At 33.3% G+C, this 126648-nt stretch overlaps 1 pseudogene across 2 annotated transcripts; it reads right to left on the bottom strand.

Annotated features, from left to right (window-relative positions):
- Positions 1–5355: 5355 nt before the first annotated feature.
- Positions 5356–73189, bottom strand: LOC143235495 (5-hydroxytryptamine receptor pseudogene; annotated as a pseudogene). 2 transcript variants are annotated; one of them, XR_013019224.1, is made up of 2 exons: positions 73070–73174; positions 5356–7598 (listed from the first exon to the last, which is right to left on the bottom strand). The product of XR_013019224.1 is annotated as a 5-hydroxytryptamine receptor pseudogene, transcript variant X1 (transcript). The 2 variants fall into 2 exon arrangements; XR_013019226.1 differs by lacking the exon at positions 5356–7598 and adding an exon at positions 67384–67743 and having other exon boundaries at positions 73070–73189.
- Positions 73190–126648: the final 53459 nt, after the last annotated feature.

The following is a 126648-nucleotide window of genomic DNA, read 5'->3' as shown; positions in this document are numbered from 1 at the left end:
ATTACATTAAATTGGTCTGGTAGACATATATATCTTCAATGCACGAAAAATGTGTTTCAAGTTATTTACTGAAATTTGGGTAGAAGGGGACGTTTCACGTTGTGCTTAATTTAAAAGAGGCAAACATAAATTTGTTTCAGATGCTCCACAAGTCAGGGAGGCCTAACGTTGTAAGCTATATTTTTCATCTTTTAACTCAGACGTTTTGTTTGCCAGAGGGAGTAGTAATGACACGTGACATATCGAAGCTTCCTCAATGTCGAGGTCTAATATGACGTCTCAAATGTTTGGGAGGTTTGAGTAAACATTTGTAAGAGTGTTAATCAGTGAGTGAAATAATTAATCTATGTGTTAATTAGTCAGCTGATGAGTAAATGATTTAGTTACTAGCACATGCTTGTTGAAACAATGTCCTGAAAATAGTGAATAAATAAAAAATTGGCAGTCAACCAAGCGTCAGAGAATATATGCAACATGATTTTTTACTGGGTCATTCACAGCGTTCGTTTTTAATCAAAGAAGACTAACTAAACTGAACTGTTGGTAAAGACGTTTGGAGTTCCATGAAAGGAAGACATCCAGCAGAAGGAAGAGCTAGGGTTTGCTATGAAGCCGTTAATTTTTTAAATCGCTGCATGCCTCCATCACACGTCATTTTACCGAGTGCAAGAAAAGACCTCTACCAAAGTGAGCACTTTTTGACAGTTGCCATACCTATAAGAAGTGTCAGAAGGGCGATATTCAGTTCAATTCAAATAAATATGTTTTACATGGTACAATAAAATCATCCACGTATACAATACTGACATGAAAAAAAATAAACCAAACAATAACAAATATACATACCCTAACACATAAAACCTCTTATGCGTTTTGTTTTTTGTTCATATCCCCTTCTTTAACATACTTCTTTCAAACAATTAACGGAAAAATTCTATATTTTTTAAAACGGCTGTTTTAAAAGTGGGTTTTCTGGTCATCAAGGAAACATTTGTGTTCTTAATATGTTTTATTTTTCCAAACTATCATGTTTGACGACTAATATGAAATTCTAGGAATTCCAAAAATTAACTATTTTTTCTATAATATACTTTCGAAAAGAAATATTTTGATAAATATATATTTATTCTATGATCACACATTTAGCAGATACAGAGTATGACAGTCAGACAGACCTTTGTTTATTATTAATGTAATCCGTATAGCTTGAACGTTGCAATGAGAGAAATAAATCGTTTTTGTTACCTTTAATCATTAGAGTATGCATTATTTTTACCGAACGATTAAAAAGGAGCTGCCCAACAAGTGAAACCGTTACAACAAAAAGTTAAATATTTTGAATATGGGTAGAATAAGTATGCACGAGTCTAAGTGGAATTACAAATCTTAAGATTTAACAGCATTTCACTTTAAGAGTTTTTCTGGTGCTAGAGAATTAAAGTACGATTTTTTTTTTCTAGAATAAGTTGAAGTTTACTGAATGAGTTGAGTAACCACTTAAAGTTGAAAATGTGCTCACGGTCAGCAAGGACTTGATGAAGACCTAGCCATCTCCCATGCGGGGCTATACAATACAATATTACCCATGATGGTGATGGAGTCTTTAGCTATTATTACGTTTTCAGTAGAATAGTACTTACTTTAACTACGTAGGCAATGGAATTATTTTATCAATAATATCTCAATACAACATTATTATAATTATTATTATTCCATAAACTTTATTTTCTAATTTTAAATATATATTTATACTTTCCAACATTTGACCTCCCCCCATCTCCAGTGGCACATAGAAATGTCTGCGGACTTACAACGGTGGAAAATGGATTTTGATTCTGTGCTGGGCATAGCACGGATAGCCCATTGTGAGTAGCTTTTTGTTCAACGTTAAAAAAGCAAACAGCCTCATGATTTCGAAAATTCCTTATTATCAATATAATAAAGAGGAAATTAATAACAAATACAAAAGTTTATTTATCTTGTGAGGGTTTTGCAGTTTGGTTTTAGCGTGTTCATTCACAGTGATTGTAAATTTGTCAAGCACTCATACTTGTTTATAATTTACTTCCATTGCAACTTTTTGATCCCGAAATAGGAATATACAGTGGAGCGTATAGTTTAACGCACCTTGAAATTTCACGCGCGAACTAAGACCTCGTTCTGAGGCCTCAACAATGGTATTTTGTATTTAACGCACATACATGGATGAAATAGTTGAATACTAACTCTAATAATGCTTAGTGTCCTCGAAAGGATTGAGAATTAAAGTAGAAGAATGTAGTCGTTTATATTGTTTTCGATTTTAATTTTAGTTTATAATATTTGGACTGTAGAAGCAAATACTTTCAGATAACGTATTTTAATTTATATAGTTATTAATAAACGTTTTCCTAGAGGTAGTTTCAAAATCATTTGATTTTTCTGTAGCAACTGCTGTGATAACGTAAACTAATAATTTGCAATTAATGTAAGCAGCTGCAGAATGAGCTAAATGTGACATACCACTAGCATAAAAACTCTGTTTTTAGCATTATATAGGCCTTCAGACTTGCCGCTGAGCCACTAGAGGGAGCAAGTATTACCATAATACTGGGTAATAATCCACCTTATCTAAATCAACAAGCCTGTGTACAGTTAGTTATGACTTTCAGTTATTCTGCTATACAGCAAATTTCACTGAATAATTCAGAGTTTTAGTTAAACTTATTGTGCCAGTATATGGTAACACAAGGAGTTTTCAATAAAATAACTTTTCTAACTTAAAATTGGTTAGAAAATAGTTCTTTGAAAGAGTAGAAGATGCAAAAGTCGAAAATAATTTCATTCTTTTTCCATCACTTTATATTTTTTAAATCGCTGAGTAGAACAATTTATTCTATAAATTATTTAATTAAAATTTCAATTTCCACTTGTAAAGTAAATTGACATGAATTTTTAGTTTTCATTTTTTGTGCTAAATTAAATAAACTTATATTTACATTAATTTTCCACATGTGTTGCTTTCAGATAATTTAACTTTCTAATCCAAGTCGATATGTATCTTATATTAGTACGGTCGCGTATTTCTTTTATGCAATGTTCGTAGCTTGTCAAATGTAGTGCTTGTTTGTATACCACTAGAAAAGCTTGTTTGTTTGTTTGTTGAATTTCGCGCAAAGTTACACGAGGGCTATCTGCGCTAGCCGTCCCTAAGTTAGTAATGTAAGACTAGAGGGAAAGCAGCTAGTCATCATTACCCCATGCCATCTCTCGGGTTACTCTTTTACCAAAACTAGTGGGTCACTTTATAACGTCCCTACTGCTAAAGTGTAAGCATGTTTGGCGCGATGGAGATTTGAACCAAAGACCCTCAGATTACGAGTCGAGCGCCTTAATCACCTGGTCATGACGAGCCCTAGAAAAGAGTCTTAGAATGAGTGATCCATGTTCTTGGGTAAAACAGTTAACAAAACAATCTGTAAGCGATGATCTGGAGCTTGCAAGACATGTAAATATTGACTAAACTAAAAGACTTCGAATTATAACCTGTCTGTCTTTACAAATATATTACTTAATCAGCGTATACTTAAATTCAAAACTGTCGGGTGCTAAATGGCTCCTAGTAGCTCAGCGGCAAACCTGAAAGCGTTTAAAATGATTTGAGATGAAAATAACAAATATAGCTCAACTTTGGAAAAGCAAGCTTTTGGTTTTTAACATTTGTAATAATATTTTCTGTTCAATATGTTTTAGCCCTGTAATAAATAAACAACCGGCCCAGGTGGTTAAAACGCTCGTCTCGTAATCTGAAGGTTGTGGGTTCGAATTCCTGTTACATCAAACATGCATTCCCTTTCATCCGTGAGGGCGTTATAATGTGACCCTCGATCTCGCAATTCGTTGGTAAAAGATTAGACCAAGTGGTGGGTGGGTGGTGATGACTAGCTGCCTTTCAGCTAGGCTTACACTGCTAAATTAAGGACGGATAGCGCAGATAGCCCTCGTGTAGCTTTTCGCGAAGTTCAAAAACGAACAAAATAAACAACCACAGAGACACCTAGTTTCGTTTACTAGAACGAAGCTTACTCTTTAATTTTTCTCACATGTTGGTTTAAGAGTTGCACAGAAAATTTATATATTTATCATTACTTTTATTTTTTTTGAAATGTAATTGAAATAGAATGTTTTACTCCCTCTGATGAATCTGGAGACATTTTGTTTCTTATAATATGTGAATTTAATGATTCATTGAGAAACACAAATACTTTTGCAGAAGTTTTATTCTCAAAATGTGTTAAAGCTAGAACTGTTAATGATCTCTGGTGGGTAAAAGACCCTAAAGATTTTAATGCTTTCTTATTATTTTGTGTGAATTTTATGTTTCTTCGAAATAGCAGTTATATTTTTTTATTCTATATTTTAAAGAGATAGTTATCCTAATAGGTTTTGTCCCCTAGTAGCTCAGCGGTATGTCTACGGACTCACAACGCAAAAAACCGGGTTTCGATACCGGTGGTGGGCAGAGCACAGATAGCCCATTGTGCAGCTTTATGCTTAATTCAAAACAACAACAACCTAATAGGTTTTACGCTCCAACTAGAATATTATCGAGCAATCATTGAGAGCGGTCATTTTGATTCGAATTATATGTTTATGAGAAATTTACAAAGTTTGCTACAGGCTAGCCTTAGACAATTGCTGATTTCAAATCTTGGAATTGCTAATTCCCTAATTTTATTAGTGTGTATGTGTTATGATTTATATTTTTATAAGGCCGGTAACTTAAGTTTCTTATTTATTGATAAGCTTCAGAGCTTATAACATTACAGTTAGGAGCTACACCTCCGTAGTTGTCACAGCACAGATAGCCACCTGCTTATATTTGTGCGAAGAAAGAAAAATCAACAACAACTAAACACTATTTGCTAATTTAAGGCTCCCAGTAGGACAACAGTAGATATACGACGCTACAAACCGGGTTTCTGTACCCTTGGTGGGTAGAGTACAGATAGTCCATTATGTAGAATTGTGTTTAAGTACCATCCAACAAACAAACAAATTCAAGTTAAAAGATTGAATTAAATTTATAATTTATTCGCAGGTTAAGTATTCACGATGGAAGTTTTAAATAACGAGTAACTTATATGTCTTGTTGACGTTTCTCTGTTTAATACGTATATTATACAACACTGTCTTTAACATTCTATATATATGCCTGTGAAGCACACTTTCAAAATGGATGTTGAAGATATGAACATTTTCATTTAACGTAGCGATAAAATGAAGCATGACTAATAAAGCTAGGCACCTTTCGCTAGTTTATTAACATGGTTTGTATAATATATATAAATGTTTACACATATACAATTACATATACAAAGATACATTTGCTATTACATAAGATAGAAAATGGAATATCTAATCAACGTAAAAATAACCATTGAAAGACGAACAAAAGCTAGGTGAATAAATTTGTTCTGCAGAAGATTTTCATGTGAGTCTCAATTGTGTAAGTAAACTCTTTTCTGTCTTACAAGATTAATGAAAAACAAAAATGTCTGACAAAATTAGCTTTATTTTGAACCTATTGACGTATTCATGTTACGTATTCAATTTCAAGCTTTTTCATCGTAACAGAATGCTTAATAAAATCACTTTAGTAACCGTAGTAAAAATCCATTTTATGGACAAAATGAATGTATTTAGTGTCGTACAGTAATGATGATTTATTTTGTTATGTAACACTTTGGGTCAATAAAATTACATTACTCATGATAGTTTAATGTGTGGTGACGGTTGTTAATACATTAATCGAAATAAAAAGTATTTCGTATTCAGGATATTAAAAGGCACTACATATAGATACCGATGAACAGTAAGCGTGTTAAAAATTCTAAAACTTTGAAGTAACAAATATATATAAAGCAATAAACATTAATTGCCAATGTTCAACAAGATGAAGTGTTCAAACGATGTCTTTAATTATTCTTTTTAAAGATACACGTATACTCTAAATCTAATGATAAACAATGACTAGATTTTGAAAGTTTTAACTTTCATACCTTCCATTTGTAGTCGTCGCTTACAATTTCAAACTAGCGTCAACGATTATCTTTTATTTAATGGATATTAAGTTTGTCTTTCATTATGTTCTTCTTTTGTTATTTTTTATTAAGCAATAGGTGCCAAGTTACAGAGTGAGCTTGCACTGCTGTGTACCTTTCACTTCTCTTTGATAAAAGTCTAGAAATTATCTATTCGAATTTCTTCATAGACCACTAATCGAAGCTACGTTATTATAAAGAGACCATCTACTGCACGAGTCGAAACACAACGTAGAAAGTATAATCATTTTTTAGAATGAAGCATCATACGTTTGAAGGCACATCGAAAATCAGGACTAAATATAGTGTAAATAATAGGGTTTAACATGGAATTTGAATACCCAAGCCACACAAATAGACTGAACAAATAAGAGGGAAGGTTACAGCTGCTACATATTGGCATTACTAAAACTACTACAAAGAACGGTAGCCAACACATGACAAAAACCCCAGTAATGATTGCTAGAGTTTTGGCTGCTTTTCTTTCTCTATTAGTTTCTGCCACCGAGTCTTTGGAGCATTTTATCTTTTTTCTTTTAGGACGAATATGGTATTTAATGGAACCGTTATAGTTTGCCATATATCCATTTCTAGACGAGAGCATCGTCTCAAAATGTGAGTTGCTTGACGAATGTGTCACAAATGTTGTCATTTCCGTCATTGAAGAAACTGGAGGAGGTACATGAAGTTTTCGGAAAGAGCAGTAGCCATGCGTTCCACTTCTTCGTCGAATTCTTTTACGAGCTTCTTGGTATATTCTCCAATAGAGGCAGAGCACTAACACTAACGGAATATAAAAAGACGCAAACGTAGCAAAAACTTGATAGCCTATATCTTGACTAACGAGGCAGATTTTGTGTATCAGGATACGTTCTTTGTATTCTGGATCCTTCCAACCTATAACAGGCCCAAACGACACTATACCAGATATCATCCACACAAGTAGTATCATAATTCCAATATGACGAACACTTCTTTGGTGAATGTAATCCACGTTCGTCACAGCCCAATATCTGTCTACAGCAATGGCCAATAGATGAAGAATGGAAGCCGTGCAACAGAGAACGTCGCACGAGGTCCACACGTCACACAGTATGAGGCCAAAAACCCATTCTTGCCTAACTTCATAAACTGCTCCAAGTGGCATGACTAGACAGGCTACTGTTAAATCAGTAAGCGCTAGGGATAGCACGAGATAGTTACCAACGGTGTGAAGATTCTTTTCCAACAAAATGGCTGCGATTACCAGAACGTTGCCAAGAACAGTAGCCAAAATCAAAACCGATAGAGTCATAGAAACGAAGATGATCCACAGAATTTCCGAGTTAACAAAAGTAGCGGAATTTGGAAATAAAGTGATGTTAATGGAGTAGTTAACAGGATACAAACAGCACTCACCATCTATTGTCCAATTTACAGAAGTATTGACAATGTTGATATAATCTGTTTCTTGTAACCTGGTACTTCCCACAAAACTTGCCCATTCTGTGGAGTTGACCATGCTACTTGTTAAACCTAGAAGAGATAAAAATGCAAAAATAAATAAAATAAAGCTAGGGTCTCTGATGTCATTTTTATATGAATGAAACTTAGTTATATCTCTGAGAACTTGTCTCGTCCCAGTGTCAACGTTTATAACTGAAATGTTGTACAAGAAGTATTCCGGATATCAGTTTTAGTAATATATGAAAATCTTAGTATTTCAATATAAGAAAACCACCAATAATTAAGGGTACATTAGTAAAAACAGTAAACGTCTTGCTTAAATTGATATTGTGAGTGTTTATGAACAATGATTTTGAAAATGAAAGATTACTTCAATACATCATCTACAGTGCAAGGTGTTGCATCAGTAAACAACAATATTTCATTTGTAAAGTTTTTATTTTATTTTATAATGTATCATCTTTTGATACAAAAATTATTTTGTTCCCCCGCTTGAAAAAATTTTACCAAAGCAAAGTTTCACTCATAGAGTTGTTACCTTTTAAGAACTTCATAATACTTCCGAGATAAAACATTTTCTACTTAGTCCACGATTTTAAAGACCAAACATTTTTGTCGATGGAAATCGAGGTCAATTAACAAAACGGATGTATATATATATATGTATATATATAGTGTATTTATATCAATTGCTAGTGATGTTTGCACTACATGGTGAGGGTGCTATTAACGGCATCAAACTATATTTTTAACTATACATCTTTTGTTCAGTTGTTACATACATATTACAATTTTTTAAGCTGTTTGACACTTGTAATACTGAAACAGTAACACTGGAATATAAATTAAGTTTTGAAAGGGAGCTTCACAGAAAATCAAAAAGAAATCAGCTCAAATATATTATATTAGATCCTTGTAAAGCTAATTTGATTTTCGAATAAAAAGGAACCTTTCGAGACTGTAGTAAATACTTATTTTTAATTAGTTCATTAGTCCGATTGCTTGCAATTATTTTAAATATATTGAGAGACTTGCGTTAAGTAATACTGAAATAGATTAAGCATATCACAATAATATATTGCCCTTTCAGTGGCACACCGGCATGTCTGCAGACGCACAACGTTAGAAACCGTGTTTGGATACCTGTGATGGGCAGAACACAGATATTCCATTGTATAGCTCTGTGATTAATTTCGAACAAACCAACAATAATATATTACTTACATCAAAGTAATATATCATTTAAAAAAATATATATACGATACTTGCATGAAACGTATATATATTTTAAAAACGACATATTTTTCCTTTACAAAAATATGATTACCCATATCTTTCTTGATGACGAGAAACCCACTTGAAATAAAATGTATCTCGAAATGGCTGGTATGGGCATTAACACTTTTATTGATAAGAAGAGAACAACGTTTCGACCTTCCTTACTCATCTTTAGGTTAACCATACCAGCCGTTTTGAGATACATATCTATATCTTTGATCTTGCTGTTGCTTACAGGAACTACTGGACTATAAAGATTTGATGTAATGAGGTTGTTGTATGACAAAAGAGTGTTGCTGTGGCTAAGCCTTTTTACCTACACTGAAGAATCATACACGTATTTACATTCATTTGTTTTACCGGAAACTGGAGCCTTTGAAGCCTGGGAAACAAAGCATATTAAGTATTTTTGAATTTAACGGTGACCACAACTAATCAAATATAACGTAAACAAACAGAATGATAGTATTTTCTGTGATAAAGCAGCCACTGTCAAAACATACCAAAAAATAAGAGAAGCTATGAACGCTGGAAATTCAGAGTAGATTAAAGACAAGTAAATCATAGCCTTTACTGATTCTACTCAGCGAATTAAGGCCGGTACTTCTTTAATCGATGAATGATAATTTGTAGTTGTGTATACGATTACTCAAACAGCAACAACAAAACTACTCGAAGAAACTGCATGTTTGTGAAATTCGTCTCCCTTTTGTTCTCAGAAAGTGAGACTCTAATCTGACACCGCAAAAACCTTTTGAAGTTGTCTCTGTTATATTATTTAACGTTACAACAACGGTTGAAAGTTATCTACATTGTATTACGTAACGTCACAACAACAGTTAAAAGTTGTTTTCATTATATTAAATATCTTATATCACAACAATAATTATTTGTTGTTTTTGTTATATTAATTATTTAATATCACAACGATGATTGGTAGTTATCTCTGTTATACTGATTATATAATATCACAAAGATAATTAGCAGTTCTATTCTTTATATTGATATGTGAGTGTAAGCAATTTTTCTTTGTGAAAGGAACTAATTTAATGAAGGAGATTTCAATTGTAAACTGATTCATTGACTAAAATCTTCCAGGGTTCGATTCTTCTAAACAATCCTATCACCAAGTATATTTATTGAATGTATATCTAATACGTAATTAGAACTTTTAGAACATACTTTTAGAACTGCTCTACACTTTAACTACTTTGTAATTTTAAATTACCAAATTTCCTTATTAGTATGCTAGTAAGACAGTTTTTGTTTATTTTTAACTTTTTTTTTTATTTTTACCTTGCTATCAATTCTGTTAATGTGTGTAGGGTGAATATTGTTATAGGCAGAATAATATACAGATTCCTTTTAAGCTCCTTCAGAGACATGGTATGAGCATTAAAAACAAACTATTCAATGTTCTCCAGCATTCTTTTAGTACAAACCGTGTAATATTTATTTCACACAAAGCAGTTGGTCATGTAAACTAGAAAACTATTGAACGGAACTTATAGTTACATTTATTGTAATGTATAGAGATAGCGAAAACTGAGCAAACATCACTATTCTGTATATAAAATGAATTTTTAGCTCCAATATAATACAAGAATAGTCACCCTTCTTTTAAAGTATGCAATAACAAAATATCGTATCTCATGTTTTAAACTATTATAGAAAAGTATCAATATTTGTTATATGATGTATACACTTTCCTAATTTCTATTTAAAATAAGTCAATAGAAAAATTGTTTATTTGATTATTAGAACTTGTATATATAGCAAGGTAAACTGAATTAACCTAATATATTTATCTACGAAGTTGATAAAAAAAAATGTTTTCTTGCATCAAGGCTGAACAATAGAGTTTAAAAGTCTATAAAACTATTGAAATTCAAACTTTAAAATAAACCAGGGTCTGTAATTTTATTTTGGTTACACTCAGGTGTAATACACGTATACAGTTAAACATTCACGACTTTCTTGTTTTGAAGGAAATTTACAAAGGTTAAATTGAAAAATATATATTGTTTCTGCAGATAGATTGACTGGGAGATCACTATGATTTGAGACGATTTTATTTTTACCCTATTAATTTTGATTACGTTCGAGCATCTGATGATGTGTTTTGAATAGTTTAATCAGATTTAGGATATCTTTTGAGGGAATGCTGTTTAATTCATATTCATATTGTTTTTGAATTTCAACAATGAAAATAACAAAGTATAATTAAGATGTTTTTGTATTTTAGGCCCTAGAAATCTAAAATTTTGTTGTCAGTTATTGTAATGGTTCAGGATATTTAATGTACATTTCAGATTATTATCTTTCCTTCCACATTCAGTAGGTAACAGGACGTCATTATATGTTCAAGTGTTCTGTTCTTATACAGGTCCGAGACGTAGTTCTTTCATTCACTTAGTTATGTCTTCAGATAATCTATTAATCTATTCATAAGTTCTTCCTTATTGGACATCGTCTAGCATCAACACCCTTTTCTATTCTCTTGATCTTCTCCATAGGACCATTCCCTCGAACACCTACCAAACCAGGCCTTTTTCTCTCAATATGTGTCCAATTTCTGTTTTCTTTCTATTCGTGACCGACGGAACAAACCTACGGTTTACTTCCACCTGAAGTAGAATTTATTTGCTTATTCCCTTTTAAGTTCAACTTATTTTCACAATATTTCACCAAATTCCAATTTTAAAAATTACATGCTTATGTTACCACGCTCTAGATGCACCTCTTAATTTTCCTGTTCTTCTATGCCCTTTCAAAGAGTTTAGTGAGTAGCTTCTTTCTCTATCTAAAAGTTTCTTTAGCCGCCCCATCTCTGGTTCTGATTTCTTTAGAACATCGATCATCTGATGTGTCAAGTAACGAAACTCTTTCAACTCTTGCAGCTATTTTTTGTATCATTGACAATGATGTTTAGCTTTCTTTTTTCTTTCCTTGACTCCCTCATCATTTTAACATTTTTCATGTTCATTTTAATAATAAATTAATTTGCTGCTTCGTTTACTTGTGTAATTGCAAGTTGTAGTCCATTTTGTGTCAACCAATAAGATCGCTTTATTTATGCCCCAATCATTACTCCTTCAGTCACATTTCCCAGTGTTTCTTTTATCACTGCCTCTACGAAGACATATGATCACCTATACTTTTCAATGTACCGCTGTACCACTGGGGGGTACGTCTGCGGACTTACAACGCTAGAAATGGGGTTTCGATACTCGTGGTGAGCGAAACACGATGTAGCTTTGTACTTAATTACAAACAAAAAATCATTCTGTGTACATTTACAAAGTATTCAAATTTACTTTATCAAATATTTTCTCCAGATCAATAAGATTAATCTCTTAGCTAAATACCAAGCACTTTCCACAGAAAGTTCTGTCGTTTCTCATGTTTCGCGTCTTTTATGAAACCAAAACAAATACTGTACAGTGTAGGCCTCTGCTTTCTGGTCAATCCTTGACTAAATAGCTTTTCGCATGCTTTTCGTCGTGTGTGGTAATTGGACTTGAAATTAAAAATAATGAGATTTACTGTCGTTTATTGTTGGTACTTGTGTTATTTGATTATTAGCTGGCTACAAAAATTCCTGCTGTGATGCCTGCATATATTCGATAATAGAATTTATTAGTAGATACATTGATGTGTATTCGCGAAAAACCCTGATTTTAAAACTTATCTTTTACGTTTCTCACAGTGCCATCTGTTTGTTCATGAAGCAAACAACTGAAAGTATGTTTCGCATCGAAAATCATTTTATTTATTTAAAAAATCTCTTCACTAAAATTGTATGAAAAGCGTTGGAATGTTAAACACTCCCACATTTTCGTGTTTCTTTTAAAACACTTATTGACATATTTATATTATTCTCTATTGAAACAGAAGGCTGTTACTGTGGAAGCATTGGTTAAAAATTATCGTGTCTTTCAGTATCTAAATTTTTAATAAAGTGCTCTTTATACCGTGAATTATCAATAGAATTTTATCAAATCAAGCTGCTTACGTATATGAGAACTAAAACATAATTCAGTAAGCAATGCAAGTAATATAATAAATTTACTGGTCCATTTGAGACTGTGCAATGTCATACAAAAATTTGAGACGGTTAGAAGTTAGTGAATGATCAACTGGATACCACGTTGATACCAACATTTTCTGATGTCATTCTATTACTATCTCACCAGTTGGCCTACTTCAGATATTTAAGTTTCTTCTAAATCAAAAATATAAAATTACAAAGCACAAGTGGAAAACTGTTCACATAATCAAAAATTAATAAATGAACACAAATAAAACAGAAATATTTTATATATATTAAACGTTCTAACCAATACTATCAATGTAATTGATAGTAGATAAAAATTATATGTAACTTTGCTTGCTAGATACACAAAAAATAACCAGTCGTTTCATGCACTATCACTATAAATTTTTAACAGTTTAAGGAACTTTTTTACATTATAACAATAATTATCAGGCTAGACGTACGCTAAAACAAGTGGTTTAGGTTTTTGTTTCGAATTTCTGAGTAAAGCTACGCATAGCTGTCTCTCTAACTCTGAATTCATTAATGATGCCAGAAAAAAATGCATAGGTTCAAGATATCATTTTAACACAAATATTCAATATTTTATGAATCAAGCACTTTCGAAAGGTATACGTTTCTTCTACAGGGACAAGCTGGTAGACTAGATGGAAGACAAGAAATTAAAAACACCCACCCCAAACACTTGGACTACACCTGTGTGATCCAAAAATGGAGTTTTACTGTCACCCTTATAACGCGTTTATGATTTAAGCGTTGATCACATTTTTTGAATCATTGATCAGTGAATCATGAATCCTCGATTCACAGTCCAAGTATGTTAACAACTTTTTTAGTTTTTAACTTTTAGACCAATTTTCAGTTGGTCTAAGACAAAACTTCTCCATGATGTTTAGATAAATATTATAAAAGAACTCCAATGTACGGCTATGATTCAGCTTGACTTATTGCTCTTGCATATTTTATGGATAAAAATTAAAAATTACTTTTATTATGGTTAAGGTAATTTTGTTATTTCTTAGCTTTATAGGTGTTTGAGTAAGTAAACTAAGACAGCGAAATCAAGTCTTTGTCAGATTGTTTTTGTTTTCCTTAAGATTTTTATCATTCAATGAATTGGTATCTGACGCTTATTTCCTCTCTAGTTTTTCAAGAATATTATCTATATTGTAATGTAAGACTTTAATAACATTTTCTATGTACAAGTTTTTAGGTACTTAACATCTCTTTGAGTTGGGTGTAACTTAGTTGGCTAGATTGTGCAATTCAGGTTCATGTGATATTACTCCCCCAACCCAACCCCCCCAAAAAAAGAAAGAAAAATCGCACTTTGAAAGTATTAACATGTTCTTTACTGTCAACTCATACTCTAAAATAATTTAAATTTATTGATGTCACCTCCGTCACCAAGTAGCTGGCTAGTCAGTTTTGTGATTAGGATGTGATCTGCTTTTGTGTCATATTTTTCAGCATTAGTGTCAGGCTTTACGTGAAATTGGAGAATCTTCACTCAGTATTTTTACGATGATTATCGATAAGATCAATATTTCAGGATAGGTGATATATCCAGCTGCTTAAGGCACCAAATACCCAGTATGAGTAAGGACACAGTCTCACTTTCTGTTTAGAGTGCCAACTAAGCACTTATTGAATATAATGCCGTTTGTGAATGAAAATATTAAGCTTACGAAATTCTGATGTACTGAATTGTAGCTTTAGGTAACTGATCATTGTGGAGAAACACCTGTAAAAACCTGATTTGCAATATTGTTTGCTAAGCCTTCTCTCGATCAATATTTGTTTGTTTTTAAAATCGTGAAAAGCTACACAAAGGTTATCTGCGGTAGCCGACCTAGTTTTGCAGTGTAAGACTAGAGGAAAGGCAGCTAGCTAGTCATCCCCACCCACCGCCAACTCTTTGGCTACTCTCTTACCAACGAAGACAATAATCAGAATGAGTCTTTATAAAAATATCAGAGTTACCGTTATTATTATAATTGAATGTAATTTTTTCCATATTATGCTGTGTCACAGAAACACTGTTTTGTATTAAACCAACAGCCATTTTTCTAATATTTAACAGTTAATTTGTTTTATTTATGCATATATATATATATACTATATATATATATACTTATACATATATGAGATTTCGGTTTGCATTGCTTTCAGGCTAGAATTGTTGCAATTATATTTTAAGTATTATGTATGCTTCAGAGTTTTAAAACGATAGCTTGCGGTGGTCGTTTACGATTTTACTTCTCTATTATATGTGTACTTTGAGCATATATACGGACCGATTCCTTATACTGAAAAAAGCACCTTGAGTTGTCAACTTTTTGAATGTTTTCTTGCATTTCTAAACACAGTGAACTAGTGATTTATGGGCTCCAAACGTATAAGAGTTAGATTCGTTCGCTAGATCTGAACAGAAGTCCGACAGACTCTTGGGACACTATTGCATTATTCTCCACAAAGAATCGAGTACCGTTGAAAATGTGTTCGAATAAATCTGAGACGCCAGAAATTCGATACAGACTGGTATAGTTTTTTGTTTTAAAGAAAACGGCTGCGACAGTGAAAAATGTTTGAAAGTATCTCGATGACTGAGATTCATATACTGTAAAGATCGGTGATATATTTTGTTTTCATCATACACCTCGCTCTTGAAGTTAGAAAGAGATGATTTATTATCTAAACGATCAGATTGAAAATATTATGTTCTTACCTAAGCATTTTTCTTCATGAATACGATTAACTTTGTTTAAAACGTACAGGATTTGCTGAGCAGTAATAACTAACAATAAAAGGCGACATTAATGTTACTGTTTTATTTTCAATAAATACGAATGAAATAGTGTGATCCTAATGGTTTCCATTTTAACGTTATATGTCGACTATATGTTATTGGACTGAATGTTTTCAGTTGAATTGTAGTCTTGGACACATATTTTTCAGACATGTTAGGATTCATGCTCTTAAATAAGACTGGCATATTACGATGCATAAATATCATAGGTCAGAAGTTTCGAGGCTAACGTATGAAACTATTTGACTAAATAATTCTCTATAACTGTGATTTTCTATACGTTCCTATGACATGTTTATATTGATAAGTCGTTTGTATGAGTGTTTTATCTGTTTACAAAGCTACTGTTAAATACGACAGAAGCATAAAACCAGACACTTTGTAATATAGAGGTTATGGACAGCGTAATAAATAGCTCGTGTCGTATATCATGTGACATATAGAGATTCTGGAAAGAGGAACTTTCTAAAGTGGCTTTATGTACCAGAACAGAGTGCCAAACACTTATGTCGTTTAGCTAAACATAAAAATCCATTATATTTACATTAAAAGCAAGAAATGGTGCATACTAGTTAACAGTTAAGAATGTTGTAATGTTTGTATGAAATATACTTCACACTTAAATAATACATGGGATTCAAAAAGTTTTAAAAGGATTTAAACATGTTGAAAACATATACGATAGTGTGCTTGTTGGGTGATTTTTCATCCAGTGCTTGGATAAAATTATCGTGATCACTTATTGAGCTTAATAGTAAATGATCATTCCACAAATTTACTTATTAACACTCAACTGCTGAAAAATAAGCCATCATCTGAATATTTAGGTTATTAATCAGCTATTTGGTAAACATTTACTGAAGATATGTTTCTAGGATAAAGAATACTGACCAGATAAGTGGCGTTTTAAAACTATTTTACCAAAATCTTGGTTTTGGTTTATTTTAAAATTCGCGCAAAGCTATACGAGGGCTATCTGCGCTAGCCGTCCATAATTTAACAGTGTAAGACTAGAGAGAAGGTAGCTAGTCACCACCACCAACAAGCCAACTCTTGGGCTACTCTTTTATCAACGAATAGTGAAGTTGACCGTCACACGGCCGTCATTGCGAATAACTACAAATATTCGCTTTGACATGGTCGATATAAGCGTTTGCAGAATACTGGCTGGAATGTTATTCAAAGTGGTGAAGATGGCTTCACGAAGATCATGCACTGTTTGGAATTGACGTACATTTCTAAAGACTTCCCTTGCCATCCACCCCCAAACATTTTCAATGGGGTTCAGTTCGGGCAAACACGCTGGATGGTCCAAAAGAATCACGTTATTCATTTGTCATTTGTCCTACGGGTATTGTGGATTGCAGCGTTGTTCTGCTGAAAAATCCAGTCATTTCCACACAAGCGAGGACTTTCAGCCGATAAGGATGCTCCCTCTAACATGCTAATGTAGCCAGCTGTTGTTTGACGCACATGTATAACCTGAAGCTCCATTGTTCCATGGAAGAAGAAAGCACCCCAGATCCTGATGGAACCTTTTCCAGTGTGTCTTGTAGAAAATGTCTCCGATGGGATATCCTTATCGTGCCAGCAACGTTGGAAGTCATCTGGACCATCCAGGTTAAATTTTTTCTCATCAGAGAACAAAACCTTCGTCCACCTTTCTACGTCCCATGTTTGGTGCTTCTCAGCAAAGTTTAACCGAGCTGTTTCGTGGTGTGAAAGGAGGCGTGGCCTTTGAAAACGTTTACGGTTTTTAAAGCCTTTCTCTCGTAGATACCGTCTTATTGTTCTTGAACTGCATTCTGCGTCTGTAAGGGCCTTAATCTGGTTCGACGATCGGCTGGTGTCTTGCCAGACAACCAGTTGAAATTTTCTTGGGCCGAACACTTGAAATTTTCGTTCCGTATCCCTTAGGTTCTTTTAAGAAATTTGTAACAACAGTTTTACTACGCCCGATCTCACCAGCAATGGCACGTTGAGAGAGACCTTGCTTCTGCAGCTCGACAATTCTACCAGGTTGAAACTCTGTCAACTTTTTGGCCTTTGTCATGTTTTTACCCAATGTAATACACGAGATGTCAGTGTTAGATACTGAGAATGCTAATGCTTGTACACAAATGACTGAATTTCGTTACGTGTTTACCAATTAACGCTTCGTTTCAGTATGGTATTAAACTTTTGACCAGGTAATATTTAGGCTAATTTCATAGTGTTCACATTTTGCCTATTAAATACTAAAAACATTTTTTTATTTTTATTTTCCCTTATCTTATTTTTATCTTTTGAAACTCTACTTAAATAAGTGGTTCAGTCTAACAACGCAAAATGCATATTTTTTTTTTATGTTCATTGGCCTTAAGATTTTGGCCAGAAGTATATTTGATGGATTACGAATAGCTTGGCATTTTTTCGTCAAGTAATTTTGTTTTTCAATAAATTACCGATGTCAATGCATGGCTCAGTGACCACAGAAATGCCATAACGAATCTCTGTAGAATACCTGATTGCTGTAGTGCAGTGCGATGATTATATTCCAGGAAGAAGAGAGTTTGTTAGTACAAGAAACAGTTTGAGATTCAAATAAATTAGCTTGCATATCTTCAGTGTCGACACCACAATAATATAGCTTAATAATAACAACCTCTCGGGCTTCACGTCCATCGTTGGCATGAAAAAAAGACTGAGATGGTTCTTGGATTGTGTCATCTTTTGAAGCTCTACTCAAATAAGTGGTTCAGTCTAACAACGCAAATTGCATATTTTTTTTTTTATGTTCATTGGCCTTAAGATTTTGGCCAGCAGTGTATATGTTTAAACACACACATATATATACATATCGTTGTATTTTAAGAAATGAAATAAAATAATTTGAAAGGATAAGCTTTCCAAAAGAAGCTATGTCTAATTATGATTTTCAGTTCCCTTGGAAGTTCATGGATTATTTCTTATACCATTTTCAGATAAACATAAGGCAGAGCTGTCACTTTTATAAACAATTTAAATGCAAACACAGCTAACCATTTCATTTGTGAGTTATAGGTCTACTCTTGATGTTTTTGTCCTCCTAATCAGTTTGGTATTAAAACAGTAAAAAAAAGAGAATATTTTAAGATATATATATATAAATATAGAGGTGTATTGAACTAACGGTGTCGTGACTTCCAAGTCACTTAGCTAAGTGGAAGCACAGGAAGAAAATGTTTCAAAACAGATAAAAATAAACCTGTAAATACTGAATATAAAAATAATGTATTTTTAAAGAAAATATAAACAGCGTGTTTAACAGGCAAACTGGATTTTATATACTGAGTTTTGTTTGTTTCTTGTTGAGCATAAGGCTGTAAAATAGGCTGTCTATGATGTGCCCACTGTTGTATCCAAACGCCGATTTTTATCGTTTATCGTTATAAGCCATCAAACGTACCTCTAATCTACCTGAGGGGAAGGGAAGTAAAGTACATAAAGCCTATGATAGGCTGTATCTGCTTCGGCCCGGAATGGCCAGGTGGTTAGGCTGCTAGACCCATAATCTGAGGGTCACGGGTTCTAATCCACCCCACACCAAACATGTTCGCTCTTTCAACCATGGGGGTGTTATAATGTGACGGCCAATCCCACTATTCGTTGGTAAAAGAGTAGCCCAAGATTTGGCGGTGGGTGGTGATGACTAGCTGCTTTCCCTCTAGTCTTACACTGCCAAATTAGGGACGGCTAGCGCAGATAGCGCTTATTTATCTCTGCGCAAATATTCAAAACAAACAAACAAACAAAGTGAATCCACTTCAAAATAATCTGTTACCAGTTCTTGTACAGGCTAATCTAAAAAAAAACCTTTTACCAATCCTTATAATTGTTAATCATAAGAACACGGTTAAATTCGAAAAACCACAATAAACATTCGGAAAATTGAAAATTACTGCTTTATTTCTGAAATAAAGTATTTTATGAACTCTGCAAATCTCTACAGAGTTACAATAAATAAATAAGTCTCTGAACTAATTTGAAGAAAACTTTTTGTTTAACAGTTTAGAATAATACAGGAGCAAGAGAAGTTAACATTGGAAATGGAAATTTATTTTTTTATTAACCTTTGTTTGTTTGTAGCTAAGCGAAAAGCAAAACATTGGGTTATCTGTATTTTGCCCACCAAGGATATCGAAACCTAGTTCCTAACGTTGTAAGTCCGCAGACATACCGTTGTGGCTTTTATTGACCAGTTGCGATTGTAGAGTTTTATTGTTCGTTTTTTTTTTTAGGATATAAAAACTTGAAGTAGTACTTGATGTTAACTGAATCTGTATTATCTTTCACCTGAAAGTTAATTACACTTTATAAGAAGGACGTTTGGGGACATGCTGACCTCAGCACTTCTTCCTCCATCATTGATAGTCCTTACGACTGAAAGGGAGAGCATGTTTCGTGTGAAGGGTATTCAAACCCGCGACCTCAGATTGCGAGTAAAGCTCCTTTACCACCTGGCCGTGCCAGGCCTCAATTCAACTGATTATTCAGAATGTATTTAAAGTTAAATGAATAAAAACATGACCCTTAAGCTCATTCTCTTCCTTAACCCAACAACAGACTTTTCGTAAATATGCAACTGTTTGTTCTATAAATAATAATATTATTTCAAGCTGACTTAATTTGAACATCATTTAGAGTCTCCGTTTTAAAATCGTTCATCTTACAATATTATTGAAACACAATTTAGTCTCTCAAGAAACAAAATACGGTAAGTTAATTTTATTTTGCAAAATTTCTTAAAGACAGTTATTGATAATACCTTTAAATGGCTTCTCACATCGCTCTCAGCATAAAAACTCATATTATTTTATATTTAAAATCTTATGTAGTGTCACAAAGAATATTTAAAGCTTTGTTAAGGTCTAGTATAGATAGATGCACGATAAAGATTTAGGTGGATGTCTTCTGCTCAACTGGTAGAAATTATTGTGTGGAAAGCAGATGGTGAGCAGGTTAAATAGAGCACAAAGTGGATTTACGAGACACAATGTGCCGTACGAGATTACAGTATATAGACTTGAGCACAAACTTAATTTATTGTGCAAGGTGTAACAGAATTTTTAAACAGTAGTTAGAGATAAATAACGGATTAAAATGAAAATTAAAAGTATCTAAGAGGAATCGAACGGAAGCAGTTGTAGGTAATTCGTTTTCTCATTTTTAGTGTTATATAAGTATAAAAAGTTAGCAAATCGGATTCTCGTTTAGAAAACACAAAAATGAACAAACACAACTGATATTTTTGTCCAGGTACTGAGGAGTAGCAGCTAAAATAATTTGTTAAAGACAATATATAGAAAAATATAGGTTGGTTCTTATGAAGGATACTCACTAAATTACGTTAAAACAATAGAATAAACTTAACTACTTTAGTTTAATAAATAAAAAAATAATCCATTATTAATTACATCTAAATTTGATTTTACTTAATATTGCTGTATTTGTAAAATGGATGATCTCATATTGTTCAGAAGGAATGACCCATTGGGGAAATAGGTTTTTTATTGTATTTTTTTTACAATTATTAATTAGCCTATTTTGAGTTTCAGTAGACTCCAAGGTAATCAAAATCGATGGACCAAAGTTCGTGATTACTGCTTCAGCGACTATCGAAAAAATTGCAATTCAAGTCGATAATGGAACCTTTGTTTTGCTGATTTATTAGGCCCATGTGCTTAACATATTCTTGTTGTAATCATGAACAAGATGGATTAATGTATAGGTTTCTGCTGAACTGGGTCTTAAAAAGATCAAATCGTGTATTCACAAGTACTAATAATACAAAAAACGGTAGAAGAAAACGTTCTCAGTCATATTACAATGAGACTATTGTGAATATCATCGATGAAGCTGTACATAATGAAGATGATGCTATGACTTTTATTGATAACGACACTTTAGCTTTAATTGATGACAGTGATGACAAAGAAAGAGAGAGCGTCGTGAGAGAATATAAAAATGTATACGGCATCAGAGCTGTTTTGGATTACATGCTTTGTAAGTGAAAGACTTATCAAGTTAAAAATTATGTGAATCTTTTAATTCTATCGTTAAAACAAGTTGGATAATTACTCTTAACTTATCTATCATCTTACAAAATGATGCAGATCAGTCATTGTTTAACACTGGAAATCAAATTATAAAAGATAATAGAGAAACCAACGAAATCATATCCACTAACAAGTTGAAGTACAATAAAACTTATTGCTGCAATCTTTTGCTTCATTGCAAAACGACAAAGGTTTACGTTTGTGTAAAATCGATATCAAAGCTTAGTATACTAACTGATCTCTTATTTTGGTTCAGTATCATGTAAGTGCATCCCAAATAACAAGTACCTTCGTCTAGTTTCATTTCTACAACTGAATTCCAAGATCGAATTCTGGTGATTCTAATCTCAATACAAAATGTTACCCAGTTTACCTGGTATGATTGGGTGTTAAAAATAATTTGAACGCTGGCATTTTGTAAATGAAATAGTTTGAAACTATCATACATTTTAGTTTAAATAACTTTAGTTTTTTTACCCAGATCTTATATAAGTAAACAATGTTTCATTATTATTATTCTTTATTATTCTCGTATTAAGCAGAGAATAAATTGCAAGGCCTCAGACATTTTACTCTTGACAGATTTCGCACCGCTACGATTACGGTATCGGTGAATATAACAAACAGACTAATGTTTTTTAGAATCTATTGAGTCCAAACCAACTAGCAGGAAAGTAGTGTAAGTCAGAGAATGAGGAATTGTGTTTATTCGTTCCATGAAATGATGAGTTAAAAAAAAGTGTAAAATAAATAAGTCAGGACACAACACCCTTTACAAATATACTTATATAGTTGCAAAAACGAAGTGTCTTTAATAAAGAAGGTAAACGGAAATATAAAATACAATGTTGAAAATGTACTTAATAGGCATTAACTATATTGAAACTAATTTAAACATACGAACAACGCGTGGAGTTAAAATACAAAGAAAGATCTTTTGAACTGAAATGTAAAGTAAAAGCAAATTAGTTCTTGCATAAAATAAAATATATTGCGTCATTGTGTTACACAGCACATTAGTTATAGTTGACCGACTCTGGATATAGAAGAAATCGGAGTTGTGTAAAAGTAAACTTCTGCAGGTGCAGCGTAATAACGTATTCTCGGAAGAGCGTTCTCGTGGAAACTCACGTGTTAAGCAACCTGCGTTTATACATATCCCAACTAACTTACCCGGACACACAACCCAACTTCTGTCAGAATATCTATCACTGAAACATATGCAATTCCCATATGCATTACATTTGGAATAATTAATAATTAAAGCAAATACACGTACCGAGTTTTCCAAATTACTGCTGACAACAAGAATACTAATTAGTATGAAAATTTAGTTGGCTTTAACAGAAATAAAGTTAAATCAGTTCGATTAATTAAACTATCATGTTAGATTTTAATCTAATGGATGTAATCTCTTATGGCAACCACTTTCTACTAATAAATCCTTTATATGTTTAACATAACCTTAGTTCATATGTAGGCGTAAGTCCTGGAGACATGATGACTGTGGAAAAATAATTAACATAAAGGTACAATTTTTTGTTTACATGAGAGAAGCGAAACAAATATAGGTCTATTAAAGTGGCCGTTTCAAACGTCGACAAAAATATAGATTTAATTATTATTAGCTTTATCTTGTTTTAGACAATATCAGTCAGCTTTCTGGGCCCTCTATGGCTAGGTGGTTAGGGCGCTCGACTCGTAATTTGAGGGTCGTGAGTTTGAATCCCCGTCACACCAAACATGCTCGCCCTTTCAGCCTTGATAGCATTGTAATGTTATGGTCAATGTCACTATTCGCTGCAAAAGAGCAGCCAAACCGTTGGTGATGGGTGGTAATGACTAGCTGCTTTCCATCTAGTCTTACACTGCTAAATTAGGGACGACTAACGCAGATAACTCTCGTGTAGCTTGGCGCGAAAAGCAGTATATGCAACCTTTATCACAAATGTTACACTGTTGTATTGGTCTCAGCAAATATTGTTGAAAGCATATTTGCTTTAAGAATTTTTTGAATACATTCGTAGACGACATGATTTAACTGGAGAATAAAAAACATAATATTAACGTTTAGGATAATCATAGTATCAACAAAGATCTGCAAGCCAACACGCTCGAAGGTAATATAGATGTTTTAACAAAGAAACCCAATTTTTCACATTCAAAGAAGGAGCAAATAAATTAGTATATAGTCTTTCATAAGCATCACAGGTGGCGTTGGTGTTCGTAACCCTTTAGACGTAATAGATCTTTTATATATTTGTTTGATTTATTATGCACAAAATTACACACTGGACTATCTGTGCTCTGCCCATCATGGATATCGAAACCTATTCTAAGCACTATGAGCTCTTATATTCATCCCAGAGTCACTAGGAGTCATTTATACATTTAACATCTACATTAAAGAGAACAAATGCATCAGAGTAGTAGTTATTTCGGTAGAAATTTTGACAGAGTGGATTTAAGAACTTTAACGAACTGCAACAGCGTGTTGAAAGTAAAAGAGAAGACGTTTCGACTTCTACATTCAGGCCTTCTTCAAGTCACTGCAGGAACTAATTTCATGTCTTACAAAGGTCGCCCATGTGATAAAACTCAGGCTGGGAGTTAAGCAGGTAACATCATAGTAAAGTTTGTTGAGAGTGGTTGTACACAGGTCGCTGTTCTGTAAACCTTGGTGTCTCTGTGCTCAAAGTTTTTGTTGAAGTCAGAGTGACATAATTTGATGTTGGTAGCTTCTTTGACAAACTTTCTTTTCAGAATTTTAGATAGAGCTCATCAATTGCTTACCTTTATAAGACCACATCATTGGGTGAATTTCTCATTTACAAATTCCTGGTCTTAAAGCAAATTGAAGAAGGTCTTTATGTTGAAGTCGAAACTTTGTCACCTGTTCTTTCAACAGACAGTTGTAGTTCATTTAACTGAACTCTCATTTGATGATGCAAAAAATTATGTTTATATAGCTATAGTGCAGCTGCTTATGGTATTTAAAATTTTCTTTTGATGAAACACTTGCTGGATTTTAATCTCACAAATTAGAATCAAACAATCTACATACGTGTCTGCTATAGAGGAGTAGTCATTTTAGTTTAATGTCTGCTACTGTATATAAGAAATAACAATTATTTTACATTTTGTAATAACTGTAAAAAGTCTTAACGGCAGAGTTACATTTTTACCGTGTGTTCATAAATTCATACATAAAATTTGAATTTGTTTAAAACCGTAAGATAGATATAAAATAAGACTACGTGAAGTTGTAGAATATCATACACATGTTGTTTCATGAACGACAAAGTAAGTTATGTTCTTTATTTAATCAGAAATGAAAAGTTTTACATTGCTGATGTACTTGTTCAATAATTAATGAGTTATGAGACATAAAATTTCTAAAGAGGGTTATTATTATTTTCGTATAATTAAATATAAAAGATTTCAACTTGTTTCTATCGTTATTTCTAGTAAATACATTCATATATATTGCAATAGCTTGTTCAGAACGCGATGATTTAATTCAAAGAAAGACTTTCTCCTTTCTTAAACCGTAATATATAATCTGAAGTTTCAAACATATCTTTTGGACAGACGACGTTTGCCTCCTATTTTGAACATTAAAGGTCTTAAGTTCAGACAACAAAAATCTAAGAATAATAACAATAATTAACAAGATCAATTTTTCCCATGAAAGCAAATAATAAATAACAAAAAACAAAGTTAAATCCCAGCAGTCATTTGATTTTGTAGTTGTGTGTACATATAATGTATATTTGTAACACTAAACTAATGCTAGAGATAATTTGTCGAAATCCCAATCGTTCGCTCAGTTTCTGAATTATCGTGTTCATAACATAACAACACTGACCACTCATTAATGCTGAAGGTATACAACTGTTTGTTTTAAATTTCGCAGAAAGCTATACAAAGGCTATCTTCGATAGCCGTCCCTAATTTAGCAGTTATATAATGTAGCTAATTAATGCCACTCACCGTCAACTCTTGGGTGACTCTTTTATCAACGAATAGTGGTATTGAATGTAACATTATAATGCTATCACGGCTGAACTAGTGAGCATGTTTTTTGTGGTGATGGTTCAAACCTACGAGTTCCCCGCTGGTACACCGGTAAGTCTACGGATTTACAATGTCAAAATCAAGGGGTTCGATTTCCCGACTCAGAAGATAGCTCGATGTGGCTTTGGTATAAGAAAACACACATATACACTCAAACCTGCGAACCGCAGACTGCAAGATGAAGGCTTTAACAACCAGACAATGCCAAGCCTGGTATACTAACAGTTCATCCGTTACCTTGATGTTATCTAAACCAATCATTGCTTGACAGCTGAACCGAATGCACTCTTTTTAATTTTTGGAGTTATTTGGACTAAGTTTACAGAAACGTTTAAAAGACCTAGGGATCACTGACAGGGAGGACTAAAAGTAGAAAGTTTGAAGACCTTTGAAGTTCCTTAATATTGTAGTTGTACAACCAAATTTTTTTATTATTAATAAAAATAAATATTCAAAAAAATTCTTCAATAGTCTGGCTTTCAGAAGCATGTTTCTTTGACACTATAGTTAGAAAATGATGCTAAAGGATAGGATAAGCTTTGACTGAGTCACAGAATTTATATCGATTCTCAATCTTAAGTAGAACAAACTGTCGCTGTTTTGCATATTTAACAAAAGAACACGCACAATGCTATATTGTTTTTTAGATTAATATACTTCTAAAACTTTGGTATTGCAACCTTTATTTTCCATTATTTTTATATATCTCTTAACCTAATTTATATTCATCAACTGGTAATTAAGTATCCTGTTATTCTGATAAACGTTCAAAGCTAGAACTAAGTTAATACTCTTTAGAGAAAAAGATTTTATTAGGATTTATATTGACATTTGAGAATTTCTGCCGCGGGAAACAAGAGCAAAGGACATATATTCTCAGGCGCAGTAAATATCTATCTTGTGTTATAACTGTCAGTTTTCGCTGTAGCGGTAATAAGTTCAGCTAATACAAGAACCTTGAATGTGAGAAAGATAATACGAGACAGAGAAAATATTGAAATATATATTTCAATCTTTGGTTACTATTGAACTAGAAAAAGTAATTTGTTTTTAAATTTAAAGGCTAAAATGCTGCATCTTAAAACTATACATTTATTGATTTTCTAATGTGATTTTATCGTGGATAAAAGAGTTTTCACCGAGTTCAGTAAACAGTGAGATCAAACACGTTAGGAATAAAGTCAGATGAATCACTTCAACCTCAGATTTTAGAAAATCACTTATTAATTTTACGTTAAAGAAGAGACACACGAAAACCTTCACTAAAAGGGATGGAAAGTGTTTTCTAAAGTTTATCACAAATTTTTCATTTAAGGTGAAACACTTTTTATGTAATTTTCATATATGATCAACGAACGCATGCTCCAAATGAATGTATTATTTAATGATATTTGAAGTTACAGCGGGAGACGATAAAACAATACTAGCCAATCTAAGCTAACCTGGCTAGAATAATGGAATATGTGCAGAGAAGTTTATACTTTTACGTATATAGAACACTTAATTTAAAATATATAGAATACTCAATTTAATCAAAACAATATATTTACCCTTGAGGAGTTGGATGTCAGAATTTCATACTCAATAACACAGAAGTGATGAATAGGTGCTTTATAAATTTAGTTGACATCCGAATAGCATTCCGCCATTCAAAGGCTGGCAAACATGACCCGAAGCTGGTTATCTGTTGTAGCGCAACGAAAAGTAAACTTATATGCAAAAACGGCTCGTTTTTGCATATAAATTTCTCAACAAGTGGGTTTTTCGTCATCACTGAAAAGTAAACTTTTTATGTAGAACAGGTCTTTTTAAACAAGTGACAGGGACGGAAGATTGTAATGTTTGTTGTTGTGCTATTTGATAGTTCTTTAAATGTTATTTGATCCCTTGAGAAATGGTGAAGATATTTATTTTATTTGAAGACATTTTTGTTATTCGAAGATATTTGTTTTATTTGCTAGCGCCTTTCGTAATATTTTCTTCGTAGGTTTTCAACGCTGTATTTCGAAATATGATTAATAACATAAACCTGAGATTGTGACATAGACAGTCTCTTCTTGAAGAAGAAGATAAGTTTTGTACTTCATAATTTAATGATTTTCACAAATGAAATAATATTTGAAGGCGACACCTATAAGACTGGGCTGTACATTACATTTTTTAATTAAGACTTTACACTTTGCCACCCGCTAATACAGCGGTATGTCTCCGGATTTACAACGCTAAAATCAGGGGTTCGATTCCCCTCGGTGGGCTGAGCAGATAGCCCGATGTGGCTTTGCTATATGAAAAACACACATACACACTTTGCACCTCAACCGTCAACGAGGTTATAATCCCTGCGTTATTCATATAGTGTTAAGTGTTATGGAAGAAATAAATAAAGATCAACCCATATACGTGATAATATCATTTATATAAAACTAAAGAACAGTAGTTTTAAGTTTAGCAGTCTTCTCACCCCACTCAAACAAATTTTACCAAGAATTATAAATGTTTATTCCACAGAGAGGAGTTGATTTTAGACTAGCAAAAATTAAGTATATTTTTAATACACATGTGCATGTTTATTGGTGTATATAGTACATATGTTATTATTTTAATAGTAAATATAATTATATGTGTGAGTGGTATGATTTTTGGTTTAATGTTAACGTCCCCGTGGCTTAGTGGTAAGTCTAAGGATTTGTAACATTAAAAATCGGGTTTTGATATTTACTGTAGCCAGAGTATTGATAGATCTTTATGTAATTTTGTGATTCTACGCAAGTAAGCAAGCAAATAATTAATAAATTTGGTAAAATTTGTTCTGCTCCCTGTTTAGAAGTGATAATATGTACGAGACTTTGAAAGCTGGTAGTGACTAGTTCATGACTAATATTGTTTAAATGGATTTATGAGAAATATGTGGGAAATATTTATAAATATGTTACCTATTTGGCTGATTTTTAGCAGTCAAGTGCTTTGTCAACTGCTGGTAAATGATAAAGCGCTTGCGTGATGGATTTAATATTATTTTAATATTTATGTGTGTTTCAGTTTAATATATATGTATGTAACTTATATTGGCAAATGTGTATTAAATGTGTATGTTCCGTAAATTTGTAGAAGATTCTCGAGTGTAAGAATCAACAATATATGTTGTACGAAAGCATTAGTGTGTCTTTGAATATTGTTGTCAAGTGATCTTTCGAGAATGTTGCCTTAAAGTTTAAAAATCAACGCGCCAAAAAACAGTTTTAAAAATATTGTTGGTCTGCTGCAGTCAGTATACCATAAGCTTGGCAAGCAATAATGGTGACAAACGCTTATTAATCGGAAACTACAGATATTTGACCAGAAACGTTTACAGATTTCGAACATTACGAGCTTCAGTTAATTAACTTCGGACGTTACTATTTCTACGAGAACATATCATAACTTCAGAGGGAAAACTTCACGTGTGAAGTATAGAGCTAGCTGGCATTCCCGTCAAATGAAGTGTATCTGTGTAACAACATAAAAGTAATTTACACCTCGTGAACTGTCGACAAAGTATTCAGTTCCAGACCGAAAAGAAGACTCAGTATTCTTTGTAAGTATGTAAAATTTTTGTATACAAACCATCGTTTGTAATAATTATTATTATAAGTTGTTTGTTTCTTCTGAATTTCGCGCAAAGCTACACAAGGGAATTTGCGCTAGACGTCCCTAATTTAGCAGTGTGAGACAAGAGGGAAGGCAGCTAGTCATCACCATCCACCGCTAATTCTTGGACTACTCCTTTATCAACAAATAGTTGAATTGACCATCACTTATAATGCCCCCAGGGCTGAAAGGGCGAGCATGTTTGGTGCGACGGGGATATGAACATGCGACCCTCATATTAGGAGTCGAACGCCTTAACCCACCTGGCCATGCTATTATAAGTTGTATTGTTGTTTGTATATTTAAAATACATTTGTGTTAAGAAAGAAAATTATGTGTATCAATCTTGTTGGTAAATATCATAAATCTGATACATACTGACATTCAATTAATTTCTAAACTCAATTTAATATTTACGGTAATTTGAAATCGTAAGACGTAACGTTCATAACATAATAGGCCTGGCATGGCCTAGCGCGTTAAGGCGTGCGCTTCGTAATCTGAGGGTCGCGGGTTCGCGCCCGAGTCGCGCCAAACATGCTCGCCCTCTCAGCCGTAGGGGCATTATAATGTGACGGTCAATCCCACTTTTCGTTGGTAAAAGAGTAGCTCAAGAGTTGGCGGTGGGTGGTGATAACTAGCTGCCTTCCCTCTAGTCTTACACTGCTAAATTAGGGACGGCTAGCACAGATAGCCCTCGAGTAGCTTTGTGCGAAATTCCAAAACAAACAAAACAATTCATAACATATTAAATCAGAGACTCTTCTGAGATAAATTATAATGCATAGCATAATAAATTGTGGGCTGCTCTGGAATCTGAGTCAGAGAAAATATTCGTTTAAATTGAAAGGTAAATCTTAATTCAATTTATATTTTTCATTGCTAACAAAATTTAATCATGTTTGATTAGCAATACTTTTTAAATCATCTTCCCTTGAACAACTAGAAAAAATATGACAAAACTGAATTGCTCAAAATTATCAGAATTTTAGAATTAAGAATGCTTTTCAGTGAAACAGTTGTATGTCTACAGACTTATAACGCTAGAAACCGGGTTTCGGTACCCGTGATAAGCAGAGCACGGGTAGTCCTTTGTGTAGCTTTGCGCTTAATAAAAAACAACAACTAGAATTATAAATTAAGAAGTCAATGAGAAAAAAAATGAGCTCAAAAGCGTATTATCGAAATATCAGTCGATGATAATTTGTTTTCTGAGGAAGCATTATGGGAATACTGTAGCCAACCAGAGTTAAGTGATGAAGATAAGCTAAGAATCAAATTAAAACTCAAACTAATCGAGCTTGAAAAAGCTCTTATTGAAGCTGAAAGAGAAAATAAACGTCTCGAAGCCGAACAAACTCATATTGAAGCTAAAAAGGAAAATAGACTGTAATAAATGAAAATTAGACCTAACTTTGATAACTTTGAACTCAATCAATATATTAAAGTACCACCATTTAATGAAAATGAAGTCGATAAATATTTCCAGAATTTTTAGAAAGTTGCTTAAGCCTGTCGAAAAATGGTCAATATTGTTACAAAGTGTTCTAATTGGTAAAGTAGAAGAAGTTTACGCCACTCTCTCTAGAAGATTGTACACATAATATTAAAGTTAAAGCAGCTATTTTCAGAGCATACGAGTTAGTATCAGAGGCTTATCGCCAAAAGTTTCGAGGTCGTCGCAAGCAAGACAGTGAAACTTATATGGAATTCACCCACGAAAAGGAGGTTTATTTGGTCGATGGTGTAATTCTACACATATTGGCAATAGTTTCGACCAATTTCTAGAAATTTAAACGCTGTACAAGTGATGACCTCAAAATTTATTTTGATGAAAAGAAAGTTGAAACACTGCAGGAAGCAGATGCTCTTTCCAATGGATGGTCTTCCGTTAGCACAGTGGAAGTTTACGGATTTATAACACTAAAATTAGGGATTCTATTCCTCCTCGGTGGACTCAGCAGATAGCCCGATGTGATTTTGCTATAAGAAAAATATGAAAGGAGACCACATCCAGTGCGTTTGTGTCCACATGTGGACATAGTTTCACCAGATCACCCGATGTTATTTATTTGGCCGCTGATGAAGTTAGGGAGGAATTTTTCCCTTCTGTGTTTGTTGGTTCCGTGTCTTTGGCAAATGACACTGTTAATCCCATACCCATACGTATTTCCGTAATAGTGGAGCGTCTCATTCATTGTTATTAGAAGGTGTACTGTCTTTATATTCGAGTGTTGCCTATGGTTTTCAGAGTATAGCAAAAATACAAAAATAAACAAATAATCAGAAGTTTTTATGTTATTGATTCCACGGATAATCGTATTATCTTCAAAATATTATCTCTTACTTTTGTTTTGAAAAACAAAATAATTTTTGACATTTTAACCTCTCATTGTAAGACAGTACTTCCATCCCAGGAATCATTCTAGTACCTCTCAGCTAGATTATTTGTCTAAATTGATATATTTTCTTATATATGGAAACACCAACAGTAAATAGAAATCTCCAAGTAAGGTCTAATTAGTGGTTTATTTAGAGAAAGAATTATTTTTCTTGGTTTGTAAATACAACCTTAAAATCTACTAACTTTACTACTAGCAACCTTGATGATTTGAGTGACGTATGCAACATTATACTAAGATAATTTTCTTCGGTCATTCTACTGAATTGGTTCCCATCTATATTAAACCTGTGATCTAAAATATAATAACCAAGGTACTGCCCCGGTTTTAGCGTAATTATGGATTATTTGTGAAATATTAGTTCAACTTATCACCTAATCTAAGTCATTCTATAATGCCTCAGCATTCTGAACACAGATAGAAATGTCCAGAAGTTTAATGATATCAGCAAACTTATTTACTAATTTACTAATTACGCCACTACTAAGGTCATTAATGCAAATATGAAGATCAATGACTGACTTTTGAAGCATTTCTATGGTAACAAGAATCTACTTTAACTCGACTCTTATAATGACAACTTTTTGTTTTCTACAATCTAACCACCTAATAACCCAATTAACAAGCCTTTTCTCATCCACTACTAATGTAATTTTATTAGTTAATCATATGTGTGGTACCTTACGTATAACGTTTTGAAAAGCTAAGTATATTAAGTCCACACTATTTCCTTTGTTTACATATCAAATAACATCTTAAAAAGAAAGAGAACACGAGTAATGTAAGATTTCCATTGGGCTAATCCACGTTGGCTTTCATTTATGATATTTATTTCTCTAATTTTGTATTTAAAACTAATTTTATTAAAATCTCTAGAACTTTTTCCATTATAGAAGAAAGATTAACTGATCTTTCATTAATGATATTATATCTCTCTAATTTATTTCAAAATGGTTGGTTTTTTAACAAACCCTGTAGAACTACTCATTAAGTAAGACTAACTGACTTATAACTCTTATAAACTCCCTTACAAGTAGGAGTAACAAAGCACATTTTTACTCATCAAGTCTACTGGTCTAACAAATATGAAAGAGAGAGAGACTTACTCGTGTGATCTTTGTCCTAAGTTACAACTCCAGGGAAACCTTATATGACCTTGATGATTTGCACATTTTTTAACTCCCATCAACTGATAAGTATCCACAATATTACCCATATAATTCTCACAGTCAGGACGTACCGTGTTTCTCCGAAAATAAGACAGGGCTTATATTAATTTTCACTCCAAAATATGACACTAGGGCTTATTTTCGGGGGATGTCTTATTTTGATATATTAAAAAAATGAAGTTACAAAGTAAAACTATTAAACTAACCATTTAAAATAAACTATTATTAAACTATTAAACTAACTGATTAATACTTAAACAAACTAAGTAACTAACTATTAAACTAATTAATAAATTAATTTTTTTTATTTCTTTCCTCTTCCTGCCACTCTTAACTAGGGCTTATTTTAAGGGTAGGGCTTATATTAAAACTATCCCCAAAAATCACACTAGGTCTTATTTTATGGGTAGGTCTTATTATCGGAGAAACACGGTATTTACAGTGCTAGAAACCGGCTTTCGATATCCATGTTGGTCTGATCATAGATAGCAAGCTTATTGTGTAATTTCATACTAAATTTCAAACAAACAAATTATCACAGTTTGTATTTGTCTGTCTGTGCCTAGGTCACATCCTGATGTCATAGTAACTTATTACGTAGTTTAAGTAGTTTAATTTTCTTTCAATTAGAAGCGAGTATACTACGATTGATCGAAGGCTAAAAAATATATTTAGACTAAAAGGTACAAAATATTTCACCTCATTTCAATTTGAAACGCATCGTTGCAAGTAAAATTTCAAAACATCTCTCAAAATAATAGTCAGTTTATGTTTGTTCTGAAAATGCACGCTCACTTTGGAATTTAAATGCACATTCACACCGCATTTTATTTTAATAGATGTGAACAAAAGTCGTATCTAAACATATTTTAGTAGACATTTTGCTTAACAACATAATAATTAAAAACTTATCAATGTTTTTAAAGGTTCTGAAGCTAGATCGTAAAATAACATTATAAACATATTTAATGATTGTATTAAACATGGTATAGTTCAGCCCAAACTAAATTAAAACAAATAATGTACTCAAGTTACAGTTTCAATTTATTCCTTTTATCGAATGTAGGTTGTACTTAAAGGCTTAACTAATATTAGTTTTAAGAAAAGTGAACTTAAAGATTTCGGTGTTTGCAATTTATATTATTCTAGAAATCCCGTATTTAACGTAGTGTTGTTGCAAGAAAAACACTGATTCTTTTAAAGATGTTTCAGATAGTTTTTGTTGCTGAATCTCCTAGAAATGGATTTTCAGTAAGAGTTTTGAGGAACATTTTTACGAAAATATTCCAGAAATATTTTACTTCTTTGCCAGAGAACGTTCATCAGCGTGTGCCTGATTCAGAGGAGATGAGAATGTTTTTTTTTTCTTGATGAAATAACATCGGGCGGACTTACGTTTCGTTTGTTTATCAAAATCAGTCTGAAGTTTTAACAAGTCGGCTAATATCTCTCTTTACTTTAAAAAGAAAAAAAACATTTTGGTTGTTGTAGATCGTTGTAGAGTAAAACGTAGCCTTATTCTGAAATAAGCTCGCTTCTTTATTTGGAAGTTCTGCATTAATCCCTTCATCATTGGGATCGGAAACCGTTGTCAAACATGTTTACCCTTTCAGCCATAAGGACGTTAAAATGTAACAGTCATTCCTATCATTCATTCGTTTGTAAAATAACAACCCAAGATTTGATGGTGGTTGCCAGTTCAAAAGTAATAGTTTTGTCGTAAACATGTTTCTTCCACATGTTCGATCTCGTAATCCAAAAAGGCTAAGCATTTCTTCCCTTACTTGAAGATCTGAAGTTATATATAGAACCAAAATATCAACTGTACAGTGACACTAACATCTGTTGAGACATCTAGTGCTAAAAAAAAATATAAACAGTATTTTAGTTGTTCAACCAACTGATTTTCTATGTCTTTCGCTAACTATAGCATTCTGTGGACAATTGTTTTTCGACTTAATTGAAAATTATTACCTTTTAAAGAATATCATCTTTTATTTTTGAATCATAATTCTCCAACAGAGTTTCAATTATCACAATCAATATTTTTTTTACTAGTTCAGCATCAGAAAATGATTTCTTTTTTGAGCTAGAATCCAAGCTACTTTATAGTTAGCTAATGTAACTAGTTGTATTGAAGATAAAAGTCATTTTAGACCTCCCTTTTGTTCATGAAGTTGTGCTTTCAGACGACTAATTTCATTCATACGATTTTTGCTATCAAATGAAAATTTTTAATCAAATTCGTTTTGAAAATTGTTAAAGTGTTGGTTAAGGTTGTATGCTTTATTATTCCTAAAAACTTTGTTACACAAAAAACACACTGGTTTATTATTTGCTTCAATCACTGCAAATTTCAACTCCCAACTTTCATTATATTCTCGTTCCACGTTTATCCAGTCACGTGCCATTCTCTTTTCGGCAGTAATTCCAGAATAAATTAAATTGTCTTTATTTTCTGAGTGTTCACCATTATCTGGATTCTTTCGTTTTCGAATTATCCGCTTATCTATATTATACGATTAAAAACAAAATATATTTAAACACTTGAAAGTTGCACAATAAAAATATGCTTGCAAGCGCATGCAAAACAACGCACACTCGATAAGAAACATATAAACCAGACGGACGTTACAAAATATGCGGAGTCTGTGGCAGTGATGAAGCGCGCGACATCAGCGATGACGTGAGGCAGTGCAGTTGCTGGAAACTGCAAACATTTGCTTGCCTCATGTGGCCAGTGGCCATGGAGTTGCCCACCCCTGAACTAGAGGAAAGACAGCTAGTTAACATAATCTAATACAAACTCTTGGGCAATTTCTTTACCAAAGAAAAGTGGAATTTAGCGTAAAGTTATAACGCCCTCATGGCTGAAAGAGTGATCATGTTTGGTGTGACAGAGATTCGAACCCTCGACCTCAGGTTACGATTCGAGCACCCTTACTGCACATTGGTTACCCATAATTGTTCCTAAGTTTAAAATGACTGATCAGAGAAAAGTTAAGAATATCTAGAGCCAGTTCCTGTCCTACTTTTGTCTGCCTAAATAGTTGTATTTAATCTTCACTTTTACAGCGTACCGATGGATCAAAAATACCAATCGAGTTTTTGCGGTAACAATCTAAGAATGTTAACCACTGGGCTATGTCCGGCCTTTTTTTTTTACCCTACATGTTTGGTGGTTGAGTGCATTAAAGTCGTGAAGTTAAAAAGAAGTATGTTATTGTACTAGTTTTTTGCCTGACGTTAGTTACTCTATTCTGGTTTTTAGTTATCTGAAAACTGGCGGGGGGGGGAAGTATTGAACGTTCACTCTCATAGAACAGCTCCAGGACTAAACGTTTAAGAATACCTGATTTAGTATATGTATATCGTTAATGTGAAGTTCGTTATTTCTGAAGTAATGTGCAACATTTTGTCAAACAAAATGCAGGATATTTCGACTTTGCCCGGCATGGCCAAGTGTGTTAAGGCGTGCGACTCGTAATCTGAGGGTCGCAGGTTCGCATCCCCATCGCGTCAAACATGCTCGCCCTTACAGCCGTGGGGGCGTTATAATGTGATGGTCAATCCCACTATTCATTCGTAAAAGAGTAGCCCAAGAGTTGGCGTTGGATGGTGATAACTAGCTGCTTTCCCTCTAGTCTTACACTGCAAAATTAGGGACGGTGACCGCAGATAGCCCCCAGGTAACTTTGCACAAAAACAAACAAATATTTCGACTTTTTTATTTTAAATAATTAATTCAATCACTGGAAGAAGAACCAAGCGTTTCAGTTGTCGAAACTTGAAGACGTTTCGTTACACATTCTGTCCTCTTTAAAAACATTCTCGATAGCTACGATCTGTAAATACAATTGTCAATGAGAATCTTTTTCACCTGGAAATAATACAGGTTATAAAGCTGTCAAAAAGTTTGTGTCTGTGAGTTCATTTATCTAAGGTGTGAGAATCTATTCATTTGTAGAAGAACATTTACGTAAGTATACAGGAGCATTCGTACGAAAATCTCCTATTTTTATGACGTAAAATATTATGTTTATATAACATAGCTAAGTTACTTAAGATATTAAACGTTTTCTAAATAGTTTACATTCTTCTGATGAAGCAAGACAAGACTGCTTTTTATACCTTTTCAGGACAGGCTCCATATACTTGGCTGATTGCTTAAAAGCGTGCTTTAGTGTGCCGGATACCTTTACGATAATGAAACTCTTTGCTAAACTGTCACTAAGTTCATACTTGGATAAGGAAGCACATCACGCTAATATAATAACAGGTTGGGGGAAAGAATAATTTAGAAGGAAAAGGAAAATTTTTGTTGATGATGGAACATACAATATGTTTTGACAGGAAATTGGTCTGTCTTCTTTTGAAACACTTAGTACATTCCGCCATCAGCAAAACTTTTCCTTATGCTTATAAATCGTTGTTTCTCTATGTATTATCACCAAGTTTATGTTCATGTGAATGTTCCCAATCTGCTCTCCGCTGGTTAAATAATTGCCTGAGAAGAAAGACTGAGTGCTCTAGCTTTAATACCTAATCATTATGACAGTACTGTCAATACTAAAACTATGTGTAAGTTATCAAAAAGTATCTCAGAAGAATAGAGCATGGTAACATGTTATTTAACCAGTGCATACATGTAGTATACGACATCCAATGTTTTAAATAGCTAACATACTATTGTTGTACAAGGTTATCTAAATCAGTAATATAATTTAAAATTAATAACTACTCTGCATGTAAATAGTACATTATTTTGATACACTGTTATATCAGGGAGGTTTCTCGTCATCAAGAAGTACATTACTTTACTCTAACGAAACATACATATTCTTACCATTTTAAGTTTTATTCCCCATGCAGTGTTACCACATAATGATGATTTGTTGACCTTTAATTGAATGTTTATGGATTTTATTCCAACAGCTATGGTTTTGTTTAAGTTATATTTCATGTAAAATTGCTTATGAATTCAATCTCACAGCAACTGTTCTTTCTACAAATTTTCTGAGGCACATGCCCCCAGTCTTCTGTGACATTGGCATGTTATGATTGTGTTTTGCACAATATGTGTTAGCTTTTAATTTCAGACATTTTTTTGTAAAGTCCCGCCATTTGCTTCTACAAAAAAGTTGTGGTTACGTTTTGTTTATTTGAGATTAGAGTGAGAGTAACCACGAAAATAAAATAACGATTTTTTTATCAGTAACAAAACATTTTATAATAATTTTAATTTCTAAGAAGTTTTCTTTATTTCCAGTGTATGTTTTCTCTACTCACATTTTAAAAAATAATCATAGTCCTCTTTTAAATATATGAAGTAGTAGTGAAATAAAACACACACTCTTGACCTAATCTTGACGTGTTATGAAGTATTATAACATTTATCCAAAAAATTTCTGTAGTATTTTTACATGCAAAATTTGTTTAGCAGGCTAAGTAGAATACATGGTGGAACAATTACTTTGTATTCTATCTCATTAAAAATGAAGTTTTTCCTTCAAGTAGGCTTATTCAACGTTTATTTCGCACTTATAAACAGTTCATGAAATTTTGAACTACAATTTTAAGTAAGTGAAAAAATCTAAAAAAATGAAATAAGGTTACTGGAGAAAATAATCACTAAAATTGTATTTTCTCTGCTTTATTGTATAAGTAGAGTGACGATAATTCACGAAACCATTTTTTTTAAATATTGACTAGCCTTATTAATACAAAAGCGAATGGAACACAAGTTCTTTAAGGTCTCCAACGCGAGCTGAGTTTGAAAATCTCGTTAAAGGAGTAGATCTCACAGCATTTAATGTCTTTCAGCGATAGTCATGTGTTCAGATGTATGTTATTTATAAACTTTCTACTACAACCTTTTTCCTAGATTTTCAAGGTGTATAGAACAATTTCATCAGTGTTATGTATACTTTTATTCAAAGCGATGATGAATATACAAGGTCTGTTAAAAAAATACACGGACTGTTTGAATTGCGCGGCTCCAGTTGGTTCCAGAGGAATCCGCTTGGTGTCGTTAGGTTCGCACAGATCAGCTGATTACGACGCCATTTCCCGATTGCAGATATCTTTATTTGTGTATTAGCTACGCGGTTTTAAGTGAAGTGCGATTTTTTCGTTTGGCGGATTTCAGAATGAATGACCTGAAGGAGCAACGATTTGCTGTGAAATTTTGTGTTAAAGTTGGAAAATCTGCGACTGAAACTTTTGCTATGCTTAACACGGATTACGGTGATGTTGCTATGAGGCGTACGGCATGTTTCAAGTGGCATGAACGTTTTAAGGATGGTCGACAGTCCATTGAAGATGATGAGCGTCCTGGACGTCCTTCCACGTCAATTGACGACCCACATGTCGACAAAATCAACACCCTGGTGTGGGCAAATCGACGTCTGATTGTCAGGGGAGCTTGCTGAAGAGTGTGGGATATTAGTTGGATCTTGTTACGAGATTTTGACCGAAAAATTGAAGATGCACCGCGTTGCTGCGAAATTCAGCCCTCAGAACTCGTGAGTTTTTGGCCAAACACTCGATCACTGTTCTTCCCCACCCCTCTACTCACCTGACCTTGCTCCTTGCAATTTTTTCTTGCTCCCCAAACTCAAAAGACCCTTGAAAGGAAGAAGATTTGAGACGAGTCCCGAGATTAAGGCAAATGCGACGAAGGAGCTGGAGGACATTACAAAAGAAGCGTACCAGGACTGTTTCAACAAGTGGAAACACCGTTGGGATAAGTGTGTGCGTTGGGGAGGAGAGTACTTTGAAGGGGTCCCAGACCTGTAACTTCTAAATAAAGTACATTTTTTTTATGACGTCAGTCCGCGTATTTTTTGAACAGCCCTCGTAAGTCTCAGTGTAAGGTAACATTAAATTAATGTGGCTATACATAATTTTTTGAACTCAGAAAATACTTCTTAACAATTTGAAATGCTATAATACCCATCTGAAAATGAAATACGCAGACCATGGAATACTTATTGTTTACTCCCATTTAGGATAGCCACACACGCAATAGCTTCATTTCCAAAAGACATTATAATTATAAATACTATATTTTCATTCAAAGCATAATACGCAGCTAGTTATATCAACGTAGAACTAAAACTATCTTAAGAAGGCAATGTGCCAAATGTAAAGGGAAAATTCTATATCAAACTCTACTTATTATGAGCGGTACACTTACCTTGTTTGTATTTTAATTTACGAATATAAAATATGGTTTCTGAGTATTAATGAAGTATATTTATCAACATTCTAGCGATTATTACTTTAAAAATATAAACACAGATGAGCTGTGACAATACACATTTAACAACTTTGGTGTACATTAAAAAATAAAACACTTTCAGTTGTTCTATTTCTTCATACTACAAAAAGCGATCACGTAATTCTGATAAGTGTAGAGTTAGCGTTCTATCTACCCACCCATAAGTTATTGCCATAAGCAATAAAAGCCAAAACTAAAATCATGTTGCATTGTATAAACATGTTTATCGATTTTCTGGAAAGCAGTTTTCAGTTTTCTCTTATATAATTTTAATCAATAGAAAATTGATTTGCAACAGCTTACCTGCTTCACATGCAGAATAATTACTTTTAATTGGTCCAAAAGGCAAACAATTATGAAGAAGTCAGGAAACAAACCTCGAATTTCAAGTGCTTGTGGTATACTGTCCACAAAAAAAGAAACAGGTATACAAACCTACATTAACAGAACATCCTTTGTTCTATGCATTTTGATATAGATACATTTTTTTTCTGTCAGAGACCAGTTATAAATGATTCACCGAGAAATATTTTCTGTTTGCTTTTAGATATCTAATAAATTACCAAGTTCGAATATGATTGTGATAGTGCCAAGTAACATCAGTCTATTACGTTGCAAAGATGGTTAATGTGACTGACAGAAAGAGACATAAAGCGACCAGAAACCAAGCATTTATGCAAAACGTTAAATATATTTAAAATAGTAAGGTTTTCCGGATATTGATCATTATAGAGTCTAAGAGTTAATTGTTTCCTGTAGTCAGTGAGGTGAGTCAACTGACTTCTGAAGGTTATAATTTTCAAAGCAAATGATCTACCGAATAAGGATATTCTCGAGTGTGGAAGTAATGAAAACTTCAGCTAATTATATTAAATTATACATTAAAACTTGTTATTTCTTCACTGATTTAGATTATGCATATACTTGTATCAGAAATAATTGTAATAAGACAATTTTCAATATAGATTTAAAACTTACGTGTTTAAGAAAGAGTCGAAATTCCTCAAGTTTTAAAGCAAAATAATTTAGTTATAAAGCAACTGTGTATAATTTAAGACTGTAATACATTTTTCCTTATTAAGCAGTAGGTCCTACAAAACTGTTGCTTCGAGCTAGGGTTAGCTTTTATCATCCTAAATAAGTCCATTACGAAGACCTTTATTCAAAAGATTCACAAAGTGTAGATGCCTCATGGTTTATTCTTTAACATTTTAATACTCTTTTATAATGAAAGAAGTTTTTCTTTCTAGATTTGGCTTTGACGCTATATGGCAATCGTGCTTTGTTCGTCGTGCTATGTTGTACGTAAAATTATGAAACTATATGCTCACTGAATTATATATACTAAAAGCTGAGGTACCCATCCTTTGTCTGCGTTGTGAACTCAAAACGAAATGCGGAGTTGGATGGTATCATACTATTTATCATAAAGAGCAAAAAATCCTAATGTTTACACAATTTATTTATAATGTAACATATTATTATAGTATTCATTACTGCCTCACCAAAAAGTTTATAAAATACTTTTAAACTCAATAGCTATATAGTTAGAATATGGTATATTATATATATATTATAATATGCCTCTCGATTCCATGAAGGAACATAAGGCCGCAATTGCTTGCGGATTCATTAACAGGCTGGTTTTTGAAGTGAGTAGATTGTTAGCCTACTGCACAACCCCCAATCAGGAGGAGAAACCTGAGCCGTCCCTAATTTTGCAGTGTAAGACTAGAGGGAAGGCATCTAGTCATCACCACCCACCGCCAACTCTTGGGTTACTCTTGTACTAACGAACAGTAGGATTGGCCGTCACATTATAACGCCCCCACGGCTGAAAGGGAGAGCATGTTTAGCGCGACTGGGATGCGAACCCGCGACCCTCGGATTACGAGTCGCACGCCTATCGCGCTCGGCCATGCCGGGCACAGAATACGGTATACACTGTGCGAATTTAGGGTGATTTTATAAAAAGAAGTTACGGCCAAAGTGGTGTTAGTAAAGGTTCTTTCTTTTTATGTTACATTACTCACTTTCAACACCCAGATTTTAATTTCATTACACAGTGTTTCACGTGATTAATTAATTGATTGTCATTGGTCCCAGAGTAACTTAAGGGATGAAGTTGTAAGGTCACAGGTCAAATTAAGAAATGGGTATGACTCAAGAAACGATTCTTCATATCAGTGTTATGGTGCCTGTCGTTTAAAACTTCATCTGAGTTTGTGTATTACTGAAATAGTGGCAACCACTTCTTTCATTGCAATTCCATACAGAGCACTCTCTGAAATGACATAAACATTTATGTGCCCTTCCTCCACACTTTATGTATGTATTGATACAGAAAATTAATTTTTTTTGTGTGTGTATTAGGAAGTGTTGTCATCTATGTATGTAGTTTACGTCAACTTACGTGAAAGAAATTAAATGTTCAATAACAGCAAAAACGGGTGGGGTGGAGAAGGTCATTTCAAACTATCATGTCATAAAGTTTGGCTGAGATTGACCCGGTGATCTAGGAGTTCGTTAGATAAGCAACAAACAAATAGATATAAACTTTTGTACTTTATATATGTATATAAATTACAATAGTGGTGGTCATTTTTTTATTACATTTCTCCTTAGAGAGTGCAAAGGCACTCTCTGAGATATATAATACGTTCGTGTGTCCTATCCCACAATGTGTGTATAATGTTGAATTATAGAAATGTTAATTGTTTGTTTTTATGCGGTGTAATGACATGGCACTATGAAAGTGCTTAGCGCTAACTTATGTAAAAAACAACAACTCAATGACAACAATAAACGGAGGTAGAGGAGTTGTGAATACCCACTAACATGTTTCTTATTCCAAACTATCAGTCCACAAAGTTTGGTTATGATTGGTCCAATGACATAAGAGTAGTTAGATAAAGGACGAACAGGCAGACAAATAGATGTTTGTGTTCTATATATAGAGATAATACAACTAGTGCTACAGTTTCGAGTTAAGTTAACACCGTTCAGCTCAGCTATATCGATAATTGAAGTTTACATAGATATCACTTCAGGGAATCTTTCTGAGACAATTTAGAAGAGTACGAAGCTACAAAACTGAGCATTACGATTTCTGTTGAAATTCCTGTTAAGACTAATGTAAGGATCTCTAATGTTTGTTTTCCTCTTTTATCACACACTGTTTGTTTATCATGCGAACACTTGGAAATTCGAATTTGCTAACGATACGATATTTCGCAAAATGCGAAAAGCTAAGATTTAACTAAAGACACCAAGTATTGTTAGCTGTCTTGAGGGACTGCTTGTGTAAGTACCACGCTTTTTATCCTTCTACTCAGGGTAACTATGTCTTTTAAGTCTACTTTTATCTATAACAAGAAATAAATCTCGTTTCGTCGTCTTAGTTCATAAAGTAACTTATAAATATTTCATGGTAGAAACACAAAACAAGTTTTATTTCTTCACGAACCAACGAGATGTTTCAAGTATAAAGAGAAATATATAATTTTGGCGAGAAAAAACTTAGGTATGGGTGAACACACCATTACTGTACATTTTCACTTCATTAATTCTGTTTGAACATTAATGAAGAACAACCAGGTAATAGGTATCTTATCGGGTAACGCCAGTGGTATATAATCTTGGTTAAAATTTAACACTATTGTAATTTGTTGTTGTACGCTAAAATCTATATTGGTTTGATAAGAATCAATAATAAGACGTAATAAGACGATAGCTTTATCAAACTATTTTGAAGGCCTACAAATACATTGAGACTTGAAAGTGTAGAAAAGGAATTGCTTTAGGTTTGTGATCAAAACACCGCATTAATATACTGATGTTTTTAAACAAGAGAGAAGCTCTAATATGTTTATATGAGATTTCAGGGAGAAACAAATATATATAATATGTCTTCATCCGTTTCACAAAAAGGCCTGACATGGCCAGGTGGTTTAAGCGTTTCACTGAGGGTCGCGGATTCGAATCTCCCTTACACCAAATATGCTCACCCTTTCAGTCGTGGGAACATTATGTGACGGTCAATTTTATTATTCGTTGGCAAAAGAGTAGCCTAAGGGTTGGCGGTGGGTAATGATAACTAGCTGCCTTCCCTCTATCTTATACTCCTAAATTGGGAGCTGTTAGTGCAGATAGCTTTCGTGTAGCTTTGCGCGAAATTAAAAACAAACAAACAAATTGTTTCGTAAAAGAGTATATATATGATACACGAATATTACACACTTAGTAGCATCGTGAACAATATTACTTTGTAGTTCTTAGCTCAGAACTGCTCTAACCATGACAAGGCAACCAGTCACCAGCGCCTGCTGTCTACATCTCTACTCTTAACCAAAGAGCAAAACAGACTTTTACTTTTATAACGTGTCCACAGCTGAAAGTGTGCAATGATGTGTTCAGTAGCTTATCAGGGCTCTATTGAAGGTATATCAATCATTGACCAGCACACTGGCCACTAGGCCTTGCCAGTTACAAGAATGATTATATAAGTATAAAGACAAGAGAGTGTGGTCAGTGCCCTTTCATATTTGGAGATTTTATACATCACAGTGTTATATTTGTCGTTTATTAACATTTATGTTTACTGAGGTGTCTTATTTTTACAACAACGAGAAACAATCGTAAGTATAAAAATGTAATTAATATATTATTATAGTAATACTGAATAATTATTATTATTATGTCGTAGTCTGTGGAATTTGACAATGAAATGTAACATTTTTAATAAAGAAAATGTAGAGAAATAAAGTTAATTTCCAACAAAAAATATATATGTATACATAACTATGTATTAGGCTTCGTTCAAAGAATATATATGTAATAGGCTTCGCTCAAAGAATATATATTTATTAAGCTTCGTTCAAAAATATATATGTATTAGGCTTCGTTCACTGGCCCCCCAACGATACAGGGTATCTGTGGAATTACAACGCTATAAACCTGGTTTCGATACCCGTGGTGGGCAGAGCAAACACAGCCCATTGTGCTTAATTATAAACGAACGAACAAGTTTTTCATTGAAATATAATGAAAAAGGTGAGACTAAATGAATAATGTTGAAAATATACATGTTCTTATACATGTATACGCCTTTAGCTGTGCCAGTTGTTACACCCACCACCATAAGTGAGGGTGGTTATGTTTTTACCTTTGTGAGCATGAGCATTAGTTTGTGTGTTTGTCAGTAAGATTTTCGAAAACAGCTGAACGGATTTGGAGGAAAACAAAGTTGGTATAGATTTGGACTATGACCCAACTTAGAAGTGATTACGTTTTAGAAGTCAAGGTGACAGCAAAGACGCGAAAATCCATGGGGAGTGATTTTTTCACATTATTTTTACTCTATATTTCAGTTTAAAATAATCGGATTTCGACAAAACTTAGTGATCAAGTGTAAAGTATTATTTCTCATTGCCAAGCCAAAAGTAGTCTGAGTATTTCGGTAACAACGAACATGCAGACACATTTCATAGTTCTACTATGTATCGTGTTTTTTCCAGTATGACTGGTTAAACGTAATCTTAAGAAATTTTGTGGATATCACACTACTTGTTACGAAATATTACTGGTGCTTATTACGCTTGACTCGCAATCTGAAGATCACGGATTCAAATCTCCGCCATCGAAATGCTTGCCCTTTCAGCCGTTTGTAAAAGAATAGCCCATGTAGTGGTAAGTAATGTTGGCTAGCTCTCTCATCTCAGGTGAAATAGAAACTAATTTGTAACAAAGGATAGGAAGTTGGTCTTCAATTTTTCTCTTAACATAATAAACATTAAGAGTATAGTAAAAGTACATAAATGTAGTAATACTGAAAAGTAAGACACACTGTTTTCAAGAATTCTTTGAAGATGAAATTAGAGGGGGACCAACCCCTCACGAGTTTTCTCATATAATTCTATACTACTCTGTCCAGTTGTACTGATTTTGTAGTTCTTCCAAAATTAGATGGGGGGGGGGTTCAACTCTCATCGTTTCATATCCTTTCTCATATCAACGTATATCACCGTGAAAAGTTTGGTGTTGATTGATCAAGAAATTTGGAAAATTATAAGGAACAGATATGAAATGATAGATATACGAACGTGTATCTTCCACAGACACACACATTTTGCTTTATTTAGTAGATATGTATGTTATTAAAGTGTAATAACACACATCTTTTGCGATAAAAACCTTTTTATGCATTGTAATATGTTATACGTACTGTATTGTTACTGAAGCCATGTATTACAATGCACTTTAATGTAATTATTCATTGGAGGAAGAGAAAATGTAATTTACCTGTTCCCGCTAATTACTGACTTAAAGCGCCGCTTTTTGTTCCAGAACAAAACAATTTTGCTTTAGCATATTTTGTTTCTTAGTTAGTGAAAGAAGAAAAACAATATAAAGTAATTTTCTAAGCATGTTTGATGTCATGTGATGTCTATGTACGAAGTAGTTAATCTTGAGTAGATTCGAATTTCAAAGCTGTTTATATGTATAAACGTTTCTAATTAGCTAGCCCAGACTGAGTTTTAAACATTCTTTGCACTTAGTTTTCTTTCTCTCTGTAACTTCGTGTGATATGGGCTTCTTAGAGAATGTATTGGAAGATTTAGGTGTGATCAGCAAAATACGTGGAGATCTTTACTATTTGGAACATTATACGAGTCGTTTTAGGATAAACTATGTTTAAATATGCTAAATAATCGTTTTTTCCATTCTTTCTTTGAGCTCCCTGCTATTCATGGTTATAAACATAATCATTTCTTTTAATTACTTATTACAATCAATACCTTTTTATTCATGTTTTTGTAAACTCAAGTCTTTAATATTTGTACTTGTTTTTATTATCCTTTTTAAAATAGTTCTTTGTAACTTTTCTCTTGTTGGTCTACTAGTTCTTCCTTTCAACAGAAGTCAAAATTTGCCATCTTAAAGTTTGGCAGGAATTCTAATTTTGTTACCATGTTTTATCTTGACTTTTTAATGAATCGATACTAAGACAGTTCGATAATCGTAAACACTAACTTAACTTCATGTAAATACTAAATCCAAATTTACCTGAGAATTATGTTTAAACCACCATATCAAATGTTATGTTTTCATGTAACGGGCTGCAAACTGAACCCATTCCTTTCGTGAATGATTAGTTCATATACGTCTGTTATCTGCAATGTTAACTACATTAGTAAATACTAGACATGTCTTTGGCCATATGGGATTTTCTCATAAACATGCCACTTTCTTTGTCATCAGTTCACACCGTCAAGCTATTGGACACACAATCCCATCATGCCACAGATGTAGATTTTGTGATCCAATAAAGTTTCCTTATGAAACAACATTTTTCAAACTTAAATCGTACGCGAACTACAGTTTTAACTCTTTCTCTCGATAAACGTAGTAACATTTACATATCTATGTATTGTGGATATATATATTTTTGGTTTATGCACATTCAAGGCCCTCTAGCGAATCTCAGTATCCTAAATGCTGTTCAAAATTCATGTTGTCATTTGTTTTGTTTTTCACTTAGTTACTATAAGAGCTTGTGGAAGATTTACTCTATTTATTCCAAAACGTTCAGTAAATATAAGTCGCCACTTCTGTTGTTGTATTTCATCATTAGACTACGTTTATCATTTCATTAATCTGCACTAATATTAAGGTATTACTTTTTTATGAAGTTTCACATTAAGTTCTTACTTTTGTCACATATGCGTGATAATATAGTTCGGTTAGCGCTTCACAAATTAATAAAAAATTACTGTACTCTTTCTAATGAAATGATTTTGCATATCACAAATAAATATTATTATTTTTTTATTCAATATTATTTTTGTTGTTTGAAAAATCAATATTTATTGATTCTTAATTTCTAACTGTGTGTTTAAAGCAACCACTAGTACAGAAACACTTCTCAACCGTTACGACATGACAGGTTCTTCCAGATAAGGAATATATTACACTCAGCTTATTTTCGTTTATTGTTCGTTATCAACTTTAGATGGTTTTATCCACTGAGAGTGTTTAAACCAGATATTTAGCGTTGTAAGCTATCAGGGTTTTCGCTGAGTTACTGATGGTATATTTATAAGTACGAACATAGAAAAACTCTACTTAATTCGCTATACTGATTATCGACTTGAACTTTAATATTGATGTAATTAGGTAATTTATTCTGATCCTAATTTAATATTAATGCTCATCGACTGACGTGTATACATATTTTTTTAAATTACTTCTCTTTTAAATGTCATTTGTAACAGTTCTGATAGCATCCGGACGTCTGCATCGATTTTCTTAAAATACTTCCCATGACGGTTCTTGAGCTTTCGTCACAAACGTTGGTACTTTTCCACCGAAATACATGTTTTAAGGGATGAACAATTCGTATAACTTATGATGTTCAATCACGTTTCACGGCGTCTTTACCAGTTAAGACTTTCGACTCGAAACTATCATACATTTTTGGTTTGCATGTGCTAATTTTAATTTTTGGTTTGCATGTGCTAATTTTATTTCAAATATGATGCGTTAGCTAAAAAAAAAAATCACTGACAAAATTTTACTTTATTTATTAAATCGTGATATCATGAAAAATCTCTGTCAACTGCTAAAAATATTCATAACATTTCTTTTTACTTATTTTATTGTGAAATTATTTATTGAGAAATTTATTCATGAAAGGCTACTTCAAATTTAAAAAGAAAATAGATGTATTCAATGTGATTTATTCTAATTCCAAGTGAGTTTTGACACTAAACATTATATAGACTACATTTATATTGGGAACCACATCGAGCCTGTATATTCGCACATTTTCATTCATAACTAAAAGATCTATTTCAACAAACACTTATATTTCAAGATAGAGAATAATTTAATTTTAAGTTCATACACTAGCGGAGTTAACTTTAATTCCTGAAGTTGCAGATTCTGATTATTTTTCCGAGGTTGAAACCCAACAATAACATGTTTTCACTGTAACTTAAATCATGAAAAATCTGCTGAAACATATTTAAAGTTTTGATTGCCGTCACTCTAGTTTCGCTCGCCTCTTCTGCCTTAATACAACTCGTACACAGAGCTGTGTTATGTAAGATAAGATTACAAAAAAACATTTAAAAGAGATGTATAAGAAATTGACAAAAATGCGACTGCAACAGCTTAAATTTGTTTTTCGGAAATGTGTTAACTTTCTAAAATATAAACAAAATGTCTGAAACCAGTCTCAAGGTTTATGTAAAATCTAAACGTTATTACAGACAATTAAATGAACAGTGCTTACAAAATTTTCCCGATCATGTTCATAAATTTTACAAAATAATTTGTCTCGTTAATGGTTCGAGTTATTAACCATGAGCCTCTCAGTAAGTAAGTGTAAGTTTACTGACTTAAAAAGTTAAAATTCGAGGATCGATTCCCCACAGTGGACAGAGAGCAGATAGTCCATTGTGTAGTTTGTCCTAAAATAAACCTGCAAAGTCCTACATCTTTAACTTATATAGAATTTTCTACAGACACTAGTTTGTTAACTAACAGCTATTTGTAATTGTTATTAGGTGTTAAGATACTTTCACAATTTATATTTCAGATTAATAACAGCAGTAGAAGTGTGTCTTTGATTCTAGTAATTGATACATTTTTGATTCCTGAAATAAATGTTTTTCTTTCTTCTTTTGTACTTTCTTCAATTCTGCAACAAACTATGTCACTTACACAAGTTAAAAATCATTTCTTAATAATAATACTTGTAATCTTTGATTCGGTTCATGATTACTTAGTGATCGATCACCTTCTTCTAGTGTTTACAAAATTTAAGTAAAATAATGAAAAAACTAGCGGATGAATACATTGTTATTTTGATTGCCGGAGTTTAACAAGACCCACAGAATACGGAAAAGGAAGTTAAAAATGATCAAACAGTTAATAATGTTTTTTCTACACATGAAGAATATTAGTCATAAAATTAATTATAAATCAACCAAAATAATTCATAACAGGAAAAATTATGTCCAAAAATCTAGGAAGATTCCTAAGTTCAAAGTTACCAAATTTCAATGTCACTGAAGGTCAAGTTAAGCCAAACTCTCTTTCAGATGTTATTTGCCGTTAACGGACTTGATACTTTCGTTATACAATAAACAGCGTACGCGTTTCTCTCGACAACCAATCGCTGTACTGGAGAGTACATGTTAAAGTGTAAAAAAAACTGTTTTCAATTCAATTTGGTGTTATTCCAAAATATCGGGTCAAAAATATGGAATTTATTAATTTTTTTATATTTTACACGGTTTCCCAAATTACGTACTCTTAGTGTAAATATTGTTATAATCGTTAAGAAGATCTACAATGAACGATTTCCTTTGTTCGTTTTTGAATTTCGCGCAACGCTATATGATGGTTACCTGCGCTAACCATTCTTAATTTAGTAATACTAATTTTAAAATCTTACCGCCAACTCTTGGGCTACTCTTTTACCAACAAATCATGGGGTTGATCTCAACATTATAACCATCACCTGCTTAACCGACCTGGCCATGGCGGTACTGTCGACTACCTTAAGCTGTCAAATATAACCTAACGTATATTGTAATTATGATTTTGTGGCCTGATATAATCAGGTGGTTAAGAGTTGCAGGTTTGAATCCCCTTTGCACCAAACATGCTCGCCCTTTCAGCCATGGGAGCGTTATAATGTAACGGTCAATCCCACTATTCGTTGGGTTAAGAATAGTTAAGACAGAATGGTTAAGGTTCAGGTGTGAAAAACAAACAAACATCGCCTATGAAGAAATAATAATGGAAGGCAGTAAGAATACCATTAACATATCTTAATAATAATGGAAGGCAGTAAGAATACCATTAACATATCTTAATAACAATGGAAGGCAGTAGGAATACCATAGGCCTGGTATGGCCAAGCGCGTAAGGCGTGCGACTCGTAATCCGAGGGTTGCGGGTTCGCGCCCGCGTCGCGCTAAAACATGCTCGCCCTCCCAGCCGTGGGGGCGTATAATGTGACGGTCAATCCCACTATTCGTTGGTAAAAGAGTAGCCCAGGAGTTTGCGGTGGGTGGTGATGACTAGCTGCCTTCCCTCTAGTCTTACACTGCTAAATTAGGGACGGCTAGCACAGATAGCCCTCGAGTAGCTTTGTGCGAAATTCCAAAAAACAAACAAACAAACAAACGAATACCATTAATATATCTTAATAATAATGGAAGGCAGTAAGAATACCTTTAATATATCTTAATAATAATGGAAGGCAGTAAGAATACCATTAATATATCTTAATAATAATGGAAAGCAGTAAAAACACTATTAATATATTTTACCCAAAATATTGGTGAATGAAGTAATGTGGAAATGGCTTAATGTTCAATTTTGATTATGAATACTTTTACTGGAACTGGAACAATGAGATTATCCATACTTAATTCTTCGTTCTGGTCATAATCGAGACCTTCAGATTTGCAGGAAGTGGTGAAATGAATATTTTGTTTTTTTTCCAGAATTTCACGTGAAAGCGAAGACCTAGAAGAAGAGAACCCCCTTGGTATCAGGGAACAATTCAGTGCTTCTGAAACCGGAACTTATATGAACAAGCTTTTCAAGTTGAAACTGACGATAGGAGAGAATGGGTCGAAATTTTTAGCTTTATGAAAAATTCTACTTAATTTTTGGAAAATGATGAGGCAGAGTTCATAAGGGTAAAATAGTCAAGCTAGATATTTCCATAAGTTGAATTAAGAGGCAGAGACGATGGGTTATACAGGAAATCAGATTTATCAACTTTCTAAAGATCATTAATTTGTGAAGTTATTGAGCCTATTGGTTTGAAAAAAATACACATCATGTGAAAGAAGATTAAAATTTTTTTAATGTAATAAATAGAAAAGTGCAAAGTTTTTTCTTCCAGTGGATGTGTTAAGTTTGTGTTGAATAAGGTGAGACGAGTTCTTGTTTAGAGAAGTTCGTGTTTTGTAACATAAACAGAACGACATATGATTACAGGCCCAGCATGGCCAGGTGGTTGAGGTACTTGATTCGTAATCTGAGGGTTGCGGGTTCGAATCCCCGTTGCATCAAACATGCTGGCCCTTTCTGCCATGGGGGCATAATAATGCGACGGTCAATCCCAGTATTCGTTGGTAAAAAGAGTAGCTCAAGAGTTGGCGGTGGGTGCTGATGACTAGCTGCCTTCCCTCTAGTTTTACACTGCTCAATTAGGGACGGCTAGCGCAGATAGCATCGTGTAGCTTTGTGTGAAATTCAAAACAAACCAAACCCATGAATACAAATGAAAGAACTTTACCAATTTAAAAAAAATAATGTTTTTATCTCTTTATAGGGATTTCACAGCTTTAATTTGACGAAGTTTAAGGTTCAGTTTAATCTTGTGAGATTTATTGATAATGGTTTGAAGTTTAGGTGAAACGTCTTTAAACAATTTGATAAAAAGAATTATTTGGAGAAACATATGAGGAGAAAACTGTAGGATTTTGTAGAATGTTTGGTATTTCAATGAAACTAAATACCTTATTTTTCCTGCTATTTTTAACTCTTAATTTTGTGTTCCATTTTTCTCTTTGACACAGTTTTCTATTCACATAACTTTTGATATTGTTTGATGGACATTACTTGTTTATTGAGTTATGCACATTGTATTATGTTTTGCAATAATGAATTGAGGTTCGATTAGTTTAGATAGCATATGAAGGTATTGTGTACGGTAAAGTGTATGTAGTTTGTTGATAGCTGTCTCTTGAGATACTTTTGGTCGGTGCACTTTCGGCATTGTCTTGAGTGAAGCTATGCTCTAGGATACCATAAAGTGCTTAAAGTTTTACGTGATATAGTTATTTCACGGTTAATATTTCTTTCTTTTTGGTTACACACTTAATTTTCACAGTTATGATGGAGAACAAATGAGAAACATCGTACTTTAGAGATGTAGTTTAAAATGAATAAAATACATAAATTTTTCAACATTCAATATAATAGTTGTTGATGAAAAATTGTATCACACAGAATTTGTTTTCAGGACTTCACGCAAAGTTATCTAATCATTATCTAATAGACTAGAAGACCAGTGGTCAATGTTTGAGTTACACCGATCGAATAATGAGATCGGAATTTGACTGTCACTCTTATACATTCATTGTTTCAAAAGGAGGAGAACCATGAGCACTCTGATCTAAAGTCCGATACAGCAACCTCTAGTAAAACTGATCTAAAGGAAAGGTTAGGACACCTAGGGATCGCTTCAAGTTCAAACAGTCGCCAAGTTTTTAATATTTTACTTCAACTGATTGTAAACTGTACAATATGATAAAAAGCGCTAGCTCGAAAATTCATACTTCTTTTAATAAAGAAACATAAAAAATTGGCGATTGTTTAACCTGCTATTTAATTTTGTTGTTTTCGTCGCCTATGTGGTTTTAACTATGTTTGTCAAGTTCAGACTGATCAGAAATTGCTTATTTTTCCTGATTTAGTTAAAATAATCAATCAACGTTAAATTTTTATTCTTTCACAACTGTGATATATAGAATCATGTCTCCGACAAGTACAAAATAATATAAAGCAGTAAGTATTTGGATTTACAACATTAAAATCAAGGGTTCGATTTCCCTTGGTGGATTCAGCAGATAGCCCAACGTAGCTTTCTTATAAGAAAACACATACACACAAAATAATAAAAAAGAGCCATACACAAATTAATCTATGGAAAATTCATGTAATTGTTCTCAATGATTATAGCTACTTCACAAAGTAGTGAACATTAAGATAACATTTAAAGACGCCACCAGGGGAAGCGCGGTATATATATGGACTTACAATGCTAGAAACTGGGTTTCGATACTCGTACTGGGAAGAACAGTGATAGCCCACTGTGTATCTTTATGTTTAACGTCAAACAAGCTTTAAAAATTATCAATGTTTTCAAATTTTTAATTTGTTTCTATTTTCATTCGAAAATTTAAACATTTTGAGTTATTTTAATTCCCCTTGTAAGTTTATGCCTTCTTTTTGTTCTTCTATCGGAAATTTAAAAAAACGAACTGTATTTGACATAAAACGATTTTTATCATTATTTATTTGTGCGCCTGGCTGGGTGTTAAATATTTATCATTACGGTCTTGGAAATTACAGTTTTTTGAAAATATTTCATTTAAGGGCAATATTAAAGCATTCTTACATCAATGCTTCACTAAATTTCACGGCTTGTTAACTAAGCTATTTCTAATTGAATAGTTATAAATTTAAGTAGTGCACACTTTCAATGTTAGTGCATTACTTGAAATAGGAAAAAACCTTTGAAAAGAAAGGAAATAATCAAGCATATAGAAACATCGTTTTCAAATATAGTTTATTCATGGATGAAATTTAAAATATTTTCACCGATTTATTGCTTAACTTTCATTCCCATTAAACGCAAGAGCAGTTAAATAAGCAACTTGAAACAATAAATAAGGCATCTAATAACATAATTTTACCATACTTGCTTATATCATACCAAAAAGCGATATGCAACTTCCAACTTCGTGAAATTTTTATTCTGTGTTTATGTAGATTTGCAACAATTTTTTTCCGTTTTATCTCCGTTTCCCATCACGGATAATTTTATTTTTCTCCTTTCTCAGGGTGCAGATATGACGTCATGAATATGTCACAGAGGATCAAATACACTGGTGCCAGGATAGCTAAAAACTATCTTTCTACTTACAAAATAGTAGAACTGAATTACAAAACCTTTACTAAAGTTGAACGAATATATTGTATTTCTAGCTCCTTTCTTGCCTACTGGTGGCTCAACGGTAAGGTTCACAGTTTATAACAATAAAATTTGGATTTAGATACCCGTATAGGGGATTACACAGACAACCATTTTTGTAGCTTCGTACATAATACCAAATAAAAACAAATACTTTTTGTTTCCTATTTACAATAAATATATATTTAGTTATTTCTTTGATTATTTTGGGACGACAACGTCAGGTAAAAATAAACTTTGCTGCTCGATAGTTCGCTGATATATTCTTTATCAGGAGCGTATTGTTAAAAATACGAGGTTTGTTTGTTCCCAAATATTTGTAACGATAAAGTCATGATGAAGACGTAAAGTGAAATAACTTCTGCCTGTTTCTTTAATTTCGCGAAATCTACTCGAGGACTATAGGTGCTAGCCGTACCTAATTTAGCAGTGTAAGACTAGATGGAATGCAGATAGTCTACATCACCCTGCGTTTACTAAAGAAAAGTGGAATTGATCGCTACATTAAAATGTTCTCATAGCTGAAAGGGAGAGTAGTTCGTTGAACGAGGCTAGATCCCCGCGACCAGCAGATTGTGAGTATAGTCTCTTCAACATTAGACCATGCCAAGCCTGCGAAATATCTAGTGATAAGGAATTGTTCGTTTGTTTTTGAATTTCGCGCAAAGCTACACGAAGGCTATCTGCTCTAGCCGTCTCTTATTTAGTAGTGTAAGACTAGAGGTAAGACAACTAGTCATTACCACCCACCGCCAACTCTTGGGCTACCTTTTTACCAACGAATAGTGGGATTGACCGAAACATTATAACGCTCTCAAGGCTGAAAGAACGAGCATGTTTGGTGTGACGGGGATTCGAACCCGTAACCCTCAGAATACAAGCTGGACAAGTAAAATAATGAAAGATTCGAGTGTCTTCACTGCCAGACCATGCCAAGCTTATGAAATATCGAGTAATAAGGAAAGTTTCGAATGTCTTCACTTTCAGAGTATACCAAGCCTGGGAAATATCGAACAGTAGGGAAAGTTTTCTTTTATTGGAACTGTTGTCGTAAAATAATCAAATAGATATACACCCCCACAAAAATATTCCAGTTCAGTTTGTGAACAATAAGTAATACGAATATATCTAATTATTTTAACGAATCACAGTACGGAAGAAAAAAACATTGCAATACACGAAGATGTTTTATTATCTTTCAGAAGCCAAACCATGTGAGGATCATCGTTGTTTATCTTCCCAACAGTCCATTATTGTTGTTTGTTGAATTTTGAATAAAGCTACTTGAGAGCTATTTGAGTTAATAGTGGCTAATTTTCAACTTATTGATTAAAGATAAATCAGCTAGTCAACGCTTACTACTCCACTGGGTTACTCTAATCGTAGAGAAGAGCATAACTGTCACTTTTATAACACACCCATAGTCATAAATTGAGGATAGCGATTATTTCTTTTGGCGGTAATGGGACACAAACCATAGAACTTTGAATCCGCAGCCATGTCTTGTCCTCCACCTTCTGGATCGCGTTTGGCCCTTTACCAATAAATGTTCGTATTATTTTAAACTTATCTACTAAACTTGCGGTGTGGAGGGGTGTCCCCCTTTAGCCTAGTAGTGTGTGGGGCCTATTCTGGTAGAATAATTGTAAGTTTAACAAACATCTCAGTTGAGATTTAAGGGAAAGCAGTTAAAAATTAATAACACAAATACATTTTGGTATCAAATAACGCAGTATTGTTGGTATAAAAGCTGTCCAATGATCATTCATAACACTCAGAAAGCAGCTTCTAGTGATAAGTCTGAAGTCTTATAACTCTAAAAACTAGGTTTTAATACTCCTGCTGTGTAGCTTCGCGCTTATCAACATAGAAACTGTACATCATTCTTATGTTTTTCCTATTCCGTGACAATGATCAATGAATATGAATAGTAAAAAAAAACTTTTCCTAAGTTTTTGATTTTATCACTTGGAGATTTGAGAATTTCGTTGATCGAGAGTGAGAGCAAAATATTAGATGATTCTAAATGAGACCCCAGTGGCACAGCTGTATGTCTGCGATCCTATAACGCTAGAAACCGGGTTTCGATATCCCTGGTGAACAGAACACAAATAGCTCAATGTGTAGCTTTGTGTTTAACTGCAAAAAAACACACAAACAGACTCTCGATGAAGCCTGGGGAGTTGACAGAAATAACTCTCGTTTTGACCTGTTTTTATTCTAAACACAATTTGTGTTTTCTTATTTACAGCAACGAGAAAAACACTGGAATACATTCCGATTAGAATATATTTCTGGTGTCTCCAAACTTCTTTTAAGTAAGGTGTCAGATAGATCAAACTCTTAATTCAGGTTAATTTTTCCAACTGTTGTATTATTAGCAAATTTACATAAAGTTGTATGTTCAGATTATGTCACGTTCCTCCGTTATACAACACAGTAAGTCACTTTATACAACACAGTAAGTAACATGAAATCATTTAAAGATTGTAACAAAAACTTCAAGTAAATATCTTTGTAGGATCAAATGTGCCAATGAACGTGATTTGAATATAATGAATTTTTGTCTGTTAGTTGAAAGTTAAGCGTCATATCTCGTTTATTTTTGTAACAGTTTAATGCTTTATGATTGAAAGCATTTATGATTCTCCATCTGAAAATCATAATATATTCATGATCTGTGTGTATACGGACTAAGTGTGATGTGTGTATATATATATATGAGTATAATTTATTGAACTCAAATTACAGAGGTTTTATGTTTCAAAGTTCAATAATGTCCTCTTTCTTATACACTGTTTCAACCTTCGACAAATCTCAGCACAATGAGAGGATTCTTAAAACACTATTACATCCATAGAATGAAAAAGTAAACAAGAAAATTTCCTTTTTTATTTCACTATTTAGCTGGCAGTAACAAAACCTTGTTAATACACGAAGAAAAACACAATGACCTGATAACATGATCTTTAATAGTATTTATATGAGATGAGAGTGACAGTTTAAGATAGAATTTTACTGTTTGTTGTTTTACGTAAAAAACAACAACAAAAACATCTGCAGTTTATGAGGATTTATCACACATTTTAGGATTATTGGTTTCCAGTTCTTCGTGATTAATAAAGTGTTGTGTTAGTCACTTTGATAGGAAAAATTCAACACAAAATGATTAATGCTCAATTCTAATTTTTTTCAGAAACAACGTTACCTAATATTTTACTTTGTATTTGTTTTTTCATATCAAACTCTGTCGATAGAGTAAACTCAATTTCGCGAAACTAAAAGCTGTACAGTAAACCTGTATACAACAGTTACGCTTAGAATATATTACTGTATACGATAAAATCGTATGTATTTAATTTTGTATGACACAGCGCGTAATACCGTATAGGCTTAAAGTTTGAGCAGTAAGAGTTTTTTGCCCGAGGTGAGATCTTTTTTTAAATTACTATGTAATGTTTTAAACATCATTTAAAAATATCCCACAAAACTGTAATTCCTGAATAAACAAAACAACAGTAAAAAAACAAGAAAAAACAACTGCTCGTCAGATCATAATTTTGACGGTTCTCATAACTGTAAGACTGACAATGCTTGGTCTTCCTTTACTAAATCTACTGATATTATCACGGCAAGTTTTAAGAAAAATATCGCATCGGATTTTTATTACTAAGGTCTTTTACGACGATGAGATAAAATGTCTATATTATTCTTGAAGTACATTGAACTTTATTATCAAAAGTGTTAGTAAGCTTGTTTCAGTAGCATAACATGGATTTTATGTGTGAATTTAATAATGTTATCAAGTCTCACTTGTTTCATTGCGTATGACCGTCGTAAATTTTAAATTGATGGACTAAAGGGAAAGCAACTAGTCAACAGCGCCCACTGATAAATCGCCGGCTAAAGTAATCACATAATACACTCTAACACCTAAAGTGCTAAGGCCTTCTTTACATGCAATGACATTTCAACTTTGGACTCACAGTTCAGGCACACTAACTCATGGGCCACACCTAGCTCATTAAGTTTCACTATGAAATAAATCTTATTTAACTTGCTTATGGTTCTACACAACAGCTAGATAGCTAGAGTCTCAATATGTATGTATAAGCTTAGAAAAGTATTCATATAAAAATATTCTAAAAATGTTTTTTTTATATTTTCCTGGTTCCTTCTCATTATATCATTATAGTCGTAGCTTTTGGTCAGTCTTAAAACAAATGAAATCAGAAACAAATTAATATCGAAACTAAATTGTTTAAATTGGACTCTAACACTATTCCACGTTAATACAATATTTTCGAAGATTTTTAAAATGATACTTTCTGTTACTGTTGTTACTGTAACAGAAAAAGGAAAGACAAATTCGTCCAATACAAACTTGTCAGCATGAACTAATCACTACCTAACTTATTGTCTTTTTACTCGTACTCTGGAAATAATATTGATTTGCTACAAGTATAGGTTCTCATGTTCGTTAATAGTACTTGATTTATACGGTTTGGTTCGAGTTTAATCATTGGTATGAGTTTCGAACTGTAAAATAGTTGCTGTTGAATTGCCCTCCTCAGAATTGAGGCTGTGAATGCGTTATGAAAAAGGATTATAAAATTCCAGTATGTTATTAGAACATCCCAAAAGGTGGAAGTATTTGCTATTTTCTAGCTGTTTCCACTTTGATCATTCATTTTTCAATTAGGAATTGTTAGTGTAGATATTCCTTATGTAAATCGGTGCAAATATCCGAATAACAACAATTTGTTTGTTTGTAGTTAAGCGCAAAACTGTATCATAAAGAGCAATCTTTGCTCTGCTCACTACAAGTATCAAAACCCGTTTTATAACGCTGTAAGTCTGCAGACATATCGCTCTGCCAATGGGGGACAATAGACAACAACAGTGAAATAAACAAACAAGTAATTTATGTGGTACAACTTATTACATAAGTTTGTTTGAAAACAGCCGTTATGTAAAACTTAAAAGACATATATATATATATATATATATATCTACTAGGAAGCTATATCTTAATCACTAGTAGCCCACAATTTGCGTATGATCTTAATGAGATAATTATAACGCTTTTGGTTTTTCAAGCTTCTAATGTTACTTGGAAAATATAATCTCATAAAAATTTTTTAATTGCTCTGTATTTAGATATCCGGAAATTTACGTAAAAAAATATCATGTACACACACACACACACACACACACACACACACACACACATACAAAAACAAAAACAACGTAGTTAAACTGTTTGTTTTTAAAGATTATTATATTACATTAATGTTTGTTTGTTTGTTTAGAATTCAGCACAAAGTTAAACAACGGGCTATCTGTGCTCTGCACACCACGGGTATCAAAGCCCGGTTTTTAATGTGTAAGTCCGCAGATATACCCCTGTACCACTGGGGACTACATTAATGTATAAACAATACGTTAAAAACATGGTGATCTATAAACATACATGGAAATAACACTAACTTATGAACAGTACATGAAAAAATAATTTATAAATGATATAAACCACAAAATGAAGAATGGTATGTATCTGTGATTTGGGATTACTCTAAAAATAAGGCCTAACCACAATGCATTCAAATATATTAACGTTTCTTTTTGTCATTAAAAGACTTAATAAATTTTAATGATCTTCTACACATATGAGAAATGTATATTTAATTAGCTATACTCATTACCAGCTTGATTTTGCAGTTTTGCTCCATTTAGTTAACTTGATCTAAATGGAAGTTAATTATGATTAATTAGTAAACTTCTTTGTTTTTGTTCCAGGGCAAAGTTACGCAATGAACTATCCGTACTCTGTTTATCATGGAGAATCAAGCCCAGGATTTTATTGTTGCAAGTCCGTAAACTTACCATTGTCTCACCAGGAGACAACTAGTGAAGAAAGCCTAATATTAGATATTTTTATGTAGTCCTAATGTTTAATAGAACAGAACTTTACACTATGCTGATAGGAAATCTTCATCAAATTTGTTTGATTTAACTTCAATAGATATAACATTTCTTTCATTCCAACATAATTTATAGTGAAAATCAAATTAGTTTCTTAACGATCGTTGAAATGTACCTAGGTGCTATTGCGAAGTTGAGTCCTTTTAGTTGCTATTAGTTTACTATGATGTAATTTTAGTTTTCAATGTTTTGGAATTTCTAGCAAAACGATAAATTGTTAGGAGGTATACATTTAAATGTGTATAGAGAAAATAATGTAAGAATTAGAGTTGTAATTAAAACAACCATGGACCTACAAATATTCGTAGTATTAAGTATATCTATTGCTAAAGTTTTCAAATATACAGCGTCTACGATGCCTGAAATTTCATTGAAACAAAAACACAAAGAATTAATTACATGTGAATAAAACAGTTTTTAATGGACAGGAATTCTGGCCCAGCATTGCCAGGTGGTTAAGGCACTCAACTTATAATCTAAGGTTCGTGGGTTCGAATCACCGTCACACTAAACCTGATCACCCTTTCAGCTGTGGGGACATTATTTTGTGTGCTCAATCCCACTGTTCGATGGTAAAAGAGTAAGTAGCCCAAGAGTTGGCGGTGAGTTGCGATGAGTAGCTGCCTTCCCTCTAGTCTTACGCTGCTAAATTAGGGACGGCTAGCGCGGATAGCCCGAGTGTAGCTTTGTGCGAAACTTAAAACAAACAGGAAATCTAGATTAATATTCAGACGATTTCTTGAGAAGCGACATTTTATGAATAGGTTTCAGAGTTTTCAATATGTTTAATATGGAAACTGATAAACTTAGCATATCGTTAACAAACAAATGATTCTTAGAACGCTACATTCTAAATGGTACCGGTAAAGTTATGTAACAAAATATGTTTTCCTTTTTTTAATGTCGGGGCTTGAAATTGAGAAGCTGAACTTGTTGATATTAAGATAATAATACCTAAAATATAATATAATTAAAATAAGGCTAACATTTTATATTTTATTATCAAAAGTATTTTTATTCATACCGAGGAATGTATGTATTTAAAAATATTTTATGATATCAAAATGGATATCGTACCATGTTTAAATAAAAGCTGATATGATGAAAACGAAGCCAAAAAAAACAACAAACAAACTATTTATAGTGTCGAATTTTAGTAACCTTCATGACGGTAGCCGTTCACTATAGACTTTGTAAAGTTAAAATATTTGTATTTTATACGCAGTGTAATTAATTGTTGACAGTGAAGTGAAACGCACTTTGAGCTTTTAGAGCCGTTTTTTAAATACCTCCATGTTTATAACCTTTTTATTACGTCGTTTTCAAAAAGTACCAGTAAGTTGATTATTCTTGAAGTTTAACAAAATAATAAACATTACAATAGAAGAAGATACCAGTGAATTGGTTATCCTCGTATTTTGCCACAGTAAGGAACACAGTGATAATACTATGGATAATATCTTTGAAGTAAGAATTTTTGAATACATCTTTAGACAATAGATTCTAATAATAGACCCTATTCATTGTAGCCCTTCTTTTATTTGATTCAATTACTTTACTGTACCAGTTTTAAACAATGATTATTTGTATTATATTAAGGAAACATTGTGAATATCTCATCTGAAAGGCATTTACAAGCTGATTGTGTGAAATTTGTATTCAAGTCGTTTATCTACCTATAAAACCTGGCACAGCCTAATGAGTAAAGCTCTCGCCTTCCAACCTGTGGGTCGCGAGTTAGAATCCTGTCACCAACATATTCGCTCTTTTTGTCAGTGAGAAGCAGTCCTACAGTTGATAGTGGGTGTCAAATGCAAGCCTCTCTTCTAGCTTATTCCTTCTAAATCAGGGAAGTCTAGCGTAGATATACATATCTTGAGTAGCTTTACTCAAAATTCAACAAACAAAACTATGTACCTATATATTATATAGGAAAGCCTTAGCAAAGAAGGAAAACAGACAATACAAAGTGTATTTACCTCACGTAAGTACTATACACTACATACAAAAAGAACTTATCAGTGTAGTGGTTTGAAGAATTACTAACATCACAATAGTTAAAAATTATCTATTTCTACGATCGAATTAAATAAGAAGAAGTCTGGCTTCACAGTAATCTTGCTTCTCTATCTCACTAATTTATAAAGTGAGAAGCTGTAGTAGTTCTAACGACTTACAGGTGAAATTTATATATACAAGCTAGTGTTATTAGTGGCGTCATCTAAGTTACGTCGACTTCAATTTAGTCACTCAATTTTAGCGACAAATAAGCTGTTTGTTTTTATTTTTAAATACACTTTTAAAAGTAAATGGGCATTTTTGTGTTTTCTGAAGTTACTATTGTATATCACAGGAACTTTAGGTTAAGTATTGACGATGGAAATGAATAAAGACAAAGGAATACTTAAAAAGTTATTTGACCAATAGACTGTACTTTTATTGACAATCCAATCTTTGCTTGTTGTAATTAAGAATCAATAAGAGTTAGAAATTCCACATTGTGGTGAAATAATGCTAGTAACGGTACAGTAACAACGTTACCATAAACATCGGATACTCTACGTTTAACATGAGTTTGAAAAATTAAACTAAATTACAGCTTGTATTCTCTTGTCAGAGTAATCTTGAATGTTTGTATAGCTTTTTGTTAATGTAGTTTTCTCAAGAAAAATTAATAATAAAAGTAAATAAAACGACATTTATTTTAAGAAATGTATACGATTCTGAAAACAAGTCTAAATAAACGAATTTTTCATTTGGTATATATGAAAAGTAAGGTTTACTCTATTGAATTTAACGAAAATATATTATGAAATATTGCAAACTATTGTGAAAATATCGAATTAAAGATTTGAGATAAATATCTCTGAAAGAAAGAAACATATAAATATAGTTCATGAAAATTTAAGATAAATTCTTCATTATGCATAATAGAATATTATGTGCTGTATCAAGTGATTGCTAAGCCATATGTACTCTTCAAAACAAGAAACGCAAAAGGGATATTTTTGTTATTTTAAAGAAAAATATATGTAATAACGTTACAAGCTCAGAGTATGTGATGTTAAACGTGTTAAGGCACTGATTGTCAGACCAAAATGAAAATAAAAGTTGTGCACTTTGAAAACGGAGGAAAACATCGGATTTTTCGCCAAAACGCATGCGTGTCCAATACATTTGTTTGAGAGATCTGCATGTTCTGCAAGTGCAACAATATGTGCAAAATCCCTATAAAAGTGACGGGTTCTCGGTTTCCATAACTTAGTGTTAAGCCACAGACACGCAACAATACAGTTACGCCAAGACTGACTGAAGCACAACGCAACAACGCCATTGGTTGCTTGGAAGCAGGCGAATCTCGATCAGATGTTGCCAGAGCTGTGAATGTCCACCCAAGCACCATCACAAGGCTATGGAATCGTCACCAACAACATGGATCAACTCGTGACCGTCCACGATCTGGCAGACCTCGTGTGACCACGCCCGCACAAGATCGCAATATCCGGTTACGTCACCTTCGAGATAGGACCACCACTGCGACGTCTACTGCCTCAACCATACCAGGGCTGCGTAGGATTTCCGATCAGACCGTACGCAACCGTCTACGAGATGCAGGAATCCGACCTCGACGTCCAGTCAGAGGCGTCATTCTCACCCAGCAACATCGTCAAGCACGGCTGCAGTGGACTCGGGCACATCGGGTATGGCCTCATCGACGATGGAGGCATGTTTGGTTCAGCGATGAATCACGTTTTATGCTTCGTAGGCAGGATAGAAGGACCCGTGTTTACCGTCGCCGAGGTGAACGTTTTGCAGCAAACAGTGTGCAGGATGTTGACAGATTTGGTGGTGGCAGCGTCATGATGTGGGCTGCCATCGCCTACAATGCCAGAACAGACCTTGCCAATTGTTGTCAATCGAATCGACACTCACAGTGCCTTATACAAAACAGCTCACTAAGATAATGCTATCATAAGCCACCACACCCACAGTCTGAATTGTTTAGTAGACCAATCATCTCCCGTGACTAGAATATTCACGGCATCTCAAGCTGACTGAGCACCTGGTTGATGGATTTGAATGTTGCATCTATCACCATAAATCTCTACTGATATCAACGGATCAGTTGAAGACTATCATACTGGACGAGTAATTTTTCTTTGAGATTATGCTACGTCAAGTTTAGACTTTCTTCCTGTGAAAGACTGCTAAATTCAATATTAGTGCATTCTACTAATTTTTCTTTACTTTTTGTTTTGTTTTTGAATTTTGCTCAAAGCTACATGATAGCTATCTGTGCTGGCCGTCCCTAATTTTGCAGTGTATGACTAAAGGGAAGGCAGCTAGTCATTACTAACCGTCGTCAACCCTTGGGCTACCCTTTTACTAACGAATAGTAGAATTGACCGTCACATTATAGCGCCCCACGGTTGAAAAGGCGAGCATGTTTGGTGTGACGGGGATTCAAATCCTCGACCCTCAAAATATGAATCAAGTGCCTTGATCACTTGGCCGTGCGGGGCCTATAACATATTGACCATGTGATTATAGATTTTAAAGTGTTTAACAAAGAACCTGTTTCAAGTGTAGTAAGACATAAATATTCGTACATATCACCTACTTTAATGTACATATTATATATCAGTTACGTGGACGATAGTAGTCATACACACTTCCTCAGGTATGTGAACTGATCTTGTATTCACTAAAACATCGTGTGTTTAAGTTATCAATTTTCTGACCATTAAAATGACATTTATTATTAAGGATTTTTTACATAGCGATAGGCTTTCTCAACATCGAAACATACTAGTAACAGTAGGCCTATTGGTGGCTGGAGCTCTGGAGCAAATCGAAAGTACAAGTCTTTTTCAACCATCACCTCACTTTAGTAATGTCGCACGTATTTCAGTAAATGTCAAACAAAAATAAAAATATCCAGAAGAAAAACTATGAACAAAATGATACAAAATATTATGATATGTAAAATTGTTCATTTTTGTTTGTTGAGGAAAGCTACTCTATCGCTAACTCCGCTAGGCGTACCTAATTTGCAAGTAATATATTAGATGGAAGGCAACCAGCCAATACCTCCCATTGTCAACTTTTGAGGTACGTTCTTATCAATTAAAAGTGGAATTAATTGTCATATTATAATAACCTACAGTTCTAAAGACGTGCCTGCTCAAAGACGAGGCTCGACCCGCTTATTGTGAGTTAAGCGCCATGCCAAACCAAACTGCTACTTAAAGCCACAATAAATGTTTACTATACTTTGAGGGATCCCTTTGAAAAATATGCTAGACTCGTGAGACCTACAGGAAGGGAGGAATAATAAAGAAGTTCTTCTTAGAATATTTTTATTTTGATGAACGAGGTGTTTGGTTTGTTTGGTTGGTTGGTTTTTAATTTTTCGGAAAGCTACATGAGGGCTATCTGCGCCAGCCGTCCCTAATTTAGTTAGTCATCACCACCCACCGCCAACTCTTGGGCTACTCTTTTACCAACGAATAATGGGATTGACCGTAACATTATAATGCTCCATGACTGAAAGGGCGAGCATGTTTGGTGTGATGGGGATTCGAACTCGCAACCCTCAGATTACGAGTCTAGTGCCTTTACCACTTGGCCATGCCGAGTCTGTTTGGTTTGGAATCTTTAGATAATTCTCGGAAAGTTGTATGAGAGCTAGTTGTTGTATTTGCCCTAGTTTTAAACTGACAGATTTGAGGAAAAGCAGTTAGTATATAGCACCCAAAGCCAACTTTTGAGCTGTTTAAACAGTGAGATTTATCAGTCGCTCTTCCAAATTGAGTCCTGAACCCTCTGATTTACAATAGCGACACGAACAATGTTGTACTAGTAGTCAAAGACTGAGAACATTATGCTTATATTGATGTGTTTGCAACATTTTAATGAAGATAAATCGTTTATGCCGCTATGTTTTTAGCATGCTTTATGAACTTTTAAAACATACCATTGTTTTGAAAGTGTTTTAGTTGGACTACTATACGCGTAACTTACATGTTTAAAGTTTTTCACCAGGCCGAGCAACAGCAACAAAAAAAAAGCACTGTTTGCATCTATTATTTTATTACACTTCAGGTCTATAGTTTTACTGCATCTGCCCCTGCTTTCGTAATTTATGAGACCTACAAATGTGATTTGTATAAAAAAGTACAACAAAAACATTTTGAATCTAATGTTTATGGATTGAACCTATACGATTTTATAAGCATTAAGTATAGCTAGCAATTTTTAATTTTATAATTTCATGTATATGCCCATTTCGATACATCATGTCATAAATACTAATAAAATAGAACCACACATCACTGATAACAATCAGAAGTAAAAAACGTAAACACTGTTGATGTACAAACGATTAATCAGTTACCGAAAGTTTCGAAGTCGCTCTTAACTTATACTATAAAAATATTCTTAAAATGATACGGTTATCTGTAAAGCTTTAGTTGTAAGGTATATACCAATTGTGAACATCAAATTATGTGAAAGGAATAGGTTGGAACATCTTTCAGTGGAAACAGAGAATGATTTCTACGGGTCTTCCTCTGGTACAGCGGTAAGCCTACGGATTCACACCGCTAAAATCAGGGGTTCGATTCCACTCGGTGGACTCAGCAGATATCCCAAGGTGCTTTGCTATAAGAAAACACACACACATTTTTATGGAAACACGCTTGATGAACTCCCACACGGTTTTGTTCCATGAAATAAAAATTTAGAACTTTAAAAAAATCACTCTCGATCAACTTGAAACAATGAAGATGATGAAAATAAACGCCACAGATCAGTGATTTTTTAAAACGGACTTGTTTTCGATTCTGTGAAAAAACCCACATATTAAATTGATATTACTAATAGTGGAAAAAATAAACTGTTGCTGATACATCGTAATGAAATCTAAGAATAAAAACATTTAGAACATTAGATAGAAACATTTACCATTTATATCTTTTTTTTCCCTTGCAGCGATTTCAACAAAATATTTGTATTCCATAATAGCAAATGGTATTTGTTACGTTTAGCTGTTTGTAGAGCAGCAAACTTCCTTTAACGTGTAATTACCTCTTTACCTATAGCGAATATTTATATTTTGATCTATTTGTGGACTAAATGATTAAACTAAATGTGTATATATAAAACTGCAGTGCTACAAATTTTGCTTTGAAGCTCGTGCCCTATAATATGCCAGTCACGGTTCGTATTTTCTAGGCGTTACTACTTTTTTAAGTTTCTTAGTTTCTTGGTTATTGATTAACGTGTAAGTACAAGGTGCTATCTTCACTGATGCTGCATATCTTCCACTCTTCCATCCGTTGGTGTGTTATAAGAGTGATGTTCATTTTTAGGTTGTTGTGGACTGGTTTTCTTCTCTTAGTAATGGCTAAACCAGAACCCTATGGATCTTTGACCTGATGTTTACCCTCATGAGGTGCAGTTCTGTTAAAAAATATCCTTACCTTGGCTACCAGTTAGTTTCTCTGAAATTTTCACCTGTAATTTGTGGTGTCAAAGGAAAAATCACATCTTACAAAATTATATATTATTAGTTCTCTAAACCGAGATTGTAATAGTATCGTTTAACGTTATTTAAAATTGCAGAATATTAACGAATATTTACTGAGCACTTATGATGTACTTCATAAGGTTGGTTAAGTACAAATAAAAATGAATTGGAAACAAGTAATGTTTTAATGTATATATACATATATTTACGATATAATAGGATCAGGCTGTCCAGGAGATAGAATCCACACACCTGGAAACTTATGTCTAGCTTGCAGAGACATCGTATATACCCTCTATTAATTCACGTTCATATCAATTTATTTGTCTACGAATTTCTTCTACTGTTTTCGAATTAATGTGGCAGACGAATTTCAGGTAGTCCCGAGGTTTGTCCTTTTTTATATGATGTTAGGTCGCTCACACATTATGGACATTTAAGAATAGGTTTATGGGGTCGCTTAATTTGAATATGAGCATAAAACTTTGTGTTCCTGAACCCCACCTGGATACCAACCTCGTTTGAAATTTTGTTCATATCTTACTCACACGCTAACGGGACCAAAACTCGACACTTATGCTCAAATAGTTGGGCAGGTGTCGCAGCATGGTTTCTTTTCGGGTACGTATCCTCTCTGCAGTGCCTGATAAAGACGATCGTATGGCCTAGGCATTTTGTGTTCGTAGGCCCTACCAACCGTATAAGTTGAACCAAAGGTTAGATAAATTGTAGATATATAAATTATAAATTCTGGTTTGAAATTTAAGTAGGTTTATGCGTATAATCTACACTTGCTGTTTGTGTGTGTCAATACAGTTTAGTTAAATATCGGCTGTATATTTATGTGAATATGAGTACACAAGCTAATATGTGGATACAAAAATATATCATATAACTTATATATGTATTAAAGTTTTTACAGTAAAATATGCATTTCATGTTTTAATGTGTATTATTTTTTTGGTCTTCTAGGATTAACTTTTAAATAAATTTTTCATGGCTCCATAGTTTTCATAAGACCTCAAATTTTCGTAGGCCCAAGGAACTGTGCCTAATAAAAAATCTGTAGTTATAAAAAATAACTGGGGTATAATGGAAGAGTTTCATCTGTACATTGAGACCGTGTGGAATCATGAAGGGATTACTGAACCCAATAGCAGAGCACAGTTGTTTTATGTTACATATATATACAATATTTGCCATTGCTGCTAATAGTTATTTACGTAATGTTTGTAATTAAATCTTACAATGATGGGTCCGGCATGGCCAAGCGTGTTAAGGCGTGCAACTCGAAATCTGAGGGTTGCGGGTTCGCATCTCGGTCGCGCCAAACATGATCGCCCTCCCAGCCGTGGGGGCGTTATAATGTGACGGTCAATCCCACTATTCGTTGGTAAAAGAGTAGCCCAAGAGTTGGCGGTGGGTGGTGATGACTAGCTGCCTTCCCTCTAGTCTTACACTGTTAAGTTAGGGACGGCTAGAACAGATAGCCCTCGAATAGCTTTGTGCGAAATTCCAAAACAAACAAACAAACTTACAATGTTGCGAAGACACGTATGAACCAAAGGAGCTAAGATGGCGGTATGTATTTCGTAGGTTTATATCGAAGGTTTCTTTCGAGTATAAGCAACAGCCGATATTTATCTTTGTGGTGCGATAATATAACGTAGAAAAGAAGTGATAGCGGTGATTTTTTACAACTGTTGGAGATAAAAATTGATGTAAAAAGTAAATCCTAATTGTGCAAGAAAAATATGTGTCTAGACAACTTGGAATGAAAACACAGGAACTAGTGTTAGAGTATCGTGGCAATGTTCCGATAATAAAATAAATCCAAATAATTTTGATGTTAAAATAATTTATACAATTTGGTACTGCAACAGCAAAAGCATGCAAGAGCATAATATACTAACGTACATATGATATAAGGCACATAAGTTGTGTCCTTTAACGGCACGTATGTTGTAGCTGTTAAGAAATGTATTTTTTTGGAGGATTATCTACTGACTCATTGAAACTGTACTACTTGGTCTCATATCTTCTTTAGAAATAGATACGACTAGACAGAAAGTAAAATAATCTAGGTAAGTTTATCAGACACAAAGTCACCCGGTAAGTCAACGTTAGCTTTACAAACTTACAACGCTAAATCTGGGGTTCATTTCCCTGCGGTGGACAGAGTGCAACTAGCTTGTTCTGTGGCTATGTAATAATGAAAACCACAGCAGCTTATATAAAACTAAAGCACCTCTCTTATAGAACCCGCAATATTATATTATAATTCTATGATTAAGGGAAATTATTTGACGGTGGCTGTACAAGTTATGTAGCAATTAATAAGTTCTCTACACGAGTTTTATCCCACTTAGAAGCTAGATATTTTGAATTAAGCTATAAAACCTATAACATTTCATTCTGTATGCAACATCTAACACTTCAGTCTAAGTGCAACCTACATGCAACCTGTAGCACTTCCATCTATATGCTTCCTATAATAATTCAACTTATATGTAACAAGATTTTTAGCTTTGTGTGTAATACACTTTCTTTTTCAAATTATTACAAAAAACAAGTTTCATATAAAATATTTTTGTTTAAAATAATTGTCTACTTTAGAGCAAATCCATCTGAGTTATCTGTTATATCCACTATGGGGAATCAAACCTTAGATTTTAGGGTTCTACGTTCGTAAACTTACCGCTGTTCTACAGGAGGACCGTATGAAAGGAATTCTAAATATTACGAGGAGAAAATATAAATGTATATCAACAGTTATATTTTTTAGTCATTCCTTGCTGTTTGTAGTTTTCATAGTTTGAAAAATAATCTGTTTTGAAATACTACTAACATAAGTTAATATCAAAAGAAGTATCCTTGATTTATTAGCCTATAAAAAGTAAACTAAGGAAATAAATCATATATTGTTCTTACGTTCTAGAAATCGGAAAGATTTCAAGCGTTGTGGCAGCTGCCGGTAACTGTTGAAAATTTTGCTTTTATTTTCTTGCCTTCTCAAAGAACTGTTTCGCTTTAAATAACTAAACAATAACTTAAACTACGACGATGACTCAGCGTTAAGACTGAGAGCTTATAATGCTAAATATCACGTTTCGCTATTCGCTTTGACTACTGTTAGCTAGCCCATTAAGATATAGTCTTGCGCTAAACGACAACAAACAAATATTTTATCTAATGTACAGCTTTGATGTCTCATATTATATTATAGTTTCACAACATAAAATGTTTTTCGTTTTCTCCTGCTGGGCTAGCGGCAAGTCTGCTGATTTACAATGCTAAAATCAGTGTTTCAACTCTTCTCGGTAAACGCAGTAGATAGCTCGATGTAACTTTGTTAAAGACAGACATTTAAACACACACACCCTTCACTTTAATGTAAGTTAACTCACACACGTGAAACCCTCAGTATGAATATACTATTTTCTGGTATCTCATTGATAAATATTGAAGTATCATAAGGATAAAATTAGGGGTTCGGTTCTTTAGGTGTAACAAGTACAAATAGCAAATAAATAAGGAATTAATTTTGAATTTACTTTTATTTGTTTGTTGTTAAGCACAAAGTTACACAAGAGACTATCTGTTCTATGCCTACCTGGGATACCGAAACCTAAACTTTAGCATTTATAGTCTTTAGACTTCTCGCTCAGTCACCAGGGAGAGAGAATAGGGTTACAGTTATTTTACTAAAGTACCAGGCACGTACAAAATGAAAGCCAAACGACTTTGTTTTACAATTTAAAAGTTATGCACAAATATTTTATCAAGTTATTTCTATCCAGCTTTATTACAGGGAAATATATTTATGAAGCTTTATGTAAGTGATACTTAAAACTGTCGGTAAACTGTTAGTAAAGTTTTGAGGACGAAAACGAAAACAGTTCTACGTTTTATAAAAACTTCATTTATTAACAAACATTGTTTTTTTTCCTCAATTGGGACTTTTGTTCCATTAATAAAGAATTGAAGGAAAAAACAAAAACAATTGTACATTTCATAAATAAAATGTCATTTATTGATAAAAATTGCTTTTTCCTCACTTGAGACGTTTTATTTAATGAAAGAGACGTTTTTTTGTTTTGTTTTTCTGCAATTCCCGTACACATTTTATGTACTTATACAATTTCTAATTCTGTTTAGTTCCATTATTTAATAAGTATGAGCTTTTATAACAATGTTCGTTGCTATTGAGAAAATACGAAATAATTCTTTATTTTTGTTGATTTATTACACATATATGATCTGTTTCTTTCGTTGAGATAATTTGTAGAGAAGAAAAATATTATATCAAATTACAAATGCGTGTAATTTGGAAGTTCTAGTGCAAATTTGGGAATTACAATACAAGAGATAACACAATGTATGCTTAACAAGATTCTTTATCTTCAGGAAAAATATTTCTTAAAGTGATAATTGTTATCCTTCTTGATAACATCTTACCTTGAAACTCCTCTTGCTTACCAAATTCTGTCAGTTTGATAATGCAGAATTTCTGTGTTGGAAACTCAGGACTGTGTACTGTTCTATTGTCAGAAGAGATGCCTTCGTCACATAGCGAACACATTAAACTCTAGATAGCAGTCGACAACAGCGTTACTGCTGTATTCTTTGACGTCAAGCTCAATATCACAATTTCTGACCAATAAGAAGACCTCAAATGGATCTACAGGAGGAGCACTACTGCTCAAGGGAATTTAAGGTTTCTGAAGGAAATGAGGAAAAGTAAAAGGTTCCATTTTATACTCTTAACAGAATATAAGAGTAATGTTTGATGCTCTTCCACGTATATAAAAAATATGTAACTCTATATCGTCAAACTGGTGAGACTTATCTTAAAGTCTGATCTTATAACCTCTTCAGGTTCGACTTATAATCAATTTCTTATCACCACATAAAAGTACGTCATTTTTCTCTTTGAGAATCGAACAAAACTTGCAAAAGCAAATGTGTGCATTAACTAAAAGTTTATTTGTTTTGAATATTTATATAAAGCTACACAAGAGTTATGTCCTCATACCACCCTTAATTTTGCACAAACAGACTAAGGAGAGAAGCCAATAATGCAATATCACCCACGGGCCAATTATTGGACTACTCAAATCAAATAGTGGGGTTTGACTACGGCCTCTATAACGCACCTTTAGCTACCAAAGTGAGTAGGGTGATATTCTAACTCCGGGGCTTGAACTGGATCCTAAGATTAACAGTACCACATTAGACAACGACTGACGTGGTTTTTACTGTTAATGCAGTGAAACTCTTAACACTTGTTTTGATGTGATAACGTTTTTTAGAGTCATTCAATTTTGATCTTAATTTCCACTATGATAATAGTTTTCATGTCCATGATACCTAGGATACTGTAAGAAACAAAATATATTTTATTCAGCTATTTATTAATTGAGGTTTGATTAATCGTATGTAAGCCTGAAAATCATTAGAAAGTATGCTAGACTCCCAATCTGGAAGTCGTGTATTCGAATTTCCACCATCAAATATGTTCGCTCTTTATGCCGCGGGGGCATTATTATGATTTCCTCAATCCCACTTTTCGTTGGTAAAGGTAGCATTGGATGATGTTGACTAACTGCCTTCCCTCTAGTTCACCATTGCCAAATTAGGGACGGCTAGCTTTGTCCGAAACTCAAAACAAACTAAAAGTAATTACTAAACAAATAAACAAGATAAGACAGTTAAAGTACTTCCAATGAAAGTGCTTAGGACAAGTATAAATTATTTTATTCTTTCTGGTTCATCATTTTGATGTCCATTTGGCCGAATTCTAACATTCTGAACGGCCTCCCTTTCTGAATGCTTTAATCTCAATAGGTACTTCATGACGACTGCATACTACAACGTTCAGTATCATACCTTCCAACCTTGCACTTGAAATTGAGACTACGGTAAAAATTACTTTCTGGCATTCTCACATTGCACATTTAGTAATCTATCACTGACAGAAATAGCCTTGATCTAGCTGGTGGTTAGAGCACTAGACTCACAATCTGTAGGTCGTATTCTGTCATCGAACCTGTTCGCCCTATCAACCAAGGAAGTATTTTAATGTGATGGCCAATCTCACTTTTCGTTTATAAAAAGTTACACAAGTTGGTGGTGGGTGTAGTTGACTAGCTAGCTGCCTTCGCTGTAATTTTAGGATGGCTATCTCAGATATCATTTGAGTAGTTTTGGGCAAAATTCAACAAAAACGAATAAAAATTTGACAGATCTAAGTTTCTCCTGAAGAGTTCTGTGCAAGAAACTGACATATAAGGATAAAATTGTATTGTTGAAAAACGCTAATAATGAATTATCTTTTAAAGGCAATTGCAGTTATTGTAAATACAAATGTAACTACCAATGTTTGTACGATCGAATTCTTTCCTTATTTGAGAATTAAATAAGTCTACAACTCTTTACGAAATTTACTTAAATATATTTCATTAAGTTTTGACATTCTATAGTAGTTTGGGTAAAATATACATGCGTTAAAATCTGCAGTCTAAGACAAGCGTACATATAATTATTTATATTTATAATTCTTTGGAACAAAATATTATAAATTAAAATGGAAATAGATGGAAGATACTCATTTGTAATTCATTCATTTTATTTGAATAAAATTGTAATCCAAATATTTCTCGCCATCTTTGTTTAAATCTAAACCTTTGTTTTTTACCGAATTATAATTCTACGTAATTTTACATTTAATTGTACTCAATCACAAACCTTCATACATATTTGTTTAATTTGAAAAAGCTCTTTATGTGTATTATATCATATACTAGTTTGTTATTATATTTATTGTGTTTGTTGATGTGGTGGTCAAAGTAACACGAGTTCATTAAAGAACTTGTCACTTGCCGCTCATAAATCATATGGACTTCATGCTGAGAAACAAACAAAAACGCTTACAGATAAAATAGGACAAAAGTCTGCTATGATTGTAGTCTAGCTTACCAATGCAGTTGTTAGTGGTTATAATTTGAACTCGGCATGTGTTTATTGATCGCATTTGTCCTACAGAGATTAAAGTATGAGCGAGTGCACATAACAGTCATAGGAGATGATACACGGAATTTTCCAAACTGTCTGATCTTTTATCGAAATTATACCTTGCATCCTTAAATATAATTTTTTTCAAAAGAACTAATAAACCGTCAGTAGAATGATTAAGCAAGAATTTGAACCTTCTATAAAACAAGATCTATAATCGATCGGGTCTCCATAATGGTTTTGATTTGACAGTCGCCAGAGGATAGTACCTCTCCAAGGGAACTTAATAAAGAGAAGATTACCACTAATTTTACAAGCCTAACTCGTCAATATTGGTCTGCAAGTATACGTTAAAGAAACTTTGAGCAACAGGACATTTTCATACCCTGCGTATAGGCCAAGAATATAAATGAATAGAAGTAAATAACTTTGAAAAATAACATTAATATATAGAATGATCCTCATGTTGTTGCCTTGTTTACATGGGTAAACATCTTGTGTAAAGATATAGTTCGAAATAACCATAACTGGTTAGAAAATTACATTGACGTTTTTAAAAAAAGCAACAACAATTATAACACAAGTTTATCGAGACACAAACATTTTTGTTCCAAGTTCTTGATTTCTGTTATCTACGCTTTCTATACTCGAATGCAAAGGCTTGTTTATGACTTTTCCGATTAAAAAAGAAGTTATTTGCAAAGAAAATTGTTCTTCCAAACAACGCTAGCAAATTGTTGCTATTTTCATTTATATTAGGCCGTACAGAGAGAGATTACAGTGATATTAGTGTTACCTTTTACTAGTCAAACAACCATTGAAATATTAATAACCCAATCATTTATTGAAATTTATTGAAAAGTAGTTATTTGTACTGTCATAGCAAATAAGGCCATATGGTTAGAATCTGTCTTACTTAAATTGTAAGTGAGTTATCATTTTGGTTCAATTGGTATTTAAGCTTGTTCCTTATCGTCAGTTTTGACAGTGTTTTGAGGTTCAAGTCACACAAATATATGAAAACACTGTATAAAAATATCAAGAAGACTTATAGCAAAAGCACTTGACTGGCACATTTATTGTTCTAGCTAATATATTTTGATCCTGTAATAAACATTTTTTTTCTTGAGAGGCACTAGTTTAGGAATTTTGTTCTAGGATTTGTGATACACTAAATTTTGTGTAAATTCAATGATTCAGTTAACTCTTTCATTTTTGTATTGTGCAGAGTGGTTTTTATGAAAATTATTTTGTGTGACATATATTTATAGAATAATTAATTTGTTCATAATCATATGAGGTACTAGAAGGAAGCTTGATTTCTGTTAATTCAGAGATGCATTCCTTTCATCATTAGTTTGCAAGATAGTCGGTAAGAGCAAGCATCTCTTCTACTTTCAAAGAAATGTGATAGCAGTCGTCCATCTAGTAGGAATGTCGTTAAAAATATTGTTTTTTAACCAGACGCTCAATGACATTTGTAGTAGTCAACAGGAGATATGTGTTGACTAAAATAAAATGAGATTCCAAAACACTGCTGATAACAGACAGAGAAAACACAAATAGACAGAGAAAACACGAATAGTCAGATTTAAAAATTGAAACAGATGTCAAAACATGCCCTAGTAAAGTTATTCCAATGGCTAGAAGAAGGATGATTGTTGTGACAAATCTACAATTCAAGTGTATTGTTTAACAGCCAAAAATATATGGCCATAGTACATCTAACAGACAAAAAATTAGAACCTACTGAGAAAAAATTCATGTGAATTCAAAATAACACAAAGAAATTCATCTGTTTAAATAAGTGTCAGACAAGTACGGAACCGAAATCAAAATAAGATTTATCTGTTTCTTGTTGTTAAGCACAAAGCTAAACAATGGTCTATTTGTGTGCTGCTTACTTCAGGCATCTAAACCCGATTTTTAGCATTGCTATATATACGCTAACAGACTAACTTCTGGGGGCAATACGATTGTATCAAGACTCATATTCTCTGCTTTAATAATAACCTTCAAGTAATCAGCTTGTTTTGACCCGTGTTACATATTGCAAAATTATAGAGAAATTCTGTTTTTATCTGTTACAACATTCACTGTAACAACTTGTGTAAAATCACTCATTTGTCAGGTAAAATAAAAGTGCAATCTCGGTACAAATTACTGAGATTAAGTACAATGTTGGTGATATAGTTGTTTACATATCTTGCTTGACTTGTTTATTTTAAGACATCATGTAGCTAAAATATCGTGAACTCACAAGTAATTTCAAAAATTGTAAGTTCTAAAAGTTTTTTAGAGTTAAGGGTTTAACTCTAAGCAAAGCTTTGAAATTGTCGCCAAAGATGCTAAATATTTTAGCACTAAGTGACCAAATCATAAAAAACGTATATAGGATTTGCTGTGACTAGGTGTCTGTGCTTAGCAAAAATATTTTGATACATTAATTATTTGCATTAGTAAAAATGTTACGCTCTCAAAATAAGCATGACATGACCTGTAGTTTACTTAAAGTTTACGAAAATATTCACAGCGATTTAATTTACTTTGGAAGATCACTTGATTGGGAGATTTTCATTAAAAGCATCATAAAAATAACAGACACCTTTTCTTTTTGATCAAGAAATTTATTTATTTTTCGCACAGACAGTTTTTGTTTTTTTGGAATTTTGCACAAAGCTACCCGAGGGCTATCTGTGCTAGCCGTCCCTAATTTAGTAGTGTAAGACTAGAGGGAAGGGAGCTAGTCATCACCACCCACCGCCAACTCTTGGGCTACTCTTTTACCAACGAATAGTGGGATTGACCGTTACATTATACACCCCCACGGCTGGGAGGGCGAGCATGTTTAGCGCGACGCGGGCGCGAACCCGCGATCCTCGGATTACGAGTCGCACGCCTTACGCGTTTGGCCATGCCAGGCCTGCACAGACAGTTATAATACAATTTTACTCTATTCACATACCTACACAGTTTACCAAAGTTTCTCTTTTTTTTTTGTATTAGTATGTAGATGATACAAAAATAGAACGGTTCAGGTAACAAATAATTAATCAAACAAATAACTGTCTGATATATATACTTATATATATGTATTTGCTATACAACATTTGGCAATTAGTTTCTGAATTCTGAAACATTCGCGTTGAAAACTAATAAGCATTGTAGAATTTGGTTTGGTTAATGTTATGGAAACTACACAATGAAAACTTATGATAATGCATTCTTTTCTCAAAAACACTCAATATTTCTAAGTAAAATTGGAAATTAAATAATCTATTTTTAATATGTTAACATTTTGTTGTGAAGCACAATTTACTTCGAAAGATAGTGTTTTGAACTTTCCTAGATCAATCAGTGCTAGAATGGTCCGAATCATTATTAGAAAGCCCTAAACATGCATCTTGGTTAACAGTTGAATACCTTTAACTGTATGTATATGTTTGTTTGTTTTATGTCAGTCCGACTCTGGTTTTAAGGTTTCAATGGGCATGCGGAATTGCATCTTTTTATAAATTATACGATGCAGACCAAATATCTCTTTTAAGATTTAACTTCTTTTAAGACTTCTTGGCCCATAGATCCAAATCCTTCCAATTACTGCCAACCTTCAAGATCATTTGCAGAGCTACAAACTGCAACAATCACACAGAAAAAGATTCATACTTAAATCATAGTGCTAATTTCATGTATATTATTTTAATCAGATAGATAGTAATGATTGATCTGTTTTATGTTCCTCGGTGGGAGGGAAGCGGTAACTCTACGGACACCCAACGCTTGAGACTGAGTTTTGATACCTCTGGTGGGTAAGGTACAGATAACCCTTTGTGTAGCTTTGGGGTTAATTACAAACAAACAAAGAAACAGTGATCTGTTTTAAGCTGTATTTGTTTTATTCGCGGTTTGTCTGTTAAAATTGATTATAACTTTAGTTACTTTCCTTGGCCAGCATAATACCACTGCGCATATTTACAAGTGTAATATTAAGTAGACATCAGAGAATTAAACCTTAAACTCCAGCGAATATACTAATGTCGAATTAAGTACTTTCCGTTATCTTGGGGATCTCAGCTTATTATCACGACGAGAAGGAGTCAACCTGACACCAAGCGAAGTTCCTAATGAAGTGGAAAGTCAATGTTATACAGAAATCAAATTATTTAAAGCTCTGGTATCTCATCTTTCTTAGCAAAATCTCCTAATAATAAGGAACATTATTTTGGTGTTTATCTAATACTTAATTAATGTCTTAAAAAACAAGATTACATAGGCACATCTCAGAAATGACACGTATGGCGAAAAGCTAGTCTAAAAAAATGATATGTCGATATTGGTATGTAATCCTGTAAAAACTTACTAAATTCACATGTCTCCATATCTCTCTCTAGATGTATAATTACACTTATTATTGATCATAATATTCCCAAGACAAAAGTTCCAGTCTAAAATAGATAGTTGGAACCTATTTGTGGTTCCGTTAATTCTGCCATTTGAGAAGGCTTTGAGATAATTTTAGTGACGTTCCATCATTCAGGGCGTAGTTGACACAGTGAAATTAAAGCTCAGTTTTCTATTAACAACTACCTCGGGCGTAGCCGTATGGCTTTGACTGCTAATCTGTTATTTCATTAGTCCGATCTTTATTTTGTATGAGAATAGAATTACAACCGACAAAGAAACACGTGCATCGAGTCCTTCTTACAGTATCATTTCAATGCTTTTTATTAAAAATTATATTTTTTTGAAGCCGGTGTATTTACTGAGACGAACTAAGAATTTGGTAATTACATTAAGCTACTGGTATTTCGCTTTCACAGATATATATAAAGAAGTAATTCAAGCTGAATATTTACAAAATTATTTCTGTCGTTACAACACTCTTTATTGTTATAGGAAAGGAAACTCGTACCTCTTATTTTCAAATTAAGGCATATTGCTAGTCTGGCTGAGGCAACAGGATGTTGAGTTTGTAATTTGTTTGTATTAAGTTGTTTCATTATATCATCTTCCTGTGCAGCTAATAGTCACTTGAATTGAAACGATGGAAATAATTACCATCTGGTGGCAAGAAATATGATCGATTTGACAGGCAGAAACGGTTATATGCATTTTAAATTAACAATATTGAACATATTTTAAATACAATTATCTATTTAAAATCCAAAATTTCCTGGCAAGTAATGTACTCCAAAGATTAAATCTGTATGTTTCGTAAAATAATATGAGCGTATGTTAAATATTTAAGGAATCACATAACATATTTCATGTATGAAACGATTAAGCTGGTTTAGTATGCAAAAGCCTATTTCTTGAAAATTATGACTCAGCAAAGTTCGTTTCATAACTCTAAAATATATTAGTTAGGAACACATTACTTTACAATGTTGACGTACTTTCGATGCTATTTTGAGACCCTTTCCTTTTCCAATTTATCGCATGACTTTTAAGGGCAAATTATAATAAATCTGAACTTGAACTGTGATACAAATTATTTTCCTAACCATTGTCGTGAAAAGAATGCTGTACATAATGAAAAATGCATATACATTAATTATATTACTTAATTTGCATGAATATCTAAACAATTGATACGTATCCATTCATCATGCATTTTATAACAAGAAAGATTTGTGATTTGTTAAACACTGGAATATTTATTAGAATATTCTTGCTCAAACGCAACATTTGTAAACAAATAATTTGTAGCACGCTCCCTATTGTATGAAATATTATACTTTAGTGATATAAATTGATAAAATATTCTCTCAAAAAATGAAATATAATTTCTAATTACTTTATTTGGCAATGAGTAATTTCATTACATTTAGACATGAAATGCAACCACAAGTATTTTTATGTACAGAATGTTTATAATGTAAGGTTATAAAATGTAATATAAAATCGTAAAATGCATCGGCATTGAACGTATTATGAAAAGAGGTATATCTATATTTCCCGTGGTGCGTTTCATAGCACAGTAAGCAAAACGACTTATATCGAGCGCTTTCTGAAATGGCATTAAACTTTCCAGCTACCAATGTGAGTAAAACGCGTTTACTCTCGTAAACATCATCACACTAGAAAAATAACTTTTGTTGTCAAAAAGAACACATAGAAAGGAACACATATACATTATATAAAGATTATATAATGTACTGTAGCAATTTTGTTGTTATTAGACAAAACATATTATTAATTTGTAGGATGAGTCGAGTGTATACAAGTGGTTAGCATGCCAGACGATGAAACCAAGGTTCGAGCTTCGTTACTGCTGAAAAACTATAAACGTTCTTTCAACAGTTTGAAATTATGAGTGCGCTATAAGAGTTACAACCAAATCCTACTATTTTATTAGAACGACCCACGAGTTGGAGGTAGATGTTGTTGTCTTCCTTCCAGTCTATCACTTTAAAATTAGGCACAGTTAGCATAGATACATTTCTAGCAGCTTTATTTAAGGTTCAACAAACATATTATTGAGAAATGCGTATTACTTCTAACTAAAAATGATAGAAATATATTGTGATTAGCCGCTCACATAAGCATCATGTTTTTTAACACGTTTAATAGAGGGTTTGCTTCGGCGCGACTATGCATAATGATGGCCTAGCATAGCCTGGTGGATAAGGCGCTCGACTCGCAATCTGAGGGTCACGAATTCGAATCCTCAGCCACCGAAAATGCTCGTTTTAAATGATTGCTGACTTAGCTAACAATCCAGGTATAAGACTTTTGAGCTTATAAAATTACTATCCAACTCCTGATGCAAAGAGAATACGTTCGAAATAAAAATACACATACACAGTGAGCTATTTATATTTTATCGAGTGTTAAATATGTATTAAATCTTATAACTGAGTCACTGTTGGATATAAATTAAAATTGTTAAAATATTCATAATTTAGAAATTTCGTACTCTCATATCCATTTTCTCAGAAGATTGTTTGTTTGTTTTGAATTTCGCACAAAGCTACTCGAGGGCTATCTGTGCTAGCCGTCCCTAATTTAGCAGTGTAAGATTGGAGGGAAGGCAGATAGTCATCACCACCCATCGCAAACTCTTGGGCTACTCTTTTACCATTGAATAGTGGGATTGACCGCACATTATGACGCCTCCGCAGCTGAAAGGGTGAGCATGTTTGGCGCGATGGGGATGCGAACCCGCGACCCTCGGATTACGAGTCGAACGCCTTGAAACGCTTGGCCATGCCGGGCCTCTTTCTCACAAGAACGAACATAAACTTTATAACATGAGATCTTGCGTGAGTTATATTTTTTTTCTTTTTAAAACCCGAATGGTGAATAATTTAGAAATGTACAAGTTCCTGGAGTTATTTTAACAAGTAATTTCTGGTAACTCACCATAACAAATCATAAGTGTTTAAAGTGGCTTTGTAAGGGATTCTTGTAGATATAAAAAAGATTTCCAGTGTGGAACGAAGAAAGATCGAACAAAAAAAATGGATATGCAACAACAATAATAAAATACAATAAATAATAAAGAATGGGAAATTTAGAATTTAATGTAAAGTACACAAGACGAGAGAAATTGTAACTAAAAATAAATAATAAATACACAGCTAATTAATAAATAATGCAAAACAACAATGAAACAACAGGGATTCCTCAACAGCCACTGCACTTGATAATATCTTAAGCAGAATCGAGTAAATTAATCTGAGAGACCTTTTACTTCTTTTTACAACGCTAAATTCAAGGGTTTGATTCCCATCGTTGAATTCAGCAGATAGCCCGATGTGGCTTTGCTAAAAGAAAAAACAAACAAACCTCCCTTTTTATTAGTTATATTTTTGTGCACCAACAATACTAAACGTGGGGCGCGCGTATACTTGATTCGATTTTATTATTGACCAGGACTTCTACTAACCTATCCTAAAATTAAAATTTTAGGCAGAATGAGAGCAAGTTGATTTATGAGATCTTGGGCGCGGTCAAAGAAATCAATTTGAAAAGTTTGATCTCATGAGTCCAAAACTGGAATTATATCAGAAATCGGCCAATAGATGATGGAGCTATGAGCTAAAAATTTGGTAGCTGAAAAACACAGAGCCATTTTATGAGCCGTTGTGTCGTGACTAAAAAAAAAATATTTACATTATAAGACAAAGGCTTGATATACTTTATATACAAATGAAAACAAAATAAAATAAATTCGTGTTGCCAGGATATAAATTACAAATTACACTGATTCGAGACTTTAGCTTGACAGTACAAAAATGAAGAGAATGTGAATATTATACGATAAACATATCTTTTTGGTTTGTTTAGTGTTTTATTTGTTTTTTTACGGAGCTGTAACATCCTTCATAGATTCGTAGTTACGATTTCCGATGTTTCCATTTTAGACTTATGTTGATACTATGGAGTAAGGTACTGGCTAAAAAACGAAATATAAATTTTTTTATGACTGACAAAATTGTTGAATTTGTTCAGAAATGAAACAGATTTATCTGAGTGTAGTGGATTTATCCATTTATTTGGTTAGATACGATTACTACAATATTACTAACATTGTACATGTAATTTGCAACTAAACTTTTCATTTAGCAGAAAGTAATTAATGTTATGCTAAAAAAAGATGGAATAACATGGAGTCAAAATGCTGGATCTCGCCTGTAATAAAGAACATATCGATTCAAAGATTTTCATTCAGAAGACAGTCTAACTTTGTTACATGATCTTTATTGAGTAGCTTGATCAGCTGCTAATCAAAAAATTCAAATTTTGAGACATGATGACAGTGAAAATACTTCATACTTTTAACAATGGAAACAGCACAAAACTGATAATTACGTCCATACTGAAAATACTCCGTACTTTCAACAATAGGAACGTTAGAAAATTGATAATCAAATCGATACCGAAAATACTACTTTCAACAATGGAGACGTTAGAAAATTAGTAATCAACTCCGTATTGAAAATACTTCATACTTTCAACAATGGAAATAGTACAAAATGGATAATTAAGTTAGTAATTTAGTTCAAAAAGACGGGCAAAAGTCTTTGCAACTGTGGTGCAGTTCAACTGATGTATTTCCTTTGATCAACAGTTTAAAATCAGGAACGGCTATACCTTTGCGCACATAGTTAAAATACTCAGAGACTTAAGACATTACAATTTCATTGTAATTTCTACTGAAATCGATAAAATCCATTTCATAAACAGTTACTGTCGTTAAATTGTATATGTAATTTTTACATTGGATATTTCCTCAGGTGAGTCTGTGGGTTTACAAATTTACAATGCTAAAATACGAGGTTCAGTTCCGTAGACAGGGTACGCTACCCCACTTATATTTAACATTAAGATGATAACAGGTATCACCTAAGATATCTCTACTCGCATAAATGTAAAGTTTTTTTACAAACTACACTGTGGGCTGTCTGTGATCACCGCTGGTAACTAAACCAGGTTTTTAGAGTTATAAGCTTTCAGACTTACCGCTGGTTTTTGGTTTATAGAAGCTTTCAACTACAATTATATGAACTTATGATATGCGGGTTGTATTTTAGAAGGAAGATTCTCATGATGTCTAAAAATAATGATTTGTGGTCGTTTCTTAAAACGTTATGTCCCATTTTTCAATTTCCTTTTTCTATGTTTAACATAATTTATTGAAACATTTATTAATCTACATTTAACTACACAAAAGTAGTAATTAATTGTTATGATTTTCAATTTCTAATTGTAATTAATATTAATATTGACAATAAGTCGCTTTGCTATTGAATTTAATTATTCCCCTAAATATTCATGTTTTATATTTAATGAAATGTTTACTGTTAATGTTCAAAATCAAAATACACCAGCTTTTCTTGTGTTTCTGATAAAACATACACAGCTGAACTTGAAATGGGATGTTCTCTTTATGACGGATGTGATAATCAAATGATTTTCATTCAACAAATGGTTTCCTTTCTATATAGAATGTAGAGCAATTATTAGTAGTATGTTACTTACTGTTTCCGTTGATAATTGATTTCGAAAAATGAAATACTATAATTGTGCTTCGTAGTTTAAAAGAAAAAAATACTTGCTATGTTTTTCTTCATTTACACAATAGTTAAAGCAAAAAACGACAACAACAAGGATTTATAGGTTTCGTTGTTTTCAAAGTTTTTAATGTCACGTTTGGAATTACCCAGCGGAAAGTTTGGTAATATACTATCAATGATGTAATTTTAAGAATTCTTTAATCGGTTGATCAATGCAAATTAATAATTATATACATTCACGTATGTAACAAGAATGTGAATATTAAAGTCATCAACTTGTCATCACGTGTCCATATAAAGATTTCTTTGTAACAATATTGATTCAAGGCTTTAAATCTTTTCAACAATTGATACTGCACATTCTGAATGATATATTTAAAATCACCTTGACCATGAAACTGTTAAAGTAATTAATCTCGTCTAATGTTGTCAGATATTTCAATCTTTACATATAATCTCAGGATTGTGATGTTACTCATTTTAATATTTTAAATAAGCTGTAGAATTTTCCTTCGCGTGAACATGGATTTTATATATGTAGACGTTAGGTTCAGTTGTTTGTATATGAAGAACACGGTGAAAAAATATCATATTAAAACTTTCAATACAATAGTATCTTTACGTTATTGCTTTATAATTATCGTTTTATTGTAAATTTCATATTAGTAATTGAAGTATATGAACCTGTTCTATGTAATTAATTAATAGGACAATTTAATCACTGAAACACTTATTTTATTAAGGCAGAGGGATATGAAACCGGATTCATTGTTTGGGAATGCCTTCTTCATTTTATATAAAGGTATGGAAAATGAATATATTACAAAGATTTCATGAACTAAGCTCGAATAGTTGAGAGACAAAGTTATCTTAAGCAATAGCGTGTTTGTTTAACTTTTTTGATACAGGATAGTATAAGTTTTATGAGATATTACTTCGTATACAAAGATTCTGTTGTTATTATTACATGTCGCAAGCTGCTAAGCACGCGTATGATAAATCAACATTTACTGACTGCAATAACTGTGCTACAGCACTGAAAATGGCTTTACCCTTCCCAGATCGACTCTCATTTTCATAAAAAACGCCATATAAATTTTTAAAATTTAAAATTTAGTTGTGAATTTAAAAATTTCTTAATCAACTTGAAACATATTAACTTCTTCCGATCAGTTATCAAGTATGGTAGTAATTAATAGTAGAGATCGTCAAGGTTTCCAAATAATACACGCGCCGAAAAGCCACCCTATTGAATTCATAAGCGGAAAACCGACCATTTAAAGTATTGGTTATGATATATTATGTACGTAGAGTTTCGTTATAGCAAACTTTCTGGAAAATAAGTAAGTTAAATTAACTATAGAAATTAAGCAAATATAAAGTACTCAAGTTGAAGTTTCCTATTTAGTTTGTTCATGTATTTTGCATTTATGAACAACTGACCAAGGGTAAGGCAGCTAGCTATTTATTATCACCCTTCCACTCGCTATCATTAACTGTTATTCTATAATTCAACCAAAATTTACGATTATTTTTGGCAGCACATGGATTTTAACCTAATTTCGATTTTCAGAAATCTACCACACGGCCAACCATTGCTTCTCACTTAAATTAATAAATGCTATCTTGATCAAAGTCACACATATTCTTAGAAATCATTAAGATTATAAATAAAATTCGTCTTAATAGATATTGTGTTTCATGGCTCGGCATGGCCAGGTGATTAAGGCACTCGACTCGTAATCTGAGGGTCGCGGCTCCGAATCCCCGTCGCTCCAAACATGCTTACCCTTTCAGCCGTGGAGGCGTTATAATGTGCGGTCAATCCCACTATTCGTTGGTAAAAGAGTAGCCCAAGAGTTTGCGATCGTCAGTGCTTCAGTACGAAGGTTTAATAGAAAGTAAATAGTTATTTCAATACTTGCGTCGCATACACCATTTTTACAGCTTCTAATTTCATTAAATCAGTATCAAAAATAATTTATTGATTAAAAATAAGAAAAGACTAAACAAAAAAGAAAATGAGATCACTGATTAAAATTAAAGTACAAGAAATTTTATTTTAAAATATAGCATATGTAATGATTTCTTTTATTCAAAGTTGAAACGAGATCTTCACGTTTAGCAAAAAAAAATTACCCCGTGATCAGTAAGGTGAAGTGGAGTTCAGTATTGTGTGTTTATTTATTGGATACTATTTTTTTATTTTGATTTATTTTTCATTATAGTTTAGAGTAAAGTATTAAACTGATAAATGTTGTGAAATAGTAATGTAATGCACTAAAGCTGTGTCCGTTAAAGCTTGGAAGTCATTATTAATACTTTATTTTTTATTATAATATTCTGCATTAACCAGTTAATTTTTATTTTCAGGGATGACTTTGTTTTTCTATTTAGTTTTATAAAAATTTGCTATTCTCGTTATTATTATTTTTTGTGGTTTAGGCTTATATATTTTTGGCAAAAACTTCAACTCCAGTGGCTCAATAATAGCTTGAGGAATTATATGCTAAAACTAAAGTTCGATATCCGTGGTGAGTACAAAGAAAATATCCCATTATGTATTCTTGTGTTTAAATCTAAACAAGCTATTATTTTTAATAAAATTTCATAAATAAAACAAACAGTTATATACAACCAAATCCCATGGTAGCTTATTTTCCATAAGTAAATAAACCAGTAAATGGTAGCATATTTTGGGTAAACTTTTAACTTTGTATGCATGTGTAATTGTTCGAAATAGACGGAGATAGATTGGTTCGGTATTTTAACCTGAATTTTCTAAACAGTATAATTAGTACTAAAATTGTAGCAATCCATACCTAATTATAGATTCTGAATAATGGTTTAGAACATCACGTTTATAACTCATTCATATCTGAAAGTACACAGCGTGTTCAAGGGTATATCCGAGGCTCGAGCGTTGGATCTTCAGACCTACATCTTGTATCTCAGAACGGTTGGTATGGGTATTAACATTTTTACTAATAAAACAGAGAACAACGTTTCGACCTTCTTATGTCATCTTTAGGTTAACAAAAATGGTTTCTCGTTATCAAGTCTCATATGTTGTTATAGTAACCATTAAGTCCCTCTATTCTAATAATTTAGTCCCATCAACTCCTAAATAGAAGAAAGAACAGAAAAGGTATCAAATGTAATTCAATTGCCTGCATTTAATATATGGTATTGAACCAGTATAATGGAAAATAAAAGAAAATAATTGGTATAATCTTTTGCGGAGTAACGGTATGTTTCTAAGTTTATTAAGTTAATTTCGGTATCAGTTTATTTGGATATCCTGCAACAATAACAACTACATATATTGAATACGAGTTTATATTAGCATATTAAGATATTAAATATAAATTCTTAAATATAAGATGTTATGAGGTGTGTTCAATAATTCCATTAAAATTAAATAAAAATGGTTAAATTTACTGCTTATACTAGAAAAAAAATCAGGTATAATATGGTTTAAAACAAATCAGATAAACAACATCAGTTTATTATGACACATCAAGCAATTTTTTACTATCAATTGCAGTCCCAGCGGTGGATTTCTGTATTCAAATGTCGTCCTCATAATGTATAGTATAACACCATCTATATTTCTTGCTACTTTTGAATCATTTAACTTCTAAAGAGGCTACCTGATGGTTAACATTCCCTAGCCTCAGCACAGCCAGGTGGTTAGAGCGCTTGACTCGAGAGGAAGGGTCGCGAGTTCGAATCCCCGTCCCACTAAACATGCTTGACCTTTCAGCCGTGGAGGCGTTATAAAGTTACGGTCAATCCCAATAGTTGTTGGTAAAAAGTAGTTGAAGACTTGGCAGTGGGTGGTGAGGACTAGATACCTTCCCTCTATTTTTACACTGCTAAATTAGGGACCCACGGCTAGCGTAGATAATCCTCGTGCAGCTTTGCACGAAATTCAAAAGCAAACAAAAACAGGTCTGAGAGTTCCTGGTTCGTGTTCTTTTATCGCAAAACTCACTCCACATTTTAAGGCTTGGGTAAATTATAGCGACAGGTATATTCGTTCTTCATTTTCATGTGAATAGAGTTCTTTGTTTCTTAAGAGTGAACATGACAATCTCCAATTACAAATTCCTTAAAGTACTGCTTACATAACCATATCTTTTATTTGTTTGTTTGAGATTAAGCAAAAAGCTACACAATGGGCTAGCTGTGCTCTGTTCACCAAGGATATCGAGACCCGGATTCTAGCCATGTGAATATGTAGACATGCTACTTTGCCACTGGAGGCCACATAATCATGTCCTTGAGAGGTGATATATTATAAAACTTGCAGCATGGTAACACTGTAAAGTATAGGGATACTATGAGAATAAAAGTTAAGCATATGGGAAAATTTATAATTCTCATACTCTAATACCTATTGTTACACAAATGTTGATGCAAAAACTAAAGACACCAGGGTATAACTCTAAACATAAACATTATTAACTGCAGGAATCAGAACCCAAACTGAGTTTCTTATCATTATTTTCGACTCACTTAGTGAGAGGTTAAGTGCTATGCAGTTAAATGCGTTTTTCCCTATTTTTGTTGTTGTTAAGAGTAAAGCTTCGTGAGGGTTACCTCTGCTAAGACCACCGTACGGTTTGAATTCAGATTTTTAGGTTTTTTTCTAAGCTCTTAAATTTGCAGCTGGCAGGAAGTGTATCCTTTCGAATCTCATTCTAAGCTGAGTACCTTACGAGAAACTTCCATGAGACTTTGTACAACCATTAAAAAAACAAGGTTATCATAAATCATGTGAGTTTTTGAGCTGTCTTGATCCAATTTGAAAAGTAGTTTAAGTCAAACTCTATATTTTAATATTGTACGACGAATGTTTCTAGAACATTATACATAGTTTTCTGGAAATTTATTTAGCATTTACTTTATCTTGTATAATTTTAACTTGTTGATTTTTAGCTATTTTTTTACTTATTTACTCTGTTTTAGAAGAAAAAAACAACGTATTCTATGTATTTTAGTTATCTTAATACGAAGCTACAAAATAGGCTATCTACACTCTGTACACTTCGAATAATCGAATCCTAGATTTTTACATATTAAGTCCGTAGACTTATTGCTTATCTACCTGAGTATATTATCAATCCATGTTTGTATCATAAATGTAAGACCCTAAAAAGAAAGACCAAACCCTTATTTTTACGAGCAAAATGAATGTTTTCCAGTGGCTCATAGGCAAGCCTTAGGGTTTTTAATCGTGAGTTGATATCTGCAGTGTGTACAACACAAATAACCATTGTTTAGTTTTGTACTTTACAACAAAGATTTTCAAATAAAGTTAATGAAATATGAGCGTGCCTTTTTTGCGGTTTGTTAACTAGCACTGCCTATTTACGTCTTATGACACATTTAGAAATTCCTATCTTACAATTATTAATGTCTTTTTTCGTTTTGATATGAGACCATATCGACGGGTGACATGTGTGGGTGTGTTTTTTTCATAGCAAAGCCACAGTGTGCTATTTTCTATGTCTACCGAGGGGAATCGAACCCCTGATTTTAGCGTTGTAAATCCGTAGACTTACAGCTGTACTAGCGGGGGCAAAGGTGACATAACCGAATGTTTGTGTAAGGTAAATGTGTTACGGAGTTTTTGGTTATAATTGGAGTGTCTGAGATGTCATGATAGCTCATTATGCCTTCCACTTGATCAGAACTGGATTCTATACCACCGGCACAGCGCAGATAGCCCATTGTGTTGCTTTGTGTTTAGCTACACACAAAGAAAATAATTAAACATAATACAGGAAAAAGTGTTATATCCACGCATTTTAATTTTTTCAGCAAAATCACGAAGAAACAAATCAAGTGTTTTATTATAAATTATAAATAGAAATAATTATTGAAATTTACAAAATAAACATACATATTACCATGTTTGTCATTTATAATATACTCCATTAAATCTTAGGAATACGAACAAGTTATTGAAATGTAAAGTTGTTGATACACTGGAATAATAAATCGGTAAAGTATTTTGAAATACAGAAAGCTGATAATTGTAAAATGCTCCTACTTTAATCTAATATAAATAGTGTCTCTCGAATCCAAACTGGCTTAAAGATCGTAGGTGTTGCGTGATAGGCTTCGTCGACACTTTATGCAGTAGATACGTATTACACACTCTGCTTTACTTTAACTCTGAAGTCCTCAAAGATTCTGTTTCTTGCAAAGATAGCTTTCCGAATACTTGAAAATTGTAATGTATTTAGAGAATGGTACAGACTGATCATTGTACAGAGAGTAGCTGGGATGAAAACATATTAGAGATATTTTTCTGGTCAAGGTACATTTAGTTCCGTAACTGAAGCGTGAAAGCATGAGTGGTACTAGAACACTGAATATACAACAATAATGGAAAAGTCATATTCTTTGTATCTGTTGATCAATATATTCTATGACCATTCTTGTGCAAATGTTTTATAAAATAAATAAGAATATTCAACGTTAAAAATGCACAAAAATTATTTTATAAAAGATAAAGATTAGAAAAGTTTTTCTACCTTCAGGAGATCAGAAGAAACACAAGAAATTTAATGTTTTACATTAGCAAGTGGAAATGTATAATATGCGTATTGCGACACTGTATAATATGTAAATTATACACTTTCACTTCCTGATATAAAAACATTAACTTTTATGGTGTATATTGATAACGCTTACTTTACACTGTTCAAATTAAATAATCATGTATTGAGTTGCAAAAAAAAAAAAGCACGCAAAATGTTCAATAGATATTTGAAATAGACAAGGTAATGAGGTACAGGGAGTGAAAATATTACATGTGTATAGATGCAGAAGCTCTTTATACGGCAACTTACTTGAACAGAAATAATTCAACAGCACCTGACGATGTCACGTTAATAGAGGCGAAATGTTCTTTTTTAATGATGCATTTTCTACCCCATTTAAATAGTTTTGAATTTTAAACTTTATAACGTGGGTTACATCTCCAACATTTATATTTATATTGGACGTAAAGTAATTTAAATGAGCTATAGACGAAACAAAATATTTTTAATAACTATTCGTAGCTGACATTTATACGATTGCATATATTCGTTTTGGCAAGAAGGTACCAAGGAAATTAAAACTCTTTCTTAAAAAAATAAACAACAGTCATATAAATAAGGAAATAAATATTCAATAAAACTCGAATTACGAGGTATAAGTAAACATTATAAAAGATATTCCTTATTTATTATAACACTCATTCCTTTTCTGATATGTGATTTCTTCTAGTGGCATTTAAATCCTTCCAAGGGAACAATCAAGTGAATTTTAACCCCTTTCATGGTTTACATTAATTTATGGTTCATTTTCTGTAACTAAATGTTCAGCAGATAATTTATTATCAATCGCATAATGTAGGGTTAGCAGTCATGTATGTAATCATTGCAAAATTATGTTTAATTCTTCCATAAAGTAGAATGATTTGTCACAAGTTCTCTAATAGAGCTACTGCATTATCACATGAAAATATAGAATCGAAGTTTTCTGGACATTTAAACGTTTATCTAGATTGTATATAAGCACATTTGTAATCTTAATGACATTTCTAGACTGATAGGCCTAAAGTACATGACCAAATTCAATTCATTGAAGAAAAATTCCAAGTCGATAGTATGTTGTAGAATGACTCACTCACTCTACGTGTTATATTTTGTTAATGTCAAATTAGGAAAAGCATGTCGTTCCATTGCAAGCGCATTTCAAATGTTTAGAATATAGATATTTATTCTTTATTAATTTCGCCAAAAAGATGTGAGTGCTGCAGAAATAATTTTCTGTATCTCTGCTTGGCTGAATAATGCTCAAAAGAAACCTTTTTTAAGGTTTACTTTGTCTTTAAATTTCGCGCAAAGCTACACGAGGGCTATATGCACAAGCCGTCCCTAATTTAACACTAAGACTAGATAGAATGCAGCTAGTTATCATCACCCACCGCTCTTTTACTAACAAATAGTGGAATTGATCGTCACATTATAACGACCCACGCCTGAAAAAGCGAATATGTATGGTCTAACAAAGTTGAATGCAGAACTTTTGACATTTAGGCTCAAGAAGTGCGATTTGTTAGATGAAAGTGCGCAAGTCGCATAACAGAGGAAGTGTCACCGACATTTTTAAAACTTCTTCACTCATCAAGGTAGGCTCCGCATCTGCCACAATGTATCCGATCTGTGAGAGGAAATTGGTATTGCCTGTAACCCGAACGAGTGGCGCCTCTTCATTGATAACTCATCCAAAAGCCTCAAGATTGTGCTGCTATATAACGGAAATATGTGTCTGTCTCTTTTCCTGGGTCATTCGGTGCACCTCAAAGAGGAATACAACAGAGTCAAGACCTTGCTAGAAGCATTGAAGTATGATGAATATGGCTAGGAGGTTATGGGAGACTTCAAAATGGTGACATTCCTGATAAGTCTCTAAGGAGACTTCACCAAGTTTCCCTGTTTTCTTTGCCCTTGGGACAGCAGAGACACCTCAGCGCACTACAACAGGAAGCACTGTCCACAACGGATCGAGTTCTCTGTGGGGAGGTATAATGTCTAGTGTGAGCCACTAGTGGAAGGTGTTTTTCCCACAATTGCACATAAAATTGGGTCTTATAAAACAATTTGTCACAGCTCTTGATAAGGTGTCTGCAGCCTTCAAGTACCTTCGAAACTTCTTCCCTAAGCTGTCTGAGGCAAAGGTCAAAACTGGTGTCTTCGTTGGACCACAAATAAACAAGATCCTGGAGTGCACAGAATTTCCCAAGAAGCTCAGTAGACAGGGGAAAAAAAAAGCTTGGGGCAGCTTTGTCGCAGTGGTTTGGGGCTTCTTGGGCAATCACAAGGCCGAAAATTATGTGGAACTGGTTGAGGCTCTGGTGTAGAACTACGGTAAAATGGGCTGCAGGATGTCCCTGAAAGTCCATATCCTTGACGCTCATCTTGATAAATTCAATGAGAACATGGGAGCGTACTCAGAGGAGCAATGCTAGCGCTTCCACCAAGATGTACTGGACTTTGAACGCCGCTACCAAGGATCGTAGAAACGAAAACGTGATGAGAGACTATATTTGTTGTCTGATACGTGAAAGTGATTTACATTACAGTCGCAAATCTCGAAAAACTAGTCACTTATAAACATTTTTGAATAACTTTAGTATAAATACATGTAAATCTTGATTCATATGTTGTTTTATTCAGACCTTACGTGAATGAAAATGTGCAAATTTGCCCGTTTTTACATAGAAAATAGGTTAATTTCTAAATGTTATTGTCCAGGTCACAAAAGCAAAGTTTGAAGGGAATAATGGCTATTTTCTCTACTGTTACAACACAAGAAATTAAGAAATAACACGTATTATCCAGGAACAAAATTTATGTTACACAATTTTATTTCCCAGGATTAAGTTTATTCATTTGGATGTCAGAAGAACAGACTATTAGGATACAATGGTATGTCTTCGGACTTACGATACTAGAAGCCGGGTTTCCAAACCCAGCATGGGCAGATCACAAATAGCCCAAGGCGTAGCTTCGTGTTTAAATTTAAACAACAACCATTAAGGTTAAAACTTTAAAATCTTTTGTTGTGAATTGTTTAAAATCCGCAACTGCCTAAAATTATTTTATTCTTTGCTCTAATTGCGCATGCAATTATATGTGACTGAAAAATGATATTTCATTTAAAGTCAAAGACGCAATCGTAAACAATTTCTGTAAATGTATTTGTTGTATAACGTGCTTTATAAGGAAGGTGAATGTACCATTTTCACCCTGCAAATTAGGAACTTACAGTTATCACATTCTGGGCACCAGTAAATGCAAACGTTATGAAAGAGTAAATCCGAAATGTATTTTAAACAGTAAGTATTTATAGAAGTAAGACGAGTATTTATAATACCTAGAAGTAAGACGAGTCTTTACAGGTGTTGAAAGCTTTAGAAGTACTTTAGAGGAACGTATGGTTAGAGTGTCTGAGGAAATTTGGATAAAGAATAAGAGAAAACAGAAGACTAACGACAAAAAGTAAAAAGTTTTACAGACGATTAAATGTTTGTTTAAATACAACCAGTTTTTAAAAGGTATATTTAGAATCTTACTTGTATCCTTGATATTCTGAAAATTTAGAATTAACACACACACACACACACACACACACACATCACATATCTGTGAGGTTTCAATCTGGCGGCTCTTACACCTCATGCAACTCCAGTTTTTACATACGTTCAGATCAAATAAAGATCAGATCAGTGCTAAAATGATTCGCCAATTTTAATAAGCTTCCCACCCATCTGAAGTACTATAATGTTGAAAACTGGGCTTCGATAACTGCCTTGGACAGAGCACTGATATTCCATAATATAACAAGCTATTTCAATAAATCACATATTATTTTAAAATTACTTAAGAAATCTTTCAGAGACAAAGAACGTTATTTTAACGCAGTGAAGTCGACACTTCAAAATAATAGAATACTTTAATGTTTACATATATTTATAAAGAAAATAACATTTGTATATGTATAAATACATCTAGAAAAAATCACACTTGTATATTTATAAATACATCTAGAAAAATCACCCTTTGTTATATATACATATGCAAATAGAAAAATTGCATTTCTATATAGATATAAATTACATTTATGTGTGTGTACTCACATATATATATATGTTATAGTAGGCTGATATTACTGTAGATAGAAATTAGTGCTGGAGCTAGAAGAGATCATGTTTCAAACATGGATAAAAGGCACACAGATTAGCAAGTGTTTCCAGGCTAATGAATAATTCGTTTATTACTTCCTGACTCTACCGAATGTTCTGCGGCATAGATAAAAGTCTGTTTATTCCTAAAGAGAAGACTACTTTATAAATTGAGCTATGCTCTGAGCAGCCATTCTAATTTCATATTTTCGTAATTTATTGTGGTCTATAATGTTTTTAAGTTTTGCTTTTGTCTTAAATCGAACATTTTGGTTCTTCCTCTAGTGCAAGTCTGCTTCACTTTAGTAACAGTTGCTATGATATGTGATGGACATTCTGGTTTAAATGTTTTTAATATTTTTCCTACCTTTTGTTGCTTTTGAAACAAGGAAGTTGATTAAAATAGGAGTCTGTGCGTAAACACTATCTAAACGTTGTGTTTGTTTTGAATTTTACTCAAAGCTACACGAGGGCCATCTGCGGTAGTCATCCCTAATTTAGAAGACTAGAGGGAAGGCAGCTAGTCATCACTACCTACCGAAACTCTCAGGCTACTTTTTTGCCAATGAATAACTGGATTGATTGTCACCTATAACGTCACGACGCCTAAAAGGGCGAACAAATTTGATGTGGTAGAGATTCGAACCTGCAACCCTCATATTTGCGAGTCGATTGCCTTAACCACTTAACCAACGGGCCTAAACGTTCAAGAAAAATATTTATGTGAGTGAACTTTTCATTCCATTGGTTTTCATCATACACTACATGTGCACAAAAATTACTTTTTAAGCTGGAGATTTTCACAAAGCAAAGAAGTTTTATTACTTTAATTAATTATAACTCATGCATCTCAGATCACAGTTTTCAGATTTCTTCCCATTCAGTGATCTTGTCATTTTGTACAATTACACATTCAAAACATATATCATTATTCATTCTCATCATTTGTTTTAAACACATTTCTCATTGGTTAGGCTAATAACATAAACTGTTACCAAGCCAAAGCACTTTCGCAGTTTCGAATAAGTTCTACATAGGGTTATATTAAAACGGTTTTGAATGTGCAAATTAGCAAGTCACGTGATAACAAGAGTCTAAATAAACTTACGATGATTTGTTTGTTTGAATATAAGTACAAAGCTGCACAATGGGCTGAATTCTGCCAACCACAGGTATTGAATCCGGCTTCAAGTGCTGCAGGTCCACAGAGATTCCGTTGTGTCATTGGGGCAGTCACCGTGGAACACGTGTATTGGAAATACATTTTAACGTTATTTGTGTTACGTAATTAGAGTATTACTATCGAATATTGATCGCTTTTGGGAAAAGCATGTAACAGTCTTTTTAGACACAAAAACATCCATACATTTACGCCTAAAGATATTCTCAAACCGGTCTGTTATAATTTCCAAGACTAGAATATTCTTTGTAGTAAAGGCTACAGAAAACGAAGGAATATTGATGAATTGGGCATAAGGACCACCGAAAATTTTATTTATAACAAGACTATAAGAGCTGTGGTAAAAAAAGAAACTGTTTTATTGCTCTTAGCAACAGTAGGTACTATAATCCAAAAGGATTTATATGTGAAAAAGCCACACGAGTCACGCACACATAAATTTCTTGCACGAAGTATCGTTTCAGCCGTTACATATTTCGAACAGCTGGAAAACGAAATTGGAATTTATTATATTTTACCATGATATATCCGTCAAATTGCTTATGGATGCATGTGCAACCAAACTTCAGTAACAGGAGTTCGGAAACAGCGGTCTTCTTACACTAGAATACTTATTGAAAGATGCAGGGTGGAATAACGTTCTTTGGACTAGATAACCATATGACGAAACCTTTTGCAACTGAAACCATTCTACAGCGTTATCATCAAAGAGCACGGTCGTCAAATAAAGCACCGCCTAACATGATCGAAAATTGTTTTAAGACAATGTGGTCGATCTGAGTTTCACGTAAACTTATTTCAAATTGTAAGTTCTTGTAACGAAAGTTAGTTAGTAATCAATATATTTGTAAGTACGACTTCCAAGTCGTAAACCCAATATATTTCGAAATTAAAGTAAAATTTTCATATAATTGCATCTCGATTTTCTATTTTGAATATTGTAGCATGATTAATTCAGAAATATAAGAAATGTAAAAAACTCGGAATTCTACAAAATTGAAAATCCCAACAAAAACAAACAAAACTAGCAAACCATCTTGATTAAAATTGTCTTTGTTAAATTTGAACATACATTTCTACTACTTTTGGTATAATTTCAGATTTTTCAAAGGAGAAGTGGGTTATTAAATATTTATAGAAAACTGTTTGAAAATGATGATAAAATATTTCAAAATATAAAATAAAATAAAACTTTTTTTTTATTTCTATCCATCGATGTCCCAGCTATTATAATCTGCTAAAAAGAACAACATAGAAATAGCTTAAAGCTTTAACCTGTGTTTTGTTTCTGTTTATTCAAAAACGGCGCCTGGCATGGCCTAGCGCGTAAGGCGTGCGACTCGTAATCCGAGGGGCGCGGGTTTGCGCCCGTGTCGCGCCAAACATGCTCGCTCTCCCAGCCGTGGGGGCGTTATAATGTGACGGTCAATCCCACTATTCGTTGGTAAAAGAGTAGCCTAAGAGTTGGCGGTGGGTGGTGATGACTAAGCTGCCTTCCCTCTAGTCTTACACTGCTAAATTAGGGACGGCTAGCACAGATAGCCCTCGAGTAGCTTTGTGCAAAAAACAAACAAAAACAAACAATGTTTATTCAAATGTACGAATGTTATCTGAAAGCTCAAGTATTTTCGTCTTGGAGAAAGAAAAAATATTAAAAATGATAATTTACTATTTCAGGTAATTCTGTGCTGTTAAAAATATTAAATCATTTTGTTAGATTATTTATGTACAGTTTCATATAATTTAAGGCTTTCACTAGTGCTCCTCCCTAAAAAATAGGCATATAAAATTAACAAAATACAAGTGGGTTTCGATGCTTATGATAGGCTCATTGTGGAGCTCTGTGTTTAACTCTCAACAGTTAGATTTGTGAAACATTTCGTTATTATGGTAGAGAGGAAGTTTTAACCTATTTCGCTTTTCCATATTTCATTAAGAAACACTTTAATTACATACGTAAAATTAATATTTAGTTTAGTTCAAAATGAAATGGTCTTTCACACAACATGACTTGAATCACAAGTTATCTATAAGCTTGAGGATTTAAAAATTTTAGTTTTGTTTATTTGTCAGAAAGCTTAACAATAATTATAGTTATTGCATTAGTAACAGTTAATCTTATTTTAGGAATTAAATATATTCTCTAATATCTTAAGCATGAGATACTGAGCTCAAAAGACGATTAGTAAAAAAACGAGATTACAGACATGTAAAAATCAGCTGATTTTGCAAGAACCAAATTCCAATTGGATATTCAGCGTCATAACTCTTATAAACTTACCGATAAGCTCTCGAGTGAGGCACGGTATGTTAAGTTTTATATTATTAATCATCTGACGATTATATGATGTAAATAAAAACATATAGTTTTAGATATATATGACTAATTTATTTATTTGCTAATTACAATCACCTTCAGCTCAGAAAAAAAATCATTTTCCGATCGAGAACATTGACTTGTTATCATTACCTTCCACCGTCATCGTTGGTATTAATAGTTTCGTTTTGTACAAATAACTCATACTTTTGATTGAACGTATGTATATGTAAGCAGAAACAAGGCAGTTAATTTGAAAATTTTGGAATGTTTTCTACCTGTTGATTTTGCACCAATTATTTGCTACATTTCCGTTGTGATTTCGAGCTGTATCCTAGAGTCAGAGTGTGCACATAACGTTCCACTTACTTAAAATTCGAATATAAGATTAGGCTACTTTATTGAAATTTTACCTCATTTATATTATTTGATATAAGATCACTATTCAATTGAAACTCGTCAAGCAATTTTGAGTTACTGTTCACACATGCACAATCACGTAAGTGCTAACACGTGCAAAGAATCAAGTTGTCTAACCAACATAACCTGTCATTACAGCTTCTTCTGAACCACTTAATACAACAGATATTGTTTTAGATACATTTATATAAACATTTGTCAATAGGATTGCTCTTGAAAATAAGTAATTTGATGCCATATTTGGATAAAATCTTTTACGTAAAGACAAGTTAGAAAAACAGCTCTCTAAATGTCATCTTTCCTCTTGAATATCGAATTAATTTTTGATGCTGTGCTACGGTACACCTGCTGTTGTTTGGTTTAAACATCCATCAGGCCTTAAACGTCGTTATTTCGATTTGTTTGTTTTTGATGAACAAGATTCTGGAAAAGCTTACAAAGATATAATTGAATGTATGTCGACAACGACATAATTCAAATATGCACTTCCTCGCCTCCTTACTAATTTCCTAATGAACGTAAAAAGATTCTTGTTTTTCTGGCATATTTGTTCTTGTGGTTCAAAAGACTTGTGCTTGAAAACAACAAGTAAAGAAATTGTGAAATGCATTGTAGTGGAAAATCTTATTTGATTAAATCACTCTTTACAAAATGGTCGAAATGTTCAGTGAACCACGTAATTATTCAACATTTCAAAATTAAAAGCAAAATAGCACATAAATATTGGAAGAAAGGTAAATACTCTCCACTTTTCTCTCAAACATATTACAGACCAAGTTGTATTTGATCATATTCACATCAGATATCACGGCCAGTTTTGGAGCGCGTTTTGATGTGTGTGTGTGTAAAATATTGTGCTAACCTCTGCTATTCTATTCTAAGAAAGAAGGAGAGTTGTATTATTTGAGATTTTACAACTTGCAATATTAGTTGGTAGTGTCGCTAAGCTGTACGGGTAATAACGCATTTCTTACCGATGACAAGCAAAAGTGCCCGTCCTCAGTGACGGAAAAGTAAGTTAATCTATCAGTTTAAATCTCTTTTTGAACTTTAGAAAGGTCAATTGTGCTGCACTCTTGATTTCAAAGCCCCGAGCTACGTATACCGCGAAAATCAACTGTTGAGAATTCTCGTCATGTTAAGAGCCACTCATATGTTACATGTGGTAACTACATTTTTATTCTTTAAGTTATGTCGCATTGTAAAATACGAATGATAGTGTGGTTAATTTTGAACAGTTTAGTGTAAAATATCCTGCTCGTAAAATGACATTTGACATCAACATTATTCATGTCTATTCTCCCGTCATTTCAAAAGTGAATGTTGACATGTGCATAGCTTTTCAAACACAGAGTAGTAGACAGCCGCCGCAGACGGGAGACAGACGAACGATCGAACAGACACCATTCTTCACAATACATGTCGTGTTATCATTTCTAATGCGTAGCTCAGTATTGTTTCTTAGCTGTTTTTCTTATTGTTTATTCTACTCCTTAGTGGTTATAATGCTATATAATGCGTTATAATGCTTATAATGCTAGAAATCAGGTTTCGTTACTCGTGGTTGGAAGAGCACAGATAACACTGTTTAACTTTCTACCTAACAGCAAACAAAGAATATATTATTGTCTGTAAGGTCACTATTATATAACAAATAGTGTATGTAAGGTGTTTTGAGATGTCTTTTAGTCACCATAGTGAATCTATTTTCATTTAACAATTTCGAGTATACGTACCCTTATTTTTATTAATTTAATGTTGTCAATTATTCAGTAGAAAAGTTGTTTAAATAATATTATTGTTCCTAATGCGTTTATTCTTTTCATGTCAAGACATAATGTTTAAACATGGTCTGTCCATACTAAAGTAGTAATAACTTAAATCATAATTTCAGCATTATTAGTGGTTGCTTTTGTCATTGCAATAAATATGTTTTACGTTTAGTTCGACCCAATTAGACTTATATTTGTATTACACGATTAAAAGAGGCAGTGGAAGTTTAATGGAGTTATCATTATATATATGATGCCCTTTTGAATAAGTACTACATTCTACAATAAAATTCTTGAGATTTAGAAGTGTTAAGATAAAAGCTGCAGAAGAAAACATACAAAATCTCTATGTTTGATTCCTAACTTATTGATTTAAATCTGTGTTTGTAATATTACCTTTTATATATTCCATGAAATAGTTTACTGAAACAAAATGCTTGGTAAAATTTCTTCAGTAGAACTATAACTTGAACTTGTCTGTAATTGTATTACGTTATTAATAATTAATGTTATTTTACTAAGTGAATATATTAGAAAGTGTACAATAAACTAACAAAATTTCAAACATATATATATCAGTTGATTCTTCAAAAGAGCTCTTTCTCTTGAGTTACTAATTCACTCATCTAAATTAGTTGCAGTACAAGTTGTTTATAAAACTGTTATGAAGTTAGGTGTAACGAACATTAGTTTAAATTAAGGGAGATGAAAAGGCGGCCGGCTTTTGTTTAATCTGATGGATGAGGGAATTACAGTCCTTTGAGTTATATGAAAATGGTTCAATTGGACGTCCACTTTCCAAATTTAAGGGTATTGAGATTACAAGATTGACCCTTCATGGTTGTTAAACATTTTCATCCGATATACAAGTTGTTTTGGAATTTCGCACAAAGCTACTCGAAGGCTATCTGTGCTAGCCATCCCTAATTTTGCAGTGTAAGACTAGCGGGAAGGCAGCTAGTCATCACCACCCACCGCCAACTCTTGGGCTACTCTTTTACCAACGAATAGTGGGATTGACCGTCACATTATACACCCCCACGGCTGGGAGGGCGAGCATGTTTAGCGCGACGCGGGCGCGAACCCGCGACCCTCGGATTACGAGTCGCACGCCGTACGCGCTTGGCCATGCCAGGCCCCGATATACAAGAAAAAGTGGAAGGAAAAAAAGGAAAAACCTGTTTGATATGGGTTTGAGCAGAAACTTTAAAAGACAAGAGTCCAACAAGAAAATAAAAACCGAGCAATGTGACAAAGAACGAATAAACCAAGAAAGGCGAAGGAAAAAAGTAATATACTGCCACAAGCAACAAAACTTACTTTTTATGTATTTTTTATTTATCATAGTAACAAACAACAACAAAAGGTTGTCATGTTTAGATTGCCATGAGCCTCTTTATGATAGGAATGAACCAAATAAAATCTGAAGATTGTAAGAAGGGAAAACAAAATGCGAGTATAGCATGATTTAACAAAGTGACGTTAAAGCGATCGTAACAGACACTAAATGGAGATATGAAACCTGATCCATCAGTGTTACAGTCCACGGTTTTTGATGAAGTGTGAAATTCCCCAGTCCCAGTATGATGCAATGACAAGTAATGCATCAAATGATAGATAAGCCTTCTTTGTTTTTAATGTCTATGACAGCTCGTCCACTAAATAATTAAAAATATATAAGTAGCAAAAATGTTAGATATCCCTCAACTTCTCTACAAATGGGGTTCCAAGCGCACCATGCCCTGTAAGATTCATTGCAAAAGTGAGGTTAAAGTAATTTGAGGAAAACTGAAAGTCAGACGTGTTCGAATATTATGATAAGCAGATGTGCGCGTTTAAATATAAACATAGATACAATCAGTTCAGAACCACGGGCTGGATGCTCTAACTACTTGAAGCGCCGCAATTTTAAAAGGATTGTTTTTTGTTAGTTTTGAATTTCACGCAGAGCTACATGAGGGTTATCTGTACTAGCTGTCACTAATTTATCAGTGTAAGGCGAGATGGAAAGTAGCTAGTCATCACCACTCACTGTGAACTCTTGGGCTACTCTTTTACCAACGAATAGTTGGATTGATCGAAACATTATAACACCCGCACGGCTAAAATGGCAAGCATGTTTGGTGTGATGAAGATTCGAGTTCGCGACCCTCAGATTACGAGTACAGTGCCTTAACCACTTGGTCATGCCGGGCCTTTTTAAATTAAAATAAAATAAAATTGTGATACTGTAATACTCAAGTCCAGTCAGATCTCTGCTGATACCCAAGATACATATAAAAACTTTATAATGATATACAAAATAACAATCTAAAATACAAATGATTTTTATCGTGTATAGTATATTAGTGTTAACCCATTTTACTAAGACATACAGTCTAATACTGTCAGAGTGTGTTAATCCAACCTTTTTATATGCTCCATACATATTTCTCGAGCCAAAAGTGGTGTACTGGAGTATTGGAGTATTAGGAGTTTATGATCTCTTGCTGCAGAAACGCACTACACAATGTAGAGCGTTAATCGATGAAAGTAGTCGAAGATTTTGCGCGGTACTGATTGGTTGCCTTCCTTTTATTTTACTCTAGCTCAAAATCAGGACGACTTTAGGAGAATCTTTGAAATAAGCTAAGTCAAAAAGTTAGATCTTACTTACCTTTCTTGAAGAGGACCTTTAGAAATAACCCAAGTAATTCACTGAAGTTGCTTCGTGATATCACAAAAAGTATATGTGTATACACATTGTGGTTGACCTGAGATTCTTCATAAAGCATTAATTAAAGCAATGTGATTATTAGCACAAACACACTGTTACATACATGCATATTTTATGTATCGGTGAAGGTAATCTTGTACCACGTTTTTCTATAAGGATTTAACAATTATGCTTTACCCTTACCTAATTATCTAAAACATATCAGTTGTCTAACCAGAGCAAGTTTTGTTTATTCCTGAAAGCTCCTGTTTCAATAACTACAAACTATTTCCATTATATTCCTTTTTAAGTAACATAATTTAGTCTGTTTATTTTGTATTATACTTTGTCATTCTTAAGTAGCTTTTTACTAATAGTTTGTATGCACATAAAATGACTTAAATATAAAAGTAAGGATGGGAATTTTCTACAGGTTAGGAAACAAAGTGAACAATTAATGAATAAAGATTAAAAAATCAAAGTATACAAAAGATAAATTTTCAAAATGTACTAGTTCATTAGCATTTACAAGTATAGGTAATTCTGTAGTCGCATCCTATGTATTGACCGCATTTTCTGGGAAAATATTTTTTAAATGGGTGGTAAATTATGACATTATGATAAGGAGTATTGTTTTCAAATTATGAAAAGCACGAACACAAGTATAATAAAAACCTCATTTATACACTTAATACTTGTATAAAAATACATAAGACGACTAAGAAATCCTCAAGAGTTAGTTTAAAAGTGCTTTAAAAATGTAAACATTGTTTAAGAGGTACATTCTGGGTTGTTTTATAGATATTCGCACAAACCTAGTCAATGACTAGTAGCGCTAGCCGACTCTAATTTTGAACAGATAATTTAGAAGAAAAGCATCCAGTCACCAACATCCTTCACTTACTTTTGTCTGACCGAATAGACGGAATTGACCGTTACTCTTATAATGCACTCATGAGCCTAAAGTGAGGACATGATTATGATTGTTATTATTATTTTTTTTACAATAACGGGATGCGAATAATGAACTCTTAGTTACACTCTTTGGTACGCTATCAACTCGGCCACGCTTGGTTCTCAGAGGTTTATAAAGTGACTTTTGGTAAGGCCTTTGAAATCAGGACAAAAAATATAACAAAAATAGTCAAATGCACGACGAAGTTTTTCTCATTTGTGTAAAGGTTTTTGAAACAAACCAAAAGTGTCCGTTCGTTTTGGATGATGCCGTATTTTGATTTTATGTATTTTGCATCTTTTCTCATAAAGGACAACAAGGAGAAAGTTTGGAACGTATGTATGTTTGGAACTGAGCCATAATTCCTATAATGAAAAAAGGAGAAGGAAACCAGATATAATAAATAAAAATAAGACATTTTTAACAACCTTTCGGAAAAAATCTGATTCATAAAAATGTTACTTATTTTGAAACAACTGAACTCATTAAAGTTTTAGATAAAGGTATAAACTTATTTTCATTTCACTTTTCTCTGAAAATTGAATACAAAAATTTTAATTTTCTCTCCATATTTTTGAAATATAAAATAATTTCAAATATATCAAAAAGTTATACGGTGAGATATAGCTGATTTTTGTGAACTGAAGAACTTCCCTTGCAGTTCAAAATGATTACTAAGCTTAAAAAAAAGAAAGTCAGTTGAGTAATGAAAAACAAGTTACGGAAGTTACTAGTAAAATGGGCTGAATGTGATCCAGTCGTTAGTGTTGAACTGTGTGTCTGAAGCCTCATGGTTCGTGTCGTGTTTCCGACAAAAACAGAAATCCAGTTCCGCACTTTAAAATCACACTAGTGGATTATATTAGCCCAAGAGTTTACTGTAGGATGTATTGACTAGTGGCCTTCCATCAAGTCTGTTACAGTTATTTGGCATCATAAAATAAATAGTATTGCCATAGAGTTTATATTAATGACATCAATCTGCAGTAAAATATAAGTACAAAACTTACAAGAAACAGACCCATCAGAAGCTCGTGGTTTCGCAAATTCAGTCTTCGATATTGTATCTTTGGTAGAGTTATACATATTACAAGTATGGAAGTATTGTGGGTATTTCGGATAATACCACTGTTTTCAGAGATGTTCATATTCACATGCTAGGGCACCGTACTTTAACATTAGAGACAGGGCAGTAACTTTGTACGAAACTGAACAAAGACAAACTTAAATCTAAACATAACGTATGGGCTCTAAACACAGAATAAATAACTACAGAAAATTCAAGTTCTTAAACGTATGAATAACAAACATATAGTAACACTATTTAAATATTTCTAAAATATACTAAGTTCAATTGAACAATTTTGAAAACATTTAAAACAGAGTTAAATTCTATACTTACTGATACACAAGACTTAGACGCGCAGTTTTAAGAAACCTAAGGCGTTTCAAATATGTTTAACATCTTTATTTCTTTATGATCGTATAATATATTTATATATTTAAGTTTCTAATTCTGTGTACTGTAATTTTTCATTCCAACATTTTTTTACGATCATTTTTATTTTCAACATTTTCAGAAATAAAATTTTTTTGTGTAATCGTTCTTATTCTAAATACTTATTTATGTTGGTGTGATTAGATAATTATGTGATATAGACAAGAAGCTGGTGGCCTCTCCTCCCTTTCTTAATTTGTTTTCTTGAAGAACCCAACCCGTGTGTGTACTGCGACTTTACAACTCAACATTATTGCTTGTTATTTGAGTACTAAGTAATATCTTCTTGCAGTATAGATAATAAATGTTAAGATTAGAATATATACATGTGTATAATGGTTTGAAATAAACTGATGGGGGAATACTACTTTCCATTGTTGGTTCTAAACAAATAGGAAAAGAAGATATTGGAAAATTGAGCTTTTGCTTTCCAGGTGTTTGTTTGTTTGTTTTTGAATTTCGATAAAGATACACGAGGGATATCTGCGATAGCGTTTCTAATTTAGCAAAGACTAGAAGGAGGACACGTAGTTACCACTACCTACCGCCAACTCTTGGGATATTCTTTTAGACGAATAGTGGCATTAACTATCGTGTATGGTTGAAAGGGCTAAACCTGTTTAGTGTCTAGGAATTCGAACGCACGACCTTCAGATTATGAGTTTAGTGCACTAACCATCTGGCCACGCCAGACCAACTTTCCAGGTGTCCTGTTAATACAATATCAGTCATTAAGTATAGAAAATTATGGTAATTGCTACAAACACTAGTCCACTCATATAATCATTGATATTAGAGTAGATTACTACCATGGAATTTTATAAAGAATAAGAAAATAATGAACAGATTGATAGTTTTTAATCTGATTCGAATTATTTTTTCAAGAAATGACCAAATGAATGATTTTAGATGAAACATGTGTCCAATATATAATTAATGTGTAGGATAAAATAAAAACAATTTAAAAAAAAGCTATGAAACTTATTTATTTAGCAGAGAAAATTATTTATTTTCAAGATAAGACGAACTTGTTTTTTTTTTTTTTTTACTATTCTCTAATGAATAAAACAAAAGCAAATACATGCGCGTGCCATTAACTGAATAACAAGACTAGATTACACTATTTCTTCATATGAAGGAGGATGACTTATAGACCCGGTTTCTTGTGGAAAAACAAAATCGAGGGTGAAATACTTTATCTTAATAAAGATAAAAACTATAATGTAGATAACATGATGTTTAAGGGTAAAAAGTAAGACATTACTGAACACAGGGGTTTAGTGTATTGGTCAAAGAATGATATTTCAGTATGATACTGAATTATTTACGTAAAGGTGTTTTTCTTTGTAAGAAAATCTGTTGTTCATTTCGATACGCCAGCTGGAACTTTTTTTTGTTAAATGAAGATCCCTATATGATTCCAAGTATTAGTTGCTAATCGTATTTTCTAATCCATGAGAAAAACTTTAGGCGGAGAACAGATTAAGTTCCTTCGAAATTAAGTTTTGGCAAACGACTGAATACTTTGTTCATTTTTCTTGCTAATCGCAAAAAAATCGTTTTCGTCCATGGACGGAGAAGTTGGGTAATAAAAGGATTAAACTATTTCACCGAAAATAGATCTAAATTAAGTGTCAAACAAGAAGCGGGGCTTAACTGTTTTAAACTAAGAAAAAAATACTATGTCGAATACAGCCGCTGTTTTAATGGTTGAATGGAAAGAGAGAGAGACGGATAAAGACGAAGATAAATATATTTGTACATGAATTTTTTGTATTATGATCTTTACAAAAATAATATTTCTATCATGATGACCCCTTAAAATTATGACGTTTCACTTCAGTAATTAATGTGATTATTATAGTCATTTGAATCTTGTTGGCCTGACATGGTCTAGTTGTTAAGGCGATCGTCTCCTACTCTGCTCTTTCAAGTACCCGTCAAACATGCTTGCCTTCTCAGTTGGTGGGGCGATAAAATGTTTGATTTGGTTTATTTTGAATTTTGCGCAAAGCTACACGAGGGCTATCTGCATTAGCCGTCACTAATTTAGCAGTGTAATACTAGAGGGAAGGCAACTAGTCATCACCATCCACCGCCAATTTCTGGGCTACTCTTTGACCGTTACATTATAACGCCCTCATGGCTGAAAGGACAAGCATATTTGGTGAGACGGGGATTCGAGTCCACGAACCTCAGATTACGAGTCGAGTGCCTTAACCACCTGGCCATGCTGGGCCTCGATAAAATGTTACGATCGATCCCAGTATTCGTTGGTATAATAGTAGTCATAGGGTTGGGTGTGGTTAGAGTTTACTAGTTGTCTCCTCTATTGTAGAGATGATCGTGCGAGTACCACAACTTTACAGAAACCAAATAAATCAAATATTGATACTCTAGAAATTTATGCTGTTTGAGTAATGAACGTACTGTGTGATAAAAATGTAATCTTATATTAATACGTGATAAAAATCAAATTAATGTTAATGTGTCATAAATATCTTAAAAATTATATGATTTTATTTCAACATTTGTTTTCTAAGGTTTAAAGATTTCAAAAAAGTCGTTAAAAGTTTGAAATATTTCCTCATAAGGATTAAAAGAAGGCTTCATACATATATAAATATTTTTTATTTATTTTAATTGTTTGGAGTTAAGCACAAAGCTACACAATGGGCTATCAATGCTCTGCCCACTACGAGTATCGAAAGCTGGTTTCTGGCGCTGAAAGGCCGTAGACATTCCGCTGTGCTACAAGAGGATTTAAGTGAAATGGATGTATATAAAAAACAGGATTAAAAGCAGTATATAGAAATATAATGTACCTAAGATATACTTAAGTTTTACCTAAAGTTACGCAATATACGAGGAATGGGTAATAAGTGGATACTTCACCTCAAACTAATAAAACATAATGCATACTCCTGTTTTCAAATAATTTGTTGGAGCCTTTACTTGAGAAACATTGATTTTTCTTCTTATTAATTCAGTTTATACATTGAAAATTGATAATTAGCTTGCAAAATATACCGTAATGCAGTAAATACATTTGAACATAAATTTATTGTCTAATTCTGCTTTTATTTACTCTACTGACGAACATGCTTTATGAAATTATTAATGCAATGGTTCGACACTGCTAGGTGATTAGTTCGCTCTAATCGTACTCTGAGAGCTGTAATCCCTGTCACACCAAATATGCTCTTGGGGGAGTTATAGACTCGTTTGTAAATGAGTAGACCAAAAGTTAGTGATGGGTGGTGATGACTAGCTGCCTTCTCTCTAGTCTTACACTGCTAAATTAGGGATGGCTAGCGCAGATAGTCCTCGTGTAGCTTTGCGCGAAATTGCAAACAAATAAAATTAATGCACTGTAAGAGAGATATGTTGATTTGTGTCAATAGATGACAGCACTAGCTCTTAACTTTGTATATTAAAGTGACGAAAGATTTATTGATCTAAATAATGTAAGGTAGGGTTTGTAGTTTATTTTAGCGCAAAATGGCTGCGGATAAGAGGACTGAGTTATTAGTCCGTAAAATTTTCGATAAACCATTTGTAGACACATGTAAGAAACGACATGATATATGTCGTGCTTCTTTTAAAAATGATGGTTTATGAATGCCTATGTATAGTTAAAATACGTAACTTGTATGACGAATACACATGAATGGTATATTTTTTCTTGTGAAAATGATTTCTTTATGTAGCCTTGATCTATTTAATGAAATAAAATTATTTAACATTCATCTGGTATAAAGCCAAGTATACGATGCAAGTCGTGTATAATTTGTAAATGTTCTGAAAACAGCTTATTTTTTTATTTATTTCTTAATGTTTTAACTGACATTAAAAGTAGATTCATTATGTAAATCATCTCAGACCATATCGAAAATTCTCTTTTGCCATTGTTCATAACGGGTGCAAATCAATTTATACATAAATGCATAAAATACAGGAGCTGTGCAATCAAAGACCTTCTCTCATTAACAGAATCATCAACATGCCAATCACGTTTCTCCATAATCACTAATTACTCCTATAACTGCCGCAAGGGGTTAGTATCCAAAAACAATCCCTACTAGGACACCCACTTGTGGTGTCTGAACTTGATAAAGATCGTATGAAGAAAATTTCAAATGTGATATCTCCGGGATTCCAAGAAAGGAGGGGAGGGGCATAAACAGAAAATTCGATTCAAGACTTGTGCTAAGCAAACCAAAACTAACACATAGACCCCATACTGCCTGATTGATTATTGAAGTACGTTTTAAATCTTCTTTATGCTCAAAATAATTACGGTTAAGGTTTGCACCAACACATATGAGGGAGGACCCAAGTTGTCCCGACTCCAACTGCCAAGTTAGGTCCTGCTTGTTCCAAAATTGTGGAAGATTTAAAGGACAAAGAAATGCCCAAATATAAAACATCAAGTAATATTCGACAATACTATAAGAAATTTAGTCCTCCAGTGGGATAGCGGTAAATCTTCGAATTTACAATGCTAAAATGAGACAGACCAAGGACACAGAAACGCACAACAGAACTCTAAAATTTTACTTAACACATTTCAAGTTGCTTAATACATGAACAGTTTTATCGTGTTGTGTTTGTTGGTGAATGGGGTCCGGCATGGCCAAGCGTGTTAAGGCGCTCGACTTATAATCTGAGTGTCGCGGGTTTGCATCCCCGTCGCGCCAAAGATGCTTGTCCTTTCAGCCGTAGGGGTGTTATAATGAGACCGTCTACCCTACTATTCGTTGGTAAAAGAGTAGCCCAAGAGTTGGCGGTGAGTGGTGATGACTAGCTGCCTTCCCTCTAGTCTTACACTGCTAAATTAGGGACGGCTAGCACAGATAGCCCTCGAGTAGCTTTGTGCGAAATTCAAAAACAAACAAACTTGTTGGTGAATGGATACGTGCAGATTATATTTATCTTTCTTTATAAATAGATTTATTCATTGTATTATTATTATCACAAAGTGTTAACCATAAAACACAAAGTAAACGTGTTTAATTATAAAATATTCCACCATTTCATAATATCGCTTGGTCATCGTTTAATTAGAGTGTATGTTCAACAAGTTTTAAATTTCGCCCAAAGTTACTCAAGGATAATTTGCGCTAGCCGCCCGTAATTTAACAGTGAAAAACTAGAAGGAAAGCAGATAATCAACACCACCCACAGCTACTTTTAAACTACTCTTTTACCAACAAATAGTAGGATTGATCGTAACATTATAACGATCTCATGCTGAAATTACAAGCGCATTTGATTGGGAGGATTCGATCCCTTTACCCATAACCAGCAAGTCGAGCACTCTAATCAACAAGCCATGCTATAGGCCGCTATGCACGTAGCTACATATATAAAGTTCTATGAAAGGACCAACGTGAGATTCCTTATCAAGTGTTGCAGCACAACTTTGTTGGAGTTACAAAATTTGTCAGTATGAAATGTCTTGTGTTAGAAGTGTATTTTTAGTTGCTGGTCTTTATCCAATTATTTACCTATTAAATAAAAGAAAGAATTGTGAATTTATTTACTTTTCAATAAGGTGCTTTATGCTGTGTATCGTGCCATCCTATTATTATTATAGTCGCATATTTCATTTTTTTCTGTTGTAATTTCGTAAAATGACCTCTGTCCCGTCGAGGGACATGCACATTTAATACCCTGAGACTTGGAATAACTAACCCTTCATTTTCGTTCAATTAGTCAAGCTGAGCCTTATGACTTCTCTTTGAGTTTGACAATTTTCCAAGCTAACTCTGAATACTCTTACGTCTTGATGATTAAGTGTTTTGTGATAGCTCTTTATGTAGCTTTGCGAAAACATTCTCAAAAACTGACAAACATAAAGCTGAAACAAGTAGAATGGCAGAAAACTTGAATATTTTTTTAATGTTATTAATTTTCATTATTCTAATATTTAATCGTTCGTTACTGTTTTAAGAAATAAAAAACTGATTTAGTAAAAGTAACCAATATTTCTGCCTCCAAACTAAGTTCTAAACAAAGTGATCTTTTTGTTTGTTTGTTGCCAAGCGCAAAGCTATCCAATGACTTCTTTTGTGCGCTTATCTTCTCGTGGTGATTATAAAAACTCGATTTTTTAAATTAGAGCCCATATAATGTAATATTGAACATCGTGAGGCAAACATTACGTATACCACTGTTAATTTAATCTCAGTTGAAATCCATTAATCAATACACTTTGCTTTATGCACAGTTTTATTGTTAAATAAATGAATATATTCATTTACTTTACTAATTTGCGAATAAAATATTTTCTTCTAACTGTCGTTTAATCAATATATGTATTTTAGGTTATTAGTTATTTTAAAATAAAATAATGCTCTTTAAATTATAAATATTACCTCGAGATAAAGTAAATTCTAATTGAAATATTAGTTCATTAAAAGTATAAATTAGCTAAAAATTGTGAACTTCACCGTAAAGAACTAGAAAATGTCAAAAAATGTCATTAAAAAATCCTTTCCAATGTGTATTATAAGTCCTATTATTTATGATTATCAAAACAATATAAACATTCCTATACAGATAATCAGGATCGGTGTTAAATAAAAAATATGTTCAGTATTACTGTATACGAATAAAGAACCTATTTTAACTTGATTACGTTAGTTGTGGTTTGAGCTTTGCTTAAAGCTCCTAATCTAAGACTAGATGGAAGACACCTAGTCATTACCATCCAAGGCCAACCTCTTGGGTACTCTTTTACTGACGAATAGTGGGATTGACAGTCACATTATAACTCCTCACGGCTGATAGATCGAACAAGTTTGAGGTGACGGGGATTCAAAACCGTGACCCTCGAATTAGGAATCAAGTGCCTTAATCACCAGGTTTTGTAATTATTTTGTTCGGTTGTGGTTAAGTGCAAAGTTACACAACAGAGTGTCTGTGGCGCGCCCATCACAAGTAACGAAACCTGGTTTTCAAGGATGTTGTGAGACAGCAAATTGTGTTTTTTCATGATTATGGTACAGTTTATCGTTTATTGGTTTGTTTGAATTTCGCGCAAAGCTACACTAGGGCTATCTGCGCTAGCCGTCCCTAATTTAGCAGTGTAAGACTAGAGGGAAGGCAATTAGTCACCACCACCCACTGCCAACGCTTGGGATACTCTTTCACCAATTAATAGTGGGATTGACAGTCACATTATAACGTCCCCACGTCTGAAAGGGCGAACATGTTTGGTGCAATCGTTTACTAGCATGCAAATAGTCAACAGTCCACATGACGTGCCATTTGTAAATATAATTTGTTTGTGTGTGTATTTTGACATTATTATTATTTTTTCAATATTATTTATTCGTCACTTTAGCAAAAAGGACGTTTGTAAATGACCCAAAGATATTCTACAGTATTTGTGGCAAGTGTGTTATGAATTTGATTTAAGCAAGATATATTTTTCCCCATTTGTGAAACATCTTTACGTGATACAAAAAATATGAAAGTTATTTTCTAAATCTGTAAGCTGCCAAAGTAAACTACTTGAACTTATAATATCAAAGAGACTTCTTTTATATTGTGTGAAAAACAACACACCCAAAATTCTTCCCTTAAAGGTAGAGAAACAGTAGACCATCTAATCAAACTAATCGAATCCATTCACAAAGCACTAAATAACAATTAGGCCACTATTGCTCTATTCTTAGACGTAAAGAGAGCCTTCAACTCTGTTTGGCACAATACCCTCAGATACTGATAACACAGAATGAAAATAAATGATATAATCCTCAGATGGACATACAACTTCCTTAGTGATCGAACAACTGCCGTCAAAGTCAATAACACCATCTCTCAACCATTTAACATCACATCAACAGTTCCTCAAGGCACCTTCCTTTACATACTCTTTGTTAGCAACATTCCCTTTCCAAACCTATCATACACATATTTCTTACAACATGCTGACGATATTGTCATTTGGAGCATCTCGCGAAACCCCCTAACAGCTGTCAATAGAATTCAAAAATCCCTAAGCACTGGTGTAATAACTGGAAAGTAACTTTCAACACACTGAAAAAGACAAGAATTATATTTCGACGCAACCTCAACAAACATTTAAAAAATGTCAACAAGTTAAAATTAAATTAAACAATACCGAAATAAAAAATGCTTCTCAGCCAGCTTACTAGATATAACCTTAGACAGCCGTCTTACATGGATTGAGCACTTTCTCAGTCAACAAATACCAACAATCTCTAAAATTACTATTAACCTTCGATCTTTTCTAAAAAAAATAATATATGCGAAAGCGAGACAAAGAGAGATAATATTATGCCAGAACGTCCCAGTTAAGGAAAGCTAACTTACTAACTTGGCAGAGTTTTAGTGTCATAACTCCCAAGGGTCGAAGGGGCTTGCGAGACAACCAGAAACGCTTAGAAACATTTGTTTCTTTTCAGCCCTTCTTGCTGAATTAAGGCTTGGTTATTATCGTTAGGAAAGTGTAAAATCTGTCATTTAAAAACTAAATACCTGCCACGATTTTTTATTTTGAAATCTGTGTAGCAGGAAACTACTTTTATGAAGTTTTAAATTCACATGCCTGTTTTATAACTGTATTTAAAAACCGTTGTTACTACAGCATGCCTTCTACAATAGATATACCATCATCAGTGTTTCATGATTTACTAAAACATAATTTTTTGGTAAATGACTTATTTCTATCCATGATTTTGTTCAGCAAATAATAATAATTTAATACGTTGTGCGATCCAAAAATATATCTTAAATTTAGGTTATAATTGCACTAGTTTCGATTGCTGGAACTTGTTTCATTCCTATCATGTTTACCCCAAAACGTTATATAATAGTTATCTGCACCTTAATTTTTTAAAAACGTTATTTATATCAACTAGCATCAACTGCAAATAAACGAAAGTTTGTTTGTTTTTTGAATTTCGTGCAAAGCTACACGAGGGATATCTGCGCTAACCGCCCCTAATTTAGCAGTGTGAGTCAGTGCAAGCTAGTCATCACCACCCACCGTCAATTGGTGGGCTACTCTTTTACCAACGAATAGTGGGATTGACCGTCACATTATAACGCCCCCAACGGCTGGAAAGGCGAGAATGTTTGGTGCAAAGGGGATTCGAATCCGCGACTCTGTGATTACGAGTTGAATACCTTAACCATGCCGAGTCTTATCGTTTATTTATTACTTTCTTCTGGGATTTGCGACAAAAGAACACGAACTAGAAACCCTCGGACCCGTTTTTCTTTGCTTTTTAATTTCGCGCAAAGCTGCACGAGGAATATTTGCGCTAGCCGTCTCTAACTTAGCAGTGTAAGAGTAGAGGAAAGGCAGTTAGTAATCACCACCAACCGCCAATTCTTGGGCTACTTTTTACCAACGAATAGTGGGATTGACCGTCACATTATAAGCCCCCACGGCTGAAAGGGCGAGCATGTTTGGTGTGATGCAGATTCAAGCCCGCGACCCTCGGGTTACGAGTCGATCGCCTTAAGCACCTGGCCATGTCGAGCCTTAAACGAAAGTTAAAACAGTCATTCTGAAAATATATGTGTAGACCGCACGCTTTAGTAGCATCTCAAAACGTAAGAAATTTAAGAGTTTTGTAAAAGTTACAGTCGTGGAATTGAAATGGATGGAAGAGAGTGACTTTAATGACACAAATATGCACATTAAAGTGCAAACCCATGCATGAACTTTGAGTTATTGAAATGTTTATTTGCATATTTAAAAAGCATCCGTTACCTTTTCCCCTCTGTTTTCATTTTTCATCGATGAAATTTGAATAAATTTTGAATAATATGAAAAAACGTTTACGTCAAAGTAAAAGTAGCAGGATTGTTTTTTGTTTTCATATTATTTTTCTTTTCCTACTTAATATGTGTTTTTCTTTCGTCACACTTTCCTTTAGTTTTTTTCGTGCACCAACATCCGATTTTTGACTTTTTGATATATCAAAAAAAATTCCTCTCTTGAAATTTGATTCCGGATCTTATTGTTTATTTATTACTTTCTTCTGGGTTTTACTTTATAAATTTCCGTTCATTAAAACGCTATTTCATCTTCTGCATAATGCTCTGTATTTTAAATGAACGTGTGTATGATGACACGACATCAGTTTCTCTAGCGGTGATACACAGATACTGTTAATGTGGCATAAAAGTATGATTGCATGTATTTTTTTGTTTTACATTCCGGGCAGAGCCACACGAGGGTTGAAACTTTGTAGAACGGACGACAAGTGCCTGTTATGGAGACACAACTGTAGAGAACGACGTTTCAAAAGGCGGAAGAATTTCGAAACGTCGTCCTCTACACTTGTGTCTCCACAACAGGCAGTTGTCGTCCGTTCTACAAAGTTTCATCACGAATACTCTGCCTAAACAATCTGTCAAAGAATACACGAGGATTATCTGCACTAACCATCCCTAATTTATTAGTATAAGATTAGAGGGAAGACAGCTAGTTATCACCACCTACCGTCAAGAATATTATACAAATATATGATTACATAAAGTTCTTCCCCCCCCAGACTGTGTAAATATATGATTACATAATGTTGTACTCTTTTAAATTGTGTACATTTATGATTACATAATGTTGTACTCTTTTAAATTGTGTACATTTATGATTACATAATGTTGTTCTCTTCTAGATTGTGTCAATATATGATTACATAATATTGTACTCTCCTGACCTATTCTGTGAATAAATATCATGCCGAAACCTTTGATAATAGAGATAATAGAGACAGTTAGTGACTTGTTGCTGTTTGTAACTGGATATTGTTATTTAAAGGTGTTTCTGGAATATCGTATTTGCTGTATATGTATATTTTTTTGAATTAGTTTTTTGCTGATTCTGTTACTTGACATTATTAATATTTATAACATGTTGTTTATTAATACTGGTTGGCCGAGCATTTATTTATTTATTATGTTTTAGTGAACGCTGAATTTGTTTGTAAGTACTATTTATTGTTGTGGAATCCTGACCATAGCGACGTGTTCATTTTTGACCCTCACTGTATGACGTTTCTCATTTACAGCTGAAAGGCCTGGCATCGCTTGGTGGTTGGGGCACTCGACTTGTTAGTAATCTGTGGGTCGTGGGTTCGAATGTCCGTTACCCAGCATGCTCGCCTTTTCAGCCGTTATGATGTATGATCAATCCTAATATTCGTTAGAGAAAGAGTAGTTCAAGAGTTGTCGGTATGTGGCGTTCTCTAGCTACCTTTCTTTTAGCCATCACTCGTAAACAAGAGACGAATAGAACAAATAAGTTTAATGTAGCTTATGTTAGAAATGCGAGAAAAACCAAACTTATCGCCTCAGTAGAAAAACACCCCAAACCATCTGACTTCCTTCCCCATCCTACATGGCAGGTGCTATGCGTTAAGGTAAGCATATCTCACCTTTCTTCCGCCGGACGTACAACCTAGGCTTTGAATCAAATATTTTTAGCTTGGACCCGTCATTAACAGTCCAGTTTTTGTTCTTTCAGTAAATTTAAGTTTCTTGATGTGAAGGTATTCTTGATCCTGTAGATCTGGACACATTTCTGTCATTAAGTACATGGTTGCTCATCTCATGCTTGTGATCAGTGGCAGACTTCCAGCTGTCAAGAAGCTTACATAAACGAAGATAACTAACATCAGTATCATTGAGTTTAGGTGTTCTGACTCTTCTATTCCTATTTTAAAATTTATCTGTCTCGGTTTGACGATCTTGTGGGAACTTGACAGTGTTTGGGGATCAATGTGTTCGAGAGTCCAACCCGCATGATGGAAGGCTTTTATGCAAACTATCTGTTCTACTGACAATTCTCTAAGTTTCTGGGCCGTTGAATGGCAATGAAATTTAATATATATAGTGTTCAACACTGTTTTCACTAAGGTTTATTTATGGAGTGCTATTAAATTTATTTCTTGTTAATATATACCGACACCATATGATATCTTCTTGCTAGCTTCTTTTTATATAGTTAAGACACTACATGGGGTACCATGACAGTTATTTCAGGCCTTAAGTTTAATCAGTATGTTCATTCAAGCAGAACCTTTATGACATGTTCTTGGTACAACTATATGGGAATTTTAAAGAATGATAAGTATTCTTATCCTGGCTTATTTAATTGTCAACATGAATTCGAGTAACATTAACGTAATGTTGAAATTTACATTTTGTAATGGCATGAAAGAATTGGTCACATGAAATGTAAAGAATAACAAAATGTTTACTAATAAAGCAGAGAATAACGTTTCGACCTTCCTAGATCATCTTAACAATACCAGCCGTTGTGAGATACATTTTTACTTCAAATGGGTTTTTTCATCAAAAATGGCAAAATATTCTCTTGTCCAAACATTTATGTATAGTACTGTATTATAGATTATTGTATGATTTTACTCTTGTCTAAAACCTCCCTGAGCAATATTCTAATTCTTTACTTCGATATGTTTTGTCCATGCATAAATGAGTAACACAAAATGTTCATGAGTATTACTGGTTTAAAGTTTATTGCATTCAAAACGAAAAACATAAATATTGGATATTTCGTTGTATTAGGAAATACGAAGAGAGACTTCAGAACAGTAACTTGTATTTCACTTAATTGTATTAGTTGACATCAGTAAATAAGATAGAGGATTTTAGTTGTTTTTCTCGTAATTGAGGCGTTGTACAACAGAGGAAGTGCATTTTAAACTGTCGCCTGTGTAGCAATGCTACAAATATTCTTATTGGTATTGTAGAAAAGTTTGTGTCCATGTCCCAATTTTAAGACTCATTATAAACGCTATAGTAAAAGTAATTCTGTTAAATAATTTTAATGACTTAGGCTTAAGGATTTAACTTGACTAGTATCGTTTTGAAACTTAGTACTACACCACAAACATTTAAGAACACGTATTTGTGAGGGGGAACAAGATGCTGTGTTTCAGATCCACAAATTAGCAAAGTAGTTATATGCTATGTTATATTTGCAAATTTTATTTGAATAATGTATGATTTGTATTTTTGGCACTTTGGATAAGAAATACAATGTCAAGTCGGTCTTTAAGTGATGACCAATTCTAATGTTGATTTCTACATTTCTATTTGTGTTTTTCTCAGTTGCACTGTTTTTTTTTTCATACAGCAATCGAATAGGAAATATAGCATAACAGGAGGTTTCGACAAAATTAATATTGCAGAGTGATTCTTAGTTTTCTCAATCTCGTGAAATATAGTGAAACAATTTTTACTCGCACAAAAAAACAACAACAAAGGCTTAAAAACAGTGTGTGTCTTGTGGGAACTCTCACTGGAGAATCTGTAATAAATTAAGCATTCAAATTAAATCAGTCTCTGTGTTAAAATAATTTAGTCTGTTAAATCATAAATGTTCCATATAAATTTCAACCGAAGTTTTCTTTAGGTAGTGAGAAAACATTGAACAGTAGTTTCATTCTTTTCAGGGCACACGTATTCACACGTCACTGATAGGCACTTTCATTAAACAGTAATGGATATTACATCTTTGAGGTATGAACTGAGTAACAGTGAAGAAAATCGTTGTCTGTTTTTGTATAATATGCTCAACTTTGCAGAAAAAGTTTAAAACCCACGAGAAAATGCATGTTACACGTTTCTTGAATGATTTAGTTGGTGACTAGATAGGAGGAGATTAGTTCACAGAAAACTGGGAACATACTTCACTTCATGCTGGCATATCACAGCTCTTCTCTCCCATTTAATGTTATCAAATTAGGCATAAGGTAACAATGGTTTGAATTAAGAGAATGTGAGAAAGCAGTCATCTTATGGCCAAGTCTAAGCTATTACAAAATGAATGGGGGTGAGAGGGTATAACAGCCGTTTTCATAAGTTCAGCCAGCGTTGAAATTACGAGATGCACAATGATTACAAAATGTTACAATCCAATATACAGAAAGCACGCGCAAGGTTAGTAAGAAAGAGAAAAAAATAGAAGTTCAATGAAAGGAGAAGACCGGGAGATGTGAGAGAGAATGAACAAGCTAAGAGAGGTGATATAAGAAAGTAATATGCTACTAGTAGAAAACAAAACCTATTTCTAAATCTGTTTGTTCTTAAGTACGAGTAAGAAACAGCAAGTTGTTATGTTTACAGGGATATTAGGGATTTTTTTTATAAAAATATGTTAATCCCAAATAAAGTTAATGGAGATAAGAAGGAAAAGCGAAATGGGAACTTAACACGACTATAACATAGTAGTGTCAGAGACTGAAGTCGTCAATTCTTTAAGAATAGAAACCCAACAACGAAAGAAGAGTTTGATGTTGGATTTACATCAATAAAATCTGAGAAGAAACGTTTATTAGATAAATCAATGAAGTCAGGAAAGATATTTTGTGTTCTTTTTTTACTAGTGTTATTTTTGAACGTGTTTTAATTAATTCTTACTGGTTGAAATTGTCCTGTTCACTGTTAAAGAGTAGAATATTAACACTAGCATGGATGGCAGTTGGAAGTCACTCACAGGTAGGTGGTAAGTGATTGTAGAGAACTGGATGTGATATGTAGTAGCAACTGTAAGAAGTTGAAATATGTGAGCCTATGATTAAAATCGGAGTAAAAATAGATGATTTTCCTAATCTTAACAGTAGTGAAGACAGTAGTTCGCGAATGTTATCATGATAACGATTTAGAACTTTAGAAGTAAATGCTTAGAAATGGAGGTTAAGAACAAATTCTTGGAAATAGAAGCCGAGAAAAACTGTTTAGACCTAATATTAGAATAAAGGTATGAGCACAGCGAATTGAAGATAATAATGGCAAGAAGGTAGGGTAATTTTGTGGGCCGCTATGCGTGAAAAAAGCACTGATGTGCAATTGTCTGAATTGTGTGCAAGTGATACGTATTTTTCTGTGCTTTTGAAAAATCATTGAGAGCCAAGGAATATAAGCCACAGGATATGATGATAAACTACTTTAAGCGCTATTTGGAAAGGTGTTAACAGAATACAAATTACATGTGAAGTACAGATGAATTAAGGTGTGATGTACTGAAATCAGTAAATGAGTTGTGTGTATGGACGAAGGTTGTATGACTTGCTAGTTAAATGGACTGAATGATCTAATTGTATTGGAGACACTGCAAACACAGTTGTGACAATGACGTTAACGGATGAATATGTATTGAGGAAAAAACATAGTGGGTTAAAAGATGGTAAAAATCGGACTAAAAATACTGATCACAAACAAATAATACTGAATCAATACTCCCAGATGACTATAAGGAAAACATTTCCATCGAGTGATTGCGTAAATAAGGAGAGAAATTAAAAGATCCTATTAAACTATTTTATGTGTGACCAAGTTGGGCATACGGTTAAATTCTGGTGGTAGAATAAGAAAACTTTAGAAAGATAGGAGAATATTATGTGCTGTACCGAAGACAGATAGAATGTTTTCAATAAATATTTCGAAGAAATGATGACAAACGGGCAGGTCATAAATACATGGAGGGGTGGTGAATACGTTAGAGAAGAGGGGATGTCTGGAGAAACAAAGTTACATTTTTCACACTAGTGGAATTTCAGTAGTTGGAAAACCCTGGTAGGAAAAGAACTAATAAAAAGTTAAACTCACAAGTGATACTCTGGAATTAATTAGGTTTAGCATCACAACAAGAGAGGTTCAGTTCACTGTCATACTGGAATGTTGAGTTTTTGAAAGTGAAATAGTCGTAAGTTTGACAGATGGTATCCTACATACAGGTTAATCAGATAATAAAGTACAAGTCGTTGTATTGCACGATATACCAGTAGCGGTGGTGAAGTACCCGGATAACAAACGAGATTAGATAAATGTATCTAAAACACGGTTAAGAGATAATGAAAGATAAATAATGAAGTAAATAATACAAATAATAGCGAATATTTAACTGCTATTAAAATAGGAAAGTGAATCGAAATTAATTAAATGCTAGTTACTAAATAAGAGTTTGGATAAATGTCACACTAAAACCATGGTAGAGAAACTGTAAATATTCAAATTACGTTGAGATTATTAGTAGTGGCAGAAAGAAGTAATAAGGCATAGATATAATAGGAATTATGTAATAGATTGTGAGGATAAAAGGAACTCAGACAGATAGTGTTAGAGTTATGGTATCATGTAATTAATGTTGGTTAGAGTGCTGACCGTGTGTATTTGGAAATATAAAGATTTCTATAAAAGACTGTCCAGCACATGAGCTAATTGGTAAGAAAATAGAAAAAGTCCAGTGACTGATTTACCAGTTATTATTGACCCCTTTAGCATCATCAAATAGACGACTAGTTATAAAAATAAGTTTTCTATTTCATTCCGTTACTATTGCTATACACTAGCTACGTCAAGATACATGTAGCTACATTATTCGAATGTGCTGCCATCTATGCTCTATTAATCTCAACATGCTTTCCAGGCGATACTAAATAAGTAAAGCTTCCAGGGGCATAATGGTAATATGTCTTCTGCCTTGCAACTGTAGAAACCTGGTTTCGATGCCTGTGTTGGGCAAAACATAGCTCACCCATTGTTGTGATTTGTCCTTAATCACCAACAAACAGCAAACAAACAAGTAAGCAATATCAGAATTCAGTGAAACTGAGACTGTTCAGAAATAAAATACATGCTCCCAGCCAGTATACATCAAATACACACTCAGTGTAGGCCAAATACATTGTTTCGTTACAATAATGTATAATACATTTATTGTTTTAGACAGTTGCCAACTCAGTAGTTAAACCAGGAAGATATTGCATCCTCATTCTTGAACTGGTCCACTCGCTTCAGTTTGGGTCACAAAAATAAATACAAGAACATTCATTACATAAAACGGCGTTCTATGTAGATTAATAACTTTTTAGTCTACATTATGTGATACAAACTTTCTAATTGTTTATGCACTTACTAAAATGAAGTGTACAAGAGAAAGTTTAGTCAGTGTAATAGTCTGTATGAGTCTAGTGTTTATTTGTTTGAAATTAATGACAGAGCTACACAATGGGCTATCTGTGCTCTGTCCACCACGGGTATCGAGACTCTATTCCTAGCGTTGTAAATCCGTAAACATACCGCTGCGCTTGTGGGGAGCAAAGTCTAGTGAGTATTATAGAGTCTGTTCTACGTTATTTTAATGAGTATTATAGGGTCTGCTCTATACAGTTTTAGTGAGCATTGTATGAAATACTCTGTATAGTTTTAGAAAGTATTATAAGATATACTCTATAAATTTAGTCAGTATTATATGGTCTGCTCTGTATAATTTCTGAGACTCAACTAGAAAGGGTGAGCGATTTCTCAATAAGTTCGACAATATTTTGGTTCAAAAACACTAAATTCCAGAAAGTGAGGACTATGTGGCATCTTATATTTTAGCTACTGTGATGGATTTTAACAGGATGTAGTGTCCATTATTGAAGGTTAAGTGTTCGTGTAGGTACTTGAGCAATGAGTCACCTAAACTGCCTATGTTAGGAAATAAAAAAAAGTATACTTACCTGAATTAGATTCATGTTTCTCACGTACATTTATGATGTTAGAAAAACGCATAGTTTCAAGAAGTCTTGATATAAATGAAATAGAAACACTATAACCTAAGCACCGTGTTATTGTAGTCATGCTTTTCCTTGAGAATCTTCCATGAGGAGACCTAAACGCGAACTAAGACTATCTTGGTTCTAAAAATCTAAAAGGAATCTAATGTGAAATATCTGATTACTAGGACGAATTGATATGTTATTGAATGTAAACAAATCTTGGAATAATGAATATCAAATATCTGAGTAATTAGAGGATGTAGTGAAGCCTACATATGTATAAATGTTAACTCACCAACATTATTTATACCTGTTATTATACATCACACATTAATATATATATATATAACATAAATTAGTGTTAATAACAAGAAATTCTCAGGCATAATGTTCCTTTGTTAGTTTAAAAGACTTTCGAATCTATTGCATTACTTAGATTGTGATGCTAATAAGTCATCAGTAATATTTTGTAATTAACATCTAGAAAATTATTTTTATAGCTGCTGTCAGAATACAGTAATGTTGAGGACACTAAACATATTACCCTGCATTTAGTTTATTTTCCATTTCTATAAACTTTCTAGATGCGATCTCTCTTGTTGTTTCTGCTTTCATAGCGTTACACTACGCAACAATATATTTTTACAAGTGATAATACTGACAAGCTATAGAGTACTAATAGCTTAATTTAGTAGAAAGCTTTCGTGAAAATGGTTGATGGGTCTAGATTATGGGCGATAAGCCTCTTTGTCACTGGATATAGCAGATATGTATAGCGTTGTTAACATATTACTATACACTATTCCTTATTTTCACTTAAAAGCTCTTGTTAGTAATTACTAATACAATCTTCTCCTCTTGATGTGATGGTCGCTCTGTTCGTTCAATGATTAAGAGGACTGGCTTGCTGGCTAGCTAGTTTTCCTGAATTAAGCAGGTTAAGTTAAAAAAATAGTAATTATTATTAATGTAATGTTTGAAAAATTCTCAAACTTATTGTGACGTGTTGTGACATAAATATAACTGAGGTAAAAGTTACACTCCACCAAGTTAATACGGTTCACGTCGTAACAGTTGTTGTGAACTGTTTGATAATACAAATAGTGTCACAACTATAGAGTATCATCTCTTCTACACTGATTAAATATTTCCTTTTTTGTTTTCCATTGGACCGTGCATATACCAACAAAGAAAAGAGAGGACGCAAACTTCTGCTGGCCCAGCATATCCTTTACACTGGGACTCTAATGAGATGATAACAACAAAACTATTTTTCGCAGCATAGACTGTCTGAAGAGCCCTAGTATTTGGCGAAAAGCCCAGTTGATATAGGATGTAACTGACATAGTGTGGATGCCATGGTTATATGCATTCTTCTTTACTTTCACTGAATATTTCTTAATAATTTCATACACTTTGCTTTATTTTATAACCTACCATGAAAGATAAATCATTAACAGCAAGTTTCTAGAAACTTCCTATTGTCATTTTCTAATTAAAAATTTCCATAGATTCCTAAAAATCAAATTATTAGTTACTTCACGTATTTGTTTGTTTCTTGAATTTTGCGCAAAAGTACTCTCAGACTATCTGCTCTAGTTATGGTAAGGACACCCGACTAGCAAGCTAAGGGTTATGGGTTCGAACCGCATCCAAACGTATTCGCCCTTTTAGCCGTGGATAAGTTATAATTTTATGGTTAATCCTACTATTCGTTTAGTAAAGATAAACCTCAGCTCCTTCACAGCCGAAATGGCGAGTAGTTGGTGACGGGAGACGAACGTTGACTCTCAGACTGCGAGTCAAGTGCTTCTCTAGCCACCAGACTTTACTCGCGTAAGTCGACAATATTTCTA

The sequence above is a fragment of the Tachypleus tridentatus genome, chromosome 12 (assembly GCF_004210375.1).
Source record: "Tachypleus tridentatus isolate NWPU-2018 chromosome 12, ASM421037v1, whole genome shotgun sequence".
NCBI classification, from domain to species: domain Eukaryota; kingdom Metazoa; phylum Arthropoda; class Merostomata; order Xiphosura; family Limulidae; genus Tachypleus; species Tachypleus tridentatus.
The sequence above is the reverse complement of the archived record's forward strand: the minus strand, read 5'-3'. Positions and strand labels throughout refer to the sequence as shown.